This window comes from Sinohyriopsis cumingii, chromosome 5 (genome assembly GCF_028554795.1).
Source record: "Sinohyriopsis cumingii isolate HCF-2022 chromosome 5, ASM2855479v2, whole genome shotgun sequence".
Lineage (NCBI taxonomy): Eukaryota > Metazoa > Mollusca > Bivalvia > Unionida > Unionidae > Sinohyriopsis > Sinohyriopsis cumingii.
This window is the reverse complement of record NC_142965.1, coordinates 34,777,431-34,921,609: the sequence shown is the minus strand read 5'-3', so window position 1 is coordinate 34,921,609 and position 144,179 is coordinate 34,777,431. Positions and strand designations below refer to the sequence as shown.

General features: G+C 36.6%; 2 protein-coding genes across 3 annotated transcripts in view; one reads left to right on the top strand and one right to left on the bottom strand.

Moving 5' to 3' along the window:
• Positions 1-41,610: 41,610 nt before the first annotated feature.
• LOC149798923 (uncharacterized) lies at positions 41,611-96,523 on the top strand. 2 transcript variants are annotated; one of them, XM_089957834.1, is made up of 4 exons: positions 41,611-42,159; positions 80,030-80,159; positions 84,738-84,850; positions 86,188-96,523. In XM_089957834.1, the coding sequence occupies exons 1-4, from the start codon at positions 42,025-42,027 to the stop codon at positions 87,571-87,573; spliced, it is 1,764 nt and encodes a 587-aa protein (XP_089813960.1). In that variant the 5' UTR covers positions 41,611-42,024; the 3' UTR covers positions 87,574-96,523. The 2 variants fall into 2 exon arrangements, with proteins under 2 accessions (XP_089813960.1, XP_089813962.1); XM_089957836.1 differs by lacking the exon at positions 41,611-42,159 and adding an exon at positions 74,532-74,985.
• Positions 96,524-142,090: 45,567 nt separating this feature from the next.
• The window catches only part of LOC149798922 (kelch domain-containing protein 10-like), a 15,931-nt gene continuing 13,842 nt past the window's right edge, over positions 142,091-144,179 (bottom strand). The window contains exon 2 of the mRNA XM_089957833.1: positions 142,091-143,048. Coding sequence (XP_089813959.1) covers positions 142,508-143,048 — 541 coding nt within the window. The 3' untranslated portion in view covers positions 142,091-142,507. The remainder of the gene's footprint in view (positions 143,049-144,179) is intronic.

Here is a 144,179-nt window from a genome sequence, read left to right as displayed (position 1 = left end):
ACATACTTGGATAGCTAAACTGTACATACCTCTAAACGTGCTTGGATAGCGTAACTGTACATGCCTCTAAACGTGCTTGGATAGCTAAACTGTACATACCTCTAAACATGCTTGGATAGCTAAATTGTATATACCTCTAAACATGCTTGGATAGCGTAACTGTACATACCTCTAAACATGCTTGGATAGCTAAACTGTACATACCTCGAAACATGCTTGGATAGCTAAACTGTATATACCTCTACATATGATTTGACAATGACAAGTATTATTAAAACTTACAAGAACTTGCTTAAATTAGTTTGGTGCAAAAGAAGACAAACATACATCCTAAACAAACCAGTTTCTATGTGATATTTTTATTTGCATTAGTAAAACGGCAATCCAGGTTTTTTTGTGTATTACTTTATTTCAGGGTGCGAAAATGAAGTTTCAAAGAAAAAGATAATCTCCATTTTTGACTGACAGCGTAAAATGGTACGAACACAAGCTACAGATACTTAAACAGCAAGTCATTAGGCATGATACAACAAAAGTGAACATTTTCACGATAATAGGCTGGAATGGTACGAACTACAAGCTACATATACTTAAAAAGCAAGTCATTAGGGATGATACAACAAAAGGGGACATTTTAAAGTTAATAGGCTGGAATGGTACGAACACAAGCTACATATTATTAAACAGCAAGGCATTAGGGATGATACAACAAAAGGGGACATTTTCACATTAATAGGATGGAATGGTACGAACACAAGCTACATCCACTTAAACAGCATGTCATTAAGCATGATACAACAAAAGGGAAGATTTTCACGATAATAGACTGGAATGGTACGAACACATGCTACAGATACTTAAACAGCAAGTCATTAGGGATGATACAACTAAAGGAGACATTTTCACGATAATAGGCTGGAATGGTACGAACACAAACTACATCTACTTAAACAGCAAGTCATTAGGGATGATACAAGAAAAGGGGACATTTTCACGATAATAGGCTGGAATGGTAAGAACACAAGCTGCATATTATTAAACATCAAGTCATTAGGGATGATACAACAAAAGGGGATATTTTCACGATAATAGGCTGGAATGGTACGAACACAAGCTACATCTACTTAAACAGCAAGTCATTAGGTATGATACAACAAAAGGGGACATTTTCACGCTAAAAGGCTGGAATGGTAAGAACACAAGCTGCATATTATTAAACAACAAGTCATTAGGGATGATACAACAAAAGGGGATATTTTTACGATAATAGGCTGGAATGGTGCGAATACAAGCTACATCTACTTAAACAGCAAGTCATTAGGGATGATGCAACAAAGGAGACATTTTCACGCTAAAAGACTGGAATGGTAAGAACACAAGCTGCATATTATTAAACAACAAGTCATTAGGGATGATACAACAAAAGGGGATATTTTCACGATAATAGGCTGGAATGATACGAACACAAGCTACATATACTCTAACAGCAAGTCATTAGGGATGATACAACAAAAGGGAACATTCTCACGATAATAGGCTGGAATGGTACGAACACAGGCTACATCTACTTAGACAGCAAGTCATTAGGTATGATACAACAAAAGGGGACATTTTGACGATAATAAGCTGGAATGATACGAACACAAGCTACATCTACTTAAGTAGCAAGTCATTAGGCATGATACAACAAAAGGGAACATTTTCACGATAATAGGCTGGAATGGTACGAACACATGCTACAGATACTTAAACAGCAAGTCATAAGGCATGATACAACAAAAGGAGACATAATAGGCTAGAATGGTACGAACACAAGCTGCATCTACTTAAACAGCAAGTCATTAGGCATGATACAACAAAAGGAAATATTTTCACGATAATAGGCTGGAATGGTACGAACACAAGCTACATCTACTTAAACAGCCAGCCATTAGGGATGATACAAGAAAAGGGGACATTTTCACGATATTAGGCTGGAATGGTACGAACACAAGCTACATATACTTAAACAGCAAGTCATTAGGCATGATACAACAAAAGGGGACATTTTCACGATAGTAGGCTGGAATGGTACGAATACAATTTACATCTACTTAAACAACATGTCATTAGGGATGATGCAACAAAGGAGACATTTTCACGCTAAAAGGCTGGAATGGTAAAAACACAAGCTGCATATTATTAAACAGCAAGTCATTAGGGATGATACAAGAAAAGGGGACATTTTCACGATAATAGGCTGGAATGGTACGAACACAAGCTACATCTACTTAAACAGCAAGTCATTAGGTATGATACAACAAAAGGGGACATTTTCACGATAATAGGCTGGAATGGTAAGAACACATGCTACATATACTTAAACAGCAAGCCTTTAGGCATGACACAACAAAAGGAGACATAATAGGCTAGAATGGTACGAGCACAAGCTGCATATTATTAAGCAGCAAGTCATTAGGGATGATACAAGAAAAGGGGACATTTTCACGATAATAGGCTGGAATGGTACGAACACAAGCTACATCTACTTAAACAGCAAGTCTTTAGGGATGATACAACAAAAGGGGACATTTTCACGATAATAGGCTGGAATGGTAAGAACACATGCTACATATACTTAAACAGCAAGCCTTTAGGCATGACACAACAAAAGGAGACATAATAGGCTAGAATGGTACGAGCACAAGCTGCATATTATTAAGCAGCAAGTCATTAGGGATGATACAACAAAAGGGAACATTTTCACGATAATAGGCTAGAATGGTACGAACACATGCTACAGATACTTAAACAGCAAGTCATTAGGGATGATACAACAAAAGGGGATATTTTCACGATAATAGGCTGGAATGGTACGAACACAAGCTACATCTACTTAAACAACAAGTCATTAGGGATGATGCAACAAAAGGAGATATTTTCACGATAATAGGCTGGAATGGTACTAACACAAGCTACATCTACTTAAACAGTAAGTCATTAAGGGATGATACAAGAAAAGGGGACATTCTCACGATAATAGGCTGGAATGGTACGAACACAAGCTACATCTACTTAAACAGCAAGTCTTTAGGGATGATACAACAAAAGGGGACATTTTCACGATAATAGGCTGGAATGGTAAGAACACATGCTACATATACTTAAACAGCAAGCCTTTAGGCATGACACAACAAAAGGAGACATAATAGGCTAGAATGGTACGAGCACAAGCTGCATATTATTAAGCAGCAAGTCATTAGGGATGATACAACAAAAGGGAACATTTTCACGATAATAGGCTAGAATGGTACGAACACATGCTACAGATACTTAAACAGCAAGTCATTAGGGATGATACAACAAAAGGGGATATTTTCACGATAATAGGCTGGAATGGTACGAACACAAGCTACATCTACTTAAACAACAAGTCATTAGGGATGATGCAACAAAAGGAGATATTTTCACGATAATAGGCTGGAATGGTACTAACACAAGCTACATCTACTTAAACAGTAAGTCATTAAGGGATGATACAAGAAAAGGGGACATTCTCACGATAATAGGCTGGAATGGTACGAACACATGCTACAGATACTTAAACAGCAAGTCATTAGGCATGATACAACAAAAGGGGACATTTTCACGACAATAGGCTGGAATGGTACGAACACAAGCTACATCTACTTAAACAGCATGTCATTAGGGATGATACAAAAAAGGGAACATTTTCACGATAATAGGCTGGAATGGTAGGAACACATGCTACAGATACTTAAACAGCATGTCATTAGGTATGATACAACAAAAGGGGACATTTTCACGACAATAGGCTGGAACAGTTTTCTCTCATTTTGATAGTCTTTGCATTTCAATGTAGGTTACATCCATCACCATCCTGTGGAATCGGTGCACTTTCCTGCTACCACCCAAGCAGTGCATGATAGGGATGAGACTTGCACGCGTCTACGTCAATGGAAAAAGGTTAGATTTATTTCGACAGTAACCACATTCAATATGGACAACTCAGAAGAATGGGAACTATTTCTAAAAGGCTCGAATCATGACATCATATAATCTTACCACTTTCTATGCGGAATGAACATGTGTAGCTTCAGCAATGGAGAGATGCAGTCACGTTTGTGTCTTGCTCTAAATCAGTGTTTATATAAATACAAATGTCATGGAACCTGTTTCTTCCACTTCCAAGAAGTGCAAGTTGAATAAAGACAGAGAGAGGAAGAAAGTTCCCAGACGTGTGACTAGTATAATCTATGTTGGGGCTTTTGTACCGACAGAAGAAATTTCAGTAAGAGGTTACATTATTTGTCTCTCAATGAGGCTCTGCCAAGTGGGAAGACAGCGAATGTAATCCCGCGAATGGGATTCCTTTGTCTTATACAAACACGGACATATTTTATCTTCCTCACCCAATTTATTCCAATTAAATTAAAATAATCGTGCGAAATAGTTACACTGGACAACAAATTTTTACAAAAGTCATGTTACTGAAATAAAATTAGTCAATTCTTATCAATTTTTATGTGCTGAACACGAATATGACAGTCAAATTGCAAAATTGGCTCTAGTTTTTTTGTAATCTGCAAGAAATTAATGTTTACATAACGAAATGCATTCCAATAGTAAAAGGTCAACTGTAATAGCCTACCTATAAAAAATCAAGTCATTGACTACATCTTAGATTTCTTCGCCTGTCTCTTGTACAGCTTTCGGGAGCATCTCTGAGGAGTGTCCAGCAGTAGTCAGCCAGCATTGTAGTGGACCATTTTCCCTGGTATCTTTGTTCCATTGTTGCGATATCTTGATGAAAACGTTCGCCGTGTTCATCACTAACAATACCACAGTTGCTAGGAAAGAAATCCAAATGGGAATGAAGGAAGTGAATCTTTAGAGACATATTGCAGCCAAGTTTCTTATACTTCATCAACATGTCTTCTACTAGTTCCTTATAGTTTTCTGCCCTAACATTTCCGAGGAAGTTTGTAGAAACTAGGCGAAAAGCATTCCATGCTTGTTTCGCGTCACCTTCCAGCAAGTTGTTGAACCGGTCATCTTTGAAAAGCTCTCGAATCTGAGGACCCACAAAAACTCCCTCTTTAATCTTTGCTTCGCTGAGTCGAGGGAATTTTTCATGCAGGTATCGGAATGCTGGCAAAGTCCGGTCAATGGCTTTCACGAAGTTCTTCATCAAACCTAGTTTGATGTGAAGGGGTGGTAGCAAGATTTTCTGAGCCTCAACCAGAGCTGGGTGTTGGATATTCTTCTCTCCAATGGCTACATTCTGCCTGTGAGTCCATTCCTTCCTCATGTAGTGCATTTCCCTTGCTCGGCTATCCCACTCGCATAAGAAACACATGTATTTTGTATATCCTTGCTGCAGTCCCATTAAAAGGGCAACTACCTTCAAATCACCACAGAGGTGCCAGCTGTACTTGTTATACTCAATGGAATTCAGTAGCTGCCTTAAGTTATCGTATGTCTCTTTCATATGGACAGCATACGCTACTGGAATAGATGGAAGAATGTTTCCATTGTGCAAAAGCACAGCCTTGAGACTCAGTTTCGAAGAGTCCACAAATAGTCTCCATTCTTGTGGGTCATGAGTGATTTTTAAAGCATTCATGAGGCCCTCAATATCGGAACAGAATATCAGATTACTTTCCTTTCTGAAGAAAGGCTCCAATTGCTGGTGGCGCTTTCGATATGCAGTAATTGTGACATCTTCCTCTAGAAGATTCCATTGTTGGAGTCTTGATCCTAGCAATTCTGCCTTGTTCTTTGATAAGTCCAAATCACGAATCAGGTCATTTAGTTCTTCCTGTCTTATTCTGTGTGGGGTTGATGATGCACCACAGTGAAAATCTGGATCACTGCATGCTGATGGACCAGGAGAAGAACAGGTCGACTCACCTTTGTCTTCGTCAGATGAATCAAGAGAATATTCTGCTGGAGGTTCTGGAATAGTAAGTCCCTCACCATGTGGAACTGGTCTCAATGCAGACGGAATGTTTGGGTAGACTATTCTCGACTTCTTTCGCTTCGTTATTCCGCCGGAAAGAGGAGGAACCAAGCAGAAGTAACAGTCATTTAGGTGGTTGCTTGGCTCTCTCCACACCATTGGGACTGCAAACGGCATTGATGACCTTTTGCAATTCAACCACTGTGAAAGCTGTGTTGTACATGTAGCACAGCATATATGCGGAGCCCAAGGCTTGTCTTGGTCACCAACCTTGCATCCGAAGTAAAGATGATATGCCTTCTTCACTTGAGAATTGATACTTTTCTTCTGGTTGGCAAATGTCACTTCCCCACAAATATAGCAAAAATTGTCCGCGGTATTAACACACTTTCGAGGCATTACTGTTCTTTATTGTACGTAAATGGATAAAATAATAAGTTTTATGTAACAGTAGCTTGAACTGTCTCGCACAACGTCTAAAATATTTTAAATGCTGAACCTATCTGATTGGGCTTTATATAGTACACTGCTTACGTCAGCTTCAGCAGCCGCCTGGCATTAGTATAATAGGCCTACACATGTATAGTACACTGCTGACGTCAACTTACTTCAGCAGCCGCATGGCATTAGTATTGCACTGCATCAGAAAATGATGCAATCAACTGTGGATGATGTGAGCATGATGGTATTATGCAATGTTACATCATTATTCCGGATGTTGCTGCAGTCCTACTGGAGAAATTTACACAGTGAAACATAGAAAATGAGGTATATGAATATCTTCAAAACGAGAGCCAATACAAATTTTTCACGGTTATATTCGTGTTCGGCACACCAAAATACTACAGATTAGGGCCTTTTCAAGTCAGTAATGATTTCACTGTTGACCAGTGTTATCAGATTCAGCACATATAAATCAGGTTCTGACAAGAAACGGTATACTTTTGAGATGATAATTAGGACGACAAAATTGATGACATGTTTCCTCCTTCTATGATATCGTTGTTAGTAGTGTCAGAATTAATGTTAAATTAAACGACTATCAGCAAAGGAGTGGATGTTTCTCATCGAGGTTGTATTCTATCACATCTTATTACAGAAGCGACAATGTGAGCTTTTCAATAAGTTCAATGTGAGATTAAATATACTAGAAGAATCTATTATTTATCTCTTGTAGGTAAGGATATGGGACGGATTTTTCATCCAAAATGGTATATTCGTTGTATTTGGCACCTCGTGAAACTGATTACTGAACATGTTCCAAAAATCGCATCGTCCAGATGTTGAAAATGTAATCACACCCGTCACGAAATTTCCTTTTATGCGCATTTATTTTGGCATTGGCGCCGATTGTATTTTGCTGCCTAAAAAAGCCAAGATCTTTTCTTATATGTTTGTACTTGTATGTTTCGCAAGATATTCTCCCAATAATATCCTCAACCTGAATGATTTCTGCCAAACTTTTTTCCAATGGACATCGAGGCCCATTTGCATGGACTGATGCATCTGTAAAGTAGAACAACATAATTTATTGGTAGGAAGCAAATCTAGATATATGCCACTGGGTAAATTCAAAGGTCACCAAGCCTTATTGAGCTTGTTTCGTTGCGAAGGTGCAGGAGGGCTTTCTGGTGCAAGTATACTTTATGCGGCTGATCAATGACCTCCGTGACCTCTGTCGCAACTGTTGGTGTCGTTTCCGTGTAGTGCAGTATGTGGGGGTTCCTTTTGATCAGCCACATTTAGTTGACTTTTCAAACAACCGAACAAACATCATCACTTCGTTTTCTCGAGTCACTGTTCCGATGCACATCCGATGCTACGATGGTACAATTGATTCTAAACTTTGTCTAGGCATGTTAGCAAGTCGAAGAGCGTGAGTGTGTTCATGTATAAACTATTATCACAAAATTTCATTCAAAGTTCTTTGAAAAGAAGTTCCACCACACTGACTTTCGTTTCAGGATGTATTCGCTGGTGAAGAAATGCAGGTGCATTTCTCCATGTTTTTAAAAAGTTCGATTCCGAAATTCGGACAGTTTTTCTGTCTTCCGTCGTTGAGCGAGACATTCGCTTTGTTTTAAAACCGGTTTTGAACCTCGGACTAACTCTGAGCTTGTTTTAGAATTCGACGAAACTTCCTATTTGATTTTGAAAACAGGTCGATAACGCAAAACAAATATTGACGATTGTACGCTGCAAAATGAGAGGTATGACATTGATGATCGATGCCAACTACTTTGGTATGACAACAAGAGCACTTCATCGAATGGTGTGTGCAATATGTACGTTAATTTTTCTTGATATAATACTCTCATGTGTGAAGGTGTGTGAAAAACGTGCCTTTACAATCAAACCATTTTAATTATCAGATCGCTATGCCATATTGAGTGATTTGGGCAGCTTTTGGAAACGTAAATTTGCATCAAGGAAATAAGCAATTGTTGCAGGATTTAATGGGGAGTTGCATTGGCTATGATTATCACAAAATTTCTTAATCCGCCGTTAAAATATAATGAAGAAAGTAGTAATAGCAGTAGGAGCAACCCACGGTCTGGTTATAATGGCAATAACCAGAGACATAACAAACTCTAGGATATTGTAGAATAATGATTAATTTCATGATTACAAAGAATATCATTGCTGACGATGGGACTATGTGCGAATTAGTCAACAATTTGTTAACAATTTTCCCTGTCTAATAAATGTTTTATCCAATTATAAAATGAAATAGTATAATCTACAGTATTAAGGGCAATTCTCTCAAAAGATTCATCACTTTACGATAATCATTGCTAAATAAAAATGCCTAATGGATAGTCTGAGACCATAAGATGGTGCAAACGAATGTAGCTAGCAAATGGCATACTGACCAATCAAATAAACTGCAGGCACAGTATGTGCATGATAGATGCAACAAATATTTTTTTCCTTCATATAATATCTTGTCTACAAAGTGCCAAAGTATTGTGCATAATAATGTATTATGCTTACATCGGAAAATTATAAAATACTAATTTAATCTACAGCTAAAATCTCACGACTTTTATTATCAAACACAGCCACAGCAAGTGTACATGCTATAACCTTGCAATACATTTTACCGGGATTATTTTAATACATGGCACCTGCTCATTGCATCATAATAATAAACAAAGCAGACGCTTAGATAATCAGAGATAAGAAAGAGTCCCAGTACTCTAAATATTTAGTAACTGATTTTATATTACGTTCACATTTCGATGATCAGATGGCCATCCGTTCCGTGCAACGAGATCGTAAATAAACCCACAATTAATAAACAAATGAAATTTTAAAACTTCTCAAGCTTAACAAATGTTGCATGAGATACCTTACGATGTTAAGTGAGATATATATATATCTAGCCACCAATTTTTGCCTTCCTTCAAAATGCAGCAAGATATATTGCTACAGACGTATATCATGCCGGGCAAGGTATAGTGTAGTCCTTTAAATTAGATTTTAGTTTTTGAGAATTTAGTCGAAGATAACATTTTTGTTGTTGATCGACTTTAAGAAATGATGTCCATTTGGCCTTCGAATGGTCATTTTACGTCCGTCAATGTCTTGCTTTGTTTCAAAAGCTTAAGAATTTAGAACAAATGAAATATATTCTACTCAAAAATATATTACAAACTATCTGTCGCTTTTCTTCGTTCTTTTACAATTATGTACAGTTCAATAAACTCATTCCCCATCTTCCATCTACCTTTTAGATTCCAAGTTGTTAATTATAGACTTTAAATGTTTTTGTTCAGCATCTCTACGATGTAATTATTACGATGACTTGCTTAATTTTATTTAGTACTTAGGGTAATTCATAACATTTAAGTTTTGGTTATGAAAAATAAAATCCTTGACTAAAATAACTTTGGTATTAGTGTGTAATATTTTATTTTTAACCATTTTTGCACTATTGGCAATTTATTTGACTTTTAAATTTAAAATACAGAAATTATTAAATTGTGTGAAGTTGGATAACGCTAATTAAATATAACATTTTTATTGCATATTTTAAATGATGTGTGTGTAATTTTTCTTCTTTATCAAGTGTTTATCTGTTTAACTTTAATAAAGAATCGCAGTGCCTCAGATTTAGATCTCTGACTCCAGTTCGAGTCCAGCACTTCTTCGCTAATACGAGCGGTGTAACATACGTTTCAAGGGTGACACCGCCGCTATAAAGCAGCCAGAATGATGTCCCTCTCTCACTCTCTCTCTCTCTCTCTCGATCTGAGAGAGTCCCATCAATAAATTGGGAAATGATGAACAGATTCCAGATAAACTGACCATCACAAAATATGTTAAATTTACCCATTAACACATTCTCTTTCCTGAAGACTGGTGCCAAATTTTCTGAACTTGCCAGTGGAGTGTAAATAAAAAGTCGACCGAGCCTCCCATTTTTCGAATGATTGACGTGGATTAAGACACACGTTAACAACAGAGTACCCTTTTCTGCTGCCTACCCCAACCCACCTATTTTAAACAAAACTACAATCCCTAACAATGTGTGATTTTGGTGCTAAATATGAGTTTGTCTACATTGTAAAAGAGATTACGTCTGTGTGTGTGTGTGTGTGTGTGTGTGTGTGTGTGTGAGAGAGAGAGAGAGAGAGAGAGAGTCAGAGAGTCAGAGAGAGAGAGAGAGAGAGAGAGAGATGAATCTGTTTTGTAACAAGCTGATGCTATTTTGTTAAGGAATGTTTTTGTCTGCAATGGCGATGAAATCCGAAAACTGGTTAACAGTTTTTCTTCTTCACGGGATGAGTCTGACCGTAGCAGTCAGATGTGTTTTATTTTGTCTGCACTGGAAAAAAATTAGTTAAGAGGTACCTGTCTATTTGTGGCTTTGTCTACACACTGTGCTGAATGTATGTTTATTATTTCTGGGGTTCTGTTCATGACAATAAATGTAATGATGACACTAAATTTACGATTTAAAATTCCTTAACTATTAATTTTACGAACTACGAAACCAGCCTGTGTGGTGAAATATTAATACTGTGTTGACTGGAATGAATGTCGCTGATATTGTTTAAATTAATCATACAATAAATATAGCATAATTATTTTCAGAAGAAAGTAAACGGCAAGTTTAAATCAAAATTTTTCTCATTTTAAGCTTTCAGTATAACTGGATGTAAATCTGATATCTCACGGGATTAGTTCTAATATTTGTCACCTAAAATTGCATTATTCACAGACTCGAATATCGCAGCATATCCGGATAATATGTTCATGGTTTGAAACAGTAATAAATGTGTATATTCTATTTTGAACTTAGTACCAAAGTATAACAATTTGACAAAACATGACCATTATAGTTAATGGGAATTTAATTAACTCATTATGCTCAAATACACGCTTTATATTTATCTTGTCAGCACACGACCAAAACAAACAATACATTATACATGCTTTAAATAAGAATATTTCACATAATATAGTTTTTATTGAGAAAACTATAAAAATTACGAAAGCGTATATGAATATGTTAAAGAATGTCCAGTTGAAGACTGAAAATGGGCCAAACTCCTATTTACATTAAATCATGTGTGTGTGTGATTTGGACTTTTAACGTAGCTTTAACAATTTTTCAATCATATCGCTACGATGTCTGCAGTGTGACAGTTTATAGTGATGTCTAGCACTGGAGCATCATGTCGCAAACATGTACCATGATGTCCTACCCAGTCACATTATCCTGACACCAGGCCGGCCAGTCCTAACACTAACCTCTTAATGCTGAGCGCCAAGCGAGGCTACTGTTAATACCATTTGTGTAAGTCTTTGGTATGACTAGGCCAATAATCGAACCCACGACCCCCGCATCCGAGGCGGACGCTCTAACCACTAGGCCACCGGAGCGGTCTATATTAAATCAAACGATTGGATCATAAAGCAGTCGTAAACAAGAAAGTTCAGTTGAAGACTGAAAATGGGCCAAGCTTCTATTTATCTTGAATCAAACCATTGGATCATGAAGCAGTCGTAAACAAGAATGTTCAGTTTGTTACGTATATCTGATTTAATATATATTTGATTTAAGTTGTGTTTTATTTGATTTGATTGTTTGTCGGTTTTGGAATCTTTTCTTTACATGTGAATGCAATGTAATTTTGTTTACTAGGGATTTAATATTTTCCAGAAAATTCAGTTTGACCTGAATCTTTCCTTAAATACCTAATAATAGAAACACTGTTTCTATTTTTGACTTAGTTCCGGGCCTTGATTGAGGGTCAAGTAAACAACTTTTTTCTCGGAGTAAACTGATTGGTTCTTATGAAGGGTATACAGGGGCTACGTGACTTTTATATGTAAACATGATCACGTGATCCTCAATTTCGGAATTAGGCATTTCCGAAATTGCGAAATACTTAGTATTAATAGTGATATTGAGAGAGAGAGAGAGAGAGAGAGAGAGAGAGAGAGAGAGGGAGAGATCAGAATTTTTGGGGCTTTTAAATACTTGATGTCAAGTTGTTTTCTTCCGTTGTGACTAATATTGAGTTGTTGAATTTTATTTAATTTTTCGGATTCTAAAAGATTAACTCGTTTCTCTGGCAATTTTTTGTGCTCATACAGAAATATTGAAAAATGACATTTCTTAAAAGTTTTATTGGGATTACCAACACCGGAGGATTAATTATTGTGTTTCTAAAAGGAACTGTAGACTTCAACACAGTACATGTTACAGCTTACGTCATTGCCTTCCATCTTTGATTCTTCGTCGGGACTCGAACTTGAAATCATTAGAACATTTTGTTATTAGGACTTCTAAAATATTAGTCGTGGATTATTCTTGGATTTTTTGGATTTGATTCTTGAAACCGTAAGTTCTTATTTGTTTCCATTTTTACAATATTTTCCAGGGTAATAAATTATTTATTATATTTTTCAAAGCCTGTTTTTTCACTCTTTCTTCTGCTACTGTTTATTCGAGCCTAAACACGTAACATAAGAATTGGGTAGCTCGTCCGGCATAATTTTGAATTTTGGCTGAATATTTCAGAAAACTTTGTTTTTTGAGATTTTAATTCCCCATATTTTTGAAATCTTTAGTGAAATCGGCAAGCTTTTTCTAAAATGTCATAAAAACTAGAAATCTTTCTTTCAAATCCTACCCAGGAACAATTAGATCTTTTCAAAAATGGTGAACTGATTCAACTTGCCAGAAAATATGATCTTTCAGACGTAAAGGCGTCCCTAACGAAACAAGAAATAAGAAATATTTCAGTTAAGCATTTGGTAGAAAAGAATGTTTAGGATAAAAGTGCTTTGGTTTCAATCAGTAAGTCTGTATCAGACTCTGACGTAAAAATAAAGGAATTATAATTAAAATACAAGATGGAATTAGGGTTGAGGAAGCTGGAACTTTAGAAAGAAAAAGAAGAAAAACGAATGCAAATGCAGTTGCAATTGGAAAAAGAAAAAGAACAAATATGATTACAAAAAGAACAAATAAAGTTACAATTTGAGAAAGAGGAGAGAGAGGCAAGAAAGAGAGACATAAAGACTAATGCAGTTACAAAAAGAACAAATGCATTTACAAGCGGAAGAAAAAGAAAAACAAATGCAAAAGGAAGAAAGAGAGAAAGAGAGAGAAAGAGATATGCAAATGCAAATGGAAAGGGAGAAGAAAGAGAGGGAATATCAATTTAGAATAAAATAAATCGAGCTAGTAAGAGAAAAGCATATTCACACTTCAAATCCAAATTTAAGTTTTGATCTTGCAAATAATATTAAATGAGTGCCCCTTTCAGAGATAAACAAGTAGACAAATATTTTCCTTATTTTGAAAAAGTTGCTGAAAATTTGAAATGGAGAAGGGAGCATTGGATTCAATTATTATAATGTGTACTCACTGGTAAAGCTAGTGATATTTACCGTTCACTGTCAGTTCAACAATGTGATGACTATGATACGGTTAAAGAATGCATCTTAAGGGGTTAGGAATTAGTCCCTGAAGCTTATCGGTAAAAATTCAGAAACTATAGAAAAGAAGCTGGACAAACTCATGTTGAATTTACTAGAGAAAGAGAGCTGTTATTTGATAGATGGTGCTTAGCCAAGAAAGTTGAACAAGATTATCAAAGTCTCAAACAACATATATTACTTGACGAGTTCAAAAACTGTGTTCATAGTGACATTAAGTCTTATCTTGACGAGCATCAGATTGAAACTTTGGAAAATGCTGCTCGAGCTGCTGATGAGTATTCTTTAACTCATAAAAATTCTTTTCTAAATAAGACTTTTGCTCAACAGTCTCTTGGCAGAAAAGTATTTCAGTTTAATACAAGCTACAAAATCAAACTGGCACAACTTTTAAAAATCAAGCTTCTGATAAGCTTGATTCAAGATCATTGTCTCTTCCTACGTGTACCTATTGTAAGAAACAAGGACACGTTATTTCTGATTGCTACAAATTGAAAAATAGGCATCAGAATCAAGACAGACCTATTCCAAAGCTCTTATTTCTAAGAGGTCAAGGTCACGGTCATGTATTGAAAACAATACATTTATTGGGTCTAATAATCCCCAGTCTGAATTTATTATGGAGAATTATGAACCATTCATATTAAAGGGTTCTATATCACTCTTGGGTGATTCGGCCAATCCTATCCCTATTAAAATTGTAAGGGAGACATGAGCTTCTCAGAGTCTTTTATTTTCTGAGAAGTCTTCTTCTAATGAGAGTGTTCTTATTCAGGGAGTAGAATGCGGATTTGTTAATGTTCCTCTCCATTGTGTAAATGTATCATCAGACTTAGTCTCAGGACCCGTGACAGTCGGACCAGTCTCTGTTTTACCCGTTGAGGGCATTCATTTTATTACTAGGCTACGACCTAGCTGGATACAAGGTTGTGGTTAATCCACTTGTAACTGACAAGCCTTGCTTGGATCAGAAAGTCGATCCAATTGAAAAAGAATTCCCTGATTTATTCCCAGCTTTTGCAGTTACCAGAGCTTTGGCAAAGAAAGGTCTTGAGAATGATGTTGATAAGGAAAGTATTCATTTAGCTAACACGTGTATTCGTCAGGCTTTTGATGAGGTCACTTTCATTCCTTGTTTGGATCAATAAGAAGGTATTGATCACAGTGATCCTCTTTTAACTACTCATTCTCTCTATTCTAATCAGGGTGACAAACGGTAATCACTTGTCGTCGAACAGGAAAAAGATCATGAGATCTCCTGTTTGTTTCAAAGGACCATTAGTGAAACTGAAGCTACTGAAGTTCCTGTCTGTTATTTCATTAAAAATGGAATTCTTGTGAGAAAATGGAGACCTCCCGAGGTACCTGCTGGTGACGAATGGTCAGTGAACTATCAAATTGTAGTTCCAAAACTTTACAGACAGGAAATACTTAGTCTGGCCTATGAAAGTCCATTGGCGGGTCATTTAGGGATTAATAAAACTTATCACAAGATCTTGACTCACTTCTACTCGCCAAAAATCAAAAGTGATATTAGTAAATACTGTAGATCTTGTCATACCTGTCAAATGGTAGGAAAACCCAATTAGAAAATACCTAAGACTCATCTACAACATATTCCTGCTTTTGACGAACCATTTCGTAGAATTATGGTAGGTTGTGTTGGTCCCTTACCTAAGACCAAGTCAGGTATCCAGTACCTGTTAACCATTATGTGTGCGTCAACAAGGTTTCCAGAGGCAATTCCCTTGAAGAATATAAAATCTAAAACAATAGTAAAAGCGTTGATAAAGTTTTGTTTTACTCAATTGGGCCTTCGCAACTCTGTCCAATCGGGTCAAGGGTAAAATTTTAGGTCTGTAACTTTCCAGCCTATTATGCTTGAATTTGGCATTCAGCAATTCAAGTCAAAAGTGAAATTATGGTTTGACAGAACTATAGCGGAGATAAGTTTTGAGTTTTGTAATGATGCAGTACTGTCTCTCTTGCTCATTCTTCAAAATGTTCTTCAGATTAGCCTTTCTTGTCTGGTCGGAACTGCTGGGCGGGCTGCAATGTCTCCTGAGCCACGCAGCCTTATTTGGTTAGAAATGTCAACTGATCTTTTTGGCGGTGTGAGCGAGTAAGTTGTATTCAGTGGTCAGAGTATCTGATCTAGTCTGTTCGAAGGCGAGAGCTCGAATGAGGATGAATAAGGGTTTAACTTATCTTAACTTGACATAAGGTCGAATGCGCCTATCCAGCATACGCGACCGAATTGTTTCCTCAAAGAGGGTTACTTAATTAATCGTAGAGGGGAAAGACGCACACCTCTCGCGTATTTATGCACATATGGTGTCAATTTCAAGGAAAAGGACAATTAAGCCTAAATCGACTTGTAAGTTATTGCGTGGGAATAGGTCTTTTTCTTCGGGGCACCAGATTGTTAGGCTAGTGGAAATCGGGCAACACAGTTGTCTTTGGTATTCCGAGCTAGGGAAAGGAGAAGAGGGACTAAACGCCAAGGTCATCCTAATTATCAAATCTGGCCAGTTATTCTAATTTGCGGTTCCTTGATTAATTCATTTAAGATTGAATTTAGTGCACAAAGCTTACACCAATTCCCAAAACTAACCCAATCATGGAGTCATTGTGACTCATGAATATTTCGATATCACGCAGTATCGATCATTTCATTTTGTAAAATTTCGATAGCTGTATGTAAAGGATCAAATTAGAGAATTATCGAAAGTGGTTTTTAATAGCCAAAAGGAGAACACCACATTCAGGCAATCTTGATCGTATCTCGGCTTTTCCGTCCAGACCAGCTTCACTTACGGTAGATCGTCTTGTACATCAAAACATTTTTGTCAGCGTAAGTTACCCCTAGGTGTTAACTGTTATTATTTAGTTGTTTCGGTGACTGTCTCATCACCTAGGAATGACGCCTCCCGTCCAGCTTCAGGAATTCCTGTCTACTCCCTCTCTCAGCAACTTGTTCTCCACAGCTAATTAAGTTGTTACTGGACTCTCAGAGTTTCCAGGTGGCTGCCTCCTTATCTCCAATATAGCCAAAGTGATTTTATTCATATTCCAGCCTGGTGGAGTTCCTCGTTAGCAATTAGGCATTTGATCTGGTTTCGAGGGTCTTGGAGTTTGGCTGTTGTGGATCTTCTGCGATGTTTGATTTGGTTTTCAAAACATAGTTCCCTTAGTAACCTCTGCATATGTGGGAGAATTTGCCAGTGCATTTCTTGTCTCAACGTCTGTTGATTTTAAGATTAGGGTTATGAAGGAATCCTCTCTAATGACTCCAGAATGTCTATGTAATGAGCTTGCTACGCTGTGTGGGTCTTGTAGCAAAGATTCCCTTGTTTCAGCGTCTGCCAAGGAAGTTGACGTTTCTTCTATTGGATGTTCATCCTGAACATTTCTTCCTGTGTGTTCAACGTCAATTTGTATCTTTGGGGACCTTTGTTCTGTGATTGACACTATTGGTAGTGTATCGTCCAATATTTGTGACGAATCGCACTCTGGGGATGGTGAGATCAGGCTTGGGTAATTTGCACTCACTTCGAGGGTTTTAACCATGACTGTTGTGCCTGTGGGGGCTAGAACTAAAAAAATTCCTGGGGGGGGGGGGGGAGGAATGCATGATCTGGTGTTAAAGGAGAAATTGGACATAATGGGTTAAAGATAGGGCCATTATGGTTTATAAACATTTTCCTCAGTTGATTGTTTTGCTTAATGGCTCCTCTGTTCTGATGCATTGCTATCTTTTTATGAGGCGGGGTTGGATTTGGTTGTGACATAAGTGGGGCGTGCTCCTACTTGCCATCTATTACCTACTACTCAAATGTACTAACAACAACAACAACAACAACAACAACAACACTAATATTATTCCGTAACCAACTTTCTAATATGATGGATTTATATTTCCTAATGGATTTAAAATAAATGCGAGTACTACTGAGTTATTTTGTTTCAAGTAGTGTACACCAATACTGAGTCACCTATGTGTAATCAACTAGAATTGGCGCCAATTGCAGTTTCCAAAATGGCGCCAAAATAAATTTTTTAAAGAGACAACTATGATAATTACCAGCAGTCCTAAGCTAACGTGTTTACATTTAGATTGTAATTATTAATAATATCTAATTAATTATTATAGTATTTGATGAAATTCTACTTTTTTCTAATAGAATGTGTTTCAAACAAGGTAATTTAGTAGTTCATCAGACAGGGCGTAGGAGGTTTTAAGTTTTAGTTGTAAATATGCCTTAAGAACGGTTGTGAAGGTAAACATTCCTCTGTTTCGGTACGCGGATGTAAAGAAAACATCGGTAGGTGTAATATAAAATACAAATCAAGAGAAATTGCGTCGAATTTAAAGAAACAAATTTTGCATTTTTGATACACATATGTTAGGGAGTGTTTATACATGCACACAGTACCCAAACAAATACTGTTACATTACGGTACAAGAAGCTTTCAAGTTTACGTTTTATGTAGGTGCTCTTTGTGGAAGACAATGACTCGCACACACATAAACAATGACATAAAATTGGCAATGTTTGAATAGCATGTGTAATCTAAGAGATTAGGATGGGCCTGAAATGGTCAGTTGGGGTGTCGACTTGGAATGTTGAAATGCTGGCAACGACAATATCCAGTACGGCGAGAGCTTCACAACAGCAGATGATTTTATCTTTCTATAGGAAACAGAGAACTCATCTGTTTGCACTTTAAACTCAGCCACCTCTTTTTATGTCGTTGCTTTTGCTTCTCCTCCTATTCTTCTTTTTACCCGTTGATATCCTTTCGCTGAACATCTTCCACTTGGTCTTGTGTCATCTTGAGGAAAATGGCAAAACTTATTCCCCGTTTTACTATCGATCAGATAGAGTCTTACCCTGTGCATATGCATCGTTTCTTGGCTCAGGTTCGAGATCTTAAATGGCATGATTTTTGACAAGTCAACGATGGGCGGCTCTAGTGGTGAACGTACTTTATATGGTAGAACCATGGAGTGAACGAAACATCCTTACGAATATGTACGCGGCATGAAAGAAAACATTCTTTTTCCAAGAAAATCTTCTCTAAATCAAACAGGAATATAAGCTAACATATTTAAAGATTAAATTTTTTACAAGGTTGAGAAAATTGTGGAGTCAGACTCGATTTCCAATGATCGAGTAAACTGTCGTTACGTCTTCTATGCACACTTTCTTTCTGATCTAAAGAAAATTGATAGCCATAATGTCCACAAAACAAGTATCGTGTCTGCATTTGATACATAACTCACACGTGGCTTCGAACAGTGTCAGGTAAGTATTAAAGTAATTTTTCTGGACAAGATAGACTCAGATGGTATGGTACAAAGCGTCTTCTTTCTTGGACACGATGAAGTGTTAGAACTGGAAGGATTTTGATTCATAGCTCCGTTAACATTTGTATTGGTGCCTATGCCGATTAGCAAACATTTGAGTAGCCATCCTTGGAAGACTTAACCATTGATCTTTAATCGCAGTCTATAGCCAGTGGCGAAGGTTATCACTTCCACTCGTCAAATATGATAATTGTACGTTGTTCTGATCAGAGTTTGATATATGCCTTTTCCCACTTTAGATAAGACTTGAATACAGTGCACTTAAAGTCTGGCTTATTCGATGTTCATTTGTTCTCGTTAGCTTTAGCCATCAAATAGAACATGGTACTACTTCAATTCAGTTTTAGGCGCACATCCATTCCGTTCAGCAAATGCTTGTCTTTAAGCCATTTGCCCAAATGGAAAAGATCCATCCTTTCTAAACTCCATCTTTATCTGACTTCTTTCTTTTGTCATTAAATTCAACATTTATAGGATATTCAGCTTCTATCAACTCTTTGTCGTTGAAAACATCCAATTGTCCGGTTTCCGTACCACGGAGGCATCAAGTTTTTGTGTATTACTGACTTTGCTTCCTTACGCCAAGAAATTCTCCAGGTAAGCTAAGTAAGTGTGACGTATCCATGCTGCTGAGTAAATTATTATTGATGTACAAGTCCACTTCTGTTAACAATAAATGCATGAACTTGTTGAAGAGAGAGACTCTGGAATCTTCCCCACGACTGCGTTTGTTCACTTTCAGAACTTTGAATTTCAGATACAAATAATGTTATTCAAATATAGATGTAGTCTTCGGTTTGACATTTAATTTTAATTTTGATAGGGAAAGAGGTAAACAAAGACAGCACATGATGACATTATACCAATTTGGATTCTTTTATCGACATCGTCGTCAGTGGCATTACAAATAGATCGAGTTCCTATTTGGAACAATTACAAGAATCTCAGTGCATCATTTTCTTTTGTCCGTATAGTAATCAGAAATGTCAAACTTTCTGACAGTTGATGTTTTCTAGTCTTATTCTTTTCTCAAAGATTTAAAACGTTTAACATGTCTCATTTTGCTTTGTTCTTGTTCTGGCGTAAATTACGAAGTAATGCTTTGGCTAAAACTATGGTTTGAATTTATGGTGTTGTCACGGTTGTCGTTATTGTTGTTAGTGACGGTAGTATATGTTAAAGACGGACTGAGAAGACTAGTACAACTGCTAAGTAAAGTAATCTGCCATTGTTTATCTAATTGTTCCAAAGTTAAATCTCACGTGACTGCTCTGATGACATAGAAAACCACAAAGTTTGTGCAAAAAGTGATGATTCGATTTTTAAAGACACTTGATGATGTATCAAGGAATAATCGGAACAAGTATGCATTCAGCAAATTGTACCTCAAAAACGTTTCATTTCATTTGACAAGAATAGGCATTTTTAGCGTCAAAATCAAGTATTATAAGAATTGTTTCATGTCACGTCATTTTGAGTGTTGATTTCAACATTTTATATTGTTCACTTATTTTTAAACGTGAATTTAACACCTACAAAAAGGTGTGACTACTCTATTTGGATGAAAAATATTCAACACCTAGTGAAACTTTATTTGAATAAATTCATATGGTAACCTTTTAAAAGATTGTTAAAAAAAACAGTCCTCTTGTACAATGTTTCGTACAATCCGACACAATACCTTTGCTTCCATCTCAGACACTCATAGTAAAATCACGTTCTCTTCGTCTAAAAATCTTCTGAGTTATTTTCTTTTAACATGAAATCCGTCAGAAAGCGTCAAATTTCACCACCTGGTCACTTTGGGATCGAGCTGGTCTTGCAGGCAGTGGCTCGAAATTAGGAGACAAAAATGGACCAACTGAGCATAATTAGAAATACGTATACACAGGTGAACGGAATCTTGTCTTACAGTGTGCCATATCATTACTAGTTTGTAGTCCCTCTCCACATCTATATATATATATATATATATATATATATATATATATATATATATATATATATATATATATATATATATATATATATATATATATATATATATATATATATATATATATATATATATATATATATATATATATATATATATATATATGTGTGTGTGTGTGTGTGTGTGTGTGTGTGTGTGTGTAAACGTTTAAATTTTACCTTCAGTACCTTCCTGTACTGTAGAAAACCAGTTTATTATGTTCACAATCAAATGCTTTTGAAAAATAACTAAATAAACAGTAAACACTACCACGAGATTTACATATATACTTTCGAACAATTGTATGCAGACTGAATATAGTATCACAAGTATTCTAGTATTTTCTAAAACCAGGCTGATATTCATGTATTAGATTATTAATGTCTGCCCATCTATATAAACGTTTGTTCAAATAGATGTGAATATGTTGCAGAGTGCATATTTTTGAGAAATTCCCCTGAAATTGTTCGATTCAAACCACACATGATCATAGTAATACTCCAGTGAATATTTATTTGCATATTTGCACTGTTATGCCACCTTGCACACATTTTATCAAAATCAAATATATCCTTAATAAACGGATTGTTTGAAGTATTTATACTCACATTCCCAGTCACACGCACGCATGTGTAAGTACGCGTGTCCATTATTCATATATGAAAACTTGGAAATGAAGAATAATGGAGAAAATTATTAATTTGAGCAGTATGTGTGTGGTAGTGAAAAAATCGCACATTGTTAACTATATAGATCATTTGTTTCAGCAATAGCTACATGATAAGTGGTGTAACAGTATCATTGTGGTTACCTCATCTGCTTTCAAGCCCCATCGGAACCAGTTATCAGTTTCTAATTTTATTCTAATTGTACATTTCCCCTCTTTTCGTATCATTCATGCATTATATTGATTGAAGTGCACACTGGAAAATCCGATATAAGAGGGTGCGTCCATTAAGTTATTACAGGTAATCAATATGTCTAAGTGTCCACTTCAACTGCGACATACATTACGCGAATAACATTTTTAACAGCTTTTAATGGCATGCACACGTTTACATTGAGAAGGCTGGGCATCTCCTAACCGGATACATGAAAGAAAAATGGTATTACCTGCGGAAACCCATATCTACATATGCCAAAATCTTCTCAGGCGAAGCAGTATTGTATCTATAGTTTGACAACATTTCTATAGTTTGAGCACATTATGTCTTGCGTTATCAGTGCACATAATCCTGTCCCGTACGTGTGGGAGCTTTCGATTTTTATTTGCGCCAATTTTTCATGGTAATTTTGTTTTCTTTGAAAGACAGACAAACGTACAAAAATTTCACGTTTCTTCCGATTTTGATTTGAATTTTGATGATACCTTACAGAGTCTATGACAATAAAATCTCTACTCTGTATGACTTATCTTCAATACCATTCCCATTAGTCACGGACTCAAATTTGACCCATAAAACGGTATAATGGTGCAAAACGTACAACGCCCCAGGTAATTCTTGAGTCTGTCTTGTATTATTTAATTTGCTATTCAATTTTCAAGCACAACTGTACCTGTCAACACATTTACTCTATGAAGGAAATTAATGTTTTACATCTACAGGCTAGACCGTATCGTAGGCGTATGACAGATATATGTTATTTCTGTGGCAAGGGAATTTATATACACAGCATTCTGAGGAATTTTTAATATAAAATTAAATGCATAATGTCTCTACGGCATAATTTGAACGTAATGAGAATTTTAAAAAAATGCTCCATTACGTCATTCTTACGTCGATAATGGGATAGAGCTTTTACCTTGTAGAGAATATTCTGTGAGTTTTACTTCTGACAAATTGCTCTGAGTTACGATTGATTTTGCCCGAGAAAATTTTTAAAAAAAGTTACTAATCAATAAGATTATTCCGTGAACAGGTAAAAGTCACTTCGCTTCTGCCATTAGTAAATACATTTTGAAAGCATGTACATTTAAATTTTGAAAGCATATACATTTAAAATATATGCGCTTGTTTGCTTTTGTTTCTTTTCATTTACATTTTTTAACAATCAAACAAATATTTTTTAAAAACTCTGACAGCCTTTTCGGCACATGCCAACCTGCAACATTTATGTTATTACATAGAGGAGAGGAGTTTTTATTTTCTTATGAACTTGCTTGAAATCCATTTAGAACTATATTACTTAATTTTCAGGACAAGCTGTTGTGGAATATAATACGTAATGTCAGTACAAGCTGTTTTAGGATAAATTATATGAACTGTACTGAACACACACAAAATTCAAGAAATGTGAAAGGAAATATGAGATGGATCAGTCATGATTGCAAAGAAACTGTCATATAAAAATATGTTTGACATCGTTTGCCGTAAAAAAAAGAGCTGAAAATGCTTACCGGGAGAAATAATTAAAGTACCGTGCTTTTGGAGCTACATGGTAATGCAATCTGATTAAAATCAGACATCCTCTGTCCTACATGAAGATCTGACGACGACCGCTCTATGATCCTGTTCAGGTGACCTCTGAATTAGCCAACAGAAATGCAGCTTTCAAAAAAAAAAAAATCTGAAAATGAATCAAATTGTTCGGTCCACATTCATGCTCCTCATACACATTGTTAAGTCTCCAAACGCCAATATTTATGACTTCATCTGATTGATTGATATAATTCGTTATTATGGTACTTACATAGGTTACAAGAACACGACCCCTAAGCGGTCGCTGTCAGATCTTCATGTATAGCAATGGAGATCTGATTTTAATCAGATTGCATGGTACTAAAAAAATAGGCGCCATTTCATGGTCCACTTAAACTGCATAAATATGAGTCAACAATTATCAATATGAACACGTGGAGAAAAAAAAAAAACCGTTGCACACCGTGTGGAGAAGTGTAGTGTCAACATAAACATAATAAATAGTTCCTGATATCTAACGCAAGTACTGTATTGTTAAAAAATATTTTTCCACTATTTTTATTCACTCTGTCAGTCTGGCCTAAAATAATAAGATATCAAGAACAATGTTTTCGTTTCATTTGCAAATGATAATTTTTGTTTTTACATCATACTGGTATCTCAGTTTCACGGAAGTATGAAGAGTATTTTACAATACTTAAGCATTTGTATTTTGTTTTTTATGAAAATAAATTTTAAAACAAAACATATCTTAGTATAAAAGCTATTGAAGGCAACTACTTCTGTTATTTCCTAACTGAACGGCACGAATCAATACCGTGACTGAAAAGAGGTTAAAGAACACTTTGAAAATTATGCATGTAAAAATAACGATGAATATCACTAGTAATCTTAAAATAATAGAATAAAATAGAGACAAACGGTCATACACATTATTATATTGTTATAAAGGATATACAATATATTAATTTTAAAATAATAATAATAATAATAATAATAATAATAATAATAATAATAATAATAATTAAAAGAAAATTATTCAATTTTATATAGTGCATTGGTATTAAAGTCATCAAGATACAAAGTATCTAACTTATGAATCCAATAAGTTTCTTTTATGAGTCTATTCATGTCTTCGTGCACAATATGTATCGACAGGAAAGAAAAATCGAGTAGAGAGTGATCATTGGCATTAAAGTGTGTTGAAATATTAGGGGAAAATTGAGGCTCTCTATAATTTTTAATATGCAAGCTATGATTATTCAGTCTCTTAGAAACTTGTTAAAGTGTTTGTCCAACATATTGTATGCAAAATATTTTATAGGCTATCAAATAAATCACATCAGTTGATATGCAGTTAGCGTTATCACGTAGAGAAAATACCTCTTTTGTATTAGCGCTACTGAAAGAAGTACTTTCTCTTATGTCGATTGCACATTGAGAGCACCGGTGTCTGTTACATTTAGATAAAGAAAATTGTCTTTTTTTATTTTCTGTCTGTTGAGTTCTAATTAGAAAATCTTGCAAATTCTTAGTTCTTCTATAAGCGAGAATTGTTTTTATTTTTTTGGAAAGTGATTTTACGCTGGTTTTATTTGATAAATTTAGGAGAATATACTATTTATTAATTATACGACCTTTATTAGGTAATGAAGGATTATATTGTATTATGAAAGGAATTATATGTTTCTCTATTTTACATTCTGCTGTGTTTACAGCCAGATGTTGAGTAAGATTACTTATTCTTTCAAAACATTTCGTGCCTGACGAAGCATAAATGCGAAACTAGTTGCACATAATTTTCGGCGTTTGTGTTGGTTTTTTTTTAAAAATCTCAACTAGGAAACTTAAAAATGCGTACGATTTATTATCCACCTTCTTTTGTATCACTCCAGATCCCTTACATATATGTTGGTAGTAATATTGGGTGAACAAAGTTCAATAGACCCTAAAGCTTACAGCCTCAAAAAAGGGTTGTTGCGTTAAATAGGGTGTATAGCTTTAAAAGGTCGAATAGCCTCAGACGATAATTGTTACAATTGTCTGACCTCAGAAGGGAAGATACAGTAAAAGTATTCGGGTTGACCTCAATAAGCGCAACGGAAGGTAAGTGTAGAAAATCCTATATGAAAATGGGTCCATATGTTTAACATAAGAATGGGTTTATAGCTTCAGATGGATTTATAATCTCAAGATAGTTAATAACCTCAAAAGTGTTTATAGGGACCAATGGGAATGTCAATGTTAAAATGCTAAAGGGTCAAGGGTGTTTGAAGTTGTCAACAACAAAGATATAGAGAAACAAACATTCGCTCTCAGAGAAGACCTGAGATATCACAAAGACTAAAAATGGCACTAAAATTCCGACCTTGTACCGTACTTTAATCGAGACTGAAATTTATCCGAAAGTTTGTGTTGCTTTTAAGTTTTGCCAAGACTAAAAGTTGCACTAATATTCCGAATTTATATCCGAATTTAAGAAGAAAAAAAATAGATTTTTAAAAAGACAAAAGTTGCAACAACCAAAAAAGTATTTAAATTTCCAAAATGTACTGGACTCGAATGGAGACTAATAAAACTCAAGAGCATTTATGTTCAAATCGCCATGACTTATTATTGCACTAGGTGGAATTTGATGTGAGAGAATCAAGTCTTCTTCAAGATCACTTCCGTGCACTACTGCCAATATTTTATGGAGAGTGTTTGGTGACACATATCGCCATCGTCGCCTGGTTTCTGCTTTCTGCTTAGAAAAAGTGTAATGTTTTCATCTTGTTTACAAACTTTAATTTCACTAAGTTTCACACAAACACTACCTGGAGTCTTTAAATTTCTCGGTGTAGGTATTAGCGATCTTTCTTAATTTTCTGGTTTTCTGGAACTGCATTTTTGCGTTTCTCAAATGTGGTAATAATTTTCGGGACCGAATAACTTTCTTTCAGGGTGATACTAGACGATTGGTTTAGTGGCGGAAGGGGAGGGCTTTGATTCAGGCTCACTCATGTTGCCTTCAAAATCGGGATTTGAGCTAACACTTTAACTCTTGTGTGGGACGTTGTTGCTCCTTATTTTCTGCTAGCCTTTCACTGGAATCCTTTCATCTGAGATGCAAAATTTCATTTGACTAAGTTTTACAAGCAGTTTGTCCCGAGTATAGGGTGAGTGTCTTAACCTAAGAGTATTCATTCAGATATCAAACGATGAAGACGGAAGAGTCAACATAGCTTACACTTCTAGTAAGAGATTTATCACAACAGACCACTGTTACCATTAGAAAGTTAGAGAGTCATTTGAAAGTATACTTCAGAGAAGACGATGGACTACTCCTCCTCACGGGAACAACGTAAAGATACTTGCTATATCTGTCAGGAGAAAGGTATCCCGAATGCCATCATAGTCAAAAAAATTTATTACAGCAGAAAATAGAAACAAATGCAAGATGCCTGTTATCATTGTCAGGAGAAAGGAATTTGTTACTCAAAATGTCCTAAGAAAAAAGAAAAAAATGAAAGGAAAAAAATAAGAAGAAGAGGAGAAGAAGTAGTATTCAGGAACAGATGAACCCATTCCAGTTAGGAAATTCAGACCCTTTTAAGAAACAGCAGTAGAATCCATGCCGATGAAGAAATTCAGACCCTTTTAAGAAACAGCAGTAGAATCCATGCCGATGAAGAAATTCAAAAAAAAAGAGAGAGATAGAGAGCCAGCGGAAGGAAAAAGAAAATAAATTTACGTGACGTGCTGTGAAATTTTCATTGTGATTAAAAAAGGATTATACTAACGAAAACGTGTCTCTTTGTCTTGATTTCTTATACTGTGACTTAAACACATACGCACTCACTTACACATTTAATCATGATGGGGTGAAGCAATTAAGGGTTGTGTTTATGGGATATTGGATAGTAAAGGTGGTGCGATGGTAAGAAATGTCATCTCCTTCTTTTACACGACACTCTTTTCTTCTTAAATAAGGTTGTGGGGACACTACACAAGGCGTGTTGCACTGTGCGTGTCGGGAGTTGGATGGTCTTGGTGGTGTGCTTGATAGTACATAGGTGCAATTTAATCGCATCTATTTAAATCGTACCCCTTTCTTCTGATAGTTAGTGTGGGGACACCTCACAAAGCGTTTTTGATAGTGTGTATGGCGTATTGGATGGATGATAGCTATTACCAGGTTCAATTCAAGTAGATCGCATACGTGTTTGGATAATAGTCAAAATGTTGGAGCTGAATATTATATATGACGTATTGGATTGTAATCTAAACGTAGGTGATGGATCGTATTCAAAATGTTGGTATTGGATTGTATATGGGGTGCGCTTGGATAGTGTCCACTCAGTTACTAAATTGATTAATACAGGTACTGATATGGGAATCTTTCCAGCTAATCTAAAAATTAGCCAAAGAGTTCCCAGTTATTAAACACGATTATAAATCGTCTGCAAACAATTATCAAAATACAGAAAATTATACCAACCTTATTTAATATTTATAAAGAACACATCACCCTTCATACATGCCGAATTTTAAGGAAATATAATCTTCTACGTAACTCACAAAGAGCGTTCATGCCAAATCGCCATAACTAAGTTGGCTGATACATGATTAATAGCTATCGATGATAAGAAAATAACCAGAGAAATTTATTTCCATTTTAGAAGCGCTTTATTCACTAGAAAATGAATTATTGATGAGAAATACTCAATACATACAAAGTCAGCGATAATTTGCTTGCATGGGTTGATTCATACAGTAAGGAAATTGTACGTTTCTCTTGTCAATTTTGCATCTTCTTTACATTATGTAAAAAGTGAAATCCCTGTATTTTTAGCCCTTTTCTATATGTCCTTTTTTTTTGATGATTTGTAACTTTATTTGAATGCCACTGAAACAGGTCTCTTTTGGGGATAACACAGACTATGAGTAATAAAATTAATTCCCTTGAACAAAGTTTGCAACAGGACGTTGATGCTGTTAGGCTGTAAAGTCAACAAAATCAAGTTAAACACAGAATGATCTTATTCTATGACAACTGGATCAATGCAAGAAATAACCAAATTCCAGGATAATAATTTATTTGTTCAAGGAACCAAATTAAATAACATCGAAGCTCAAAAACATTTATGTGCGATTACTGACAGTCGTTTATCGTGGGAAAATCGATAAAGTGTTTGTGTTCTGCAGTATCAGTCAGAATAGCTTTAGTCTTCATTATCTGCCGGAACTTATTATGTTATAAATTACCTTTGTTAGATTTATAGGCTACTGTATTTGTATGGGAAAATATGAATGAGGTTTTTTTTTCTCGGATTGATAATGCACTACCTTTGGGAGTACAGTATCCATCCGAGAAAACGAATTCATATTTTCCCATACAAATGCAGTAACCTTTTTATTATAGACTCTATTTCTTATTCTATTCTATGATAACACACAATCAACTATAAGAAAAAAAGTATTTGAATTTATGCTGCACCCAAAAAATGCTCAACCATATATTAAGCAATACACAACAACAACAATATTAATTTGCACATACTACCGCCCAGAAAAAATTGAATTTAGTCGCGCGCTCGACATCACTTTCCAAAAGACTTGTCGTTTTGGTCTTCTTGAAATTGAGTTATTTTGAATGAATGCGCATTGCAACAGACTTTTCAGTTGATCTGGAATGAATGGCTTTTAGTTTTTGTCAATTTTACTAAATTCCGCTGGATATAGACTGGATTTAGCTGGGTCTATTCCACACAAATTACATGTCATTTTAGCAGGAAGGGACGCGTCATTGAATGTTTAAATCATAATGTGGGGAAAATATTAACTCTTTCAATTGTAATTGTCAAAAAGACAATATGGAATATCATTTTCATTTCATTTTGAGTGCAGTGAGGAGAATGTTACTGCAGTTTGGATGTAGTCGAAATTACAGTACAATTTCGAACTGTGTAATCAAGCTTTATATCCGATGACATAGCTCATCTAAAAATACATTTTGGAGAAATTCAAGATGCAAAAAAATGTAAGTATATATTTACTATTCTTATCATCAGCTATAAAAAAAACATGTCACTTTCATGCTCTTTGTACTACCCCAGATATGTTACGACCTGTATGGCATCTGTTGCGTGCCTAAATCTGAAACATTGTATCGGCAAAGTTAACGTGGAAAATTGCAAAGCATCTGTCTTGTAACAACCCATTCAGCCAGCAGAAAAATAATTTTTGTCGTCTTGGCTTTTTTACTCTGAAGCTCTTAATTTTCTACCAAAACCTTCATCTGCATTTGTTGTCAACGAGTTTAGTACTTTTACTTATAAAATGATACGTCTCTGATAGATATGCGATAGCCCTTGCCCTTAGTATGCTTTTTATGCTATTTTTGTATATCACAGAGAGCACTGGTCATAGTCTGAACCTTTATTTAGGAAAAGTTATGGACATTTCTCATAAATAACTGTTTAAATGACCAGAATGGTATTTTCAATTCTTCATTTCTCACTTTTGTTGTAGACATTGTGAATATCACGTTCATTCATTTATCTGTTTTCAAGTTTCATTTGTAACTCATTAAAATCATCTTTACTTTCAAGTGAACAAAACAGCTGCTTTGGTTCATCCACGAACAATTCTAATAAACAGTATCCTGAAGTCTACTACATGAGTGTACATTGTTTGTTTGCAAAGTAGTTTATAATACACTCTACATTTTAGGCACACGTGTCGCGCATGTGCGTGCAGTATCAAAGTCTTCAGTATCGTCGAATAATGCACAATTCTGACAATGTAAAGGTAATGAAGATAAAATGGAGTACATAGTATGGTCATACCATATAGGTATGAAATAAATGCTGATATTCTTAATCACATAAATAAACTCTACCAACAAGCCGCTAGACTTATTCGATGAAAAATTACGCATCCTCGATTTTATTCATTAGTTTATAGTGGTTACCGTTCACATGGAGAATAAAGTGCTTTAAGGCAATTTTAACATATTACTCTTGTCATCACATGGCGCCATCATATCTAAATGATCTAAATCGAGCTTCCAATATCCATTCACACAATCTAACAGATATTTCGTAATCTACTCTTCATTTACCTAAAATAGCAACGACTCTGTACAAAATATCTTTAACATGTTCTGGAGCAACGTTGTGCAACACCATTCCAAATAACACTAAACAAACACGAACACTAGATTCCCTTTAAGAGCGCACTTCACAAATGTCTTCTTTCTGATTATACCATAGGTCAAACAAATTTTGATACCTAACTTGGGTAGCTTCTCTGCCGACCCGTAACAGAGTCAATTTTGAAGAAAAACATAATTGCACGATAACTGAAATCAATTTTATCGCGGTCAGCGTGACACGTAACAATTAACTTTGATATATGGTCTAGACCTGCAAAAAATCGCTTGCAAGGCGATGGTTTAATCTTCCTCGTTTGCTGGCATAATTGAACGGTCTGACAGATAGAGAGGCAATGTTACTCAGGAGTTAAGTAGCGGGCAATGTCAAAGTGGAGATAACCCAGATAAAATTTGTGCCATTTGAAAATAAGTGTCATAAAATGATTTTTCCCCCAGAAATGGTTATTAATATAGGGGGAATAGAGAGATTTATTCAAACTTCGATTGTCGTGTTAAATGTTTGGCGGTTAGATAAATTGAATCCGACTGGCTAAGCTAAATGAGGGAGTGGTGTTTTCGAGACGAAATTCAAGGTTTTCTGTAATTTCCTCGCGACAGTAGTCAATGTTTATGTGGTAAGCCAAGAATATCTTAGCTCTGGCAAATAACAAGTATTTCTCGCTAAATTGTCCAGGGAACTGGTATCTAGAAGTTGAGGGACACAGACATAAAAGAAGGAGTGATTCCGCTTCATAGAAAGAAAGCACAATGCAGCAGACAACCAAGCTACGGTTGATGACTGTTACGATTCTATTCTCTTAAAATAAGTAACAGAAACGAGTAAAGACAACAAACTTTGTAAACATTTATCAAATAATGTATTTCCCTAGAATACAGAGTGAAAAATGAAATAAAAAGAGCTTACGGTATTGCGAATCAAATCCAAAAATAATCCAAGAAATAAAAAAAAAGTCCTAGTAATAAAAAGTTCTGAATGAAACTGAGTTCAAGTCCCGATGGAATACAAAATTTAAGGCGACTACGTCCGTGATAACCTACGAAGTGCAGGTGTGTCAACAGTCTCTTGTTGAATCACATAAAATATTATTCCAGTTTTAAATTCAGTATAAATTCCATTGAAAGTTTTTGTCTGATAGTGTTGTCAGAGCACTTTTGTATTTCCATGGGAAATAATCATTTGAATTCAATAATTTGAATAAAATAAAATTCAGCCCAAACTAGACACAATTTAATGCAACTTAACGTGTCAAGTGTTTTAAGCCCAACCTAGAAACCTTTATCAAAGCATCAGTTATACGACTAATTAAGACGCAAAACAGATTAAAATGTTCATTCATCTGGAAAAAATAGATTTTTTTTAAAAAATCAAATGGCACATGATACAAATCACGAAGTCCAGGCATGACTCAACTTAACGATTCTTACTCTAAGAAAGATTAGAAAAATATAATAAAAAAAACGTGTTTACAAAAACTGTCACTGATTTTGGAACAAGGTCAGCAACTAGATACAATGTTTTATTACCCATATCATATAACGAAAATAAAAAAATATTTAAAATTAACAAACAAATTAAATTAAATTAAATATTCATAATAATGACTCTGACAGGCTGTAGAGATATGTTATGCAGGCATGCTGAGCAAAATGAGTTAGATCATTCACTCGATTCTATAATGAAGTGTGGTCGATCATCTTCTAGATAACAAGTACCAAACAAAGGCGCCACATAATAAGTGGACAACCCTAACACATCCCCTAACCCATGTATATCGTATGTCTTTTAACCTATTGTGTGTATTATTATATCTTTTAGGGCTACATTTAATTTTTTTTGTGATTGAATCAAAGCAAAATGTATTATCATCAGAAAATAAAGTTATTATTATTATTATTATTATTATTTCAAACATTTCTGCACCGTCACGACTTTTTTCTCTCCATATATTGTGAAGCGGTTGAAGTTCGTGGTTTATAAAGGTATGAAACTTATTAAACGACATCTCTATAGTACTGACACGTTTCCAGATATATAGACACGTGAATTAAACTGTTCAGACTTCAAGAAAATTATAGCTTGCATATGTCTTCATGACAATAATGGTGTTTGTTTCAATAAATTATGCTTCACCTTCTGAAACAACAAAAAAATGTGCATTTGTTTCTTTTATCTTGTCAGCTTAAATTTTATTTTTTGTTGCCTCTAAAGGAAATAAAGACTGTCTATTTGTGATTCAGGCGAATGTTCCTGCAGCAAAATCTTGCCTCACAATATTGCGTTTCTTAGGAAATCAAGCTGGTAATCAATTTTAAGAATACGGGAAAAGCCAAGAGATTATATTCGCATGAAAAACAGATATAATAAAGAAGTGGTGTAAGTATACATACATACATACATACATACGTACGTACGTACGTACATACATACATACGTACATACATACATACATACGTACGTACATACATACATACGTACGTACATGCATACATACATACAGACATACATACATACATACGTACATACATACATACATACATACGTACATACATACATACATACATACATACATACGTACGTACATACATACATACGTACGTACATGCATACATACATACAGACATACATACATACATACGTACATACATACATACGTACGTACATGCATACATACATACAGACATACATACATACATACGTACATACATACATACATACATACATACATACATACATACATACGTACGTACGTACGTACGTACGTACGTACATACATACATACATACATGCATGCATGCATGCATGCATGCATGCATGCATGCATACATACATACATACATACATACATGCATGCATGCGTACGTGCATGCATGCATGCATGCATGCATGCATGCATGCGTACGTACGTACGTACGTACGTACGTACGTGCATGCATGCATGCATGCATGCATGCATGCATGCGTACGTACGTACGTACGTACGTACGTACGTACGTACATACATACATACATACATACATACATACATACGTACGTACGTACGTACATACGTACGTACGTACGTACGTACATACATACATACATGCATGCATACATACATACAGACATACATACATACATACGTACATACATACATACATACATACATACATACATACATACATACGTACGTACGTACGTACGTACGTACGTACGTACATACATACATACATACATACATACATACATACATGCATGCATGCATGCATGCATGCATACATACATACATACATACATACATACATACATACGTACGTACGTACGTACGTACGTACATACATACATACATACATACATACATACATACATACATACATACATACATGCATACATACGTACGTACATACATACATACATACATACATACATACATACATACGTACATACATACATACATACATACATACATACATACGTACGTACGTACGTACATACATACATACATACATACATACATACATGCATACATACATACAGACATACAGACATACATACGTACATACATACATACATATACGATTGTTAAAGCTACTTTAAAAATCCAAATCACACACACACACACACACACACACACACACACACACACACACACACACACAGACAGATGATTTTATACACGTTTAGATCAGAAAATGCGGATCATTCAACCAAACGATATTTCCCCCACAGAGACTTGGCTGCTTTTGGAATCAGATCTCTTTATGTAATAGTGATACATTTGACAAAGTAGGTCCAAGATATCTAAGAAATACAATCACTAGCACGTATGTCACGAAGCTTCAATTACAAAAAGGATATCATTATCTGGAAATAATTCTAATAAAAACGCTTTGTGGTCCATGCAGCTTTTAATCGTTTGATTTGACATTCTCCCACGGAATTCGGTCCAACACAACGTGCATAAGTCTTGGAATCGAGAGTTCTATAAAAGTGTTCTCAATTTACCAACGTGTGACAATTTGAGCATGTTCAGTGCAATCCGTCTTCTTATATCAGTCATACATTAATGATTAATAAGTATTCGACGTTTATGCTGTGACTGTTCTTTGTGTTTCTTCTGAATCTGCACATCACCGAAGACAGATTCTGAATGTGTCTAGGTATCTATGGAACAGTCTGTGTGATGATTAGATTACAGTTTGTCTACACTCGTCATTATGGTATGAACAAATGAAGGTTTATCCATAATAGGTCGTTTTAGTATTATGCCAAAAACTGTCCTTAGACACATTTTGGACAAGCAAGTGAAGGCATTGACAGTTCGGTGGCTACTGAGCATGTTAATTGGAGGCTGACTCCTTATCGTAGAATGTAATGCCACAACTGGAACAATATACTTTGTTTCTTTATATACTTTGTTTCTATATCACGTGCACACAAATCATGCACCATCCAACTGTTAAATCAGTTAAGGGAACCTTATCATTCAGCTTCTCCAGCAATCGTCTATGCCACCGGGCAGAAAAAGTAGAAGTAAGTAATTCCCTATACCAGACAATGTCATTGCACAACAGGCGTATATCTGGTGATGTCATGAGTAATTCTTTTTATGAAAACTACTTATCACTCCTACAGTGCATGTATTAGGACATAATTTTTTAGTAAAAGTAATAAGATTGAAATTTTCTCTAAATTGTATTAAAAGTAGTTTTTCATTAAATTATATCGAAAGTAATTTTTTATTAAAATATATTGAGATTAAATTCATTTATTTCGGTATTACAATTATATACTATATAATGAAGATTGCGCCTTTATTAGCAAAAGGCAAAACTCGCTCGCACTATACATTTCCCTTGTATCGTAAGTCAGCAAAAAAACTACACTCAGTGAGTTGTGTAGGCGGCTGAACGAACAAATACCAAAGATTCCCTCTAAGTGGGTAAATGAACTGACGTGACAGAAGTATCTGTCTAATGACGTACATAGACCCAGACGATGTATTTTAATATACATGTATCCGAATCCAAATAAAGTGAATACTAGCCTCTTAAAGGCATGTAGAATTACATTTTTTAAAAATGACACTCATTACTGAAATAATCAATGCTGAATGCTGAATACCCACATTATCCGCGTGGCATGTATAGAAATTTGACATAATTTGTAAATGACTGGAGTAGCAATAGTAATTGGGGAATAATTATGTATTCTTTAGTATTCCATAATTTTCTCTTCAGTGAACATAATTAGTGGGACCGCTTTGCAGAAAAAGAAATACTTAATCGCATGAGAAAATGACTATGAAATAAAACGAGCTCAATGAAAGCAGAACAATATATCGAATTACATAAACGAATAATTAGCAATGTATGCTTACTCAGTATTTATGTAAACTTTGGTTCTATCCTTTGCTATAGATTCTTCTTCTCATGCAGACTACACATTAGTAATGCCTAGGCAAACTGAACTTAATGATTTTCACCAATCTTTTGATGAATAGATAACGAACGAGTATTTGTTTTGGAAAGTTGTTGTTCTTGGGTTTAATTCTCATTAGTAATGGGCACGAGGGTTTATATAAGCTGCAAATATAGGGTTCTTTGAAGAAGTGTAAAAATTTTGATTAGATAAATAGGATGACAACATTAGGAACTAACTCTTCACCAACCGAGAAAAGCACAAGGTGTAAAGAATCGTAATCCAAACACATCGATGCATCACACACACTCCAAGCACGATAAAACCTGAACAAAACACACTCCGAGCACGATAAAAACTGAACAAAACACACTCCGAGCACGATAAAAACTGAACAATAGTTACAAGTTGGAGTGCATAGACCACCACCCAATGTTTTAATTGTATTTAGTACTTTTTCTAATCGTTCGATGTAAAAGATAAGTAGATAATTCATTTATAAACAATCATGTAAAAATGATGATTAAGGACATAACCTTTTCACACGATGGTGATGAAATTTTCAAGCTCAATAATTATAACATTTGCACGGCGTTTTAAGACTTGTGGTTACCCACATGTTTGAAAATTAAAAAAATAAAATAATGTAATGACTGAACCGCTGAGAAAGTTAAACCCAAGAGCGGCTAATATACAGATTCCTGGTAACTAATCTATTTTGTTTATTGCAAACACATTAGATTTAGGAATAGAACTCGATTATCAAATAGTGAAGATCATTAACCATGTATCTATGTACCCTTCCTTAGGATTTAAGATCACAACCACACTGAAAATACTAGCGAGAGTGACAGAAGGTGCATCAACTGTATGTCCCCTATATGATACAGCTACGTCTGCGTTATTTACTAATAATGTATTAATAAGGGCATACATTGTCTTCTTGGGAGTTATTATACGACCTCGACTAATGCAGAATTGATTTACGAAAATAAAAGAGTCTTAATACTTTGCAAAAGGACAGATATATTGATTCTGAGTAAAGAATGCAGCGGAATGTTGCTTTATTGACATGGGTGTATCTTAGAGCAGTAATTTACAGAAGCAACAACAATAAAAAGGCACTCGTATTAATAATAATATTGTAAACAATTTTAATTATGATCGCCATAGGTTACCACCGGAAGTCAGATGCACACCTGATGATAGATTGCATGGAACATGACATAAATTAGCAAATGTTCAAGAAAGAATACACCTATGGATATCAGAAAAAGAAACACTGATACATAAAAACTGTATATTTAATTTATATCTGATGTTCCGGTACCGAACAACACGATAAAATCTATTTTATTCTAGAGACTGGCAAAGCAATTTAACTTTGCACTGTATTTGAGTCAAGCAGACTATAAAACTAGATTGAATTTAGTGTTCTATCGAAGGTTTACATACATATTCATGTCATTTTAATAGACCCTGAGATTCAGTTTCATTTACAATAGGTACAGTATGGTTGCCTATTTCCCATCTAAAATTCTTCCATGTTGTTTTTCTATCCTGGCTATAAGTTAATACTGCCATATATTATCGTTAAAGTGAAGTTCCATTTCGAAGAGTGTCGGTTACATATATAAACATCTTGTACAAATTGATTGGCTGGTCGCAATCAGAGTTTATCTTGTGCAAATTGATTGGCTGGTCGCAGTCAGAGTTACATCATCAGTTGGTGCTGGATTTCCAGATTAGGTGATCCCAGCAAGTAGACCTAAAAATGACTCCTGTACTCTTGTGGACGGTTATTAATGGAAACAAGGTATAATAATGTTGATAAAACACCTCCCTGTCGAATGCCCCGTTTAATTGGAAAGATTCTGATTTTGATTCGTTTAACAGGACAGTCCTTTGTATATCTGAGCATGATTTCACTATTACATGCAAACTATTCTCTTGAAGGCGTAGTTTTCTTAGTTTTAGTAAATGTCCTGCGTGATTCACAGTGTCAGGTGCCCTTTAAATACCTACGAAATCAACAAAAAGACTCCTGAACCTGCTTCAGAAGTGCAAAAAATAATTTCGTGTTGATTGAAGGATGCTGCCTCGCCGGGCACTTCATGGGGAATTTCCAAAGTGCAAGTGTCAGATATAGCTACATATGTTGTTTATGAAATCAAATTCAGGTCAGGTAGAAAATGAACAGTTTGATACATGGTCAAGTCCAAAATAAAATAATCTATAGCATATAATGAATAAAAAAATGTAAAACACAACGAAAATTAAATAGACATAAAAACGCCGATCTATAGAATAAGCACTTTATAGTTGAGCTATAGAATAAGCACTTTTCAAATAGTTTGTATAATACAGGCAATAGAAAAATAGCTATATAATTGTCACAGTCAGTTATAGATTTCCCTTTAAATAAACAACGAATCCTACTTTACAATCGCAAAGAATGCAACACTGGTCTGTTACTACATGATTCAATCTGTGAGTTTAGTCCCCCCCCAAACCCAAACGTAAAGTATTTCATTACAAGTGGATTTTATTCAAAAGATATGTTCATCAATACGGAACTCGTCCATTTGTTTATCATTTACAAATATGTCTGTAGACGGTGTGTACAATTTAGGAGAAATATTTAGCAAAGAGTCGAGTTATCTCGTCCGGAGCAGACGCTAATTCGCCGTCCTATTTTAACTCAAAACAACAACATTTGGAATAGTTGGCCTTGCTATGTTACCTGGTGCTCAGCTTCTAAAAAAGCCTAACGTTTAATTTGGCTTCTTGATCTGAGTCTTTGAAATTTGCTTCTTCGTGAGCCTGTCTCGCAAATTCTCGAGTATATCTAGCTTCATTTGTTGCAGCTTTATATTTTTTGTAAGATTCACGAGTATGCCCTCGCGCCTGTCCATTTTCGTTCTTTATATCCGAAAGTATCATGATTTATTGTGGGCTTTTTTAACTTCAGGGATAACCAATAGGGTTTGGTGCGAAAGACCTGAAAGCTACATCCCTCCGAACAGAAATTAATTTACTATTAATGTTTTATATTTCTTAAGGAGATTGGGGGAGCTATTTTCGGTCTGCTTTTAATAGTCTATCTATTTCAAGATGGTGGGCTAGTAATTTCTCAAATCCACATCAAGATCGGGATGCGCTAAGACGAGGATTACAATACTTTGCAGCCGCAATAGTGAGAGTGCAATACACGTCTTGTGTTTTGAAAAAAAAAACAGTCAAGAACTCAATCTAGCTTTATTCTATGTAGACAGGACAGACCAAACTTGCATCTTAATTGAAAACAAATGCGTAGAGATAAGGCTGTTGTTTTATTAATGGGTATTCTTATTTGTGTGTACTTAATAAAAGTGGGGGATAGGCAATTTTTTTTAATCATATGTTTGTTTGACTAATGGGTTTTGGGGTGGGGGTGCAGTGCCTCTACAACAGTGGCTCTACAACAGATTGCTTCGGATTATCATGTTGTGTGCAGCACTCATACGCACGAATGCCTATACCACCGACTTTGTAGCATCATTTTTGGGTGATGTGCGCATGGTCTAGATCAGGGGTGGGAAAACTACGGCCCGCCAAGGGCTTTCATGCGGCCCGCCAAGGGTTTTCATGCGGCCCGCCAAGGGTTTTCATGCAGCCTAGGAACAAGTCCTCATTCGCACTGACTCTGTTTATCAAATAAATGTGCTTCTTTTGAAGTTTAAGTTTAAGTTTTCAAATATTAACAACATATTAACAACTGAAAATTAATTAGATGTTATTTAGAAAAACCCTTTGTTTTTGCTATTTCAAATATTAATTATTTTACTTAATGAACTACGCGGCCCGCGACAAGGTGTAAATTTGTGTATGCGGCACTTGCACTGGAAAGTTTGCCCACCTCTGGTCTAGATGCTATAGGGGCTGCTGGTTACAGGCAAGGTGAAAGGTGTTGTTTACCAGCAGACCCACGTTTGAATCTTATTCGAGTACGAATTAAAATTTCCCTAACCTGTATTAATATGTTACTGATTCGCATTTGTAAAGTCTTTAATATTACGAATATCATATTATAAAGCATTCTTTTGTAGAATCAGGGGATATAACTTTCCGTTCTGTTAAACATATGAGAAGATTAACAGCTCTTCATCAAGAATTTCTACGTTTTGAATAGAATTGAATAGAATCCTCATTGTAGATGAAACATTATTTTCTGGAATTGTTTACGTTTCTGTCTGTTCTTTTGTTTATTAGTTGTTTCTGATTTTGTACCTTGTAACAAACCAAACTTTTTGACTCCTTCGTTGAGCTCAGAAGAAGTAGCTGGGAAAAATCAAAATTGTAGTTATAAACGCAGCGTTTTACTATACTAGCAAAGTTTAATATTGTTTCGATATTCTTGTATATTAGATAAGAATCACCGGAGAAGCAGACAAGTGGATGGTCAGAATAAATAACAATATCCTTCTGCCAATTTTCGAGAGGTTGAAAATTCAGTCACCGTTGATAACGAGTAAACTGGCTTTATTTTCTTGAACTGAGCAGTGATTGTTTTGCCCAGGGACACTGTACATTGGATAACAAAGAGTTTCTCTCATATCAATATATTTTGGTAAGCTGCACATATTTGCATCTGAACCGGTATGAGATGCGATGGTTTGCTTATAAACGGGTCAGCTGGACAACACTTTTCTTTCCTATGTCCATTCTAAATTCGCCTCAAATATTTACCAATGCAAGTCGTTTCTAAAAAAAAAAAACCGAATAAATTACTACATATAGCTGTACAAACTCCATACATAAGATTACTGTTTCCTGTTATTATCTAGCTTTTGCTGCTGGAACAAATGCTTTCTGATATGAGCTTTGTTTTAGAGCATGCAACAGCGTATAATACTGTAATAACTGCAAGCAAGCGCCACTCGTGTCAAAAACACGATGCTTCATGATCAGTAAAGACCTATACGAAAATGTTACATACGGAATGTCCTCAGTGATAATCACACACTATGAAGTGAATCAAAGACATTCCGACATTTTCCTGTATGTCCGTAACCTTCAATTCAGTAGTAGTTATGGTGCGAAATAATGCGCGTGACATTTGTGAAATAATAGGCACAATTCCGAGGTTCGTAAAAATAAAATATCATAGGATATAAGTACAGTTTATGGCCTCGAAAAGATTTTGTCAGATTAGATCAATATAAAAGGGAAAAATGCTTTTGTTAAGTTTTGTATAAAACACCAAACATGAATTGCCCATAATTGGGTAAGAATATTACTATAAGTAGACAGTCTTACATCTGACAAACCGCGTGTGGGTTAAAGTGTCACATAAGACCTGACGTCTATTTTGTATATGCAGATCCAGGTAATTCACTTACCAGAGAAGGATTGTTATGTATCAATCGCTCACATTATCTAGAGTCAGTGTCATCGGTATAACAACCTATACAACGTGTAAGCTTTCAGACGTTGATATTTCATGTTCAATATATGTGCACAATGCCTGTTTTAGTGGTTAAGCTAAACGATTAACAATCGTTATTTAACGGTTCAATTCCTATGTGTGCATTATTCTTTGATTGACATACCCAAATGAACCAGGATAAGGCAGGTAGACAACATAAATATTCAGTCAGGATGACTGAAAGAAACACGAAGGTGTGCTCGTCACTATTTCGTACAGGAAATATTTAAATTAAAGCTGACAAAAATCTTGGTGACTTTCGTTAAGTTTTAGTTATAATTTTGAGAAAGAAGAGAGGAAACATTTAACAGCTATGAATTCTCTACAGAGGGAGGTTTTGAACAATAATAGGAACTTTCTTCAGAAGAATGTTATATGGACGAATGAACTGGAAAACAGGCTTGTCAACAGTGGAATCCTGACTGAATCTGTTCAAAAAGAAATACGGGTAAGTCAGTATACTACTACATATTTACAAGTTAGATTAAATTATCTCTATGTTTCCGGTGGTAGTAGTAGTAGTAGCAGCTGCAGCTGTAGTAGTAGTTGTAGTAGGTAGTAGTAGTAGTAGATATTCGTATGCGGCCTTATAAAAAAGACAAGGGTTCGAGTATTTGTTTGGTTTGGTGTTGTATGGCATAGGAACATAGGTAGGTTTGTCAGTACCTTGACAAATGGAAAAGTACGACCCACGAGAAGCTACTGGTAAGCTTTCCCGCGAAAACACGATAGCCTAGCATGGGACTCGAACCGACGGAGACAGAGATAAAATGACAGTGATTTGTAACTGTGAGCGCTTCAGACCACTCGGCCGCTCGGGGCCCCTTGTTGGTTCGTAATAAGTATTATTTGTTAACAATATCCCTCAGTACAAGATATTTTACCCCCCCCCCCCCCCGTGATAAAATGTGTTCATCGGATGAATTGTACCAGTAGGACAATTGTATGGAATTTGGCAAAGTATATGTATTTAGCATTTGAAATGAAAAAGCAAGTTATGTCACTTGATCCAAATTGCAAATAGAAGCCTCAGTTGAAATGTATATGAAACTATTTTTCATTACTAATTATGTGCATGCATTTTAATGCTTAAGAGTAAATAAAGAATTGGAACAAAAATATATTCGACTAATTTGTATCAATTTGCCTTTTGGCTTTATTATTCGTTCACATAAGAAGGAAATCGATATTCAACAAATTAAAATACTTCATTGTTGGTCGTAAAAGACTAGTACATGTTGTTCAAACTGTTCTGGTTTAGGCTGTTTTCTTACAGTTTACATTGGGATGCTGTACCTACGTAGATGATCATTACCTTAAAATAAATCCAAAAGGGCACTCATATGCAAGTAAAATCATTATCTGCTTACGGGTCCCATGTTAACGCTTAAAAATTCATTTAGTTTGCTCGTCATTCATTCATTCGATAATTTACCTATAATTACAACTGTTTGATTTGTTTTTATTTGTTGGATTGTGTTTTGTTGGTGTGATTTTGGTGTGTTTTTTTAGTTCTTGTTGGTGGGGCCCCGATTGGCCGAGTGGTTTAAAGCGATCTTTCTTGAGAAAGCTTGCCAGTAGCTTCTCGTGGGTCGGTGTTTGTTCCCGGGATTTTCCAGGGTTTTTCCTCCTCCATTTATACTGGCCGTCATGTATAGCTTATCTTATGCAGAAAAATGGCGTTAAACCCTACAACAACAACATGTTCCTGTTGGTAGTCTTTTTATTTAAAGTTTAAAACAATGATTAATTACCAATGGCTAAATATTAATTAGATGATTCGTATACTAATACAAATTGTTTTAATACGACTTGGGAGTGTTCAGCATATAGGAAATTTTAAATATTTAAAGACATGCTACCTGCGGATTTAAGGTGGTGAAACTTTTCTCCAAAGAATTATTTAAAATGATCCTCAAAAATAATTTAAAAGGAAGAAGAGATTATAATTATCTCTATAGCAGCCATCAAATTCTTTCTTGTTTCATAATGATCTTAAATGGTTTGATATACCAGTAATGTACTTGTATAATAGTCATACTTCGAGACAATTTGCGGTGAAGAAATGTTTAGCTGGTATTTAACGAGAATAAATGAAATTATGTAGTCGATCTGGTCTTGAGACAACATGCCCCTACCCCAATACATAAGCCATCTGCAGCTTAACAGAAGTTCATTATCTATCGTTAAGTGTGTTCCAAAGAAACCAATTTACTTATAAGCTGCGCAAAAACACGAGATAAAGTTTTGAACAAGTGGAACTTGTTCCAAATCAAAACGTGTCTGGTCCCGTCATGTTTGCAAATACGTATCGTATTCTTCTATATTACATGGAGCTATTCATATTTGACAATTATATTTTGTGTCCTCGATTACTATGCTAAACAGATACACTATAATTAACGCTGAGCAGAGTATGCGCTATGAATATGGAAGCTCACACGTACAAACACATCGTCTGCTTAAGTAATGACTCAGAATCAATAATAACTCAAACAAGTTCGTTTATTAGGTGTTTCTAATTTCTTTTCTTTGGTACCATTATTTTCTGATGTGAAAAACATGTAATATAATTTACTCATGACTTGAACTGAGATATGACTTGAACTGAGATAGTGGAGTGAAATAAGAGAGATTTGCCCAAAAATGAGACTGTTGCTAATCGCTGTTTAACATACTCGTCTTCAAAATCAACACCAACCAATTATATTATCAAACGAAGTACTATAACACTCAGTTGATAGGTAGACCAGGTCCAACTTTTCTCTGACAAGAGATCATTTACTGCTTAAATTTGTAAGTTTGGTGTCATTCATTTATGATTGGATTAAATCAATATAATCAGCAGCCAATTAATCAGCCTTGTGCGTGCTGAGGAATAATTACAACCTCAATGTTATTAGTTTAATAATTTTAGTTATAATCTCCCACCTAAAAACAATATACACGAACACTGTCTCTTACGTTCATGTTGTTTTCATATGCTGATTAAATGTCGTGTTTCTTCTGATACTTCGAATGATATCATGACGAACTATTCAATAAAAGTTTCTTAAGATACAATAATACAAACATAGTATGCAATATTACCCACAGGACAGATTCAAATGTCTGTAAGCGATATACCCGAATCCTTTACCTCATTATGCATAAACGCATGGTGGATCCGGGTGGCCGATTGGTCTACAGCGCTCGCCTTCATCGATCGCTGCCATTTCTCAACTGTCTGCGTTAGATTGAGTCTCGGGCTCGGCCAATACCGGTATTTGCAACACATTGCCAGTAGCTTCCCATGGGTCGGTGGTTCTTATCGGGCTCTTCCTCCACAAGTTATGCTGGCCGCCATGTATCGTGTGCTGAAACTTGGCTTTAAACCCCCAAAAAACAACATAAACGCAAATAGTCACGCACATTCATTATAGCTTTACTGTATAAAATGCATGAAATGTTCTTCATTACAAGGCATAAAATTACCGACAACAGGCGTGGAATCATTACCTATGACATGTGTGTCAATGATTCTATATAAAGGATTGCCATGAAAATAATCATAGCCTAAAAACAGAACAGTCAAGCAAATTGTCATAACTTTGTGGTTGATCAAGGTTGAAACTTGATTCTAAACCTCATTTTGAAAAAAAATATACATAGCAGCTATCATATCAACAACTATTCTACTGTGTCTCAGTAATCGTGTCGACTAATTTTAGATTGTACGAATAGTACATTGTCGAGTGCTGGTTTTGATAACGGATGTTTTTTTTTTTTTTTAAAACTTAATTATACAGTACGAGATGTCACAGTCCATACTTTTACTATTGCTATAAATGGTCCAATTAAATTGCAAAATATATTTTTATGCTTCAAAATAAAAACCCCCACCAACCATCGAAGTTCAAAGCATTGAAAAGATCTAAGAGTTATGATACACATATCCTATCAAGAAAGAAGAATAGAAAAACATCAGCTTGAATTCAAAAGAACATGAGCTTATTTAAGCAGATAAATGTACCACCATAATTACTACATTTGCTAAATTAGCCATGTGTTGCTGTGTCTATGCTTCCACCAAAATTATACGTTTTCTAGGTTAATACCAGATCATACATACATAAATCATACATACATACATACATACATACATACATACATACATACATACACATACATACATACATACATACATACATACATACATACATACATACATACATACATACAAGTAGTAATCGGGGATACAGTGGGACACATGAGGACATACAAGGAAAAACACCCTGGGAACGTATAGGAACAATACTTTTCAGATCACCCTGTGAACGTATAGGGACAAGGGGAATTTAACAAGGGAATTTTAACATGGGTTGAACTATAGAGGGACAAAAAGTATTGGGACTGTATAGGGACAATCGCTGCAGAAGGAATGCATGAAATTGTTGACGGGAACTACTGCCTCGTCTCCATCTAGATCGGTACCATCCGTTTCGTTCACTTTGAATTTTAGGTACAAGTAACTGCTGTCCAGATCGAAGTAATCTTCGGGCTCTTCCTGTACAAATTCGCAGTGAACCTGATAGGTGTTTCCACCTTCCTCGTTAGTGACCGTGGTAAAATTCACTTTGAAAGGAATGACACGCAGTAACGGTACGGAGGTGTGTCCTACCACGTTGTACTCCACCACATCGGAGTACACAAAGATCAAATTGAGTCCTTCGTTCCAAAAGCCCTGCAAAAATTCATATTACTATTGATTTTTGGGCTCACATTCTGTGATACCAACTGTGGATGTTCACCCAAAATTTTAAACAAATGACCATTAAACCTAACGGACAACGTTTCGTTATCTTGAAACTTCATCAGTCGGCGACAGGTCACTTTATGGTACTCAATCTTAACAATTTTTGGGGGTCTATTCAGGGCTTTTCCAAACGTTGCCTTGAATATGTCAGCAATTGTATCCACCAATGTTCACCGCTAAAATAATAGCCTGATGCAATTTGCTTGCTGACTTTGTGTAACCTGAAAACTCTATTTTATTCATCTCTTCTTGCAAGTCGGGGTCACTCGAAGTCAGAGGAGTGTCTAAAAGAGAATTGTTGTTGGAGTGGTTATTGTTGGAGTGGTGACTGACGTAGGACACAAGACACCTGTTGTTCCCGCTTGAGGAGTATTTCAGGGAAGGATTGGGAAGAGGGTAACCGATGCAACAGCTTAATAAAATGGTCCACAATTGTTTGTCTCCTTGTTGCAAACTCAAGTTGGCAATAGCAGCACCGATGACACACCACACCACAAAGATTTGGGAGAAAAATACGATTTGCGTTTAGGCACACGTTCTCCACACCATACCCACAAGGGCTGCTTTTGTAGATCTTGCAGGGAAGAACTGGGTGAAAGAGTGGTCACGGTGGTAGTGGCAAATGAGGCTGTGTTGAAGGACATGATGATCACTTCTTTTTATAGTCGATGACCTAAGAAGCGTCGATCCAAGAATCAAAACTGGGTGGATATCCTTTCCAACGTACTTTGACTTCTTTGACACGTCGTTTTCCAACTTTTCAGGTTCTTCATTCGAGAATGCTTTCGATGTCGTACACTTCGTCTTCTTTTTTGGTCATACGTTTCTAACAAGTAAAACGTTAATTTTAACACTACCCTGCTCATGTCTTCCAATTTATTGACGGCAGGATGATGGCCACGCACTCTTTCAATGACACGAAACAAGTCCGAGGTCCAGTTGGGTGAGTAACCTTTGTCGAAAGTTCATTTGGTTTTGCCAATGCGCACACAATCTCCTGTTGTCAACACCCGATCTATCTTGGGGACAGTCACCGTCTGGGACGTACAGGCGCTCAGAAACGGTCACTTCCTTCTCGGGAGTCACTTTTTGTGGGGCACATCCGATGCTTCGATGGTAAGATTGGTAGTACGCATGGACCAAGTGCGGAAAAACGTCGATGTACTTGAAAGTGTGTCGATGCGTAAAATATTTCCACATACGTTCTTTCAAAGTGCGTTGAGAATGTTTCACGATGATCCTTGGTTTCGGTATTCACGGTGGTGAAAACATTAATGTCACGTTTCTTTAATTCTTTTTGGAAAGCTTGGTTCAGAAAGTTGGTGCCTTTGTCGGTTTGCCATCAAAGAGAGTGACGACCACTTTGTTTTAACACCAGTTTTAAGGCTTGCATTAACAAACTGCTCGATTTGGAAGTCAATGGCACGATCCAGGCAAATTTGGAAAAGACGTCGATGACACAAAACAAATATTTGTAGCCACGATTGTAGGTGGCCAAATGAGAGACATCGGCTAAATTGGTTTGCTATTGATGATCTATGCCCTCCACTCTTGTGCGACGTCTGGAACATTTTCATCGAATGGTATGTGTAAAGTGTACGTGGCTTGTTCTTGTAACCATCGATGAACTTGAGATGAACGGAGACTTTCAGACGGTTTTGGCAGCACGATACAATTTGTGAACTTCTTCGTAATCCGCAGGATGGTATGGATCTTAGGAAATACAAGCTACCAACTTATCCATTTTTGTTAATAAGTCACCCACTTTTCACTGATGGTACTCTTTTTCTCGTGTGGTATTTTCTTGGATCGTAATGCTTTCCGTGTCCGGCGAGCAAAAGGTGTTGAGGAGGAGGATGTCTGAAAATGGGTAATCGGTTCTTGTATCATTTCTGTCTTCACCTTCCTTTTCTCTTCTGTGGAAGAAGGAGTGGCCATCATATTTGTAATCCATCCAATTCTGGATGTTGGTGGTCTTGTTGACTTGCATACTTTCTCTGGTGGTGTTGTTAACTTGCGTACGTTTTCTGGTTTAGTTTGAAACTCTTCTTCTTCTCCTTATTCTGTCTTGGTCACTGGAGTAGTTGTGGTGGTGGACTTTTCATCAGGGTCTTAAAATCTTTCAGAGTCGGCTGAGCTGTTTCGTCTACAGCTTTCTGGTGAAAGGGCTGCATTCGTTGCAATAGTTAACCGTACCTTTGCGACTTTTTGGTTTCGGATAAATCCTCGCGATCCATCAACGATTGCAATTCATGTTGAAACTGGGACATCTCTGTCAAATGAGGATTAGGACGCAAATGCGGAGTTCGTTGTTCTTAACAACGATGGTATTTCATCCATCGTTTGTAAGGCACTAAGCCAGTTTTTGTCCTTCCATTCGAATAAAAACGTCACGTCTGAGATTTTTGACTCCAGAGGTCCCTTTTATCTTCTTGATTCTTTTATCTTGGACCCATGGATAAAACACCTCCAAACAGTCTTCCCAGCATGGGTCCCGCTATTTCCTTTGAAAAGAGGTCCTAAAAAAGTCCTCCGCGTTGCACAATCATATTTTTCGTTTGACATTTGTGGATTTCCTTTTGGACCATTTGGCGAAGAACGTATTGATGTTTGACTAAGCATTCTTTCTGGTGTTTAGACAAAGGTATTGTTCCTTTCAAGACATTCAGACAACATTCGCTCACGGTATCGATGACATCTTCGGAGCTGTTTGAATGAGTTGTGTCCGCATGGATGAAGGAGCTTTGGACAGGACAGACAACATGTCCTAATGTTTGGCTAAAAGAGGAGGAAGTCCTTTTCTTTTCTTTTTTAGCCAGATAATGGTGTACACTTATTAAGGGACATATTTTTGGTTCAGGAGCAACTATACCTGATCCCCATCGTTTAACGCAGGTCTTCTTTACACTGAAATGCGTCGCCACTGGTTGTCTTTACGTCGTATCAACTTGATGACAGGCATCACACGTCGTGGAGGGGTTCGGAAGGGACTAAATCGGGACAGTTCTTGCTTGGACAAATCCTGTAAAATCTGTAACATGCCCGATCTCTCTTGGACTTTGATTTTGGGGGGAAGGTACTTTGTGAGCAACTGTTACTGCAGCTAAAGAGGTTGAGGATGTCACCGCTAAGGGAGAAGTTCTTGGAGATGAGGGTTTCTATTGTTTCATCAAATGAGGAAGAACGGGTGTCAAATTGTGCTTGGCTGGCATCACTAGCAACGGAGACATAGAAGAACCCGAGACTACTGGAGACGTGGTCACCGTCGCTGTAGGTCGTGGCCTCTTGCGGGAAGAAGCTGTTTTCTGGGGTCGTTTTTCTGGGCTGTTCGTTTTCTTTTTTTTGTAGGCTTTTATTTCTCTGTAGCTGTGACCTGGTATTGATACCAATGCTCTTTTTCTTTTGGAACCGTTTGACTTTTTTGGCAGTGGCTTTTTCTTGAGGAGAACTTTGGGGGTATTGGGATCCCATTTCAAGAGGGAGCTAATGACGAAACATCCGTGAGAACCGTTACCGCCAGCTTTCAAATTAATTTGCTTTTTGGTTTGAGTGTTGATGCGAGGATCGGCCAATTGTGTCAACGCTACTTTGTTTCTCTCAAAAAAAATTTCGTTTGATGTGGAATGTGAATAATGCCCTGCAGTAATTGACATGCTGTCACCGTAAACCATCGCAAGACTTCTTTGACACTGGGTTCTAAGACACGAGCACGTATTTGTGGATTTTTTTCTTGACTGATGCCGTACAAGGCATGAATCAATTTGACGGGAAGATGAGACTGAAGGAACGTCATGTTCCCGCTGTGTGAGACAGACCCAAAGTGACCGAGGTTTTTCTAGATTTTTTGTTGTTGTTGTTAAGTCGACGACGTGGACGTTACAGGACAAGCCCTCTTGGCACTAGTGGTGAAGCAGATGGGTACGATATCGCAAATAATTGGGGAAGGGTGTTTTTTTTTTTAAATCCACGAGTAAATATGCGTGTGGGGTTTGAGTGGCATCGTCGTACGCATCGTACGCATGAGTCAGCCAAGGCGTTTCTAACTGTTTTTTTAAGACTTGCACTTGCGATTTATCTCTAGGGCTTTAAAACAAGACGAAGTAATGAGCACTGAGACTGATGGTGCGATGGGATTTACTTTGTTCAAACAAATTTTGAGTGATGTAAATGATACTGGCCCTTAGCGCGTAAACCACAGTTTTATTTCTTCTTCGTGTTCTACTAACATGTCGTCAAAGAGGACCAGATGGGTTTGATTGGGGTCAGAGACGATCCCGTCGTCTTCGCCAAGCATGCCTTCCACAAACACGATGGAATCGTTTTGACTTTATCGCAAGAGACTGTATGCCGATTGCCAGTCTTTGTAACGCCACACGATCCGTTGATTTGGACGATCGATCAAATGATGTTTATGTTCGACCAAATGTTTGACAAATTAGTTTTTGCCTGAACCGATAGGTCTGGCAGTTAACATGTTAAAGGGATGGCGAAGATACAAGGCCTCCCAACTATCACGACATAAGTATTCGTCGATGACTTTGAAAGTGCAGGAAGAGAGAGTAGAGACAGGAGAGGTAGCCGTAGTGCAGGGAATGTCACTTTTGACACGAAGACAAACAAGACAAGAGTTTTTATAATTTTTTCAGGAAACGTTTATTTCAACACATGTTTAAAATGGAACAAAACGAAAGATAAAATTACATAAAGGCCTAATGGTTAAATACAACGATAAAATACACACCAAAAACGATCAAAATGGAATATAAACCAGTGACTGTACAACGTGTTTTTGGTAACAAAGGTGTGTTGGGTGACGGTGTAATGTTCTTACAGTCCCTATACTAGGTACAGTCACACAGGTGTCCTCCCGGAATGGTCTAACTGGAATGTCTATGACAATTCTGTCCTGAAAGGAGTGGTTGTCCTCAGTGTCTAGTTTTTTTTCTTCTGACACTGTCACTAACACAGGTTTAAAAGTTACGTTTTCACTGGACGTTTGAATTTAGGAAAAAAAAAGTTTGGACATAATTGACCACTTCTTTGGTCCATGCCTCGAAACCCAACTTTTCCAGTCACGTACACCTGTCAAGTGAGGGTGTAAGTCACAAGTTACACACACATCTTCAGTACCTAAAAGTTGACGAATCATTTTTTTAACGTAAAGGTCAAGACGTATCCAGATAAAAGTGTAAGGCTTTTAACAGAATGAGTCTCTTGTGGACACTTAAAGGGGCCACTTTCATGTTTTATTTGGTGGTAGGTCTGTTCGTAAAGGGTCTACAAGAAATCGGCTTTTAAACGAAATCCCAGTTCTCATAATAAGTGTTGATATTCCTCCACCTTTTGAATACTCTCATTGATTTCCTGCCACGGAATCTGCTGTATCACCACTGATAAAGGTCGTGGCATGGTAGCCCGTTTTTATGCCTCTTTTTGCCGGAAAGAATAAGTGTCTGTTCTGCACAGAGATAGTCATACTCCAGTGGCGAATCTAAATGGTTTAGCCACTAACTTGCACATCACACACCGTTCAGAAGTTTCCTCTTGAACTAAGTATACGTTGTGTACAAGATTTTGGTAACCCTCTAACTCTTCCTCTGGAAGTTTTTGCATTAAGTCTACCTTGTAGTAAAAAGAATGAGTCACAACAAACCAATCCTTCTTCCTTCTCGTCCACGTCCTGTTTAACAATGTCTGACCACTGGAACACTTTCGTCTGAATCAGTCTTCGCATAACATTCAAGTACCAGTGGTTTAAACATTGGTGACGTGACGGATGCATTGTTCCTTGCGTTTCACTGTATTTTGACCAGCTCTCGCTAAATGCGTCATCTCAACTCCACAGGCAAACTACGAATGTTATCTTGCAACGTGTCCATGATGATGTCATTCAGTATTTATACCCATGTTGGGGTCACTTCTAATTGCCCTTATTTTATTTAAAATCTTCTCCTAGAGCGAAAGTAACGGACATAGTGAGTAATTTCTGACCACTGCCATTCGGGGTAACGGTCAAGAATGGTACTGAAATCTTCTAATGTAAACTGTCAAAAGCGAAATAAACAGATGAACGCAGATTTGATCCAGAAAAATCTGACGAGTTTATTGACTTGTGTTAATTTCTTATTGTAAATTTCTAGACACAAATGTTTCTCAGTCATCAATTGAGATTTTGCTCTGGCAAGTCCCTGCCAAACTTCCTTGAAGATCTTCTCTTGCAATTTGTTTGGTAATCCTTGAATATTCCTTTTTAAATGGAGTTTACATACTTGTCTAGGTGTTGTCCAACGTTTGATTCCTAGCCAGCTGGCTTATTCAATGACAAGGGTTCCACTAAAGGTAGGTAGTGACAATGCGGAGACCATCGAGCATGTTCCAGATAAGTCGAATCTTTCCGCATGAAGTGACACTTGACTTTATCCCATACACCCAAGTAGAAAAATCCGGCTCTGGCTAATTCTTCGGGAGTAAGTCCTCCCAGATATTCAGACAATTTTCCTTGGAACTTTGAAAATGACTTTCAAAGTCCCATTATTCAGGCAAACGCACAAGGAACGAATATTCGTCTTGCACAGGCTCATTTCGATGAGGGTAGGGTGAAATCCGCAGGAGTTTGCTTAGGGTTGAATTACATCCGTAGGGTGGTAGCCGCATGGTTTCATGTTGAAAATGACATTGACAACGAAAACCAGTGAAGTGATAAAGTGTTCTGTAATGAGTGGCATCCCTTTCGCATTCGTCAGGTTTGACACGCACATCATCACTTTCCATGGTAGGTATGGCAGTAGTGGTAGTAGTAGTAACAGCAAAGTTCTCATGGTTTTATACTGTATGTTTCTATGTATGTACTTACGTACAACTTGCTGGCATACGTAAGTATATAATGCATTGCATGCTATCTTTCAATATAAACAATGCAACGTTATAGAATTTAAAAGACATCTGAACCGTATCACGGACTTAATTTACAACTGAAAATTGATCATCGCTTAAACAAATAAATTGCTGAACAACTGTTGACTGAAATGGATTTGGAAGAGATATCTTTTACTGTTATTATATTGATAATCCCGGTCAAAGACATGCTTACCACACAAGACAGTGTACCTTACAATGCCCTAGACGAGAGCAGTTATGTCTCATTAGTTAAGCGTTGAGCTCGTGACCAGAAGGGTGTTAATTTCATTCCAATCGTCGGATCACTCTATACAATAGTCTCGAAATAAGCAACTCTGCTATCTGGCGATTTAATATCCAGTTTTGGATATTATTCTTACGCCTACCAGCTTTGATGATACTGTCTGTATGTTAAGAGTAACAAAATAGTTCCAAGCACTTTGCCCACTACTTTGTATATCTTCATGACTTGCTAAGGTCAATTCTAGCTTTGATTATATGCCTTGATTATAATTTAAACTAAGTAAAATAGTTCATAAAATGTATCAACAAGTGTTTTTGAAAACGTAATATTACTCATTCTCTTTTGAGCACGTCCGTTGTCAAATCTTTCGTTTCGGAGTTGCCAAGATTGACATGTTGTCAAGCTCTTCAATTTCGGAAGCAAGTAAATCTTGCACACAGACTGCTTTCCAATAATACCAAGAAAGAATTAATTGGTTTTGAGAAAACACTAGAACTTGTGAAGTTGTGAATCCGATAAGTCCAGATCGGGTAGCATTAGGTTTCCTTGCTCTAGGCACTTTATTCAATTTGCATCAGCACGAAAATCATGAAAAGTGTTGCTGTGCCGTCAAATACTCACACATACTTACAAACAAACAAAGCTCTGGAATACATATCCACTCAAGAATTGGTAACTCTGCATCTCATCTTTTTTTCATTTAAACAAATAATGTGCCCCAGCCCCAACACAAACACATATACACAGATCACCATCACCAACACCCTCAACCCCCCCCAAAAAAAAAACAAAAAAAAAAACAAAACGCAAACGCTATCTTTGCTGTTCTTCATTCTTTGGATTTATAAGTAATGATATCATGAATAAACGATTTGTCAGATCAGAAAACTCTAAATTAACAGCAGATAAATATTCATTCATTGTTTCATCAATGCCACACTTACAATAAGCCAATTATCTGGCTGAAGATGCCACACTTACAATAAGCCAATTATCTGGCTGAAGATGCCACACTTGCAATAAGCCAATTATCTGGCTGAAGATGCCACACATGCAATAAGCCAATTATCTGGCTGAAGATATTGGTTTACTCTGGATTTTATCCCTAGAGTCTTTCTAACTTGAATTGCCAAAATACAATCCAGAAACAGCGCTGATATTTGTCTGTGGATTAATTCATGCCATAAAGAGTATTAAAGATTGTACTGCTCCACTTTTCAGAAGTTTGTTTCAAATTAATCAGAAATCAACGACGTTAAATTGTTAAACAAGGCCGTGTCCAGGGTCCATGTACACCGAATGTTTTCACTTATCTTAACGGGACTTTGACCAGAGTGTTAATTAATGCTTTGAATACATGGTAGTATAGATATATAACTTATTTCCCTATGTATAGTTGTTTCTAGTAAAGGAAATTTCACGCATTATTCAGATGTAAATTCATTAGCTGCTATCCCCGACCCCGTTTCAGTTTCACATCACTGAATAACTTTGCAATGAGTTATCTTGAGTATCAATGTTGGATTGTTTAGAGATTAAACAAGCAATCTAATCCCATTGTTCCTTTCAACTTTGGAGATTAGAAATCATAGCTTTCTTAAAAGTTAACATCTTACTAATTCATAAAGAATAGGCTGCAATCAAATACTTCAAAGTGCCAGGTGCAGACAATGTATATACATCAACATATAACAGTTTTTCTGCATCTTAATGTGGTTTATAAAAGTGAAATAAGCATAATTATTTTTCCAAGCGCCATTGTTTCTCACTTACTAAAATCCTTGTGTCCAGATATTTCGAAACAGATTTTGCAGAAAATTTTTAATTTCTCTTTTCTTCGCTGGTCCAAAAGCCATGGATTATTGCCTATATTCAGTTATCTATTGGCGAAATATGTAAAGGCTGCCAGTAGTGCATTATTTGTACACAAAGTTCACAAAAATTCACTATCTTAACACAATTTCTCGTAATAATTACGAAAACCACCGAGTCGTACCAAAGACTTACAATGCACTAGCATCCGCCTCTCTTGGCGATCAGCATTATGAGGTTAGTGTTAGGCCTGGTGTCACGGTAATGTGAATGGGTGGGGCATGATGGCAAATGTCTGCAGCATGATGCCCCAGTGCAAGACATCACTATAAACTGATACACTGCATACATGGTAGCGATATGACTCAAATTGTTAAAGCTACGTTGAAAACACACACACACACACACACACACACACACACACACACACAGAGTATTAGTGTAATTATGACTTGCAAAATAAAGGAATCGGTGAAGTAGAATCATGAAGTTCTAGGTTGCAAAGCATGGATTAACTGATGTCTTACGTGGATTAAACTAACCACAACAACTTATGGGCCTGGTCTTCCTTTCTTTTTTTTTATCTTCTTTCTCTGTATATCATAAATGGAGGATTTTATGAGAGTGTTCATTGGATAAGAAATCTATGAATAAAGTAGAATAATATAATTGCCAAGAATGTTATATTTGTATTATTCAGTGAATTTTATACGTTTCATGGCCGCTGAACAAAAGTGTAAAATTCTAGTTATCACAGACTTTGTTTTACTAAAGGACGTTACAGACTTTATATTTATAGGTTACTGAATTTAGATCGGAAAATATGAACGATTTTGTTTGTGAGTAACATTGCATGACCATGGGAGTGCATTATTAGTCCGCAAAACGAGTTCGTATTTTCCATACAAATTACTAACGTTTTTATTATATGCTCATTATGTTTCATTTTCCTAACTAAGGCTTAGTAATTAAGGGACACACTACCGGAAACGAAGTAATATAATTTATGCTGTATTTCAAAATAAATACAAAACCGTAGATTAATTAATACACAGTAACAGTGTTAACACGCACATAGCAAACACCCCAGCGACTTCTGAACTTCGTACCGCCCTCTACATTAATTTGAAAAAATAATAAATTGAAATTTACAGACATATTTAGAATGCATTCTCACTGAAAAAATTGTTTCCAGTTGTTCCAGAATGGATGGATTTTGTTTTTTGTTGTTGATCAAACTCTATTCTATTTTTCTGCTTGCGATAGACTGGATTTATTGTGTCAGTTTAGTGCAGTAATGAGAATTTGATTTCAGTTACATATGTAGTTAATATGTATAATTTCTGTGGGTATCAGGTTTTCCACGGCATGGGTCATGTCATTCGGATTTGCAGAACTAAGAAAGTTCATTTTGAGGAAATTCAAGGTGCGTAAATGTAAGTATATAACCAGTCTTATCACCAGCCAAAGAGGACGTATGTTTATGTCCTGTCACTTGCATACCTGCTGTTGAAGGGACCTGTAACATACGGTGTATGGCTTCTATCGCTAGCCTAGCACTGTATCAAAATAGCTGAACGGCGAAAATTGCAAACCAGCTGTTGTGTGACAGTCCATTTAGCCAGTGGAAATAATACTTTTGTCTTCTTGGCTTATTGGCTCTGATGCTCTTAGTTTCCAACCTTTACCTTAAGTTGCATTTTTTCTCGAATTTAGTGTTTTGAATGACTTGTAAAATGGTATGTCTCTGATAGATAAGCGATAACAGTTGGCCTCAATATACGTTTTTGTGCTATTTTTTATAGACCTTGAGGGCACTGGTCCTAGCCATTCTATTTGCGAAAAGTTAAGAATATTTCTCTTTAATAACTGTTTCAATGATAAGAATGGTATTTTTTCAGTTACTGTGTCACGCACGTGTATTGTTGACATTGTGAATGTCACTTTCATACATTTGATTGTTTGAAAGTTTCGTTTGTGACTCGGTGAACTCGTCCATATTGTTAACTTTATCATCTCTACTTTCTAATGGACGAAACAGTTCGTTTAGTTCATTCATAAACAAATATAATCAACCAAACCCTAAAACGTCTACAACATGAGTGTACATGGTTTGTTTACAAAGTAGTTCCTGATACACTATGCTATATATTGCGGCACAGAGGTCGTGGAGTATGAAGCCGTGTAGTATCGAAAAAATGCACGTTTCTGACAATGTAAAATAAACGAAGAAAAAAGTGAGCACAGAATAATACTCAAAGACGTTGGTACATGACCATGGTACCGCTCGACGTTAAAGATTTTTGCATTACATACTGACTTTGCTATTTGACCTCTTTATCACATAGCGTTTAAAAATTGCATTACTTAACGACGTTAAGGAATATATGAGTTGTCCACTTCACAAATATTAAACCGTTGTTATCAAGTAGAAAGTAAGTTTCCTCAAAGTTTCTCGTAAACATGTCCTGTTAACAAAAGATGTCTCAGTTCAGTCTTTAAAATGCCACGCCCAATTTTATGTGACACACTACTTATTGCTGTTGTTCAAGGCCACGTCCTTGATTTCAGTTTTTATACCTTTAAAATCAAGTTAAGCTTTCTTACATTATGAATATGTCAATTAAACCAACCGGAGAGTGAGTATGAAGCAGCCTTCCCATTTTTTTTAGTTTAATTCATTTTTCTTTAGTTTTTGTGCAGTCAAAAATTATAGATATTTCTTTTAAAATCGAAAAACCAATCATTCCTTTAAGAATGAACATTGATTCACTTGAATGAGCATTAATTCCCTTCTTTTTTAAAATCCAATGTAATTCTCTTTCTATTTGTTCGTAAAGTTGTCCTTTTTTCATCTGCAGCGTATTCCTCGGCACGTCAATTTAGTAATTTAAACATACTAGTCTCCATCCCAACAAGCACTCGTACAGACACACAAATACACTCTTCCACCCTCGCTCACTCAAATTCGTTTTGGAGCTATAATTTTTAATGGTCTCTTCTGGCATCTATTCATTTGTTGACCACAAGTAAATCACCAACCGCAAGGATGTCTTTCATTATTTTCAATGCGAAGGAATTCTACAACAAAACTAAACTGTCCATTATCTAAAACATGGGGTCAAAAGGGTACATCTCATATGACTATGAAAGCAAAGAGGCTCAATATTCTAGTGTGATCAAATTAGTCTCAAGTCGCACACTTATTAACCAGACAAATCTATAGTAGGGAGTAATGGAATGGCATAGAAATATTTAATAGCACTCAGATATAATCAATATTAACACGGAAAATTACAGACAGATGAGTGTTCTAGTGACAAGTGACATATCTGTGTAGTTTGCTGTACTATTACAGGCACGTACATTTTCTAAAGGGCGTTGGCCGGATACGCGATGTTTAGAGCCACACCCATAAGATGTCAATAAATGGAGAGAACCAGGGCACGGCCGTAGTTTGACTATAGTTGTACTATAATTCGGCTTTGCAGAGGCATTACTTTTTAGTATCGCTGTTAGGTTAGAGGCCTGTAAATGTTTCCAATAAATTACTTATGAATTATAATGCTTTAAAAGGGAGAGTACAAAAACATCATTATAGCAGACAGAGAATAGGAAAGTGATAATGGCTTAGGGGTCAACTTCCTTTTTACACAGATACACACGTTCTTTTGCAAATGGCTGTTCTTCAACTTTATTTTGATTTATTTAAATTTAACCTAAAATTCCACCATGTTTATAGCACAATGAATATTTTCTAGCGATTTTATCTCATTGTAGTAAGATGATCTGCCCTGTTAAAATAACATTATAGTTATACTTGTCATACTCTTTTTACATGTTAACATTGCGGCATCAGTAGTTACGTATCTGGTAAAAGTGTCTGGTACGATGATGAAGAAAACATAAATGCTTTTAAGGAGTCTATAATTTATTTTCTTGGGAAGAGTTTATATTTCTAAACGTATTACAATTTACAAACACATGACCTGTTTAGAATTATTGGTTACCATTACCTCAGGATCTGAGGAGATTAAAATCTAAATAGCAAGTAATACTTCATCTTTACATTTACAACAAATAACTTACCTACCTGTTGAAACAGATCAGTAACATGTTTTCACCATACCATGTAAATAAAGTCCGCTCTTGTTTCCCCTATAACCAAACTGTATACGTCACGAGTTCCTGGAAATCTAAATAGTGCCCATTTAGTCATTTATTAGACAAAACTGTGACAAACCAGGGAATGATTTTCCTAACGGATGAGGAACAGGAAAGCCGTTGTTTTATAAATTTTATTGCGAATGCCATTTAATTTTATACTAAATATCTGCATACATAATTATAATCATATAGAGGAACTGATGCGGGGTCGCTGGTTCGATCCGCGGCCAAATCGTATTAAAAGACTTTAAAAAATATATACTTGCAGCTGCCTCGCTTGGCGCTCATCATTAAGAGCATAGTGTTAGGACTGGTCGGCCTGGTGTCAGGATAATGTGACTGGGTGGGACATCATGCTACATGTCTACAGCATGATGCCCAAGTGCTAGACATCACTATAAACTGCCACATTGCAGACATCGTAGCGATATGACTGAAAAATTGTTAAAGCTACATTAAAAGTCAAATCACACACACACACACACACAGACACACACACACACACACACACACATAGAGGCATGAAAGAAAAAGAATTCCATCATAGGTTGAATCTATGGTATCTTATTTAAGGGCAAAACAAATCATGCTTTGCGAACTCGGTTACATATTCTTCAATTAGGCAAGCATCTATCATGTGCAGAGAAATCCCTAATGGGGAAAGACGCATCTACAAGGACAATTTTGTACCAGATAAACACAAATTATGTTTGGACAAGTTCCTTGAAATCAAGGGCACTTCTGCGAAGACAAGTCTCTTTTAGACAAGCATACATTCACCGATGACTTCTCTCTTTCATAAAAGCAACATTATGATCACAAATCTCTTTCAAGCTAGTATCCATTATGTAATACCAAAGATATATATTAGACAAGCGCTCATTCTGCTAGACAAGAATCAATTATGTGATAACAATGCTCTCTTAGGTTAGGGTCCATTGGATGAGGACAACCCTCTGTTTGACATGCACTCATTCTGTATGAACAACTCCCTTTTAGAGTCATAGGAAGGAAGCTTTCGCAAGCAGCCATCTGGTGATAGCAACACTACATCAGGCAAGTATTAACTATTTTATGACAAAGCTGTAATAAGCAAGAATACATTCTGTGGGGACAACTTTTCTATTAGCAACCATTCATTATAACAGAACTAGTCTCTATTCGGCAAACGCACATTCTGTGGGGACAACTCTACGAATAAGCACACATTATGTGAGGACAATTCTCTATGCCTCTGTGAGCAAGCATACATTCTCTGAGGACAACGTATCCTGTGAATCTATATCTCAGTCATCCGGAACAGTATTATTTGAAGCTAGCATTAATTCGATTTGAGGATTTATTATCATACAAAATTTAGTTTATGTACATGCACTTAGTGCATCGTGCTTGCCGTTAGGGTTGTGCTAAAACGTTTGGACATAGAAGGCATGTATTGGCGACATTTTTGTTCTCAAAATGTGTAAGCACCGCTTAAGTTGCTTATTATTTGTAGTGCATACAAGATCTGACACTAGGTTTCGTTAGTTAGGTTGTTTTTAGCAACAAACCCGACGATGTGTGGACAAACATGCGATCGTGACACAAGAATTGAACAATTGTATAGACCACGAATGCATTAGAACACTGAGCGAAATAGACTTTTAGTGAACAGTGTGCATCGCATCCATCTTGACGTGTATCCTGACCTGATATTTCTAGCCATTTATGTTGAATGGAATATAATTTTCAATCTATTTTCATTCTTAGCCGTCGCACAGATTGATACCATACTGCCATTAGATGATAAACATTAATAATTTAATTAATTGCATTGCTATATTCCCTGCCTTATTGCATTGCTATATTCCCTGTCTTACTGCATTGCTATATTCCCTGTCTTACTGCATTGCTATATTCCCCGTCTTATTGCATTGCTATATTCCCTGCTTATTGCATTGCTATATTCCCTGTCTTATTGCATTGCTATATTCCCTGTCTTATTGCATTGCTATATTCCCTGTCTTATTGCATTGCTATATTCCCTGTCTTACTGCATTGCTATATTCCCTGTCTTATTGCATTGCTATATTCCCTGTCTTACTGCATTGCTATATTCCCTGTCTTATTGCATTGCTATATTCCCTGCTTATTGCATTGCTATATTCCCTGTCTTATTGCATTGCTATATTCCCTGTCTTACTGCATTGCTATATTCCCTGTCTTATTGCATTGCTATATTCCCTGTCTTACTGCATTGCTATATTCCCTGTCTTATTGCATTGCTATATTCCCTGTCTTACTGCATTGCTATATTCCCTGTCTTATTGCATTGCTATATTCCCTGTCTTATTGCATTGCTATATTCCCTGTCTTACTGCATTGCTATATTCCCTGTCTTACTGCATTGCTATATTCCCTGTCTTACTGCATTGCTATATTCCCTGTCTTATTGCATTGCTATATTCCCTGTCTTACTGCATTGCTATATTCCCTGTCTTACTGCATTGCTATATTCCCTGTCTTATTGCATTGCTATATTCCCTGTCTTATTGCATTGCTATATTCCCTGTCTTACTGCATTGCTATATTCCCTGTCTTATTGCATTGCTATATTCCCTGTCTTACTGCATTGCTATATTCCCTGTCTTACTGCATTGCTATATTCCCTGTCTTACTGCATTGCTATATTCCCTGTCTTATTGCATTGCTATATTCCCTGTCTTATTGCATTGCTATATTCCCTGTCTTATGATCAATCAGTGATATGGCTATATTCCCTGTCTTATGATCAATCAGTGATATGGCTATATTCCCTGTCTTATGATCGATCAGTGATATGGCTATATTCCCTGTCTTATGATCAATCAGTGATATGGCTATATTCCGTGTCTTATGATCAATCAGTGATATGGCTATATTCCCTGTCTTATGATCAATCAATGATATGGCTATATTCCCTGTCTTATGATCAATCAGTGATATGGCTATATTCCGTGTCTTATGATCAATCAGTGATATGGCTATATTCCCTGTCTTATAATCAATCAGTGATATGGCTATATTCCCTGTCTTATGATCAATCAGTGATATGGCTAGATTCCGTGTCTTATGATCAATCAGTGATATGGCTATATTCCGTGTCTTATGATCAATCAGTGATATGGCTATATTCCCTGTCTTATGATCAATCAGTGATATGGCTATATTCCCTGTCTTATGATCAATCAGTGATATGGCTATATTCCCTGTCTTATAATCAATCAGTGATATGGCTATATTCCCTGCCTTATGATCAATCAGTGATATGGCTATATTCCCTGTCTTATGATCAATCAGTGATATGGCTATATTCCCTGTCTTATGATCGATCAGTGATATGGCTATATTCCCTGTCTTATAATCAATCAGTGATATGGCTATATTCCCTGTCTTATGATCAATCAGTGATATGGCTATATTCCCTGTCTAATGATCAATCAGTGATATGGCTATATTCCCTGTCTTATGATCAATCAGTGATATGGCTATATTCCCTGTCTTATAATCAATCAGTGATATGGCTATATTCCCTGCCTTATGATCAATCAGTGATATGGCTATATTCCCTGTCTTATGATCAATCAGTGATATGGCTATATTCCCTGTCTTATGATCGATCAGTGATATGGCTATATTCCCTGTCTTATAATCAATCAGTGATATGGCTATATTCCCTGTCTTATGATCAATCAGTGATATGGCTATATTCCCTGTCTTATGATCAATCAGTGATATGGCTATATTCCCTGTCTTATGATCGATCAGTGATATGGCTATATTCCCTGTCTTATGATCAGTCAGTGATATGGCTAGATTCCCTGTCTTATGATCAATCAGTGATATGGCTATATTCCCTGTCTTATGATCAATCAGTGATATGGCTATATTCCCTGTCTTATGATCGATCAGTGATATGGCTATATTCCCTGTCTTATGATCGATCAGTGATATGGCTATATTCCCTGTCTTGTGATCAATCAGTGATATGGCTATATTCCCTGTCTTATGATCGATCAGTGATATGGCTATATTCCCTGTCTTATGATCAATCAGTGATATGGCTATATTCCCTGTCTTATGATCAATCAGTGATATGGCTATATTCCCTGTCTTATGATCAATCAGTGATATGGCTAGATTCCGTGTCTTATGATCAATCAGTGATATGGCTATATTCCGTGTCTTATGATCAATCAGTGATATGGCTATATTCCGTGTCTTATGATCAATCAGTGATATGGCTATATTCCCTGTCTTATGATCAATCAGTGATATGGCTATATTCCCTGCCTTATGATCAATCAGTGATATGGCTATATTCCCTGTCTTATGATCAATCAGTGATATGGCTATATTCCCTGTCTTATGATCGATCAGTGATATGGCTATATTCCCTGTCTTATAATCAATCAGTGATATGGCTATATTCCCTGTCTTATGATCAATCAGTGATATGGCTATATTCCCTGTCTTATGATCAATCAGTGATATGGCTATATTCCCTGTCTTATAATCAATCAGTGATATGGCTATATTCCCTGCCTTATGATCAATCAGTGATATGGCTATATTCCCTGTCTTATGATCAATCAGTGATATGGCTATATTCCCTGTCTTATGATCGATCAGTGATATGGCTATATTCCCTGTCTTATAATCAATCAGTGATATGGCTATATTCCCTGTCTTATGATCAATCAGTGATATGGCTATATTCCCTGTCTTATGATCAATCAGTGATATGGCTATATTCCCTGTCTTATGATCGATCAGTGATATGGCTATATTCCCTGTCTTATGATCAGTCAGTGATATGGCTAGATTCCCTGTCTTATGATCAATCAGTGATATGGCTATATTCCCTGTCTTATGATCAATCAGTGATATGGCTATATTCCCTGTCTTATGATCGATCAGTGATATGGCTATATTCCCTGTCTTATTATCGATCAGTGATATGGCTATATTCCCTGTCTTATGATCGATCAGTGATATGGCTATATTCCCTGTCTTGTGATCAATCAGTGATATGGCTATATTCCCTGTCTTATGATCGATCAGTGATATGGCTATATTCCCTGTCTTATGATCAATCAGTGATATGGCTATATTCCCTGTCTTATGATCAATCAGTGATATGGCTATATTCCCTGTCTTATGATCGATCAGTGATATGGCTATATTCCCTGTCTTATGATCGATCAGTGATATGGCTATATTCCCTGTCTTATGATCAATCAGTGATATGGCTAGATTCCGTGTCTTATGATCAATCAGTGATATGGCTATATTCCCTGTCTTATGATCAATCAGTGATATGGCTAGATTCCGTGTCTTATGATCAATCAGTGGTATATCTATATTCCCTGTCTTATGATCAATCAGTGATATGGCTAGATTCCGTGTCTTATGATCAATCAGTGATATGGCTATATTCCCTGTCTTATGATCAATCAGTGATATGGCTATATTCCCTGTCTTATGATCAATCAGTGATATGGCTATATTCCCTGTCTTATGATCGATCAGTGATATGGCTATATTCCCTGTCTTATGATCAATCAGTGATATGGCTATATTCCCTGTCTTATGATCAATCAGTGATATGGCTATATTCCCTGTCTTATAATCAATCAGTGATATATCTATATTCCCTGTCTTATGATCAATCAGTGATATGGCTAGATTCCCTGTCTTATGATCAATCAGTGATATGGCTATATTCCCTGTCTTATGATCGATCAGTGATATGGCTATATTCTCTGTCTTATGATCAATCAGTGATATGGCTATATTCCCTGTCTTATGATCAATCAGTGATATGGCTATATTCCCTGTCTTATGATCGATCAGTGATATGGCTATATTCTCTGTCTTATGATCAATCAGTGATATGGCTATATTCCCTGTCTTATGATCAATCAGTGGTATATCTATATTCCCTGTCTTATGATCAATCAGTGATATGGCTATTCCCTGTCTTATGATCAATCAGTGATATGGCTATATTCCCTGTCTTATGATCAATCAGTGATATTGCTATATTCCCTGTCTTATGATCGATCAGTGATATGGCTATATTCTCTGTCTTATGATCAATCAGTGATATGGCTATATTCTCTGTCTTATGATCGATCAGTGATATGGCTATATTCTCTGTCTTATGATCAATCAGTGGTATATCTATATTCCCTGTCTTATGATCAATCAGTGATATGGCTATATTCCCTGTCTTATGATCAATCAGTGATATGGCTATATTCCCTGTCTTATGATCGATCAGTGATATGGCTATATTCCCTATCTTATGATCAATCAGTGATATGGCTATATTCCCTGTCTTATGATCGATCAGTGATATGGCTATATTCCCTGTCTTATGATCAATCAGTGATATGGCTATATTCCCTGTCTTATGATCAATCAGTGATATGTTATTCGAGTCATCAAATTGTGGCTCTTATAAGTTCGCAGTTTTGTTACATACTGAAATCGATCGTGTCAGATCTTTTCACGTTGAATATATGTTCACTGAAATGGAAGGAAAGAAAAGTGTGTGTTTTAAACATGAACATTTCATTATTTCCTCAAAGGTTCGTTTACCAATTTACATTTGACGAAAATTAATCCAAGAGGGGCATATCATATCTCAACTGCATATAGCCCCTTATTTAGTGTAACACTTATCGCTCCCTTGTAATGTTCCTTTTGTTTTCCCGTCCTCAGTGCACCCTAGAACTTCGATAATTACGTACAAATTAGTTATACATTTATCACAGCATAAATGTTAAATATTTAGGGTAGCGGGAAGACATTTTGTAGTAGGAGAGTTCGAGGAAGGAAGCTTTTGCTATTATAATTTTTTTCTCCAAAACACAAACAGTTTTCAACATTAATCGAATATAATCCTTATGATGATGAAAATAAAGGTCTTAATAGAATAATTTTAAGCTTTAACCAGATTTAAATTAAAAGCAAGAGGTACGGTGTTTAATAAAATCACGCGGACATACCATCACGTTTGGTCTGGTTTTTTTTTAAAAAAATATATAATACAGATTTATGTAGTGCTGCATGTAAACCGGTAACATCATCTACGCTGTAAGACATTTATTAGCCGGAAAGACGGGTTCGTGATCGAGTGGAGTCGGTATCGTACCAGTCAGAGTTAAAATCCACTTGCACCACTGGATTTAGGATGTTCGGAAGAGAACATCTGAATGTTATTTGCAGCCAAAATGTAAATTGGGATATGAAATATATCCGTGTTGCTAACAGGTGTCTAAAAAAATGCCAGATAACTTTTTAAGTTTTACGTGGGACATGATACTCGTGGAGATTATTTGATTTCACAATGTCCATATTTTCTAATACCAATATGTCTATATTGCACTTTTTTCCTTTGATCAGTGTATTGATCATAAATCATCCAGGGCCCACTCAGATAGTTCTATGTAAGTATGACTCTAATTGTAGGCCTTATTGGAAAGAATAGATAACCCGTTTATCTAAATGTCATATAAAGTGAGTTACAAACATGGCCATTGAACGTTGTCTGATAATATAAGTGTCAACAAGATGATTAAAACGATCTCCAAAAAGACTATTTCGATTGACTCAATATTAAATGGAGAAAATGTGTAAGTATCGAATTTCACCCCATTAAGTTCCACCCTAGTTACTGCAAACTCTGGCCATTCAAAGAAAATGTTTGTGCAATTGAATAATGCCCTTCGGGATTCTACTTGTAAATACAACAAAGAATACTTATGGGCCGTCCATTTAGTACATACACATGGAGAGGGGATGGGTTAACCCAAATGCACACGCTTGCGTATGGGGAGGGGTCTACTGATAATGTAACGGGGTGGGTGGGGTGAAACCTCAATAATAATTTGTCTAATACGTAACCTGTTCGACTGGGTTTTGTCGGCATTTGAATTTTAGCGGACACTAGACAAACTTTTTGAAGTTATGCAGCTTATTTCTTTGATGCAGTCAGACATTCAACATCGGTGGACTATATGTTTTATTATACACGTTAATATTATTAATCCTTGATCGTTTCTGCGTGGATTAAATATAGGCCGTTCTATATAATTGGGGAGGGGTTTGCATCAAGCGTACGTACGCAGGGGGTGGGTGTAAAAACGTAAGCATGTGTACGGGGAGGGGGAGGGGTCAAGCTTTGCCAGATTTTTGCTTACGCACTAAATGGATGACCCCTTACTGCATGTGGTAAAAAAAATAACATTGTGATACATTCAGTAATACTATCTATGGTAACAGTACATATGGTAGAACATATTATTCCAAGAGGCTTGATTGGACTGGCTGACTCCATGTGTCCTTGGGAAAGGAATTTACCTCCCAGTTCGTCGTAATGATGTAATCAAAATTGTGTTGAAAGTGTCTTTAGAAACCAGCTAACCATCCAACAAGCTTTGGTGTGTTCATTATATAATGTTATCTTTCATCGAGAAGCTTTAAGAAAACCAGTATAACATTTTCGGATGACTACTGGTTATCTACGTTATTCAAGGTTTAACACTTCTAACCTTTTACTAGTTGGCTTGCCGGGATAAAACTATAAGGTGTATATGCCAATACCCGCAATAGTACTCAATAAGATAGTGGAAAATAGGTATAAGTATGCGTAGTTTGGTTTACGGAGAGTGGGTGGGATGGCAGCATTCATGATATGACATTGGCTTAATGAAAATAATGTTTGATGAAGCAGTTGCACAGTTCCTTGAGTTTACATTCAAATGTTACCTGAACACTTAAAGGACAAAACAAATAAGGCAGAAGCTATCATTGCAAATTATACGAACACATGAACAGACTGGAAGTATCGATGCCTCAATCAGATGTTGAAAGTCCATATAATATAAATATGGGGTTGCTCTCGGGGTTTCACTTATTTTGATATTTCTTGTGCTGTGAACCTGATAACGCGCGCGTTACCTAGATGCAGGGCCGGCGCCAGACCCGGCCAGACTATCTGGCGCCCTAGGCAAGGTTAGATTCTGGCGCGCCCCCCCCCCCCGAAAATATGACTTTCAAAATTTATAAATAACAAAGTTTTTAAAAAAATGCGCCCCCTGAAATCAGCGCCCTAGGCGGGTGGCTAGTTTGTCTATATGGTAGCGCCGGCCCTGCCTAGATGAATAATAAATATTATCAATAACAACCTATTACATCAATAGACGGATTGGCACAAAACTGGTCTAGCTGCAGAACGGTAAGCTTTGTGTTTTGTTGTTGGAAAAACTGATACAATGAAACCCTTCATACCGAAACCCTTTAGGACAAATTTCATTTTCTGTATTGAAACTTTTTCAAGGTAATGAGGGTATTCCCAACTTGAAAAATAATATCTTGGAACCAGAAAGGTTGAGTTTTTCAAGTAATTTGAGAAAGATAGAAAGAGATTGTTTCGTGTGAGCGTTTGTTAAATGAGGAAACAGAGCGAGACAGAATATGATTATGAGATAACATCTGTGTCTGCGTGTATGCATGAGTGCAAAAGCTATCGAAAATTTGCTATCGTACATTTAATGAAAATTTAGCTGAAAAACTTGCATTCCTTCTAAGATAATGTTTTGCTGGTCTCCGTCTAGAAAGTATCAAAAGCGAGGCCGCATGTCTGGTTATGTATGCATCTATCTTTATGATTGAATAATGGTATCAATATGATCTGTCTTAATTGACTATCGTCAAAGCGTTAATTTTTTATATATTAAAAAAGCCTGCCCTTTATTTGCAAAGACTTTGGATTAGCCTATTGTCAGTCCTAATCTGTGTTGACCGGAGTGTCAAGGTATTGTTTATACCAGACATGTGCAAACCTCGGCCCTCAGCAACCTGGTTTTATACGCTTCTTTGCATCATAGGGCGTGGCTTTAAATATTGCTTATCCGGCCTTCGCCCTGGAGGAAGTTGCACATGACCGGCTTATACCTTGCTTCCATGGTTCCTGGTCTAAACTGGCTAGCCAGTATCGTATGCCGGGAACCAGTAAAAATTGTTTCCCCATTAATTTAGTCGTGGAGAAGAAAAAAGATCCAATACTTTCACGAAGATGGATGGAGGATACTAGTTTTTTGTTGTCTCACGATATCCGGAAGTGAGATGCCGTTACCTGCAAATTAGCTTGCATGCCCACGGGGCATTTCCGGGGAATTGACCTACTACATGCATACTACTTGTTAGCAGTTAATGATCTGGGCCCCGTTTCGTGAAACAATGTAAGTTTACGCACAGAAAGTTTCGTAAGGTTTAAGCGTAAGAAAATCGTATGCTATTTTGTAAGTGTATTTCACAAAGATATTAGATATCCGTTGGAACATTTCGTACGTCAAAGAAAAACTTTTGCGTAAGGGCTACTCTTTTGCACTGGAGGTAGATAATAAATCAGTAAAATATAATAGGGTACATGCAAGTTATTTACAAAGGATAGCGATGAAGATGACGACGACATGAACAACAATAGTAATACGATGACCAAAGAAATATCGTGCAAAAAATGCCTTGACGTATTGGTCATATTGAATGGAATTTAGATATTAAAGAAAACAGGGTACATGCGTCTTTGTGTGTGTGTGTGTGTGTGTGTGTGTGTGTGTAGCGACTGATTTATGATTTTGCAGCCCACAGGTGCTGTCAGAATTTTGTAGCACCCACCCACCCCTGTCCAAAATAGAGCCTTAAAACGATACCCTTTAAAGACCGTTACTGTCTTAAATAACAAAAAATAAAAATAAAAATGGAACTAGTGTTTTTTATATGCAAAATAAGCACACTTTGTAACAAACCAAGATTCTCAGACTTTACTTTGCCGCTGCTTGGATTTCTTTCAGCTCTACGCAGCTGCCTAATGGGAAAACTGTAAGTGTGTGTGTGTGTGTGTGTGTGTGTGTGTGTGAGAGAGAGAGAGAGAGAGAGAGAGAGAGATGGAGGGAAGGAAATTACTCTTGCTGTCGTTGTTCAACGACAATCCAGCAGTCCACCAATATAGATAAGGTAAATGTGACGTTTTATTTCATCCTTTGCGTCAGCTACAACCAACCATTCGAACTTGCTTGATATTCATTGCAATGCTAAGAATACAATGCCAGTTAATTTTTAATTTCACTTTTGCTGAAATTATTTGCATTATAAGACCAAAATCTGTGTGTGTGTGTGTGTGTGTGTGTGTGTGTGTGTGGATCACAATTGATTCGTGCTATAACACGCAAACTCTATAGATTCGTCCAACCTTGGGCTAAAATTACATGGTATACAGTGGGACGTGATGTGGATCCATTTCGTTAGAATGAGGGATCGTCTCAAAATGATCTCTCTCTCTCTCTCTCTCTCTCTCACACCCACACCCACACACTTCATAAATTCTCTTAACATATCATGACCATATATTACTAATATTTTAACGATTTAATAAAAGTAAGTTTAATTATTTTTATTATTTAAATGATACATTATCGGAAAGAAATACAATTATATAAGCTATTGAGGCTCATGGATCCAATTTTAGATAGCGAATCATATAAACAATGATTAGTTTAATCTTCCTATCTGTTGTATCCATTAAGGACTACAAGTTCTGAAAAGTCTATTGCATGACATAAACTTTAGAAACTATATTTGTTTGAACAAAATGTATGCTTTACAATCATGAAAGTATTCAAAATAACTAAATAGCAATAAAGTCTGATCTAAGCAGGCATATATATATATATATATATATATATATATATATATATATATATATATATATATATATATATATATATATATATATATAATCAATTCAACCGAACTTTATTTGTCTTCTCTAAATCTGTCTCTTTCTGGATTTTCTTTTAAACAACAATGGGTAAGAACCATGCAACGTATACAAAAATATTTTTTGCTAAAGTTTTTTGTGTGCTTTCGTAGATGACCTGTATTAGATTTTAAGGGCCTTACAGCCCTTTATTAAAATTTATTTACTTATTTTTTTATATTTTTGTTACATATTTTAAAACTATTTGGAATTTTCTCACAACAAATGAAAGATTGTTACCAAGATTAAACATTAACCGTTCGATGCAGAAAAAAAAAGACATTTAATAGCCATATTTCCATTCGTATCTAGATGACCTAATTCAATTTCATGAAAATTCATGAATTTGTTTATTTATTTTGATTTTCAACATTTTTATAACATTTTGGACTTCTACTCTTTGAATGTAAGCCTTGTCAGAACTATTAAAGAAGAATACTTAAAGTCGACAAAAATAAGAAAATGTATCGCTTTTTGACATTTTATCTAAATAAAACCGAGACAATAAATAAAGACATAAACAACTAAGTGAAAGTAGTACATATACTCATCGTTCTCATTTGTGCCTCCTTGCATCAACACCCCACCAACCACTACAACATTGGCATTAACAGACATTTTAAACAATTGGCTGAAATTTGGTGCTGAAAGAACTGGTGCTCTGTTAAGTATGGCATTTGATTTTGGAAAGCCTCTTGACATTTGTCAGGCCAATGAAATTTGGATTTCCTACTCAAGAGATTTGTAAGAGGTTAAGGAACTATGGAGACATTCGAGCACAAGAGATAGACATGACCTTAAGTTCTACAGATTTAAGTTGACCTTCAATATATCCACAAAAATAGGTGACACAAACACGGTAAAACTGACTTTCACCTAAATTAACCGTCAGAATTTCATCACTGAAAAGATCGAATAAATTCCGAATTGTTTCCAAGTGATCTTCCCCGGTGTCATCATAGATCAGGGATCTCAAACTCAAACCACCCTTAGGGCCGCATGAGGGCATTTTCGCTGGCATAAGGGCCGTACCACCTTTGTTATCTCTCATGACACGTTGTGACGACAATCTTTTTGCGGGCCACATGATACGGCTTAGCCGGCCGCGTTCTTGAAAAACATGTCGTAGATGATGCCGTCGCGATCTAAAATCTGTAGCTGATTTACAGGTAGTGAAAATCAATTACGTGTTTGTCAGTGTATTGAACTGACTGGGGCACCTCGTGCTAAATTCACTCGGTTAGGCCCGCTGAGTGGTGGATCGCACCATTTACGTTTACGCAAGCAGATTTTACTGCCCAAAATCGTTCATGTTTACAAAGAGTAAATGTGTGTGATAAAATGTAATAGACTTTGCACCAATGTTTGTAGCATCAACATGCAGTGGCAGCGTTTTTGACTCTGTTGACTGCGTCACCATTTATATTTCCAGTGAATTAGTAATTAGCTATGTCGTTTTCGCTAGCCGATGTTACTAAGCAAAGTCCTTCACGATATCATTACATATTCTCATGCATAAATCTTAGCCACACAGCACACATTCGCGTGTGACGCGAGGGTAAAAATTAGTAAAGTGATGGGCACTGACCTATAACAGTAAGCCCCATACCAACACGCCCATTATGGTACTTCTACATTCCTCAGTACATAATTTTTAAGCACAGACGAAGAACGCACTGTTTGGGCAAGAGCACAAAAATTGACCTAAACTCTCTCTCTTTAGACACACACACACACACACACACACACATACACACACACACTATTTGAGAGGAATAACGCATAGCCGTGTTGGTGTAGGTATCTGTACATAATGACATATTTTGTATTACGCACAAAAACGCATGTTCCCTTGAGTGGTCGACATAGATAGGTATCACTGTAATAATCACCAGCTGACACACGAACCCATGCATATGTACATAGTTCTGTTCTTTTGCAGTCAAATTACATGCACAAAATGACTCACTCTTTTTATATTCGTCTCCTTTTCCTTTGTTTCTTTCTTTGTACTTCGATATATATATATATATATATATATATATATATATATATATATATATATATATATATATATATATATATGAAATTTTAATTATCTTTGAAACAAATAAAATCTACTTATTCGAATGAACTATGATTTTGAGCCTTTTATTACTTATATAAAGTTTTCAAATCTTCTAATGAGAAATATATTGGATATGTACACTGTCAGCAGGAATACGACACTTTCTTCTGGGTCTTGTTCATGAAATCCTATTATTATTCCCACCCCACCCCACCCAAAAATACCATGACTTATTTACTATAATTAAATCCAATTATTAATTATTGAATATTTTGAATATTCTACAAATGTCACAGGTTATATTTTGGTATGACCTGGGTAATAAAGCATTTTCAGTTTGACGATCTTTTACCCCAGTCGTACTGGGACAATAACAAGGACACGAGAGAGAGAGAGAGAGAGAGAGAGCAAACACGCCACTACATAATCTATCGTACATATTACGTTATTAAAATGACAGGATGAAACCTAATAACGGACCTGTGCATCCTTCCGGGTCTTTTTGAGATAATGTCTTTGAAATCTAAAACTCTTCATTTTTTAAATTTTCTCATGTTAAGTTTTAACATTATTGTAGTTGTACCTTACTTAACAAAAAACGAAACAATTTGCATTTGTAAAGGTATCATGTCATATTGTTCTTAATAATGGTTTGAGGCATGGTCATGACACTATTTTCTAAATCGGTCATAAGAAAAACAAATTCTGATTAATCAAAACGTCTCCCATTTCACACGAACTTAGTAATGTTCAACGTGATTTTCCCCAACATTCACAGTGATGACTCAAAGTTAGGTGTGCATTATAGTCTTGTTTTGGAAATCTACTGTTAGGCATCATTAGCAGTTTAAACCAGTATTCGTTATATTTGGCCTACAGTATCCTACTATTTGCACTATTTTTCTCCTTAGTTCATGTCACAGGGGCTCGTTACAAAGAAAATCAAGGGATGGAGGTTCTAACTTGTAATAATATAATGCAAGGTAAGATACGAACAAACTCGAGTGCGCAGTTGAGCGCTAAATACGAGCAGACGATAGCAAAGAAAGAAATGGACAATTTTATTGTGCCATGGTAAAATTAGATTAGTAGGGTAGATACTGCTAATTATCTAAATGTAAAATTGTGTTCAATATTTTATACACACTCGAGTGTGTTCGGATCTTACCTTACGGTCAATGGTGAAATCCAAGACTGTCTGAATGCAAAATTGCACTTCTAGTCGGCCTGTTGTCCAGACGTCAAGATCGGCGAACAATTATTGCATTTTCTCCATTATATCACAAATTGAACGAAGTGTGTCGGGCTGTTTTGAAAATTGAACTATTCTTGATTACGACTGGCCTAAGTTGGAAATTAGCAGACGCAGTTAGGATAAACTAGCAGTGTTGGAACTACCGAAGGGTGCGGACCGGTGTCTTCCCTTGTGTTATATTATTACAGGTTAGAACCCCCATCCCTTGATTTTCTTTGTAACGAGCCCCTGTGGTTCATGTTGGATAAACAGGTTTTGGTGTTAGCTGATTTATCACTAGAACATATTTACAAAAAGAAGTAGTCATTTCTAGAATCGATGCTATTTTGGCATTTCAAGCTATACTTGGCCTCTGCTGCTTGTGCTGCAAGTATTTTCTGACACATACCACAAGTCTTTTGAAGTGAGAATAAAGCTAATATTAGTGGATCCATAAATATTGTCGGGGGAGAGGGGCTAAACAGGTAGGTCAAGGGTCTGTGAGACGGAATCCACAGTAGGGACTTAGGGGCGAAGCGTTTCCAGGGTATAATTCTAACCATCGAACTGTAACGAAAGTGTACCATAAGCAAATATTCAGTTGTTTCGTGCTTTTTTCGGTGGGAGATGAATGGTGACGGGACAAGTCGGATTTGTTCCATCTCCACTGGATCGATCCGCCCCTGGCCAAGAAATTTATAGTAGGAACTATCATTGTCAGGCCGTCAACGAGACGGCACATTCTGTATTCTCTTAAACATCCCCGTTTTGAAATACAGTGCTGTTCGTCTTATCTAAATTGTTTATCAATTGCCATGCATTGTCATACCCATATTAAGCAATATCTGTAACTGAAATGCAGTTTCACCAAATATCACTAAATCGTCCGCATAAAATAATGCAAACAAAGGAGCGTGTTCACGTGTCATGTTTCTATAAAGCACAGACAAAGTGGACTTAAGAAGAGCGAGAAATGATATGTGACAGAATACAGCCTTGTGTGAGATCAACAAAACAGTTAAATGTTTGAGTCTTCGGCATAGCATTTTACTGCTTATATTTTCAGTGATCATTTTTATGGCACCACAGTATGCTGAATTAAATAGCTTTTTCAAAGCCAAGAATTGATGCAAAAAATTGTATTCCCCCTCTCCCCCATTTTTTCAGGTATTTTCATTCTCAGATTAATATAATATCACTTGGGGTTTTTGACACTGGAAACATTGACCGACATCTGCACAAAATTTCAGTCTTCTACATAATCAAGAAATAAGATAATTTGATAAATCCTGACCAAAGTAAAAAAGTTATCCCAGTTCATTTATCAGAATTCCAGTAACAACAACAACAACAACAACAACAATAATAATAATAATAATAATAATAATAATAATATTATTATTATTATTATCATTATTATTATTATTATTTATGTTATTATTATTGTTGTTGTTGTTGTTGGTATGTTGTTAATCACGATAACAATATTTTCTTTCATGACCGTAATATATAGCAGTATGAATGGTAAAAGTGATGGTGGCGTTGTACCCTTTGCCGCCACGTATATATATATATATATATATATATATATATATATATATATATATATATATATATATATATATATATATATATTGAAAATGTTCTCATTCACATTCTTTACCTCAAACAGTAAATATCAGCAACACCAACATTAAATTCACACAATCAGTATGAAACCTAGGTGTTACTCTGGACAGTACTCTCACATTGCACCAACATGTCATGAACATTTGCAAGGCTGCATATCTTGAGCTGAGACGCATCAGCTCCATTCGCAAATATATTTCAGTTGATGCCACTAAAACACTTGTGTGTTCATTAGTAATTTCAAGACTGGACTGTTGTAACTCAATTAGAGCTTCTAAAGATTATACTTGGCCTCTGCTGCTTGTGCTGCAAGTATTTTCTGACACATACCACAAGTCTTTTGAAGTGAGAATAAAGCTAATATTAGTGGATCCATAAATATTGTCGGGGGAGAGGGGCTAAACAGGTAGGTCAAGGGTCTGTGAGACGGAATCCACAGTAGGGACTTAGGGGCGAAGCGTTTCCAGGGTATAATTCTAACCATCGAACTGTAACGAAAGTGTACCATAAGCAAATATTCAGTTGTTTCGTGCTTTTTTCGGTGGGAGATGAATGGTGACGGGACAAGTCGGATTTGTTCCATCTCCACTGGATCGATCCGCCCCTGGCCAAGAAATTTATAGTAGGAACTATCATTGTCAGGCCGTCAACGAGACGGCACATTCTGTATTCTCTTAAACATCCCCGTTTTGAAATACAGTGCTGTTCGTCTTATCTAAATTGTTTATCAATTGCCATGCATTGTCATACCCATATTAAGCAATATCTGTAACTGAAATGCAGTTTCACCAAATATCACTAAATCGTCCGCATAAAATAATGCAAACAAAGGAGCGTATTCACGTGTCATGTTTCTATAAAGCACAGACAAAGTGGACTTAAGAAGAGCGAGAAATGATATGTGACAGAATACAGCCTTGTGTGAGATCAACAAAACAGTTAAATGTTTGAGTCTTCGGCATAGCATTTTACTGCTTATATTTTCAGTGATCATTTTTATGGCACCACAGTATGCTGAATTAAATAGCTTTTTCAAAGCCAAGAATTGATGCAAAAAATTGTATTCCCCCTCTCCCCCATTTTTTAAGGTATTTTCATTCTCAGATTAATATAATATCACTTGGGGTTTTTGACACTGGAAACATTGACCGACATCTGCACAAAATTTCAGTCTTCTACATAATCAAGAAATAAGATAATTTGATAAATCCTGACCAAAGTAAAAAAGTTATCCCAGTTCATTTATCAGAATTCCAGTAACAACAACAACAACAACAACAACAACAATAATAATAATAATAATAATAATAATAATAATAATATTATTATTATTATTATTATCATTATTATTATTATTATTTATGTTATTATTATTGTTGTTGTTGTTGTTGGTATGTTGTTAATCACGATAACAATATTTTCTTTCATGACCGTAATATATAGCAGTATGAATGGTAAAAGTGATGGTGGCGTTGTACCCTTTGCCGCCACGTAACTATATATATATATATATATATATATATATATATATATATATATATATATATATATATATATATATATATATATTGAAAATGTTCTCATTCACATTCTTTACCTCAAACAGTAAATATCAGCAACACCAACATTAAATTCACACAATCAGTATGAAACCTAGGTGTTACTCTGGACAGTACTCTCACATTGCACCAACATGTCATGAACATTTGCAAGGCTGCATATCTTGAGCTGAGACGCATCAGCTCCATTCGCAAATATATTTCAGTTGATGCCACTAAAACACTTGTGTGTTCATTAGTAATTTCAAGACTGGACTGTTGTAACTCAATTAGAGCTTCTAAAGATTAGGTGCTATACAAAGTCCTCATTATTATTATGATATATATATATATATATATATATATATATATATATATATATATATATATATATATATATATATATATATATATATATATATATATATATATATATATTACTTTGCAATTCACCTCTTTGCTATAGGTTTATGAGGTATCTTCAAGCAGGTTAATTTTGCCCCACTTGTGAACCTTTTCCTTGCCTTCTCATTACGATAAAGATTGTACTACGAATATTATTATTATTATTATTATTATTATTATGCATTAGCAATTTCTAAATTTATGTATAAAGAATAAAACAACAGGCCACGTGAAAACTGTCAAAATCATTATTTCGTGCTTTTAAAGAGACATACAGCCTATAGGTCTACCGTTTGTCTGATTCAAAATGTTGTATCGTCTTGAATCTGGTTTTGATATTTTGTGTAATTAAGAATAAATATTTATTTCTGTTTAAATAAAGGTGTTTTTCTTGCTTTGCACTACAAAAAATGTATCATAAAAAGTGTTTGCATCTTAGAAATGTTACGATAACATTTAGCAGTTATTGCTAATTCTTTTCCTTTACAAAGAAAAAAGATTCGGTAAAAGAGACGAATTCATTAGCCGTTACCTCTGGAACCACAGTGGATGCCAAATTAGATAAAATAATTGTTTTTAAGTTTATAGAGATAATTAACCACAATATTTACGGTATAAGACAGTAGATTGTCGGCAGCACAATGCCACCTAATGGTTTTCCCTTGGTCATGCATTTACTCTGTTAACTTTCAGTGAGAGTTTGAGTTGTTTAGACTATTTTTGTTCTCATCGGAAGTAAATTGCATTGGCCAATCATTCATACATGTGTTTGACCTGATTCACAATTTATATCAGTACCAGTGAAAGACTGTTTAATAATTATATTTCATTTATTGTTCACGAACATTTATTTTAAGTAAGGTAATCAAAAAGCTTTCATTAACATTTAAAACTCATAAATAGATATACTTCATTCCTAACATTTTTGAAAAGAAACGCTAAACTTATAAAATGTGTTATATTTCATTAAATCTAAAAAATAATCCTTTTCATTTCAAATAATACATTCTGTGAGGAATATTCGGTTAATAAGAGAAATATCTTAATATGATACAAATAATATCATATTAGGACAATGATTTGTATTATTAATACTTGGATTTTCTTAATGATTATATGTTACATACATTTACATTTAGTACTTGACCTTTTCCAAAATTAAGTTCAGTGTCTACCTGACCGGGATATTTATTTTGCAAACAACATAATACATTGCTAATATTTCTCTGTGAGCGTGGATGACGCATTCAGATTATTGTTAATATAAAGATGTTTACCTAAAACTAATTTAAAAGATAGTTAACAATAACCTTTGTGCTTTAAGTCAACATTTAATGTTCTATGCAACAGTGACCAAAATAAACTTACAAAAGGTCAAACGTATAGTTTAATTGATAAAATATATTTAGCCAAGCTTACAGTTTCTTATTCATGGCAGCTTCATATAATAAAACTTGCATTTTTTTAAAAGAAATTGTCAGTTAACCAATATTCAAGGAATTTGCAACATTTGAAACCTTTGGCATGCAAATCTACTTGTGTTTGTTGGTTCTTTTTCTTCATAAGAGGGTGATACTTTTACCACTGTTCATAAAATGTCCAACATTTTTAACCTTTGTAATACCTACTTAATAATTATTATTCCTATGTAATTTACTTATCTTTTGATATGTAATTTCAGGAACTTAGTAGAGAGGAGAAAACTGGCAAACTACTCGAGGCCATAGCTCTACGTGGTAACTTTGTAAAATTCTGTGATATTCTTCAGATTACCGGACACTTCTTCTTGGCCGATTTTCTCCGCGATGAAGGTGAATCTTGTGATTTTAATGTCTCATACGCATATTTTCAGATCTTTTCAAGAAACATGAATTGATAAAGTGTCCGTTTATACAGCTGCATTTACTAAAAGATTAGTGTCATTTTGTTGTAAAGTGAATTCCAAGTAAAATGAATTCTGCTGATACAATGCAGAAATAAATAGGATTTTCAAATGATATCTACAAAGTAGAAAATGGCTTTACCTTGAACCAAATCCATGCAGTTATTTTGAATTCACCACTTTCTAATGATATTGAAGTATCATTCTGTTGAGCATTAATCCCAAAGTAATGTTTTAGTCCAAAAGGCCAAAGAGGACTTTATAATTTCAATAAATACTTTAAATAAATAATTCTTCTTAAATTATATTGGAACACAAAGAAGACTTTTTTACAAAATCTCTATTTATATCCAAAGTGTCTTTTGACCTATGACGCAATAGAATGTCCTGGAAACTCGCCAGTTCAAACGGATCAAATTATTATCTCGTAAAAAAGTTGAGATCTTGAACTTACATTCAAGTAAGAATCTTTGAAAATATGACAATATATATGTGTGCAAAACTTTGACCTTTAGTCACGGACAACGGTCAAGCACACAATATAAGTTAAATAATACATAACAACTCCCCTCATAAAGAAAAAGAAGATTTATAAAATAAAACTTTATTTTACATATTAGTCCAATATGCAAGTGATACTATACTAATTAAAATTACATAGAAATACATGTTATAAATCACACAAAATATACATAAAGCACTATAGTATTTCAATACACGTGAAAGTCATCCGCAACCACATTATGTTTTCCTCTGATGTGTCTAATGTCAATATTTTATTCCTTCAGCATTAAACTGCATCTCAACAATGTCTGATTTCGTTTTACATTATATTCATAAAAGTAAGGTGTTGTAATCAGTGAATAAAAAAACTAGAGATGAATGTAAACTAATATATACTTCAAAATGTTGCAAAGTAAATATCAAAGCTAAACATTCGAAATCAATTGTAAAATTACGTTTCTGTGCTTGTTTTGGATTTTGTTTATTATAGAAAAATAGCGTATTTGGATGATCGTCTTGAATCAGTCCTCAACCAAGTTTTATAATCACTTGCATCAAAACACAGTTGAAACAATTGAGTGAAATCTGGAGCTGGAAGAACTGGAAAACCTTCAAGTACGGCCTTTAATTTGTCAAGCCAAAACATTTTGGAAGTCTTATTCATTATATTTGTCAGAGGCCAAGCAATGATGACAAATTTGAACAAATATCGCATTAATTACTTTTTACTGATAGGCGCTCGGAATTCAGAGGTAGCCTTCACCTTAACAGAATGTTTCCCACATTATGTCAAAACAATATGACTCAGTCATCTGCAAATTCATTTCTACCTTAATTTATCTGTCAGATTTGCATCACTGAGTCGATCAAAGATCAAATGTCCGAATGCTTTCCAAGCGATATTTCTAGGTATCATCGCAGAGTATGACGTCTAGACCAGATGCTATCCTGTTCTTCAAACGCTAAAATGTTCATGGAGAACCTTTCATCAACCTGTAGCAATCAGAAATTGCTTGCCGTTATTTTTACAATAATTGCACGTAGGAAGCGATACGCATTTCTGGTCAATATTATCGGACGTTTGATTTCTAAACCTTTTACCAAGCCGAGATTTAGAAGAACTCGTAAAAGACTAAGATGATTTTTTTAAAAACCAAAGTATTGCAAAGAGAAAGACCTATTGACAAATGAAACTTATGCGTCAATGAATAATCAGGAAATGTGCAAGCGGCACTTTACAAAGTTTGCACCGTTTGCTTATCAAGATCGGTCTTGACGTCGTTATGATTGGAATTCTTAAAATCTTTATTTAAAATGAACTGTCTGAGGTTATCATAATCTTTATTACCCTTGTTGGTTGAGCCCTATCTATCAAATAATTGTTATTTTCCCCCTGCAAATTGGATATAAGTTTGTCCAGTTTCCATTTCGACAATTCCTAAAGCTTTGTCTATACCTCATGTACCAACACTTAGCCCTTCAAGACACATTCCTTAACCGCAGGACAGTGTTGTACCGATAGTGAAGTGTAGATTCCACGAGCTTGCCAATAGGTACAATTTGCAATAATAAACTGTAACGCTTTCTGGCCATTTACAGTTTTCGACAATTATCTCAAAGCAAAGAAAGAATCTGTATACTTCGTTTTCCTCAAAATCGGATAGTGACCTAATATTTCTGGTAACGTCAAAACCTGAATTTGTATGTAATGGGGAGAGGGGTTCTCCGCTTGCCAGTTCTAATTCCTTTTACATAAATTGCATTTCCCTTTGTCGTCTCTGCATTTGCACTTTCTTTCTTCTTCATTTTCTGCTAATCTTTTCCTATCACTGTATTGCTCAGTCTGTCTGTCTGTCTGTCTGTCTCTCTCTCTCTCTCTCTCTCTCTCTCTCTATATATATATATATCTATATATATATATCTATATATATATATATATATATATATATATATATATATATATATATATATATATATATATATATATATATATATATATATCCATTTGAGGGTGGCCGAGTGGTCTAAGGTGCTTTACGTTACGGATCATTGCCATCTCACCTCTGTCTGCGTGGGTTCGAGTCTCGGATTCGGCCAATGTGGGTATGTGAGAAAGCTTGCCAGTTGCTTCTCGTGGGTCGGTGTTTTTTTCTGGTGTTTTCCCGGGTTCTTCCTCCACCATTAATACTGGCCGCCATGTATAACCTATCGTGTGCTGAAAAATGGCGTTAAACCATACAACAACAACAATATATCCATTTGCATTTGTCTGTCATTTTTCTTTATGAATTTGCATTTATATAATTTCTTTTTGAAGTTGAAGCTGTGTTAATATTTTTATATATAACTGTAATGCCTTTCATTTCCAATCAAAACCAGAGAAGACTTACTAATAAAACACAATGTTCTATCATCCAAAGTTTTCTTTCCCACTTGAATACTGAACCAAAATGATCTTTATCTGTTTCTTTGCTAAAGATGTTTTTAATTCCGAAATATTATGATGTATGGCAAACTAAAGCAACTCGTCCTTCATCTAAGTAGAATTTGAAACAAACTTCTCGACATTAGATGAAATTGTGAATGATTTTTGTTTCATAAAAAAATTCTTAGCTGTGTGAAATTAAAATCTTTAACAGTGACAATGGAAACTCCGAAATAAATTCAGTTTAAATTTAAAAACTTTTTTAATAGATCTGAAATGTTTGAAAGAAAAATTCAGATCCTGAAACGGTCACCAATTTCTGTTACGACTCTTCGGTATGAAACTATGTAAAAGAACGAAGAAAACCATCAACTATAGTGAAATAAACAAATACGTTATTTCATTAGAGTAAAGTGTAAAAAATCAGAAGACACTTACGGTATTGTGAATTAAATCCCAAAATAATCCTAAACGTTCTTTCACAAGTCCAAAATTATACAATGTTCCGAATGAATTCAGATAACCCTGAATGTCATGATTTGCCAAAAGTCTTACATATCTTGATGTACCACAATCATTTAATCCAGAATAACTTTTAATGAATTCGCAATAATCCCAAAGTAATGTTTTAGTCCAAAACGTCGATGAGCACTTTGTAATTTCAAAGAATAATTTAAATAAATAATTATCTCAAATCATATCTCAGCTACAAGGGGTTACTCAGACTGATAATAAAACATATATTAGGACAACTTCGTTCAAAACCTCTGTTTATATCAAAAGAGTTAACCGAACTTTGACACAACAGATTGTTTTGGAAACCGGCTATTTCAAACGAAACAATTCACTAACTCGTAAACAAGTTGAGATCTTGAATTTAAACTCAGGTAAACAGCTTGAAATCTATGCAATAGTCAGGCAGGTAAAAACTCAAACCTTTATTACGGACAAAAGTCAAACAGACAATAAAAATTAAACATGCATAACAATATCATTAGTAATAAGTAATAAGATCTGATATTCTAACATAATAATCTGTATGTTTCACATAATCATCATCATATTGACATCATCATCATCATCATCATCGACATCATCATCATCATCTTCTTCTTCTTCTTCTTCTTCTTCTAATAATAATAATAATAATAATAATAATAATAATAATAATAATAATAATAATAATTATTATTATTATTATTGTTATTATTACAATATTAACTTTTCCAACATACTCCTGTTAAGTTTGTTTCGTTATTATTTTCACACTGAACAATTTTGAAGCTAAAGAATAATCTATTTAAATATGTTATAATACTTTCTTTTCTCTGATTCATTCCCTAAGTTAACGTGAATATTCCAGTCCTATCTTGTGGGTCTGTAATGACTATGCTTTTCATCCTGAGAACTTTCTAATTATTAAATCACATTTCCGTCATTTTAAATTTCTCTTAGCAAACGATAGTCCATCCCACCTGATGTCAGTTTAGTTGTGCAAAAGAACAAAAAATAGAGTCCTGTACGAAATATTGATATGCAAATGTATATTACAAGTACTGTTTTTCCTTGGTTTTACAGAGACGAAAACGGAGAAGATAGATTTGAGTGACCTCTTTAAAAAAATTCCTTACCTCGAAAAAATGGTCAAAGAGAAAGACCGAAAGCAGTTGGAAGCTTATGTCAGTGGAAAGGTATGTCAACATAATTTATGAAAGAATTGTCCTTGTATGTTTCCTTTCCATTCATCTTTTATACAGTTTCTTTTCTGATTCCTTTCTTTAAAAATTTAATCTCAATCCGAACAAATATAAGCGTAAAATTCTCTCTACACAAGCTCCGTGTTAAATATGACTTATTATCGTGAACATAAAATGATGACTGCCGTTCCTGAAAATAATCCGTATATTAATAAAGCAATATTTTATAAAGTTCTATATTTTGGCAATCGTCAGTTTGTTAAGACCTCTCCGGTGGCCTGGTGGTTAGAGCGTCCGGCTTGGCTGCGTGGGATTGCGGGTTCGATCCCAGGCCGAGTCATGAAAAAGACTTATAAAATGGTACTTACAGCTTCCTCGCTTGGCGCTCAGAGGTTAGTGTTAGGACAGGTCGTTCTTGTGTCAGAATAATGTGACTGGGTGGGACATGATGCTACATGGTTGCGGCATTATGCCGTAGTGCTAGACATCAATATAAACTGTCACACTGCAGATATCGTATACATATGATTCAACAATTGTTAAAGCTACGTTAAAAATCCAAATCACACACACACACACACACACACACACACACACACACTTTGTTATGACTGCATTATAATTATAGTAATATTCACTTTGTTGACACTGTTTTATAAAGGCAATAACATTTTTACTAGCCCTGCTTTTTATATATGCCATGTATATAAAAGCATGTTTTCGGATTTATTAGTTGTATAACAAACCGATTAACCGTAGCCTATTCTTTTTCTCAAAACCAAAAAAATTGTTTGTATTTAGGTACTACAAATTTGACAGTTTGGAAATGCATAGGAAAGTTCACAGAGATGTTATTGATATTAACGCAGAGTAAGTCAATAAACTGCTTTGAACCGTTTTGAAATTTCAACAATAACGGCCAAATACGAGTAATAAATAACCACTAGAAGGGGTAAAAAGATATCCCGAAAATATATGTGTAATATGTGAATGTATACGTGTTTGTATGTAGTGCGGATGATATGCTAGTTAATGAATTTTTATAATCCAGCATTCCTTATGAACCTCATAAACTCTTACCACAATATATGGCAATAATAAAAGTGGTAACTATGCAATTTATCCATTCAGATCAAAAGAACGATTTTCCGAAATAGATAAATATTTTTATGTATTAAGAATAGTTTATGATTGTAAATGACAAACTACAAAGAATGTAATTGTTCAGATTTTTTTAATAAGGTGATGATATTTTGCCTGTAATCGTTTTCGTTATAATCAAGCTGGTATGAAATGTTTGGGCTACGTACACCTGTTTGTAATCGTTACAGGTAAGAGAAAAGCTTCTCAAAAACATATGGAACAAAGACACCCGTGAAAGAGAAAAGGCTCTAGAAGCTCAGCAGAAGCTGCTGGAACAAGAATTCGAATTTGACGATAAGATTAAGGAGAAAACTGACGAGATAGCTAAACTTGAAATTGCATTAAAATCCGTCCGAGCAGAATGTGAGCAACTTAGAATTCAGGTTCGAAACCTCTATCTTGACTTCCAGGAACAAGAAGCAAACAACAAAAGCAAGTTAAATATTCAGGTTAAGTACAGCGCTGCCAGCGAAAACGTAATACAAAGAGTTACCGATAAAATGAACATTCTAGAACAGATTTTAAAAGACCTGAGGATAAAACTAGACAGTGTATATGAAGCAAATAAAAACGTTTCTCAAAAGGAGGAGATGGAACTAATGGAGAACCCATTTGCATTTCTTGTAAGAGACTTTGAAAATTTTCTTAAAGAATATAAAAATCTAGAGACTATTCAGAAACAATATGAACAGTTGTTAGAGGAACGTAACTATATTCTAGCTCATCTCGGTTTCCAAGAATCGGACGACAAACCAAGTCTGCTGACAGCTTATAAAGAGTTTGCAGTCAGAAATGACGAAAGTATGATGGCATTAAAACAGCAGGTTCAAATATATAACGAGAAATTGGAAGGTCAAAAAGAAGCTTTGGAGTTTTTAAGCAAGGAAAACAACGACACAAAAAAATTCACGACAGCATCCAGCGTTTGGCAGTCAGCCATATTATCCGTCATGCGTAAACAATTACATGATACAAAACACGAAAATAGGATGCAAGATACAAAAATTAAACACTTTGAAAACGAGATGGCCAAACTAAGGGCAAGAATAAATGAACTTGAGAAAGATTTGAAAGAAACGAAACGGGAAAGAAGTGTGAAAACAGAGACAAAGTTTCATTTCCCAATCGATGTTATTCCCAATGGTAATCTATCGTCCACAGGCATCAATGGTCTTAAAAATGAGGGCGAAAGTGACCATGTGAAATCAGAGCTGACTTTGAAGGCCGATCAGAAGAAAGGTCTGTTTTTACCTCCACTGGCCAATAAAGCATTATATGCGTCCAAGGACAGTGGCACATATGTCAACCAGACTTCGAAAAAGTCCAAGTTAAAGGCATTAGGATCAATACCTCGCAATACGATCGAGTTTTCAGGATCTCGTTTTTTACCACAACCAGCAGGCTTTACAACAATCCCTTTAAAGTTAGAAGATAGAATTGGCATCAGCGGTGGAGGAAAAATGGGATATAACAGCATGAGTCAAGGTCTTGATGGTCTTAAAACCATGCATGGAAAACATACTAAACCCATTCCCTCTGCCCCAGTTGGTAAAAATACAAACGGTTTATCTTAATTCAAGCGTCTTTTGCTTTGTAATATAGGATGATAAGTGGAGATGCAATGTATCATATTTACACAGTCTAATAAACTGTTCTACTCTGTATAGCTTAAACTATATGTCGAGATTAAGACACTTCACGCTATATATCAAACGCATCATGCACTTAATCCAATTTGACTGAAAAGGTCACTATGGTCTTCCGCAATTTACTACATATTGGAGTAGTGTCTGTCGCTTGATAACATTTCATTTTTTTTCATTCGTAAGAAAAGACTAATTTTAACCTCATGCGTCAACACTACGTCTGTATTTTTTTCAACAAGATAGGCAAAGAGACGAACTTTATATCATCTTCTAACCAAATAACGTTTTAACAATGTAAATGCACTGGTTTATAAAAAGAACTAGGTACTGTTATTTAACTTGATGAACGTTTTGGGTCATTTTGATGTGCAATCACACACAGTTGCCATGAAATAATCAAAAATGGGCCAGAGAACACCATGCATTGCAAGATTTAAGATAGTGGTTTGGATTCTTTTCGTCCTGATTCAAAGTCTATGTACGTTCGAGTACAGAATACGACTATATATTGGTTTACTATATTCTAACCGTTTACAATGCAATAGCAAGTTAAGAAAATAAATTAGAAAGGTCTTCGTTTTTGAGAGTGTGTAAGAGTCGAATTCTTGTGGCGCAAACAGTGCACTCTTACATGACATTCTTATTTACGCACTTAGCTCATTAAATACTTATTTGCACGAACTCTGAATACTTACATTAAATGATTCAACTTACTTGCTATATTCTCCTCCTTTTATGTAGAAGAAAAATAGGTGTGACACGTGTTACGACTCTATAATCTTAAATTCTGTAATAGAAAAAAGCAAAACCAACAGGTCCAATTGAGTGAAATCAACAAATAATTTATTTCCATATATAACAAAATGAGAATTCGAAACACATTTATAGTATTGTGAATTAAACCCCATATACACCTTAATGATCTATCATAAGTACAAAAGTATGCAATATTTCGAAGTATTCCCATATTCTTCATTGTCATGCCCTGTTACAGTGATATAATCCAGAATGTATTTGAATGAGTTCTCAATCGTACCAAATTAGTGCTTTTGTCCAAAACGTTAATGAGAACATTGTAATTCCAGTGAATAATTTGAAGAAAAAAATATTTTCAAATTATATCTGGACCCAACTAGAGACTGATTCCTAAATGCTGACATTAAGCAGGAATGAAACATTTGTTCCCTGAATTCTTTATATACATAAATCTCTTGACCTATGTCGCAATAAAGTGTTCTGAAAAACTAATCAGCTTAATCGAACACTACACCAAACAGTAAATAAGTTCGCTTCTAGAACCTTCTATGTTCGTAAACAAGGTTAGTGCTTGAACTGCAATATTACTAAATATATTCAACAAGACGTTACAATAGTCAGATTGGCAATAACTCTACCCTTAATCACGGAATATGGTCAAACACACATTATAAATTAAATAACCATAACACATTTAAACTGCTGTTTGACAGCGTATTATACAAGCACCTTTCCCCAGTTTCAAAATGACTGAGTGGTATATATTTTATATGACAAAGTAATGGAATTTTACCGTTGTTAAGGTTCAAATCTGGAAAAAAAGAACAAACAATCAAAATAAAATCAGATATCTATGATGGAAAGTAAACAAGACAATGCAGACCATTCCATACGCAACGAAAAAATTATGTCTTAGTAATACTTCATTCCTTTACTGTTCTCATTCAGTTCATAACGTTTACCATGACAGCTATACAGACTCTGTGTTACTAACTGCATTTCCTTCGATCGATCTTTTATATAACCAGTTTGTACCGCGGAAACGCGGTGTTTCTGAACGTACCTTGATACGTACCAATATACACCGCAGTTATATTACGGACCAACAATTTTATTTCCTGGCGCAGGGCCATGTGATTTAAAACAAAAAAATGCCGGCTCTCAAAAAGCTGGAAAAATCTCTTGTCTGATTCGTAGCAAAATAACACCACATTATATCCAATATATTATTTTAAACACATTAATTACCTTGATATAAAAGGAAATGAAATATCTGGGCTCGAAAGAAGATCGCAAACCCCTCTCCATCGCGATCCTAAAATAAATGGCTAGTACCCTCAAAACGATGCAGGATTAAATATTGTTGCTATGGTATATCAAATTCATTGCAGTTTTTAATGCAGAAAATTATCCTTTGGGGTGTGATTTATGTTGGAATGAAGTAAAAAATTAAATTTCACGCTGTGCATCAAATTTTGGAACCCATGAATTTCTGATTAGCAGAAATACCTAAAAATGTCCGATTTGAGGAACTTAACGACGGAAAAAGGTAAGTATTCTTAATTACATTGTTATTACCAGCTACAGATGATGTTAGAGGAAGAATGATGCGAGATCCCCACTCCTTATGGTTTTGGTTATCGTTATCGTGGAGATGATCGACTATGTTGTTATTGCCCGGATTAAGTAAACAATAAATTAAAATATGAAAGTAATTGATAATTATTATAATATGGGATGTGAATTACTTGCTCACGATGTCCATAGACATGCGTCCGTAATGCTAACACCATCGATTTTCGGTTGAAAAGAATTCACAACTTAGTTACACAAATTAATCAATGGACTTCACTCCTTTTCTTAACTACTTTACTTTGCTAATTAGCCATATATTGACATACATTTCCAGACATACAAATATATTCTCAGCAAACATCATACAAATCATTTAAGATATATAGTTTAATTCCCACGATTCGTATCAGATGAAATGCATGAAATCTTTAAGATACATGATTCCTATAACATTCATGAGTAAAATATTGTATGACATCCTAGAATGCATGAGTCATGTAACATTCAAGACAATGCAAGGAAACAATTAAATTCTGAACTGAAGAAAATAGAAACATGAATTTAAAAGGAGTAATGTCAGCAAATAATTACAAATTTATAACAATGAAAATATTATATGCAGTTGAGATATTACATATGTGCCATCCTAAGCCCTCGATCGCTTATCATCAGATAATTCGCTCTGTCTCTTTGGTTCCTGGTCTGTCAAGTTCTTCTAGCCTCAAGTTCCTTGGATGATTTATTTTACGAGAGAACTTACTTATTAACTTCCACGGACCTAAATTATGGCTTTCCTCAGAACAAAGACTAATTTCGCGAGAGGAATTTCTTAATACCTTGAATTCCGCCTGGAAACACACACACACACACACACACACACACACACACACACACACACACGCTCCTTTAGCTTAACTAATCATGATTACTTTCTCAAACTGGCAAAAAATTAACACTCCCATGGAAGTCAGAATAATCCTATCTAGTCCATATTTATTATTAACTATTTTGGAAAATATCTGTAAATGACATCTATCTGAAATTGCCCAATATTTCCCAAACATTTTTGCTCTGTTTTGTTTGTCTCAACTCCGTCATTTTGTGCTATTTGACCTTACGTTTACATTGGCCTCTCCAATCTGTATGACCATTATCTAAACGACTTTAATTAAAATTCAACTCATGCCCAAAACAGAGACTATCCCATCCTTCGCAGTCAGCAATTTATTGCTAGCCTAGCCCATACGTAAATATTATTGGTTGCATGTAACATTGACCACGACGGAATTTACTGCGAAATTATCTACAAAAGTTTGCATCATTACAGAATACATTTTTCCCATCACTTACATGTTCTTAAAAGAGTAAAACATGGACAATTGCAGAGCAGCTGGTGTGTGACAGCAAATTCGCCAGCGGAAATAAGGCTCATTCGCCACTCTGGCTGATTGGTTCCGATTTTCTTTTTTTTTTCTGCCAAAGCCAGCCTTTTGAAGCTGCATTTTTTTATTTTTTTATAAATCGAATTTAATAAACGGATTGACTTTTAAAATGGGACGTCTCTGAGGGACACGGGATAGGCCCTGGCAATAATGTACCTTTATATTCTAATTTATAGACCCTAGAGAGCACGGCTAGTAGTATGAACCATTGGATCTGCGGATAGTTATGAACATTCCTCCTAAATAAGTATTTAAGTGATCGGAATGGCTTTTTAAAAATACTGCATGTCTCACGTTTGTAGTGGACATTGTGGATTTCACGTTTGGTCTTTTGTGACTCATTTTACTCATTCACGTCCTTAGCGTTATCATTTTTTATTTCAGATTGACCAGATAGCTTGTTTAGTTCATCCACATACAAATCGAATAAATCAAAAGCTACGGAATCTGTTACATGAGTGTAGAGTGATTGCTTACAATCAAAACAAGTTTCTAACATGCGATAGTATATTTATACACATTTGTCGTGCAGTATGAAGTTGTGCAGAATGGAAAAAATGCTGCACAACTCATACAATATAATGTTAATGTTGAAAAAAATGAGCATATAATAAATTCTTGAACAACGGTTTTCCATGTATACTACCTGAGATATATTATTCATTTTTGCAGAAAGACATATTATATACATAAGACGGAGAAAAACATCTTTGATATTTGCATTGTTTAGGCTTTTGTTTACCCTGAATAAATATGTATGTATGTATGTATGTATGTATGCATGCATGCATGGTTATTTATTTATTTATAATGCATTCATGTATTTATTGCCATCTCTATCTAAATACGTATGAAATTAGGATCTTCGCTGAAGCCATGTCCTTCCAAACTCCCCTTTGGACAAACTTGACACTGATTGCTGGAAAATGTTGGACGGTAGTTTGTCTAAATTATTTGTAAATAATTAATTATCTGCAAAGATCCGGTGTGTGTATGTGTGTGTGTGTGTGTGTGTGTGTGTGTGTGTGTTTGACTCTAACAATTTTATCTTGTATGAATGAGTTGTTATGGAATAGTCACGTGACAATGGTCTTGATCTTACCATTTCTTTCTATCGTAATCACTTATTTTTGGGGCTTCAATTGCTTGTTTTTATTGTCACTTTAAAAAGTCAATAATGAAATGTATTCACTTAGCACGCTTTTCATGTACAACATCCATGCAAGAGACAAGTAAATTAATGTTACGTTTGTTCGACTAAAGGTATAGTAAATATTGGTTGGGTTCAATACAGCGTTAATTTCTCTAGTCTAGGGTATACAAAAACTAAACGTGATGTTACATTCAGCCATTCTCTGTCTGTCTGTCTGTCTCTCTCAAAATGTGGGAGGCAGGAATTGGCGGTGCCTTTACATTTAATAAATAGAGGATATCAAATGGGTAATGATTTAATATTGAATTTACGAAACGAGTTGAAAACTGTATAGCTTTTGCGAGCTTTGGCTTGTTTCATGTATTTAATATAAAATCCCCACCCATTTAAGATTCTGTTTATCAAACAATTTCATGTCAAAGAAAGTTGTTTAAAACTTTTTTGTTGCAGGTAAAAAAATAGTCTCCGACGTAGTTCTACAACCATTAACTTTTAAAAGTAGATTTTGTTTACATTTATAAATTAAACAGGAAACGTCCTTCTGAATAAATAGAATAGTTTGCACAGATAAATCATTTTTCAACACAGAATGTCCGAAAGGTGTGGTGTCACATAGTTTGATACCAGTTAGGGTAGAAAATCCATGTTCACACCAAAGTGTGTGAGTTTCACAGGTTAACATTCCATTGATGGGATATTCATGTGAAAGTGTGATTACTGGATGCAGAAATTTCCAGACTTACTGTAATTTATTTGTGGCCGTTTATTTTTTAAAAGTTGGTTTGAAACAGTGGATTACAGAAATATAAACACATTTTATTTTGAGTTGGAATCGCATCACATGAGAAACATTAGTTCGTGTGAGCTATGTTACTCATAAAAATGATGTGGTTGGATATATTTCTGTCAGTTGGGAGACCAGTTTCAGTCCACATTCCTCTGTGAACAAAGGTGAGTTTATTAACTTCTAAAAGTTATCTCTTTAACCACGCTTGTGTAAAGTGCTTATTCCATGTTATAAGTATACATCGCACCCACCAACCACACACTATCAACTGAACGACACCCATAGTTTTATTTGTTGTTGTTCTTGTCTTGGGGTTTTACATCTAATCGCAGAGCATGATATGCTATACCTTTTGGGGGTAAATTTGCTACATTCAGACAGACATGACCATTTTGTTTTCCAATTCCAATTTGGGAATCGATTAAAAAATGGCCGCCAAAATGTTGATAGCAATAGTAAATCAAAGAGATCCAGAAGGCGAGGTTAGCAAAATTTTCCCACGATCGCAGCCATTTAGTAAAAGAGAGAATACTTCGCAAGAATTTCATGGGTTTATTTGGATCAATCAGAACCACATAAAGTGATATGTCAAAAATATTAAACTGTGCACACTATAGGCAACGTGCACCAACTATGTGATAAACAAAAGACATAAACATGTCACAGACTGAAATGGAAAGGGTGAAACTCTTAACATTGAGTTTAGTATATTGAACATAGAATTTTGTATTGCCTCAAGGGCATATCAACTGTTTGCATTTTGTATTGCCTCAAGGGCATATCAACTGTTTGTATTTTGTATTGCCTCAAGGGTATATCAACTGTTTGTATTTTGTTTTTTCTTCAAGGGTATATCAACTGTTTTTGTATTTTGTTTTGACTCAAGGGCATAGTAACTGTTTGTATTTTGTATTGCCTCAAAGGCATAGTAATGGTTTGTATTTTGTATTGCCTCAAGGGCATATCAACTGTTTGTATTTTGTTTTTTCTTCAAGGGTATATCAACTGTTTTTGTATTTTGTTTTGCCTCAAGGGCATAGTAACTGTTTGTATTTTGTATTGCCTCAAAGGCATAGTAATGGTTTGTATTTTGTATTGCCTCAACGGCAATGTAGCTGTTTTTCTGTAGTTTGTGTTATGTATATTTGATTTAAGTATATCTGATTTAATATATATTTATTTCAATTTATTTTTTGTCAGTTTGAATTTGTCTTTGTTTTTCATTAGATGATTTTGTACTGTAAATTTATTCACTAGAGATGATACTTTTTCAGAAAATAGCTTGACCTTGACTGTTCGTTTTATAAACATCAGGTGTTAATCTAAATCCTGACCTTGTTTCAAAATTTGGGCACTTAGTGTTGGACGAGGCGTTTTCAAACATTTTAAAATCTACTATGTTGTTGTTGTTGTAGGGTTTAACGCCATTTTTCAGCACACGATAGGCTATGTATGGCGGCCAGTATTAATGGTGGAGGAAGATCCCGGGAAACCCCCGGGAAGAACCACCGACCCCCGAGAAGCTAATGGCAAGCTTTCTCACATACCCACATTGGCCGAATCCGAGACTCGAACCCACGCAGACAGAGGTGAGATGGCAGTGATCCGTAACGGAGAGCGCTTTAGACCACTCGGCCACTCGGGGTCCCAAATCTACTATGTAGGATATTACGAACGCAGTATGAAGTTGTATAACATCTCTTAGCAACATAACTTATCCAATAGTAGTCAAAGAACTGTACATGAGGTGGGATAAATTAGTTAATCAGTTTGTTAGTAAGCAAATATGCGGTCTATACCGTCAATGGTTGCTTGATCCGTCTCCAATGAGAATTTCATAGTGACTCCATAAATCTCGTATACAGCCATTAGTAAACTAAAAACACATAACTAATTTATACCACTGAAAAGCCTTTGGATTTGATTACAATCTGCTTACCGGTATCCGTGCCTACAAGTAGAAGAATCCCAGTGTTCCTGCTAGACGGGCGTCATAAAAGTTTCAAAGCCGATATCTTGTTTCTTTTCGACAAAATATTTCCTCAAGGCTAAGAAGTACTGAACATAATATTATAGTATAGTATTATCATGGTTGAATTTTCCTCCTTTTCTCCGCAATTTCTGTTGCTGTAGGGCCTCTAAGGTTTGGTCGCCATTGTCAACAATTGACGAGAGACATGTCAATTTGGCGAAGTCTAATTTTGATTAGCAAATCCTGATTTTACTACAATACAGGGCGATTGTACTGTTTATTTTAAGTGAAAAGTGAAGTGAATCTGGTCATTACACATGTTAGAACACCTTCAAACAGTGGCAATAGTGAATTGTAATGGATGTAAACAGGACGCGTAATTTAAACAGGGATTGGTGTTGCTTGACAGTGAACAGGATTCCACCTCTTGTTTAGAAATCCTGCTCATGACAAGGAATTAAAACGGATTTCAGTAGCAACAGACAACATAATCCTGATATGGACAAGGAAATGTGAACTTAAAAAAGAACTTGCTGAAAGAAGGGATATGGATGTTTAACTTAGAATTTTTTAGGTTGCAAGTTTATGCTTTGAGGTACAATGATCACACGGGTGACTGAATTTTTGTACTGAAATTCTGAAACGTAAGATTTCAAACAAAGTCTTTAAACAAATTGTAACAAAATCAAATATACAAGTATATTGGACAAGAGAGACAAATGCAATCGAAAACATTTAATGGTTTATTCTGTTAAAGTACTATAGAATTTAATTTAACAAAAGCTACACTGATTTTATACTTTTTCAATATTTTAAAGGAAAAACAAAATTCTTCATTACAAGGTTAACTAGCTAGCTGGTTAGTGAATATGTGACTGTAATCACAGAGCAGTTTCACTGAAATATCCTTATTTCTCCAAAATAATATTATTTCACCAATTTCAGTGACATTTCGCTGAGATTTTGCACAAATTTCTGAAACAGTCAGTGAGAGTTTGTGATTGAATCACTGAAATAATAAAAAAATCAATGAGCTTGATTCACTGACATAAAAGCTGACCTTTATTTCATTTTAATGTTTTTTTTTTTGCTTCTTGTATATTTTGAACCATTTTCAGCAAAACTTGCATTCTCCCTTTCTGATAGCTCTAATTGTATTGTTCATGTTTGGAATAATAACCTTTTATCCATTTGTTTCTTGTTTCCTTTTTTATTACTTGAGTTTGTTTAATTGCCCTCAGACGACAAGATTGCTTACCATTTGAAAGCAAAATTCCGCTTTATCCTGATATAAGTCCGATTTTACTCTATATGTACTATTTTTGCTGTTGTTTCTGATCTAGTTTTCAAATAGTGGTCTGTTAAGTCACATTCCGCATTAATCATTATAACAGTATTCGTTCCGAACATTATTTAACAGATGATCGCTGTAAAGAGCTTTCTAATTGGTCACAAGTTTGTACTTGCCTAATGATTCGTCGCGATAAGGAAACTAATGGGAATGAGCAAGCTTGCCAAGCATGGCGTTTTGAATTTTCGAGCCGAATATTGACGAGAATAAAGGTTTTGAAACTATGTGGAATGAAAATGGCTTGAAAGCAAAGTCGATGGGAACGTACTTAGTCAATTTGTAAGAAAACCGAATGCCAGGACTAGCATTTTGTTATTTTTACCATTACGTTTTGAACTATTACCAACTTTGCAGTAGCGTGTTAAACGAGAAGGTATTGGACCAGATTTGAAAGTTATAAAAATTCCAAGCCGATTCCCTTCCAGGATTTAAGGAGGGACAATGTATATATATTTTTGGCGTGGAAGCGATGGTATTGTTGCCAGAATTATGCTTCAATGACGTGAGTGGTATTAATTATTATTGTTTATATTAGCGAACTTTTCTAGCTGTGTTAGAACTCTGAGGAAAAATTAATATAATTATATCATATCAAGGCTGCTTATGAATCGAGGGCTCATTCAGTTCCAAGTTATACAACAGCATCATAAATTGTACATTCTTAAGTCCAGTCGACAAAACAATTTCCTTATGCCGTGTGAAAACAGTTTTATAATTTGGTCTCATTTATATTGAAATATTTTTGTGGTTCATAAGGTGCTATATAATTTGTATGCATTACTTCACGTGAATTGTGTATAGTAGATATGAAATTTCACTATTTCAGTCAAATTTCACTTGTAATTCAATACAATGTATGTGAAAGTTTTGGTAACAACTTAACTGAAATCTCACTAGTTTGTCAGCAAAATTTTACTGAGATCTCAATAAATTGTCAGTGAAAGTTTTGATTAAAATTCAGTGAAATTTCAAAACATTTTAGTGAAATGCCACTAATATTTTGTTTAAAGTTTTGGTCCAAATTGTAGCAAAATTGAGTCCCAATTTGAGCGAAATTTTGTTAGCGAAATCCCACCAAAATCTCAGTGACATTTTCGTCAAATCTCTCTCTCAACATTGCAGTGAAATCACGCTATTATTTTGACCAAAATATTCACTGAAATTTCACGAATTTTCACTGAAATATTAGTGAAATTTCACCGAGATTCCAGTCACATTTTCAGTAGGACTTGCTTATTATGATACACGTACATGTAAATCTACCCTAGATTACATGTATTTTGTAACATATACCATATGTAAGATGTTGGTGCCAAACTAACAACTTGAAGGACACGCATGATATAGAAATCAATTAGGTAATAACAGAGTAATTTGCAAGAAAGATAGTCAAAAATGGTCGGAAGAAAGAATAAGGTAAATGGACATTTTATTTTATGTGCTGAGTTATGTTTGATACAAATTCATTAATATAAACTGTTGCAATTTGGTTTTCGTTAACACATTAAAACAATAAATATGGCATAGACTTCTTTGACAATTTCCTTACAGGTTTCAATATAGCTGAACCTGTCAGTTAAAGATAAAACGTAGTTGTATGATATCATTAACTTTCATTGTCATTTATGGCGTGTCCAAATATTGCCAGTGTTACATGAAGTCCATTATACAAGCTACAGAAACCCGTGCCTACACCAAGAACCCATGTCTGCAAAAAAAATCTGTACAAAGAATCCGCGCCATAACTATATCCTTGTCATTATTCTTTGTATCTATAAACATGCGAGGTTTAAAAACTCGTACGGGCTAATTAAATATTTCGGTCAATAATCCACCTCTTAGCCATGCGGATTTCTTATTTCCGTGTGGATAATTCAAAGATTGTAATATAGGAGTGTGATTTCAAATAAACGGGTTTTAATAACCAGAATCCGTGACAAATCCGTGCCTTAGTCAGTTGGTTTATTTCTTACCGGGAAGACTGTCACCCGTAGCGGTTGACTGAAGAAATATTTTTATGAGCTTTTTAAAACTGGGGATGACAGCACAAATAGATACAGATTATATTTTGACAAGCTACGGAAACGAAGTGCTTATAGACACACTTCAGAGAATGTCAAGGAAACGAAGTGCTTATTTTTTAAACTTGCTAACATACCATTGGCAATTGACTTAGTACCTCTTTTCTAAAGTGTTGGGGTAACCCTGAAAAGGGCTGTTATTTGTGAACAGGGAGTTATGGCAATCTTTTATTGTCTAAGATTGTGTCCCCGTCTGGTGGCAGGCGTTCCTACATGATAGGGTCTGCTTCTTGGGAAAGAGACGGAGAACTCTTTCGTATCTACACGATAGTCGACAAAACCTCTGTCTGGTTCCTGCTGCTGCTGTTGCTGCTGCTCTATCTGCCCTCTCTGCTTCTTAAGTCTGTACTTCTCTGTCCAATGTTCTTTCTCTTTCTAGATTTCCTCTTTGAAGAGCTCTTCTATCAGGTCTTCGGTCACTTTCAACATTCTGACATTCTCTGTCTATTCAGGCTTGGGTATCAGGCTTTGTCTGACATGATGTAAATTCGCATAAGCTTCGTTTAGCTTGGATAGGCTTGAACACATCTTCATAGGAGGGTGAGTCAACAATGGATGGCCAAACTGGAGACTACCCCGCTTTATATGGTTCAAGCGTGGACACTATAGAAAAAAATCCCTACGCTGTTTAGAGTTGGAACGCTAGGATTGTTTGATTTGAGGGTGAGGGATAGGAAGAAGTCAAAGAGCAAGTATCATGATAAAAATTGAAAACAAACGACAGGCGCATTGTTTTCAAAACAACATTTGTATTCAAATAACTAACAATCAACAATAAACCATAAACATTTTTTCAAAGAATCAAAAATCGAACAAACATTTTTCAAATAACAAACTATTTTTGACAAGGTTGACAACGTTTTGAAGTCAAGCTAGACTTCCACTGATGGAGGTCATTGGGCCATTGATGTACACTAGCTAAAGACAAAAGATACCCATAATGATCACAAAACCATCGATCTACTTTGTCATCGTTTCTAGATGTGTGACGATCAAAATAAGTTACGAAATGTTCTAAAGAATATCTAAGACTGCGTTGTTGAAGAAAATACATACAATATTGTCCACACACCATGGAATCTGTACCTTGTAATTTCACAGTATTAAATCGTGTCGTCTGGGCATTTCTTCTCATAAAATTGATGATGTCGTCTTCCAAAGGTGGTAATCCATTCGAATTAAAATACTCCACACAACCCTCTCTAGGAAAGTAGACGGCTACACAGTGGGTTCCTGGGAGATGACTGTCGTCCGTATTGATGACATAAGAATGATGATCTTGAGGTTTGCGATGAGGCAGTTCATCTTTACCACACACGGCAGGATTCCGAGAGGCAGTGTACGAACTGTGGTTCAAAAGGTAATAAAGTTCCCAGGTATCCATTTTTGTTTTGTTTTGTTGTTTTTCTTCTTTGTTTCACAGGTAATGATAAGTTATTAATTCAATCCTGACTTTTTGCTTGTAAATGTATGACGGTTACCGTTTCTTCGCTTCGTCTCTCCACACTGAGCCAAGAGAGTCTCTGTGCGATGGATCTCTAGAGTCATCAATGGAAGAGAAGAATGATCACGCAAGTCTTTATACCACTGATGCAACACGGCTTCTTCCTAGATGAGACTACAAGCTTCGTCCAAATACTCGTCCAATTTTTCTTCTTGACTTAGCATCAGACATTTATCGTGTTGAATTTGACTGGGACGATCGTTTTGACATCCATAACAATCGTTCTTGATCAATTACGTAATTTGTTCTGCCAAATGTTTGGCAAAACAGGAGACTATATGTTGTTCTTGTTCTGGCCATCTGGACTTCATCACTATGTCCTTTCGTCTTTGTCTTGGGGTTCTGTTTCCGAGGTATCCTCCCATCCCATTTCCATAGAGTCTCCACTATTCAAAGAGGGAGTACAGTCTTCCATAGTTTCTAATAGTCTAGAATGACGTATCTCAAACTGTTGATTTCTGTGGTATTATCGAATTTGACATACATAATGACTTTCACTGTCTCTTTCAGTTCGTCTGCAAACTGAATTTACACACGAATCTGACCTGATTAATTTTTATAGGGTGGAAATTTCCCTCGTCGCTCCCTTGGTCTGGAGTGAAATCAAAAGCCCAATAAACGTAGCCTCCTGCATAATCGTTGTAAGTAATACCGTGACTGGTGTTGGTTCCTAACTGTCCGGTGTCTTCGTAAGGGACAAGTACGATTTCAAGTAATTCACCTCTTTACCAAACTTAGGTTCGAAAGGTCTGGTACACAAGGTTTTGCCATCGCGACTGACTTCGATTTTCTTCACCTCGAAGAGCTGAACGTTGAAAGGATTTTTATTGAAGGCTCCGTTGAAGGCTGAATTCTCGACGATAGCAAGGATTAAGCTTATCGGTAACTGTCCCTGGAACAGATAGATGATCTTCGATCATGGAATGATGTCCACCGGGAATGGTAAAATTTTTCACTTCCACGTGTCGTGTCGGATATTTGGCGGTCGTTTTGCTCAAAGTGTGATTGATGTCGTTTCCCACTTTAGGTAACATTTCCATGCGTCGTACGTAGAGTTTGGCGTTCTCGATTTTGCTTTTGTGAGTGTCAGTAGCTTCAGCCAACAAATGGAAAGCGGTACTGCAAAGATTCAGTCTCAAGCGGACATCCACGCCGTTCAGCAAATACATCCCTTGCAACCACATGTCCAAATGCAAGCGATACATTAGTTCTAAACTCTTCTTGTTTATGATTTTGTTTCATCGTTCTACAAATTCCATCATTATCTTTCGATAAATCTTCGTCAGGTTCCTATAGAACGCAGGCATTTAGATGAGTGTTCTTGGCGTCTATTCCGTACATCAAGAGATTTTCCAGGTAGGAGCGGTAAGGGTAGGTATATATGCTGCTACTGACCAGTTTGATATTCAAGTACAAATCTACTGAGCTGAACAAGGAATGCATGAAATTGTTGACGGGAGCTACTTTCTCAGTGTTGTTTATAGAATTTCCATACTTATCTAGAACTTTGACTTCCAGGTACAAGAAACTGCTGTTCAGATCGATATCATCTTAGGACTGTTCTTAAATATCAAACTCGATTGGTGCTGAATCCGTTAAAGAGGAACGGGGTGAAATTCGACCCACTGTGATTCTTCCATCGTCAACATGGTGGGTGGCATGGCAAACAGATCTAGTTCCGACTTGGAACAGGCACAAGACTCTCGGTGTATCATTTCGGACGGTTCTTCTTTTCTTAGTCCTTCTAGCTTTATGAGTATGAAGGGTTCTGAAAGGATGTTTTCTTTGTCGTCTCTTACTGCCTTGTCCTTGCAGTGGCATCAGGGAAACAGGAATGCCTGACTCGGCAGCGTCCAGGGCATTTATAGGCGTTTCTCGTCGGCCTAAAATGTCTTTGCTCGTTTGCAGCAAGACATTTTTTCCTGCTCACAAGAATGCTTCATTAGGGTTTTGTTTGTCCATGATGACATTTGGGAGAAATTATTTGACTTGCGTCAACATGGCATCTTTCAAAGTGTGGAAGCCTCGTGTCACCATCGGTTTCAAAACTAGGGCCACCGAACGAAAGGATGATTTCAGCATATTTCCTAAACCATGTCCTCGCTGTCGAGCGACTCCTCGGTACACTGGATACATGACTTACGATTCGTTGGATGATCTTTTTTCGAAAATGGAGTTTCACCGTGACTTTCCCATTGGTGAATGGAATATTTTGTCCCAGATCTCCTTGTATAGCAATGTTGACAGTGTCAAAATACGACTTACTGACGGGTAAATAGTAAGAATGTACAAATTCACAGTGAACGTGATAGGTGTTTCCACCTTCCTCGTCAGTGACCATGGCAGAATCCACTTTGAAAGGAATGACACGAAGTAACGTTATGGAGATTTGTCCCACCACATTGTACTCCACCACATCGGAATACACAAAGATCAAATTGAGTCCTTGGTTCAGTTCTACCGGGGAACGAAATTGTTTCACAAATTTTGAATTGTCGTCAATGATTGACATTTCTCTTATGTTCTTGACATCCTTTATCATCTTGAATTACCCTCCCATTTTTTCATACAATTCAGGACAAAATCTAATACCTATACCTTTCTCTTCACTTTTAAATTTCATCAGTAGGCGACGCGCCACTTTATGGTACTCGATGGTGACATGTTTGTTTAGTTTGGCTAGGACATTGTCAAATGCTGCATTGAATCCCTCAGCAATCGCGTCCAGCAGATGTTGACCGCTAAAATAATATCCTCAGTTAATTTTAAACTCATAGATGTACAATGTGGGAGTAGTGGCGGGTAATGGTCGAATCGCAGTAAATTTTTGATGTTGTTAAGTGGTAAACATGTTACGTCATCCAGAACTTCGACCTCAAAAGCTTTTTGAGTTTCAGTGATGTTTTTGATTTGTGTAGGGTAAATCATTTCCACCAAAGCCACTTCCCAATAGTGTTCGTGATCTATCTGGATGGCCTGAGGTAATCTGGCCGTGTAACAACACAAAGTATTGTTGGGAAACACCTCCATTGAACTGTCACTTGCAAGCTGTCAAGTAAAGCTGGTTATTGTTGTTCATAATTCCTGAGTTCTGCTGCTGTCCAAGAGGTCACTCGAAGTCAGAGGAGTGTCTCCGACTACAATGTTCTTGGTGTTGTTGGTGTGGTGACTGACGTTGGGCACAAGGTTCCCGTTCGAGGAATATTTCAGGGAAGGATTGTGAAGAAGGTAACCGATGCAACTGCTCAGTAAAATGGTCCACAGTTGTTTTTCTCCTTGTTACAAACTCAAATTGGCAATAGCAGCACCGATGACAAAAACACACCACAAAGGCTTGACAGAAAAATACGATTTGCATTTTAGGTACACGTTCTCCGCACCACACGAACAAGGGCTGCTTTTGTAGATCTTGCAGAGAAGAACTGGGCGAAGGAGTGGTCACGGTGGTAGTGACAAATGAGGCAATACACCACAAAGATTTGGCAGAAAAAGATTTCCGTTTTAGGCACACGTTCTCCACACCACACCCACAAGGGTTGTTTTTGTAGATCTTGCAGAGAAGAACTCGGTGATGGAGTGGTCACTGCGGTGGAAGTGGTAGCTGAGGTTGTGTGGAAGGGCATGATGGTCACTTCTTTTATAGTCGATGAGTTGCGTAGATCTAAGAATCAAAACTGAGAGGATATCCTTTCCAATGTACTTTGACTTCTCTGATATGTCATTTTCCCACTTTACGGGTTCTTCGTTCCAGAATGCTTTCGATGTCGTACACTTCGTCTTATATTCGGTTGCACGTTGTAACTCGGGCAAGTAAAACGTTCTTTTTAACATTTCAACGTTCATGTCTTCCAATATATAGACGGCAGAATGACGACCACGCACTCGTCCAGTGACACGAAACAATTCGGTGGTCCATTTGGGTAAGTAACTTTTGTCGAAAGTGCGTTTGGTTTTGCCAATGAGCACACAATCTCCTGCTGCCAACATTCCACTTTTCTTGGGGACAGCCACTGTTGGAGACGAACCAAACAGACGCTCAGAAACGGTCACTTCTTTGTCGGGACTCACTTCTTGGGGGGCAGGTCCGATACTTTGATGGCAAGATTATTTGTACGACTGGACCAAGTGTGGTAAGACGTTGATGTACTTGAGAGTGTTTTGATGCGTACAATATTTCCACATGTGTTCTTTCAAGGTGCGTTAAAAACGTTCCACGATGCTGGCTTTGGTTTTGGGATTCTCGGTAGTGAAAAAATCAATGTCGCATTTCTTTAATTCTTTTTGGAAAGCTTGGTTAAGAAATTCGGTGCCTTTGTTGGTCTGCCATCGAAGCGAGTGACGATCACTTGGTTTCAATACCAGTTTGAGGGCTCGCACTAACTCACTGCTAGATTTGAAAGTCAATGGCACAACCCAGGTAAATTTGGTTAAAGACGTCGATGACACAAAACAAATATTTGTAGCCACGATTGTAGGTGGTCAAATGAGAGACATCGGCTAAGTCGGCCTGTCATTGATGATCTATGCCTTACATTCAGGTGGGACATCTGAAAATTTTCGTCGAATGCGTTAGTGTACAGTGTTCGTGGCTTGTTCTTGTAACCATCGTTGCACTTGAGGTAAACAGAGACTTTTCAGACGGGTTTTGGAAGCACCATATAATTTCTGAATTCCTCCTTAACCAGCATGATCGGATGGATCCTAGTAATTGCTGGCTAACACCTTCTCCATTTTTAATAAGTCACCTACTTTTCGCTGATGCTACTTTGGATGTGGCGAGATGGTGGTTTTGAAACGGCTTTACGTGTCTGATGTGCTACGGTAGTAGAAGTCGAAGGTAGTGGCTGGTGGTGGAGGTGGTAATGAGATAGCTTTGGTCATCTTTTTTTTTAAATTCTGGTTTCCCTTCTTTCATTTTCACTTTGTCGAAGAAGGGGTAGGCTTTATCTCTTTAATCCAAGCTTTCAGTTCTTCTCTTTGGGGAGTAGGGGAAGGGGTCAAGAAGGACGCTGAAATCTTACTAGGAATCGGAGCTGCATACGGTGTTTGAAAGACTTCTCGTACCTCTTCTTGCTCAGGCATTCGTGGGGCTGCTTCTGTCTTGACCGCTGGGGGTGGTGGTGGTGGTGATGGTGATTGACTTTTCATCAAGACCTTAAAATCTTTCATAGTGGGCATAGCTGTTTCGTCTAAATCTTTCTGGTGAAAGAGTAGTAGTCGTTGCAAGAGTTGACCGTACTTTTGAGATTTTTCTGTTTCGGACAAATCGTCGCGAACCATCAACGTTTGCAATTCGTGTTGTAACTGGGATATCTTGGTCAAATGAGGATTGGGAGGCAAATGCGGGATCTGTTGGTTTTGGAAACCATGGTATTCCATCCATCGTTTGTAAGGCACTAAAGCCAGTCTTTGTCCTTCAATCGGATTTCAATGGTCACGTCTGAGATTTTTAGACTCCAGAGGTCCCTATTGTCTTCTTGATTCTTTTTTATCTTGTTCCCATGAGTCCTCCCAACATTGTTCCCAATACACCTTTCAGCAAGGGTCCTAAAAACAAGCGAAATTCCTCCGCGTTATACCAACATCTTTTTCTGTTGAAGAATGGGAATTTTCTTTTGAACTATTTGGCGAAGAACGTGACAATGTTTGGCTAAGCATTTTTTTCTGGTGTTTAGACAAAGGTATCGTGCTTTTCAAACATTCAAACAACATTCGCACACAATATCGATTACGTCTTTAGACGCTGTTTGAATACGTTTTTTCGCATGGGTGGAGAAGCTTTGGACAGGACGGATAACATGTCCCCATGTTTGACTAAACGAGGAGGTAGTCCTTTCCTTTTCTTTCCTTTGGGGCAAGAAGAGGGATGACTTCTGGGGGCGATATCTTTCGGTATTCAGAAGCACAAAAACTGATTCCCATTCTTCGCCTCAGGTCTGTTTTATACTGGAACGCGTCGCCACTGATTGTCTTTACGCCGTATCAACTTGATGACAGGCATCACACGTTGTGAAGGGGTTCGCAACTTGCTAACTAAATTGGGACAGTTCTTGCTTGGACAAATCCAGTTAACTCTGTGACATGCCCGATCTCTCTTGGACTTTGATTTTGGGAGCAGGTACTTTGTGAGCAGCTCCCACTGCGCCTAAAGATGAGGAGGGTGTCACCGCTGGAGGAGATGTTCTTGGAGACGTAGGTTTCCATTGTTTCATCAACTGAGGAAGAACGGGTGTCAAGTTGGGTTCGGCAGGCATCACCAACAACGGAGAAGTGGTAGAACCTGAGGAGCCTGGAAACTCGGTCACCGTCGCTGCAGGTCGTGGTTTGCGAAAGTAAGGTTGCGTCATGGCCGAAGTGTCTCTCTTGCGGGTAGAAGCTGTTTTCTGGAGCTTTTTTTTTCCTAGGGACTTTTATTTTTAGTTTTATGTGGGCTTTTCTTTTTTTGGAGCTGTGACCGGGTCTTGACACTGTTGCTTCTTATTCTTCTTTGGGGTTCGTTTGGCTATTCTGGAAGTGACTTTTTCTTGGGGAGAACTTTGAGGGTAGTAGGATTCCATTTTAAGAGGGAACGAATGATGACATCTCCTAGAGAACCGCTACCGCCAGGTTTCAAAATGATTTGCTTCTTGGTTTGAGTGTCTATGCGAGGATCGGCCAGTTGCGTCAAGGCTACTTTATTTATCTCAAAAAAGCGTTTGGTTTGATGAGGAATGTGAATGATGCCTTGCAGTAATTGACGTGCTGTCACCGTAAACCATCGTAAGACTTCTTTGAGACTGTCTTCTAAGACATGAGCACGTATTTGTGGATTTTTTCGTGACAGATGCCGTACAAGGCACGAATGAATTTGACGGAAAGATGAGACTGAAGGGACGTCATGTTGATGCTGTGTGAGACAGATCCAAAGTGTCGGATATTTTTATAGTTTGTTTTGTTAAGTCGACAACGAGGACGTGTACACGACATGTCCTCTGTCTTGACACCATTGGTGAAACAGATGGGTACGAAATCGCAAATAATCGGGTGGTGGGTTTTAAATCCACGAGTAAAGAGGCGTGTGGGGTTTGAGTGGCCTCATCGTATATATGAGTAAGCCAAGGTGTTCCTAACTGTTTGGCAAAGATTTGCACTTGTGATTTATCTCTCGGGCTTTTAAACAAGACTACGTAATGAGCATTGAGACTGATGGTGCAATGGGCTTTATTTTGCGTAAACCACAGTTTAATGTCTTCTTCGACTTCTCCTAACATGTCGTAGAAAATGACCAGATGGGTTTGACTGGGGTCAGACACTTTTTCGTCGTCTTCGCTAGGAATGCCTTCCACAAATACGATGGAATCGCCTTGACCTTCTCGCAAGAGGCTGTACGCCGATTGCCACCCTTTGTAACAAAACACGATCCATTGAGATGGATGATCAGTCAAATGATGTTTATGTTCGACCAAACGTTTGACCAATTCGGTTTTGCCTGAACCACTAGGTCCGGCAATTGACCAGTTAAAGGGATGGCGAAGATACAAGGCCTCCCAACTGGGACGATCTATGTGTTCGTCGATGACTTTGAAAGTGGAGGAAGAGGGAGCAGAGACAGTAGGGGTAGTCATAGTGCATGGAATGTCACTTTGGACACGAAAACAGACAAGATAAGAGTTTTTATACTTTTTCAGTACACGTTTATTGGCAGTTAAAAAGGAACAACACAAAAGACAAAAATACATAAAAGCCAAATGGTTAAATACAACGATAAAATGCACATCAAAACGATAAAAGTGGAATATAAACACGTCTCTGCACAACATGTTTTTGGTAACAAAGGTGTCCTAGGTACAGTGCATAATGTTCTTACAGTCTCTACATTGGGTACAGTCACACAAGTGTCCTCCCGGAATGGTCTTTCGGGAATGTTCATGAAACTCCTGTCCTGTAGAGAGTGTTTGTCCTCAGAGACGGGTTCTTCTGCTTCTGGTACTGTCACTAACACAGGTTTGAAAGTTACTTTTTTTTCTTGGACGTTTCAACTGAAGATCACAACTCTTGGGCATAATTGGCCACTTCTTTGGTCCAAGCATCGAAACCCCATTTTTTTTTCCAGTCACGTACATCTGTCCAGTGAGGGTGTAAGTCACAAGCTACACACACTTCGTCATAAACATCTTCAGTACCTAGAAGTTGACGAATCATTTTTCTCCGCAGAGGTCGAGATGTAAGGAGATGAAAACGCAAGACTTTTAACAAAGTGAGCTTCTCGTGCTCATTTAAAGGGACCACTTTCATGCTTTATTTGGTGGCAAGTACTGTTCGTAAAGAGTCCACAAAGAATCAGCTGGTAAACGAAATCTCAGAAAGGAAGTCACTAAGACATACCATACGTCGACCCCAATTAAATGGAGACAGTTCACGTAATAAGTGTTGGTAATCCTCCATTGACTGAATAGTGTCATTGATTTCCTTCCACGGAATCTGTTCTATCACGAGTAATAGAGGTCGTGACATGGTATAATGTTTTTATACGCTCTTTGATGTCAGGTAATGAGTGTACTTTTTAAATAGCATCGGTTTTGCTTTAGTTCCGTACCAAAATTGTTTAGTCACTAACTCACACACCACGTCGTACAGAAGTTTCTTCTTGAACCACGATTTCTTGGTGTAAAAGATTTTGGTAATCCTCTAACTCGTCCGTTGAAACTTGGTGTATTAGGATTACCATTGTAAGTAGAATGAGTGACATCCAAAATTTTATGAATCTCACGCGATTCGTGAATGTCTGACCCATGGAACACTTTGAAATGAATCAGTACTCTTATACTCTTCAGGTACCAGTGGTTCCAACATCGGTGACGAGACGGATGAAATTGTTCTTTGCTTTGAACTTGTAGTTTGACCAGCTCTCGGTAAATGCGTTCTCACAGCTCCAGAGGCAAATCACCTATGTTCTTTTGTAAAGTATCCATCCGGAGATTACTAAGGTCGTCCCACTATAGATAGGCAGTGCCAATCCGGAGACATCGAGAATGTTTCAGGTAAGCCGAATCTATCTGCTCCAACTAATGAAGTGACAAACCGCAACTGTAGCACTTGACTTTATCCCCTTCGCCCAAGTAGAAAAATCCAGCTCTAGCTAATTCTTCGGGGGTGGGTCCTCCCAGATATTTTTATCTATTTAACAAGGAAGGTTTGGAATCGTCTTTCAAAGTTGCAGTATTCATGCAGACGCACAGGGAACGAATATTCGTCTTTCACATGTTCACTTCGATAAGGTTAGGGTGAAAACCGCATGAGTTTACTCAGTTTGGGATCATTTCCGTAGGGTGGTAGATACATGGTCTCGCGTGGAGATTGACATCCACCATGAAAAAAAGTAATGAGTCCACGATAACGAGTTGCATCGCGTTCGCAACCGTCAGGTTTGACACGCCCATTATCACTTTCCATGGTAGGTATGGTAGTAATAGCAGTAGTAGTAGTAGATATAACAAAGTTCCCATGATGTGTTACTGCATCGCTGAGGTCACAGCGTACGGCATCGCTCTCATCGCAAAGCATAACACTCATCGCAAGGAATAGCATCGCACTCCACTTGAGAATCACCGAACTTGAATGATATCTGTTTCAAAGGATTCATCTTTCTCGCTTGGTCTTGGTAGTTACAATGAACTGTCGGTCTTTGACGTTGTCCCTTTTTATACCAGCCGTAATGAAGTCTCGAGCTTGTAAATCGTTCCTTTATTATGCCTAACTTTGGAAGTCTTCCTTTCTTTCTTCCTGGCCAAAGGTACTACCATCACTGTACCGTAGCGTGATCGGTGGAAAGGCCATTGAAAGGTAATGACAGTGCGGAGACCATCGAGTATGTTCCAGAATTGTTGAATCTTTATAGATACATCGATCCATTCGCAACTTCAAACTGCAATTAAAACATTGTACTTCGTATCCCAATGCAGTCTAGGTCCCAAGTAGACAAATCACGTTCTAGCTAAAACATTCGGAGTAGGTAATCCTTCCATATCCGTGGGCCATTTTTTAAACGTTTCCAATCGACTGGCACAATTACAATAGTCAGGCAAGATGACAGGAAAATGGTATGGTTTGAACTTGGAGTTCTCAATGGGTCTCTCACTCATATCTTGCTGTGTCGAAGTCATCCTTCGTTTTGGTGGCTAGTCTTTTAGAGCCATTTTTGATACTGACATGTCCGTGCGGTAAAGTGAAGTGATTGTTAAGCCGCACTCGCTTCTGGTACACGATTTGATACACTTTTTCCAAACGTCGACTGACAACTTGGTGTGTGGGAAACGTACAATCTTGTGCGGTGCGTAAGTGGTCACTCTAAAATTTCGATCCTCTCCAGACTGCAAGGCTTCTTTCAGTACCGAAAAGTTCACCATTCGACTGGTGCGATAAGTGACCCTTTCCCTTTACATTCCGTGTGCACTTCTCCATGTGGGTCCCGGTATTCGTAGACGTAATTTTTCGGACCGCCATTAGCAAAACTAAGAATCTTGTCGTCGGAGTGCTCGTCCGGCCAAGCTCCTAAACGGTCTCCTTCGATGTCAGGGTGACGTTGACGCAAGCGATCGATGTAGATGCAACTGTCCGTGTCAAGGACGCGATCACCTAACAGTTCTAAAACTTCGTACAATTTTAAGCGAGCATGGGCTGTCACATCAGCCGCAATGATGACATTTCCAAATTCGTAGGCTTGTACAAAGTCCAGTTCTTCTTCATAATTGACTAAGACGAAGTCCTCACGAAGAACGTCCACGTGTTTCATGTATTTGCTTTTGTCGTGAATCATCCGGAAGTAGCGGAAGGGTTCGGACAAATACTCTATCTTGGGTAAACACGGTCGTTGAGCCATTTTACCCCACAAGCAATTTAACATTACTTTGGCAAACGATCGCCTTCCTTCGTTTTTCTCCATGTGGTCTAAAGCGATGCCTTCCTGCTCCCAGTATTTATCTTTGAATTTATTTTGAGTGTGGCACCAAGAAGGATAGCCGCTGCCTTATCGTTTCTGTTTCAAAAGGGCATCGACGTAGTCTGAGAAAATGCCTTTCTGAGTCTCGTCACCCTTGTGGTATTTTTCTGCCTTGGGAAAGTGGTAAATTTTGTACACTTCTAACAGTTGGTATCCCAGGTCCAGAGCTTTAAACAATTCCACGCTGACCCACGTTCCCGTCAAGAAGCGTTCATCCTGGGTGTGTTGACAAGGTCGGTCTTGGTTGCACATTTCGGCACAAGTACAGCACAAGGGAAACATCAGTTCTCCTTGGCAATGTTGAGATAAAACGGGATGGTACAAGTCCGTGGGAGGCAAGACATTACATTTAATCAATCCTTCGTATTTTCGAATATTGTCCAGGTCGTTGTGTTCCGTCAGCAATTGCGAGAGTCCTGCGGAAAAGTGACAATATTTGCACACGTAAGGATACAGCGAAATCATGTCCAAGTATTTGATTTCTTCTCCTTTCTCCTCGTCGGCGTATTACTGCAAACGTGTTATTCGTCCGTCCTCCTTACAAACTCTCTCGGGGTCGGTTTTCAAACAGTGATCGTACTCGTGTTCTCACATTTCCACCACATGGTATCCTTGCTGTTCTAACTTCAAGCGTCGCCGACAACTGGCTTGGTACAAGTCTCCCATGGTACGTTGCAAAAAACTGATTTTTAGTATAACGTTGATGGTAGCAGAGGGGACATCCGTGAAATAAGCTCCCGTTAAACTCGTACACGATCTTAGGGTTTTATAGGTCCCAGCCATCCATTGAATACGTTCCAATACTCTTTTCGCCTCCTCCGTTTCGGGCGTGCTGGATCCATTTGTCTTCCTTGTCGCACAAGTAATGTAGCCAGCGTGGGACTTTGACCTAGTATTGATGTTTGATAAAGTTAGTCGTTTGAGGACTAATGACAGCCAGGGTGTTTTCGGGCATGAATCGTTGACGGTACATTAAGGAACACGCTTGGGCAATGGTGCAGGCTTCTTTAAAAGGATCGATCCCTCCGTGTTCCATGAACAATTCTAGAAATTTTCCACAGCAACGCCGTAAAATGTCCAAGTCGGAACAACAATACTTTAACATTTCTTCCTGAAAGTCGAAGGGGTCCGAGGCGTGAGCCTGGTACCAAGTTTAGAAAGCTTCTCGGTGTTCGGTGCGCATGTTGTCGGGGTCGTATTAGTGAGCCTCAGGCAAATGGGGTAGAACGGCATTTTGATTTTCTTCGGAATTGAAAAAGTGCGGAAATAGCCTTTGGCCATTTCTGTAATTTCAAACGTTTTAGGCATTCGGCTCAAAGACATGGCCAAGTATCTCATCGAATCTTTAAACTGTACTTGTCCCACTTGCATGGAAATGATTTTAGCTCCGTTCATAGTGACTTTAGGACGTTCGGTACTTTGTTATTATGTGAGAAGAAATTGTCCATCGCATCCCGAGAAATTGTAAGCCATCACCGTGGCATGGCGATGAAAATCTCTGTAACGTTGGATGTCTTATTGGTTCCACGTCTCGTCGATGGGATCTAATATCTATTGGGAGAAATCGGCTAACGTGTTCGGTCTCCGAAAGGTTTGTTCACGTCCTCTAGGACTGCCCCAGTGAGGGCAATGACTAAAGATAGACTCTTGGATACACTTCTCGCACACTCGGTGAGCCACGCAGAAATTAGGAATGTGAATACCGGTCTCTTGCATGCATTCGAAATCGAAACAGATGAAATTGCCTTTCTTCAGGTCATCTTCTTCATGTTTGGGCTGGTATATTTGAATGTAGCATTCGTGTTCCAAGTCCACGATTTGGTGACAAATGTGACATCGCTTCTATCCTGAACATAAGTGCGCCTTGGCATTATTGCTACGTAAGACTTGTCCACAAGTAGGGCACAGCCTCAGAAGCTGACAGGCACTTTTCTGCTGTAAACCTTTTGTTTTCAGATATTGTTGATAACAGGTTGGACTGACAAAAGTGCGCTGACAAGTAGGGCAATGCACTCGTTCTTGTCCTTCGTCCAGACAAGGCTGAGAAGCCAAATATCTTGATCATTTCGATCCACAATGCTTGTGTTTCTCTCGATTGATATAGCCATAGTCACATTTCTCACAGTAATAACCGTATCCTAGGATTCCGGTGATACTTTTAATAGGATCGAAATGTTCATCGTGATAATAGAAGTGAATGTATTTTCCGTTTTTGAAATATTTGCCTCAAAACAACAGAGGTCCGCGCACTTCTTGAGGATGCACTTTCAACGTATAGCGTGGAGACAAGACGTATTGTAATTTCTGCATTTCAGGAATAACACAAGGTGTCTTTTGATAGCCCCGCTTGTTGTAACAGGAGTTCTGCTTGTTTGGTTCGATCCGATTGTCGAATAGTTTTCCAGGCTCTTTTCCATTCTGCCGTGCCGGTCGTTCTTGTCGGCATACGTTAGTTCCACCACGATGGCACGGGCTAAACACATCTGGTATTGAGGGTTGTTAATTCGGACGAGGCTCTTTTTGATGCTGAGAAGGTCGTCCACCAATAACACCTTTTTACATCCTGTCCATTGGGAAAGAGACGCGTGGGTCATCAACAGTGTCGCTTTTCCATCGATGATTTGAAACTTGTCGTTGGATTTTTGCACGTGTTGAACCTTGTCGATGACTTTGGAAGGTGTCAATTCTGCTGGGCTGCTAAACTCGATCCAAACAGGGACTTCATACTGTCGCGATGAATGGAATGTCTCAAGTGATTGTCTTTTTGGCTTCATATTGTCGTTTCAGTTTGGTTCACAAAGAATCCCACATCTCGGTGATGAACCCCTCTGCTTTCTCTAATGGTAGGTCAGACATGAAATCTTTCAAATTTTCTTGAGGAGCTCTTTTCCGTATCTCGAATGTGTAGTACTTTTCAGGGGTTTACTGGTGAACTTTGGTTGAGTGTAGACTCTCTGGGCCTGATTCTAGCTCACTCGAGTCATCTTGAAAATCGCTGGCATGAATGTGAGCCAAGACTTCAGCTACTGTACGAGGCGATAAGTCACGTTTCTGCCTCTTACTGTCTTCTTCTTTTTCCACAACATGAGGCGAACGTTTCATCTTGACTGCAGATAGTTAAATGACTACATTTTAAACACCATGGGTCCCAATATCCATGTCAGATCAGTGTCTTCCTATATAAAGGGTCAGTGTCTTCCCTTCCATTATGCACTGCACTCTCAAACCGACCAGAAAGATGGAAGAACCAACACAGATCGAACTTCTGATCAGAGCTTTGGGACGTATCATACGAAAAACTTCTTTAGACAAACCGATGGACCACTCTTACTCCTTTCGGGATAAAAGTCAAGATACATGCTATATATGTAACAAGAAAGGACACTGAGCCACAGATTGTCCAGACCGTCAAAAAAGCAAAACAGGTGTCCGATGAGACAAAAGTCAAGGTACTTGTTATCATTGTGAAGAGAAAGGACACTGGGTTTCAGAATGCCATAAAAACAACGGGAGCAAGGTGAAAGGAGGGGATCAGAACAGGAAGAAGAGGTACCCTCCCCAAAGGAAGAACCCGGACACGTCCAGAAGAGAAAAAAGAAGAAAGAAAAAAGCGAGGAGATAGTGAGGTGGAAGAGGAGGAAGAACCTGTGAAAGTGAAGAAATTCAAAAAAAAAAAAAACAGAGAGAGAGAGAGAGAGAGAGAGAGAGAGAGAGAGAGAACAAAGACATAGAAAAGGTCTATGAATGTTTTAAAGTGTTGTGTTGTGTTGTGTTGGGAATTGGATTGTAAAATTTGTACCAGAATAGACCAAATAGAAAACGTAAGTGTCTCTTGGTTTTAATGTTTTAGAATATGGATCTACACTCACGCACTCATTTACACGTAGATCATGGGCAAATAAGGGATTTTGAGTTTGAATTGATTTTTGCAATTGAAATACTATCTCTTTCCTAGAAAATTGGGTGGCCCTGAAAAGGACCGTTGGATGTTTGTTTCTTTTTTTTTAAAAAACTCAGGAACGGGACGTAATTAGCTTTAACTGCCTTAAGCCATTGCCACGGCCAAGGCCTACTTCTGGACTGGCTCCAGTCGATGCGGTTTGGTAGAAATCACTAGGGGTTGTATAGCAGGCGCAGCGATAGGGTTAGGTTGTTTGGCTCGGGAATTTCTATTTCTCTTAGGTCGTATTAAAAAGGTCTGATACATTGTTTCACACTCCTTAACTCTGCTAAAATGTTTAAGAGTATCGTCACTGGTTGACTTTCACTGTCCTCCTTCTCTCCTAGACTTTGTTTCTTCTCTGCTGCTTCTTCTTCTTCATGTTGTTTCCTTCTAGCTTCTTCTTCGTCTCGCTGTTGCTGTTGAAGGATAAAAGCTTGTTCTGCTTCTTTCTGCTGTTGTAAAAATTACTCCAATTCTTCTTTATGTCACTGTTTAAATTCATCGACGTTTGGTAAAGAAAGAGAAGGTGGCGAAGGTACTGGTACCGGAACAAATTATTGCGAAAAAGAAAGAAAATCGACTAAATCCCAATTAAAATCGACCTCTTCTGGAAGTAGGAGTGTGTTGACTTTGTTAGCCGATGGTATACCATCGCTTCTCGTCTCCAGGGCCGGTGCAACCCGATTCAGTGTCTTCTTAGTTTCCGTCATGTTTGAAAACTCTGTCTAATGGATTCATGGCGCACAAACGCTAGCTAACCTATCTAGGGAATGTGACGTCACAGTCAGCTCTCTTTGCATTGGAGATAGACTTCACACTGTGACGGAATTTTGTAATGCGTGTTAGAATTGGTGAAAAAACTCAATCCGTTTCGATCCGCTCTTCCACTATAAATCATTCCCTTCACCTGTTCTCGTCACAAGATCTGGACAAACGTAGAATCATCTACCCTCGTATAGTCGATGCTGTTCCGTACTGACTTACCCATATATGTCAGACAATCATCGACAATTATCCGGATCACCGATACGAGTGTTTTTAAAAGAAGAATTTATTTGGAGAGACAAGGCTTTTTGAAGAGAGTTCTCATCTACGGTCCAGAAGTCAGAAGAAGTTTGAGGAAGAGAAGAATACCTATGCGTTCCCCTCTATGTTAACGGAATGATGCTAACAAAAACCCAAAGGCCCTTTTCAGGGCAACTTATATGCCGAGAAAAGATTTGCTTCCTTGCCTAAATTTGTTTTAGCTAGTTGTTTGGTTGTTTGTGTTTGTATGTTGTATGATGTATGTGTTATGTGACGGTTGCACGCATTGGGGTGGGGTTCTTCCAATATAAATTAATTAAATTATGATGGAAGTTCCACCCGGGCTCGTGGGGTTAGAAAGTTAAATTAGTGACGAGGTAGATTTACAGCTCTGAGCCCCCAGTCAGCAATGCCGACGGCTAAATTATAGAGAACACGAAGATGAAATTCAATTAATAACAATTTAATAAATTCGATAATTTAAAACGATAAACTCTCAGTCATCCGTCTTTCCCTCGACCAAAGACAGCCTAATTCATCCCGTGATTTACAGTGTGAGTTCGATTTTACCCCTGTCCTTGCGTCTACTCATCTCTTTCTTTACCGCTAATTCCTTCCTTCCTTCCGTTCCTCCAACACCTCCTTCGACTCCGTTTCCCTCTCGACTATCTCCTCCTCCAATCTCGCTCCCAATTTCCTCTTCCTCCCTTCTCTTCCCTTATCCTCCTAGACTTCTCTCCTTTCTTCTCCTTTCCTCCGTCTCTCTATCTGAGACTACGGGACCAAACTGTAACTGGTCTGTCCCTCAAAGCTTCCTTATTTGAAGCTGTCTGTACTTAGAATTTCCTGTTCTAAGATATTTCCGCCAATAACGAATGGCTGTTCGGAGTTACGCTATTCTCCTCTGGGCAATCTTTCTAGCGAACTAATTCTTGCCGGAAGACGCGGAGGTGTCATTCTAGCCAAATCAGGGTCTCTCCCCTATCTCGATTCTGATTGGGTGGCGCTGTGACCCTGTCCAATTGTCTTAGCGGCCAGTTCAACCTGGCTGTCTGTCTGCAGGGAAAAAGGTTAAGACACTCCCACTTCTTCGGGCAACTTCTTTTGATCTGGACAAACGTTTCCACATCTAGGTGATAATTGACTATCTGGCGGCCTCGCAGCTCCTAGGTCTGGCTCTCCACTTCTAGCCACGGCATTCTTACGTAAGGAATTAGTGGTAGCCTGCGGCAATGTTTAACATCAAACAATGGCTTGTCAGAATTACCTTGATTATACATGTTTCAAACTGGGGCTACTCTGGGTCGGGGTAGACGTGACATGTTATATATCTCAAAAAGATTTGCTTTCTTGCATAATTTGTTTTAGTTAGTTGTATAGTTTTTTTGTGTTTATATGTTGTATGATGTATGCGTTATATATGTCTATGTCGCGCCAAAACGTTCTAGGTTTTTTCCCCCGCTGTTTGGTCCGATTGAGGTCAGCCCCTTGCTACATTGTTACAAATCTTCAGTACCGTTACATCACCTCATCTGCTCCATTCCTATGGTCCTTATACAACAACCACACTTTCCTTTGACGCTATACAGTCCCAATATTCCCCATGTTCAATTCCCTTTGAGGCTAGAGTGTCTCAGTGTGTGATAAAAAAGCCTTGAGGCTATAGTGTCCCAGGGGGGTTCTGCAATGTATTTTCCATTGAGGCTCTAAAGTATCCCCCTTCGTTACTGGTAGGCGTCACTGTTGACATGTATATTACAACTCTTACGTCTTGCTACGACTATATGGTCTTAATCTAATTAACAGAAAAGAGCGACAACAAAGTAATTTTTTAAAATTCAACACATAATTTATTTCCTTAGAATAAAAGTGTAAATTTAAAAGAACCTACAGTACTGCGAATTAAATCCCATACAGTCACTAATGTTTAATCACAAGTCCAAATCTATAAAGCTCCAACTGAATTCCAGTGGTATTGCTAGTACTTTCCAATAATGAACGTGTTGATCTGACTGTAGTCTCGAACAGAGTAATGTATCAATGGCCTAAATTGTGATGATGTGCAACCAGTCTTTCCATGTATCACTATAATATAATCCAAAATCTTTTCTGAAATCACTGCAAGTCCAAAGTAATGTTCCAGTCCAAGAATAACATAGCTGAGCATTCTGTATTTCCAGTTATTAATAATAATAATGAAATAATCAACACAACAATAAGATTGCTTCTGCCTCATATGTTAAATGCAAGAATGAATAATTTCTCTAGTAAACAACATTATATAAAAAGCAGAGACACAAAAGTAGAACCAGGATAAAGGTCAAAGGTTCATTCTTAGAATATTCTAAGCTATTAGGAAGACAAAGAATATTACTGAAAGGACAAGGGAAACATCAGGTACATGGGGGAAATCCTATGTCCTAGAACCATGCCCAAATAAATATATTTGCCTGTAATGATAATGATTCTTATATTTGACCCACACTCGTAGAGAAATATTAAATATGTATTATTTGTTTGCAAAATAAAAGTTACTGGTCAGGTATTCAATGAACTTAATTTTGGAAAAGGTCAGGACCCAAATAAAATTATACAAAATATATAATCAAGGAGAAAAATAACTAACAAATACAAATTAAATATGTAACAAAAAGAAAGTGAAACTAACAATGTAAGTAATATCAACAACTAATTTATTTCTCTATAATGCAAAGTTAAAGGTATGTTTGCAATATTGTAAATTAAATTCCAAAGAATCCTAAATGTGCGATCACAAGTCCAAAAATAAAGAATATTCCAAATGTATTTCAATCATATAGAATGACCTGATATAACACAATGATGCAATTCATAACGTCTTTGAATGAGTTCACAAAATCCAAATTAAAATCCTAATCGAAAAGTTAATTAGATCTTTAATAATTCAAATGAATATTTTAAAAAAACAAACAATTCCTCTCAAATTATATCTGATGTCAACAGCACAGCCGCAAACTCTGTTCAAGGATTCTACAGACTGAGACCGAACAGGAATGAATTATGTGCTAATCAATTCGCTCTTTATACACAGTTTCACAAGATCTAGATTTGAGTCATTCCAACTGAAAATTTCAATCTAATTGTAAACAAGACTGGGCATAGAATATTCTTAAGTCAAATGCTAAGTAAACATTTATTTACAACTTACAATCACGGACAACTGTTATAAATGTAAACAAGTTGTTTACAACTTACAATCATGAACAAAATTAAAAAATAAGCACACAATGTAAATTAAGTGTACATAACAAGTGTAATTTGTATACTGACAGACTGCCACAACATAAGGAGTTTGCTTTTACAGAGTTTAATGAATTATGTATCATTGCGTATTGTTCCAAAGTATCTGATCAGATGTGATGTTAGGGTTTTGTAAGAAAAAGTCACATATCGGTATATTTTTTGCCTTATTCATGCACGGGACGATCTCACGTTCAGACAACTTTGAAATCATAGGATGAAGCTATTCTGGGGGAGTATACTGATAATGAGAACAAATAAGAATATGATGACAATGACGACGAGTTTGTTGCTGATTCAGCATCACTAGTAGATAAAATACCAGAAAGCATACAGACCAGTATTGGCAATCAATTCATATCCCGAGAGTGACAAATGCTTTAAAACGATTTTTGGATTCCGTGGTCAAGCGAGATTTAACAAACATATAAGGTACACCTATTTACTCAGTTACAAAATGAAGGTAGCTAAATAAAAGGTATAAATAATACAAGTCGCATTGTTTTCATTGAGTTTCGTTTTAGAAGAATGGTGGTTAGATGGTATATAATGGTGCTTGAAGCACATTATTACCTGTCATGCGAGCAAATGGAATTAATGAATGTATTATTTTTGGGGGGTGGGTGGGTCCTCAGTTCAAATCAGAACATATAAATTTCAAAGAAAGCAGTGCTGCATTTTCTGAAAGTGATCACAATGTACAATTTTTAATATGTAGTTTCAATTGGCGAATTCCGTCCACCTTCATGTAGAAAGATGGGACAGGGGTATCCCATAAATCAAACTAGATGCAAATTTTCTTGTCCAAGTGTTTGCAATAAAAAATTCTTTCCAGTTTAATAGGAGCTTGTCATATTCTTTCTTGCTGGGAATTCCACTTTCTGGCGTCAATGGGGCACGACTATCGGATTGACTGGTTCTGTTACATCAACGAGTACACCCCAGATTGGGGAATCTATGATTAAGGTTGAAAATTCCAGGAGTTAGTCAAGCTGTGGTGATTTCCCATCTACCTTTGAGTATTAGGTGCACCGGGAGTTCGCCTGACCTGTAACTTGAGTCAGTTTCAGCACATACTCCTGGAACATAAACTTGTATTGTCATACTTGCATCACGGGTCGGCTAGACTGAGCAGCTGTCCCCAATAAAAAACAAAAAAGAAACATCCCCCAAATGTGCCGCGACAGAGACTCAAACACACACTAATATCAACTGTTGGCTCAGAATATACAGGTATTATCAAAACACAACATGGGGAACTTGAAAAACTTCCTAAACATTTTTACATTAATCTACTAAATGATAATTCAAAAGAATAAGTTCTTTAGCAATGGACACTACCGGCCTTAACAAACGCGGGGCCCGATTTGGATCATTTTGGCGGGGCCTCCTGGATTTACGCTAGGTTCCCCTGCAAGCACGGCATTTGTAAATAAACTTTTAAACAAGTTTTATATGATATTGAACTTAAAATTTTCTTCCATCACTTTATAATTAATTATTCTCTATAAATATATTTTATAAATTGCTTGAGCGCAGGGCTTTTGTGAGCGCGGGGGGCGGGGCAAATCGGTCCTATCGGCCTAAGTCTGGCCCTGCCTATGGAATATAATACCTTTATAAAGTTATACAATTAATTATCTATGTTAGTTAATAAAACAGGGCTTTATTACATTAATACGTCGTGCACTTTAAAACAAACACCGGCAAATCGATAAAAGCTACGTACATTTGAACCTTAATAGATTAAGTGCTTGCGTCAAGTAAGTAGATAAATATTATCTAGAAATGACGTACGTGCTATCATCATAAATACCTAGAATTTGATAATCTAGGTTAAGTAATAAAATAGGGCTCTGGATTCAAACACTAATACACCGTGTTCTCTGTCACACAGACATGGGATTGATAAAAGCCATGCAATCATCAGAACAAGTTAGTCAGTAAAATATTTTCTTTGTGTCAAGTAAAACAATCATATATAATTATTATTTACGAACTTATGCAATTATGTAATTATGCACGTACGTCATTTCTAGATAAGATTTATCTATTTAGTTCTAGGTAAGTTAACAAAATACGGCTATACAATTCTTACACGCCACGTATTTATCACCCCAAAAATTTGTAGGAGCCGCGGTCACTCATGGTTATCGTGTTAGACTTACGACCTAAGGGTGCTTGTTCAAATCCTATCAACGGATTATCCTGTGCCATCTACCTTGGTGTCCTTGGCCAAGGGACTTAACTCAAATCTCCTCAGCACTGAATAACGCACTGGTGTAAATGAGCCGTAAAGCACTAAACCAGACCATACCGATAAATTTGTCGATACATTATTCGCTATGTTCAGATATATAAAGATATATAAAGAACTAGAATCACGGTCATTCTACAGGTGTTGTGCATAGTCTTATAAGGTCATTCGACTGGTATGTTTACCCGTGTGGTTGTCTAAAACTGAATAAAAACTATTTACTGACTCACAAATTATATTTACATAATTTAAAGAGAATAAAATAAAGATGGTTGTAACCTAAGATGTATGCGCGTACCTCAAGGATGCACTTGGAGTTTCGACCTAAAGTGTATGTCAATGTGGTTATGTAGGTGCATTTGTTCAAATTAAGTTACATATTAATTATTGTTCTAAAATTTAATACTAAAATAATTTAACTGAAATCGCTGTACTAGTGACTTCTGTTACAATAGCGAGCCAAAGTAAACCTCTGCAAACAATAGCACATCGAACATTTGTAATATTATTCTTGTTTACGGTACAGATCCTATTTCTGTTATTTGAAAAATAATAGCATTAAACAGAGACAAGCCCTAACCCTAACTATACCCAGGCAAACAGCTGTCAATAGAATGTTTAAAACAACATTACATGTTACGAGCACAGATCAAAGACCTGACACGCTCAATCCGTTTCTTTCAAAACATTTCGTGCCTGAAGAAGCATAAATGCGAAACTAGTTGCATAGAATTTTTGGCTTTTGTGTTGTTTTTTATATCCCAATTCTGTTGTTTGAAAAAGCAACCTTCACCATTCTGTGGCACGAAACCACAGTTTTGGAAAGGCCACGTAGTACTGTATTATCATGCATTTTTGTGAGGCCCAGGTTTCGTCGTTTCGTATAAAACGACATATTTGTGGTTTTGCGTAAGTTTGCGTATTAATAGCATTTAATTTCGTGATTTAACCTATATAAATAACCAAAGTAAAGAATAGATAAGAATACAACTATACCCAAGATAACACCTGTCATTAGAATGTTTAAAACAACATTAAATGTTACGAGCACAAATCAAAGACCTGACATGCTCAATACATACACCTCGTTGTCATCGGAATGAATGACATCAATGGAAGCTAAAGCGGCAGCCTACGCTAAAATAATACTACCACCTCTGTGCGGACAAATAACACAACCATCAAGATGAATCACTTATATTGTAGTGTGTTTTCGTCTGAGATATCAACACTGAAGAGCGCCTGCACCGATATTACCAAAGTGCTAACTAATTAGGAGAACAGTGTGAATCACTTCACTGTTTGTAGTGGATAAAGTTTCGTATTAAAATCACAGGTGCACGGTATTATCTGTTTACCGTTGAATATTCTCACGGTATACAGACAAAATCCACCATGGACAAAATTCCAACCAACCCCACACAAAATGGAGTGATGTATGAAAAAAATGGGCGAGGAATTAATGAACAACAACAAAAAAAATGTTATTAAAATATTTTCACGACATGTGGTTAATGGGGTAAACGGCAACTAGGAAACATATAATTCGCGTAATGCAAAAATGTCGCTGATGCCAAAGAGAAAGCTTCACACACACACCCCAATTATTTTACAATGTACTGCATATGCAAAAGAGAGGGATGATATTAAAAATGATATTAACTAATAGGGATGTATAACTTTATACTTAGAATATTAAATAAAGAATGTATGTATGTATGTATGTATCTGTGCGTGCGTGCGTGTGTGTGTGTGTGTGTGTGTGTGTGTGCGTGCGTGCGTGTATGTATGCATGCATGCATACACGTATGCATGTGTGTGTATGTGTATGTATGTGTTCAGGATTTAATAATCGTACACATGATTAAATTTTGGCAAGTGACTACAGTGGCAAATAGGAGATAGTTAGCAAAATGAATTAACTAATTAATTAAAACAATGAAAGGAACCATTATTGGCGAGGGACTTTGGTATATCATGCCCTGGAGGTTGGTATTGTGAAAACGGGCTGGAGATCCCCATCTATAAGAGAGAAGGACATACATATTTACCAACAATAGCAAACGAGGTAAGAAGGAGGATGTAAATAATTTTCTCCTAATCTTTTCCCTGGTACAATCTATAACTAAACGCATCAAGGGATTTCCACAGGAAACTAACCTAAATCTAAAACAAACGTAGGAAGGTAAACAATGTGGGGACAGGGAACCGCACTGCTCGGGAAGTGATGGGCGCAGACTTTGCAGGCCTAAGCTACCAGGCGCTTCGCGAAGTAGACATGCCTGCAAAAGAACAATTATCTATTATTGGCATTGGCAATGACCCCGTTTTCATGACAGTGTTGACTTTTTAATAGTCAGTACACGTGCGGAATGTATTTTTGGGTTTCCGCACAAGAGTACAGTTACTTTTCCTTGGTAATCATTCTCAGTTGATAAAGATAGAGAAGATTTTCACTGGTCAGGACATAGCCATGTGATCACATACATTTACGTTTATTTCAGTATAAACTGTACAAAGAAATACTTTATACTTCTATAAATAGAGTCACGTGTAAAGTAACTAATGTATGCACCTAATTAGGAATGCATACACACCGCATGCCTTTAAAACTAAATAAAAATGGTGGGTTTATATTTTATTTATAAAAAATTAATACATTAATTTGACATAATCAAAGAACAAATCTTTATAATTTTTCTGAAGATAAGTAATTCTTTCCTTGATTAGATCTGAATAAATAGCTGAGAAACTCACAATCTGCCCGAAAGATCACTGTGGCTCTGAATTTAAAACTATAGGCAAATTAATATAGGGATTGGGAGGATGGGGGCTAAAATACTAACATTATAACAATTGGATTCACAGTCCTACAATGAAAGACGCCGACCTTAATAGTTACGAAGTAGGGGTGGGGGGTTAAAGAAATCCCTCTACTCCCCCATCTTTACTGTCATGTCTTGCAATGTTTGACTATTTGACCCTCAACGCTATAACCATTTATGGATACTCTTAATTTCATTTGTAAATAGCTCCTGTAGGTTAATGAACACGAAAATAGATTTAAAGAAGACAAAATTAGTTACCAACGTGTCTGGACAATAACGATTCGGTCAAGTCACAATGAACTGATGAGAGCATAAAATCTAGGAGTCGTTTATATTTCCAACAAAATAACACATCCGTTGCTTTGAATATTTGAACTTCCACTCAAATCACACATGACAGCTTAGATAAAAGATTAAGACCATACTGTAGAATCTTCAAAACCTTATATATCTCCTACCAATGGTAAAATTATAGGTTTGATATTGATGTAGCTATTACGCTAAAGATGGAGAATCTTCTTTTCTATAGAAAATATTATTAAAAGCACAAAACAAAATAAAATGATAACGAATTGCGATTATAAGAATTTAACGTTTTTTCTAAGTTTATACCACAATAATCTCTGAAAAAATAACATTAAACTATAAAATATTTGTGAATTCCAAAGGGTGACTAAACCAGAATCACTACATTTTGATTGCATTCTGTCACTTAAATCCTCACTGTGAGGGATAGGTACAACTGAGCTAGTCTGATACAATCGTTAACTTTGCTTTCACTTTGAACTGAAAATACTCCTTTAGCATATTTCATATGATAAAGTTTTTGTTTCTGCCTCCCTGGAGTGATAATGATATAATTTAAGCCATTTTCTTTCTTTCATTTCAACTGCATAACTACCGTAAAATTTAGCCCAAAGAGATTCTTTTTTGTGGTAAAGGCAACCGAATCAGAGCCTTATCTCTAGGTAGAAAACGCATTTAATGTGTATTTCAGTCGTACCTTATTTTCATTTTTGACTGAGTAGAGTGAAAATGAGGTTTTTGGTACTTCGCAAAACTTTAACAACTTGTATTTTAAATCGGAAACATAGTCAACAAGATTAATCTTTGAGTCTTCTTTTGAAAGAAGTTTCTCTTTTAATAAATTGAATGGTCCACTAACAATATGTCCTAAAACTAGTTCAAAAGTACTAACACCCAATGATTCTTGAATTGATTCCAAATAGCAAACAACAACAATTAAACACCCTCATCCCAATCTTTTCCTGTATTAAAGCAATATGACAAAATCAGGTTATTTAATGTTTGATGACATCTTTCCAAAACCATTTACATTCAGGGTGATAGGCGGGCGATTTAAACTGTTGGATACCTAACTCATGCAAAACTTGTCGGAAAATTCCAAACATAACATTAGACCCATGATCAGACTGGACAGATTTCGGATGGCCAACAAGCCTAAAGAAACACTTTACAAAAGCTTTTACACAGTGTGCCATTGTTCTGCAAAATGGATCGTCAAAAGCAGGAATATGTTGTGGATGAGACTTAGGTATCGTCGTTCCTGCCTTGTGAAAAGAGATCACAGTATTTAAGGCATCAGTTTTAATTTTGGGCTATAAAAATAATCCAAGATCTTGTGATAAGTCTCAGTGAGTCATAAATGACCAGTCTAAGGAGTTTCATGGGGTAGGATAAGAATTTCCTGTCGATATGACCCTCAGAATAACAACTTGACAGCTCACCGACTACTCATCATCACCATTAGATACCTCATATGGATTTCAATTTCAATAAGGACCCCAATTTTCACATGTAACAATTGGAACTTGTGTGGCTTCAGTTTCACTATTAGTCCTCTGAAACAAACAGGAGGTCTCAGAATATTTTTCCTATTCGACAACGAGTGATTGATGTTTGTTAGAATAGTGAGAACTAGTAGTAAAAAGAGGATTACTATTATCAAAATCTATTGCCTGATCAATATAAGAAGCAAAGGTGCACTCATAAAAAGACTGACCAATGAATGCATCAGCTAAAGGAATAATTCCCTGATCATCATCATTCCCAAGAGCTCTTTTGTTCTGGTAACTCCACAAGTGGGATACAAATTAGGGATTTTGCTCTCGATAGGATCAGATACTAGATTAACCAAGACCTAATCCGCAACTAGGTCATCACTTAGCAATCACTTAATTCTTTCTATGGGTAAAAAGGTCACTATTCAACTATGTCTGATGCTAATTGATGGAATGGAGCAGGGCACCACACTCTACTCCCTGATTAGAAACACTTTCACTCAACGAAGACTTCTCAGAAGGAGGCAAAGTACCTGCAACAAAAGACTGAATAGCTGATATGTTCTTTCATATTTTAATATGGATAGCCTTGTCAGAATCACCAATCAGTGATATGGAACCTTCTGAAATGAATGGTTCGTATGTCTCCGAAACAGAATCGGACTGGAGTTTGTTTGACCCATCAAATATATTGTTTACAATTCAAGACCATCACCTTGATCTCTTTGAAATAAATGTTCGTTAACCCAAGCAAATTCAACTTGGAATTGTCCAGTTTCTTTTTTACAGTTCCTAAACCCTTGCTGATAACCCTCAGGTACCAATTCATTGCCCTTTAAGATATATTTTTAACCACAACATAATCAAACCTTGGTTCTACTGACATTGAATAGGCTTCACAAGCATTGCAAATAAGTACATTAAATGAAAGCGAACACAAATAGAGGAGACTACAGCATATATCGAATTATACACCTGCCCATAACACTGTCTACAATAATGATCTCGACCTATACATTACAGACCCAAATATGCTACAAGATGATGTTGTTTTGGGTTTAATGCCATTTATCTGTGCATGATAGGCAATTCAGGCGGTGTTGTTAAACTTGCATACTTTCTCTGGTGGTGTTGTCAACTTGCATACTTTTTCGTGGATTTTGAAACTCTTCTCCTTTTTCTGTCTTGGTCACTAGTGGTTAGTGGTGGTGGTGGACTTTTCATCAGGGTCTTAAAATCTTTCAGAGTCAGCTGAGCTGTTTCGTCTACAGCTTTCTGGTGAAAGAGTTGCAGTCGTTGCAATAGTTGACCATACCTTTGTGATTTTTCTGTTTCGGATAAATCGCTCCGATTCATCAACGATTGCAATTCATGTTGTAACTGGGACGAATCGGTCAAATGAGGATTGGGAGGTAAATTTAGGGTCAGTTGTTCTTGCTAAAGATGGTATTCCAGCCATCGTTTGTAAGGCACTAAAGCCGGTTTTCGTCCTTCCATTCGATTCCAAAAGTCACGTCTGAGATCTTTTGACTCCAGAGGTCAATTTTATCTTATTGGTCCTTTTATTTGGGACCCATGGGCAAAACACCCCCCAGCATGTCTCCCACTATTCCTTTGACAAGATGTCCTAACAATCCTCCGTGTTGCTTCATCTTTTTCTTTTCACGGATGGGATTTTTCTTTTGGACCATTTGGCGAAAAACGTGTTGATGTCTTGCTAAGCATTCTTTCTCGTGTTTAAACAAAGGTATCGTTCCTTTCAAGACATTCAGACAACATTCGCTCACGGTATCGATGACATCTTTGGAGGCTGTTTGAATGAGTTGCTTTCGCATGTGTGGAGGAGCTCTGGTCAGGGCAGACAACATGACCCAACGTTTGTCTAAACGAGGAGGCAATCGTTTCCATTTCTTTCCTTTTTTAGCCAGAGAGTGGTATGCGCTTCTTTCAGGGGGCATCTTTTTGTTTCAGGAGCAAAAAATACTCGGAAGTCCATCGCTTGACATGCACCCTTTTATATTATTTGTATGAGAATGTTTTTTTAAAAAAATGCCCCCCCCCCTTTTTTTTTGGCTTTTTTTTTATTTGGACGACTGCATCTTTTCAGGGGTAGACGTCGATGCTTGGCAAAGTGTTTATTTTTTATAACGAGACTGTCCTTTTCTTTTTCCTTTTCTTTATTGGTTAGAAGAGCGACGATAGTGGTAACGCTGTGCGCTCGTTTCAGGGACATCTTTGGGTGTTCACGAGTACAAAAACAGATACCCACCCTTAACCGCAGGTCTTTTTTTATACTGGAATGCGTCGCCACTGATTGTTTTTACGTCGCATCAATTTGGTGACAAACATCACACGTCGTGGACGGGTTCGCAATGGACTAAATCCTGACAGTTCTTGCTTGGACAAATCCAGTAAACTCTGTTACATGCCCGATCTCTCTTGGACTTTGATTTTGGGGGCAGGATCTTTGTGAGCAGCCGCTACTGTAGATAAAGAAGAAGAGGGTGTCACCGCTGGAGAAGTTCTTGGAGACGCGAGTTTCCATTGTTTCATCAAATAAGGAAGAACGGGTGTCAAATTGGGCTTGGCTGGCATCGCTAGCAACGGAGAAGTGGAAGAACCTGAAGCTACTGGAGACGCGGTCACCGTCGTTGTAGGTCGTGGCCTCTTACGGGAAGAAGCTGTTTTCTAGGGTCTTTTCTGTGGGATTTTCTTTTTCTAAAGGCTTTTCTTTTTCTGTTGCTGTAACCTGATCTTGACACCACTGCTCTTTTTCTGTTGGGTCCATTTAGCTTTTTGGGAGTGGATTTTTCTTGGAGAGAACTTTGGGGGCATGGGGATCCCATTTTAAAAGGGAGCGGATGATGACACCAGCTAAAGAACCGCTACATCCAGGTTTCAAAATGATTTGCTTTTTGGTCTGAGTCTCGATGCGAGGATCGGCCAGTTGCATCAACGCTACTTTTTCTCTCAAAAAATCGTTTGGTTTGATGAATAATGTGAATGATGCCTTGCAGTAATTGACGTGCTGTCACCGTAAACAATCGTGAGACGTCTCTGAGATTATCTTCTAAGACATGAGCACGTATTTGTGGATGTTATTTCGCGACTGAACAAGGCACGAATTAGTTTGACGGAAAGATGAGACTGATGTGACGTTATGTTGATGCTGTGTGAGGCAGACCTAACGTGAACGAGATTTTTATAGATTTTTTTGTTGTTGTTAATTCGACGACGGGAAGGTGGACACGACAGACCCTCCGTCTTGGCTCCAGTGGTGAAACAGATGGGTAAGAAATCGCAAATAATCGGGGAGTGGGTGGGTGGGTTTTAAATCCACGAGTAAACAGGCGTGTGGGGCTTGAGTAGCCTCATCGTAAACATGTGTCAGCCAAGGCATTCCTAACTGTTTGGCTAAGACTTGCACTTGCGATTTATCTCTAGGGCTTTTAAACAAGACCACGTAATAAGCATTGTCACTGATGGTGCGACGAGCTTTACTTTGTTGAATCAAATTTTGAGTGATGTAAATGACACTGGCACTACAATGACACCTTTTGCGCGTAAACCACAGTTTAATTTCTTCTTCTTCTCCTAACATATTGTCGAAGATGACCAGATGGGTTTGACTGGGGTCAGACAAAATCTCATCGTCTTCGCCAGGAATGACTTTCACAAACACGATGGAATCGCCTTGACTTTCTCGCAAGACACTGTACGCCGATTGCCACTCTTTGTAACACAACACGATCCTTTGAGGCGGACAATCGATCAAATGATATTTATGTTCAATCAAACGTTTGACAAATTCGGTTTTGCCTGAACCGCTGGGTCAGGCAATTGACATGTTAAAGAGATGGCGAAGATACAAGGCCTCCCAACTAGCATGATCTAAGTGTTCGTCGATGACTTTGAAAGTGGAGGAAGAGGGAGCAGAGACAGTAGGGGTAGCCATAGTGCAGGGAATGTCACTTTTGACGCGAAGACAAACAAGACAAAGAGTTTTTATACTTTTTTCAGGACACGTTTATTTCAACACATGTTTAAAATAGAACAACACGAAATACAAAAATACATTAAAGCCAAATGGTTAAGTACAGCGATAAATTACACATCACAACGATCGAAGTGGAATATAAACAAGTCACTGTACAGCATGTTTTTGGTAACAAAGGTGTCCTAGGACATTGTGTAATGTTCTTACAGTTTCTACATTGGGTATAGTCACACAGGTGTCCTCCCGGAATGGTCTTTCGGGAATGTGCATGAAACTCCTGTCCTGATTGGAGTGATTTCCTCGGTGTCGTGTTCTTCTTCTGGCACTGTCACTAACACAGGTTTGAAAGTTACTTTTTTCACTGAACGTTTGAATTTAGGATCACAACTCTTGGGCATAATTGGCCACGTCTTTGGTCCAAGCCTCGAAACTCTAACTTTTCCAGGCACGTGCATCTGTCCAGTGAGGGTGTAAGTCACAAGCTACACACACATCGTCGTACACATCTTCAGTACCTAAAGGTTGACAAATTCTTTTTCCCGCAGAGGTCGAAAAGTATTCAGATGAAAGCGCAAGACTTTTAACAGAATGAGTCTCTTGTGCACATTTAAAGGGACCACTTTCATGTTTTATTTGGTGGTAAGTACTGTTCGCAATTAGCCCACAAAGAATCGGCTGGTAAACGAAATCCCAGAAAGCAAGTCACTAAGACACACAGCACACTTTGACCCCAATTCATGGGCCACAGTTCTCGCAATAAGTGTTGGGAATCCTCCACAGTTTGAATACTCTCATTGATTTCCTTCCACGGAATCTGTTGTACCACGAGTGATAAAGGCCGTGGCAAGGTAGTCTGTTTCTATACTCTCTTTTTTCGAAAGCGATAAGTGTGCTCCAGTAGCGAATCTAAATAGTTCAGTCACGAACATGCACATAAAAAGCCGTTCAGAAGTTTCCTCTTGAACTAAGTTTACAATGTGGAAAATATTTTGGTAACCCTCTAAAAAATAGTTTGTTTCATCCACCATTTTGTGTCTAGATTTTTTCTAAAACCACACAATGACGCCATAGAATAGCGAGTTAAATGGGCTTTGGAGTGTCTGTGTGGGTGTTTAGTAGACCTGGTCATTGTAGCTGAGGGCGTAGGTGCTTTCAAAAAAAAAAAACTTTCTTCTTCAATCTGTGTTGATAGTACATAACGGTTTTCTTCTTCCCTCTATGTGGTTAGTATATTATAGTATTTTCGTCCTCTGTGTTAATAGTGTATATTGGTTTTTTTCTTCTTCCCTCTGTGTGGATAGTAGATATCGGGTTTGTTTGTTTTTACTTCTCACCTCTGTGTGGATAGTAGATATAGGGTTTGCTTTTTTCCTCTTCCCCTGTGTAGATAGTATATTTGGGGGCTGTTTTTTTTCTTGTTCCCGTGTGTGGATAGTATATTCGTTTTTTTTTTCCCCTTCACATGTGTGGATAGCCAATTTTGGATTGTTTCTCCTTACCGTGTGTGGATAGTATATTTTGGGTTTGTTTTCCTTCCCTTCTGTGTAGATAGTATTTTGGTTTTTTTTTCCATCTCATTCTCTTGTGTGTGGATAGTAGAGTGTGTTTGTATACGTTCGCGTACATTTGTGTGGATAGTATATTTTGGGTTTGTATGTGTTCCCGTACTTTTGTGTGGATAGTATATTTGGGGTCTGTTTTTTCCTCTTCCCGTGTGTGGATAGTATATTTTGGGTTTGTTTTTTTCTTCTTCCCTGTGTGTGTGTGTGTTTACTTGTACGTTTGTGTGTGTATGTGTTATATAGGATACATGTATTTAGGTTCCGGATGCAAACAAGACAATACCAGTCTTCATTTTCAGGTTACAATTCAACTGCAGGTCTCTTACAATTGTAGATGCTCTATGTATTACTCAGAAACCATCCTGATCCATTTTTATATCTTTGGATATTACTGACCATTAATATGTACTTCTGTGTGTACACGTCACCTCCTTTCATGCATTTAATCTTTAGTCATCCATGCATATACCTATACAGAAAAACAACCCCATAAACATGTTTATAATTCTAAATATCCATGATCATTGCTTGAATAATGGGAATGGCAAATACAAAACATATGGCGAATAACATATCCTTTCAAGTGCACTGGATCCAGCAAGGGATCACGTGTGTCAGGGATTGACTAAGATAAATGCAATAAACTGACAATGAACAGTGCGAAACTAGTATCTAGCTAGCCTGAGCGCTTTCAACTCTTTAACGAGTCTTTTCAAAGGCAAATACAAAACAGACAAGACAAACAAATTAAACAGAAAAACAGTTATGTTTGCGAAACTTTACATGGCTGTTTCTACAGGAATTCAACCTTCTAACTCTATTATGTGGCAACTAGTTTATTTCAGCTTGTTGCTGATACTGGAAAATATTTCTAATGACCTAGAAATTAATGATCAATAATGACATCTCTTATTTTATGCAAATTTATGTAAGAGCAGATTATATCCCGGATATTTCATTGTTATAGTAGTCATAAGCTATTAAGCAAATTTAGAGAATTATTTAGAAGAAAATGTGTCGGTTGCAAAAGATAATTTTATTTGTGTATGGTTTTCTTTTTCTAGTCTTTGTTTAAACTGCTTGGTTTCAGTGTTCTAAGGTGGCATATCCAGTAAGATTCCTTGTCTTTCCTGGTTTGGGGACTCCAGTTGGTTGTGAGCAATTGCAATAAGTGTTATATCACAGAAAGTGTGGCATGGGGAGGAGAAGTGTTCTGCGACCAGGCTTCTGTACAGCTTCTTTGTCATCCAATCAGATCTATGAAGGTTGATCCTTTTGTGTAGCTTTTCAGTTTCTCTGACATACTAAAGGCTACATATCTTACATGTGATGAGATAAATGACATTCTCTGTTTTGCACGTTTTGTTTGGACCATGTATGTTTAGTTTTCTCTAGTCACTGTGCTAGAAAATGTCCTGGTCTCTATCATATGTTGACAGGTTTTGCAACTTTTATCAAGATCACCCTAGTCAATCTGGCCCCTGTGGCAATAAATGTCATTGTTTAAAGAACATCTATAAAAGGCATCAGAAAATATGCTTTCAAAAATAGAGTTGTACTTACTCTTCAGTAGAGGGTTTTAAATGCAAAATCTGATAACCATTGAAATGATTTTTGCTAGTTTTAATGCCATTTTTTTTTTGGGCACACAATAGACAAGACATCAAGGCCACTATATTTGGTGGAGTAATAAAACCCAGCAGAACCAATGACTTACTGGAAGATACTGACAACCTTTCTCATAAACCATGTTGCTTGAGTTGAGACTGAAATCTCAGAGTGATGAGATAATATGTGAGTGACCTGTAAAGGCAAGTGGCCCCATTAAGCAATCAATGTAATCTATAAACATTGGACAAACATGATGACTTTAAAGTACAGTATTGTACCAAATACCTACAATATTCTGCAATATTTATAAGCAGGGCCGTAGAGAGCTATCATGGGCCCTAGGGTAGAGAGCGATCACAGGCCCTTATGGTCCTGGGCCACAGGGATATATCCCTGGTTGCCCCCCTCTCCTTTGTCAGCCCATTTTATATGAGCTGTGTCTTTCATCTGTAAAGCAAGACATATTCGACACAGCTCCCACATTATTTATTAGGGCATTTTTCAAACATACAGTTTACATTAAAAACACTTTGAATACTTACCAACAACATCCAGAAGCATTGTTTTGTGCCCATTCACAACTTCAAGATCTCAAAGAAATCGTTGAGAACATTCCGATTTTTTTGCCAGTAGGCATATGAAGCTGGTTGAAATTAAAATCAGTCAGAGAAACCATTTAAAGCAACTGTTTTAAGATCCGATAAAAAAAAAACCATAAACCCAACACATGCCATATGTGTGTGTGTGTGTGTGTGTGTGGCAAATAGTGTATTAAAATTTATTTCATTTTGACAATGCTGTGGGATAAAGATGAAAAACAGATTGGCAGAAGGGAGCATGGACTTAACACCAAAATCATAATATCTTTACTGAAATATGCTGAATTAAAAATTAATAAGTTCTGAAGAATTAAAATTTTTAACCATGTAAGTCTAAATATATTTTCATGTGAAAAAAAGGTAGAGAAAACAGTGATTTATGAACAGGACAATTGTTCATTATATTTATCAAGGTAGGTTGTTTTTGTTGTTGAGTTTAATTATAGTAGCGTTCACACAATTGTGCATGTGCCACTTTTTTCTGGCTGCACCGCAGCCTGCTAGTTGTTCCTGGGGAAGGGATGGTGCCACCTCCCCCAGGCTTTTATGGATTCAAGGAACCCTGATAGTTTGGCCTCAATCTGTGGGTCCATAAAGGTCCCTACAGTTGAATGGTTGGCTGTCATTAGTGGGAAGGAGAGCTCGGGAACGGTCCTGCTTACATCGCTGGTTTCTTGTTGTATTTGCCTTTTTTAATTTTTTTTTTTTTTCGAGATTTTTTTTTTTCGAGATTTTTTTTTTTTCCTCTTCAAAATGTTCTAAAAGGAGGGGGGATGTTCTATGCTGTTTATAGAGGTTCTTAGTAGATATCATGTATGAAGAGAGATTTTCAAGATTATTATGGTATTACTAGTCGAGGTGTTTAGGGTGTGTTTCCTACGTTATGTTATTTATAAGTTTCTAGATATTACCTCTTTAAGATATTTATTAATTGATGTTTTTAGAGATTGAATGTTATTTATACTTTATTTAGCAAGAGACCGGAGTCCTAGCCGATTACACGGTTCGTTAAGGACATCTAGGTGAAATGTAATTTATACATGAAAATCACTACGTTGTATACTGATTATTTTTCTGGTAACAGCCAACAGACTGATAAAGATTTCGTTCTTATAATTTAGGACATATTTAGTGAAATTATTAACTACATAACTGCAGAAGTTTTGTACATGTCCTTTTCAAGTATATACAATAATAAAGATATATGTAGCCAAACTGATAAGTGTCTTGTGCATAAAAAATAACATGTATCTAAATTTTTATTTGGAATTCTGAAGAGGCAGCCTTGATACAGAGGCAGGTTTCAGCAACACTTGATGGAAATCAAGCATTAATAAGTTCAAATTCTTAAGATATTTATGCTTTGAGTATTGGAAATTACTAATGATCATAATTAGACTCAAGTTAATCCTGACATTACTGATTTTTCTGTCATAAAGTCTCCCAATGACAGTCTGTTCTATATATTCTTTTACTGCATTAAAATAGGTGTTTTCCTGTTGGCATTTTTTGTGTCAGTGTGTGCGATTTGAATTTTTAATGTAGCTTTACAAATGTTTTAGTCATATCGCTATGATTCTGTAGTGTGGCAGTTTATAATGAGGCTTAATGTTCAAGGTGTCTTGGTGGGACATCATGCTAGATGCCTGCAGCAAGATGACCCAATGCTAGACATCACTACAAAACTGCAACAATGCAGACATCGTAGTAATATGACTGAAAAATTGTTATAGCTACATTAAAAAATCTAAACCACACACATATTGTTACAAAAGACCTGTATACCACAGTCTATATTAGATGACCATGTATGATGATACATGTAAATAGGCCTGAAAGCCACATTATTGTAAATATTAGGCATGAAAAAAAAGTTGTGTGTGTGTGTGTTTCCTACTGCACTGATTGTAAAATTAGGGTAGGTAGGTAGGTTTATTATTTATATTTAAAAAATAGTATATATAGTACATGTATAATGGTTAAAATGGATTTTTTAACATGGCTTTAACAATTTTTCATTCATATCACTATGATATTTGCAGTGTGGCAGTTTATAATGTCTAGCACTGAGGCATCATGCCACAGACATGAATCATGATGTCCCACCCAGTCACATTATCCTGACACCAGGCTGACCAGTCCTAACACTAACCTCTTAATGTTGAGAGCCTAGTGAGGCAGCTGTTCATACCGTTTTTAAAAGCCTCTGTTAGGACTCAGGAATTTGAATCCGCGACCTCTCGCATCAGAGGCAGAGGATCTAGAATTATAACAAAAATGACGGAGAAAAAGAAACAGCCATAATAATTTGTTACTAATATAACACTAAAATATCCATCTCTCTTTCCTCCTAATCCACTCTGTAAGACCCTTATTGAAATCAAAATCTTTGAAAGATGTTGTCTTGAGTTGTATAAGCATTAACCTGTTTATTGAACTCTGCTTAATCTTATTTGTGTATGAATATTGTTCTGTACTGAAAACCCCCTTTCACTGCTCACAGATATTGTCTTTTACATAATTCTGCTCCCAAAAAAAAAAATTCAATAACATATTAAGCTCTGCCAAAGTTTGAATTTCTTAAATTAGCACTCTACTGATTACAATGCCAGATTTACATTTCCATAATGCTGTATTAGGATTTTAAGTCCATTAATGCCATAGCCTACTTGTTCAAACAGAGGTATTTTGATCAAACAATCTCCTTACTTTTTAACTTCATTTTTAGATTCTTATTGATTAGATTTATCATAACCTTTTATGCTATACAGTCTGTAGCAAGTGATCCTGCAGGGCTAAATTATGACGAGAAAAATAACACTAAAAGTGCACTCAACTTTTAAATTGTATTTTAATTTGGCTTGTTTGTCTGCCTTTTCTATATTTAATTTTGAAATAATGCAGAAATGATGGATTAACCAGCTTGCTGTCTATTTTCGTCCATCCAGCATGTACACTGGATTCATATTTAATGGCATTGTTTTATTCAAAATCACACCAGAATTTCCATTTACATTTTCCCATATGCTTCCTAACTTAAAAAAAAAAATGCCTTCATTACCATGATCAACCAGTATTTAACTAAATCGTCATATCAAAATGAACAATGCTGGAAATTGTCCATTTTGTGTCTTCTAGATAGTCCATAACATAAACAAATGTTTGAAAAACTTCCTTGATGCAAGGTTCATACTTTGAAACAATGCTTGCCATGGGGAAAAATATGCCAGTCAAACTTAATTCCACAACCATTCATGTCAAGCCAAAGAAACCAGATGTTTAAACAGTTACAAAAAATACACATAGTAACTAATGCAGATAAAAGGTTAAATATGTGTCATTAGTCCTACAACGTAAGACACGTCACCTGATATTTTTGTTCTGGTCAAGTGGACAATTTTCTTATGCTTTGTTTTAATATAGATATCCAAAATATGTATCACTTAGCGTTGTATGTAATGCTCTTTGGAGAGAAAGGTAACTGTGTTTTGTACCTCAACGTGAGAACTGTTAAAATCATGACAAAGTAGCATATTTTGGACTTAACTTATTAAATACGGCAACAAAATGGTTACCATAATGTATTGTCTTGCTCTTTCTGTAGTTGTCAGGGTTTTCACCCCTATTTTAATGAATATTAATTCACATTTCCATACAGACACACAAACAATTGCATAACACGTCAACATGCATTCTTAAAAGTAATTTAACTCCACAGGAGAAGATAGACTTCAGAGGAATCATGCATAAACATACTGTTGTTAATGTTGAATGTTACCAGTGGAACGGTCTTAGAAATAGTGATGCATATGGCATATTGCTTGCTATAATTTGGTGAGAAGAATGAAAGTTTTAGCACTCTAACATAGTTTCTAGATTCATGACCCCACTGGGAAGTTGACATAAGAGATTCATATCTCACACTTGGGTGATAATAGGAAATGTTTCAATGTTATGTATATATCTTGAAACTTCTAGGTTCAGTTAACAAAGGGGGGAAAGCTTACAATTAAGTGGCGGTTTCATGCATTTGACAATACACATACAGTGACACCTCTGAAATTCTTATGTTTTCACTCAACGTTAAAAGTACATCAATATCAATTGCTTCTTTTTGTTTTGCAGGTCTCATTGTGCATGGTAAAAGATTAGGATTAATCGGTTAGTCATGCTGAAAGAAACAGTAGCTTGAATCTCATCCTGATACTCGTTCTGATCTAAGTGCACAAGAAAGTGACTTTGACAGACAGATTTAGCTTCCACGTGAGTTGTTTTATGCCACATGCTTATTTAAAGCCAAGCAGGTGAAATGCTTTTTACCTTGAACTGAATTTTCCACTGTAAATATTTGTTCTATAACTTATCTTATTATTTACTATGATTTTGTAAACTCCAGAAATCATTAAAGTCAGTTGTAAGTGAACTGGTGCCTGAGAAGAAATTTCTCTGTTAAAATGTATTGAGTAATTGTACATGTATAGTCAATTTCAGTGGCTATGTATCAATGAATTCATTTGCTATGTCACTTTGTAAGTTTAACAGGGTCCCACACATAAGTATATCAATATTCCAGCATGGTCTGATGTTAACTGATTAAACTTTTATCTCTCCAGATTAGCTAGAACGTTGTTGTGATTACCCCCCCCCAACACCTCCAAAACATTGATGCTGCTATTAGGATACACACCTCCACAACATTGATGCTGCTATTAGGATCTCAAGAATGTTAATGAAAGTTTACAAACTGCTTGTTTTATATCAGTCTAAAAGTACTTCTAAAGCACATTATTTATTTTAATGTGTGATTTTTTGTTATGCTTGCTAGAAGAGTTTATAGAAACTTTTCACTTCTGTCACTGACAACAAACACAGCATTTCTGTCATTCACTCCTAAAATTTATAACTTCCAGATCTCTTCTTGACATTCATGAAACATTATAAAGGAATTTTGGTTCTGTCCTGATGCTATGGTGGTAAACAATGACCAAAAGCATTGTAGGTTGCAAACAATATGAAATCTTTCAAGAAATGCAGTCAGTCATAAGTAACTCACAATGTAAACAATGCAGTGCTTTTTGCTGCAAAGTAGTCACTTTTCTAAAAGCGTAATACCGGGTACCATTTTTAGTTTTGAGCACAAAAAGTTTTCATTTATACCATTTTACTACATAATGCCTAAATAAGCGATATCTACACAACTTTTGACATAAACCATTTTAAGCTGAATTCTTACGGTGGCAGATTACAGTTTTGTAAATTGGCCCCTGGCAAATTTACTTACTTAAGGCTATGGTGTGACTTTTTCAGCTATTATTGTTTACTTATTAAAAGATATGGATATATCTGTGAACTAGGTGATTCAGGTGTGTGTTCTTTAAATTGATGTCAGGCATGTACACTTTCCATAGTTACTCTGCAGTATGTTAATAGTGAAATAGGGGCCCCGAGTGGCCGAGTGGTCTAAAGTGCTCTCCGTTACGGATCACTGCCATCTCACCTCTGTCTGTGTAGGCTCGAGTCTCGGATTCGGCCAATGTGGGTATGTGAGAAAGCTTGCCAGTAGCTTCTCGAGGGTCGGTGGTTCTTTCCGGGTTCTTCCTCCATCATTAATACTGGCCGCCATGTATATCATGCGCTGAAAAATGGCGTTAAACCCTACAACAACAACAACACAATAGTGAAATACCAATAGTCAGCTAGGAAGAAGAGCTAGCCTCCCATAGCAGTAAACACATGGGTTTGGGGAAAATAGAATATCTCAAAAAAGGCTTCGTTGACAACAATTTTCAATTGCATCAGCCTGTTTACTATTTTGCAGAACTGCCATCTAGGAAAAGGGCTTGTGTTTGCACTGTGAGCATCACATGGACTTCTCTGGTCAAGTGGATATTCTTATGCTGTTTTAATATAGGTATCATAAAATATTAACTTTTTTTTACCTTACTTGTGTGTTTGATTTTTAATGATTTTTTTATACTGGGTTGCTGATTGCAGCATTAAATTTGTACATAAAAACTGTCCCCTGCCCCCTAAACATGCATGGCTTTTGGGATGCCATTTAAAAAATATTCTATAATCAACAGTTTGATCATGCAACCGTAGTTTCTGCTTGTATGCCACAAATCCATATATTAAAGGAAATTTTCATTAGACTTACGGCAAAATAGTAAGGGTTGGCAGGTCTGAATATCTAATGTCTTATACATAAACCTAATCTCTACTACCATTCTTATGTTACATGTTTAGGCTCATATAAACAGTAACACAAGAAAGAGTGAAAACAGCAAGCTTTGAAAAATATAATAATTTATTTCCCTGGAAAAATACTGTAAAATTGAAAAAATATGTTGTTGTTGTTGTTGTAGGGTTTAATGCCATTTTTCATCACACGATTGGCTATACATGGCAGCCAGTATTAATGGTGGAGGAAGAACCTGGGAAAACCCCGGAAAGAACCACCAACCCATGAGAAGCTACTGGCAAACTTTCTCACATACCCACATTAGCCAAATCCGAGACTCGAACCCACGCAGACAGCGGTGAGATGGCAGTGATTCATAATGGAGAGCGCTTTAGACCACTCGGCCACTCGAGGCCCTGAAAAAATATGAACTTACGGTTTTAAGAATCAAATCCAAAAATAATCCAAGAATAATCCACTAATAATATTTTAGAAGTCCTAATAATAAAATGTTCTAATGATTTCAAGTTTGATTCCCGACGAAGAATCCAAGATGGAAGCCGATGACATATGCTGTAACCTGTACTGTGTTGAAATCTACAGTTACTTGAAGAAACACAATAATTAATCCTCCAGTTTTGGAAATCCAAATAAAATTTTTAAGAAATGTCCTTGTTCAAGAATTCTGTATGAATACAATAATATTTACAGAGAAACAAATTAATCTTTTAGAGTCCAAATAATCTGAAGAAAAATTAACATATAACTCAAAAACTCAAAACTTTCAAAACAGAAGAAAACAACTTGACATCAAGTGTTTAAAAGCCCCAAAAAACTCTGAGATCTCTCTCTCTAAACATCACTATTAATACTAAGTATTTTGCAATTTTGGAAATGCCTAATTGCGAAATAGAGGATCTCGTGATCATGTTTACATATAAAAATCATGTAGCCACTGTATGTCCTTGATAAGAACCAATCATTTTACTCTGAGAAAAAGTTGTTTACTTGACCCTCAATCAAGGCCAGGACCTAACTCAAAAATAGAAACAAGTGTTTCTATTATTAGGTATTTATGGAAAGATTCAGGTCAAACTGAATTTTCTGGAAAATATCAAATTCCAGTTGGAACAAAATTATAATACATTGACATGTAAAGAAAATAAAAAGATTCCAAAACCAACACTCAAATCAAATCAAACACAAATAAAATATAAATTAAATCAAATAAACGTAACACCAAATTGACCCACTTATAAGTTGGATCCCACTGCACACTGCATAGACCCAGATCAGCAATTAAACAATACACCTGCTGATGCAGACTGATGCTGTTTAAAGTTGGACAAAACTTAAACGTAAGTATTTAAGGTAAGCCCCATTGAATTTTGAGTTTGAGACTTTATTACACGTTATGTTATACTGAAAAATTAAGGTACTGTGATATTTTCCCTGAAATTGTATTTAATACACTTAACTGTCAATACTTTTTATGATAGTAGTGCACTATTTAAAAGTACTAAGCAAAATTCAGATACAAGTTTTGAATAGATTCACTGAAATACGAAAGAGACAAATATTCTAATAGAGTTGGCATTTAGAACATTAAAATAGTAAGCACAATAAGACATGCCTTAAGAGAGCTGAGAACTTCTGCCAACCAATTGTGGTCTCTCATGACAGATCATCACTCAGCAGAGTTCATCAGATTATACACCTAAATATATTCATGCAATAAAAACAAAAGTTTTAAATGACAGATGGCTTCTCACAACAGATTTTATTATATCTGTTCTAAATAAAAGTTTACTAAATACAAGCATATTTATAACACTACCCCTTAGCTTGGAAAATCAATGGAAAGTAACAGAGTTGCCACTGAGACAATACTTAAAAAAGACGAATGAAGTAGCAATAGTCATAATAGATATCGTGATGCATACTTCCATATGATGACCAGAACTAGCTTAAATTTCAACTACGTACTAATGACTTTTCTTATGGCTAAACTTAATCTAAACTTAAGCCAAGGTCTGTATGAAAACCAGTCATAATACCCTTTCTTTTCTCTTAAGCCAACTACCCAACCTAAAAACCATATTTTTAATGTCTCCCACTATCATTGTGGAAATAACAACATGTCTATAGCTCATTTTCCATTGAAAAGAATTACTGTATCTAAGGAACACTGAGTCTATCAACGTAGTTCCATGGTACCCCAATAGATATTAAATCTTTACGGGTGAAGTTTGACTTTTTCCGGAAAATCTGACAGATCCTTTCCCACGATAACTCTGACAATTTAGGTACAAGAAATGGCAACCGAATTTTATACAACTTTGATGTCCGAAGCCCATGGGAAATGACTCCTCCATACATGTACATATACCCTGTAGGGGAAGCTACTGTACTCTGGAAATAGATTGGGTCAGGCAGTTGCTCCGAAATTTCTGTCCACTGTAGCTTAATGAGATTAAAATGCCAGAAGTCTGAAAGGCTTTCATGATCTAGTGAATCAGTATAGTGTCTACCACCACAGATGAACACATCTTGATCTTTCTGAACCAGTCCAAAACTGCAACGAGATTTGGGAAACTGACCGGTCTTCATATCTGATTGTGCTGACAGTACTTCCCAATGATTCTTGATGAAATCATAGGCATATATCTTATCCAGGCCATGTGCATAATGAAGTCGCCCTCCTCCAAAGACATAAAATCTGAAATGGAAGGAAAATTTGATTTGTACTAGACACCATTGTATAGTGTTGACTATAATTTTAAAACACCGATAATCTGAATTACCAGTACTGGACCTGAATTTATCAGTAAGTACTTCCAGGATATCCTGGACTTTCAGAAGTTTAATACCAGTAATCTTGGAAACACTAATACACTGTATTTTAATTTAGTACTTGGGGCCCCGAGTGGCCAAGTGGTCTAAAGTGCTCACCGTTCCGGATCACTGCCATCTCACCTCTGTCTGCGTGGGTTCTAGTCCAAGGCTCGGCTAGCGTGGGTACATGGGAAAGCCTGCCAGAAGCTTCTCGTGGGTCGGTGGTTCTTCCCTGGGTTTTCCAGGGTTCTTCCTCCACCAGTTATACTGGCCGCCATGTATAGCCTATCTTGTGCTGAAAAATGGCGTTAAACCCTAGAACAACAACAATAATTTAATACTTAGAGTTATTTCAAATTTTCAACCTAACAATCTGAACCTTCATAGGCTATAGTATTGAGCAGCCTAATGTTCCAAGACTGTGCATCTGTAGAAATGCAGTTTTCTGCAGCTGTGCATCATGTGGATGCACAATTAAAGCAAGTGTAAAGCTGTACTTAAAGAGTTGGCAAGAAATTGTAATTAGCCTTAAGACAGAAATGAAAAGTTCTCAGATTAAAGCTCTGGGACTTAAATTATAAAAACCATCTTCACTAGCCAAGGGTTGTCAATCCATTTTCTCTCTTCAGCTTACTGTAGATGTTTTCTGTTTGTTTCTTTTCAACCACATTAAAAATTATAATCAACAGCTAGTATTGGAAAAGACACGGTCTCTTTTAAGAGCATTAGAAAAGACATGATGGTCTATTAATGTGATCATAAGATATTACATGGAAACTTAATTTATAATACCATATACACATTTGTATCTTATGGCCAAAAAAACTTGTCCTTCCAGTTGGCCAACAGTCCTTGTTTGTCAGTGCTGACCCTAGCATTCCCCCCGATAAAAAATTCTGAAATTGATTTGTGCATCTAAACAAACTGGTTTTTAAGACCAGTGCAATAGGAAACACACATACTTTTTTGGCCTAATAAGTATATTAGCACATGATTCACTTGATGAGTTCTAGCA

Excerpts from the sequence above, each read along its gene's own strand:
- LOC149798923 (XM_089957834.1), top strand. The coding sequence starts at position 42,025 with ATGAATTCTCTACAGAGGGAGGTTTTGAACAATAATAGGAACTTTCTT. Across the intron at positions 42,160-80,029 it reads CTGTTCAAAAAGAAATACGG|GAACTTAGTAGAGAGGAGAA; the intron begins GTAAGTCAGTAT and ends ATGTAATTTCAG. Across the intron at positions 80,160-84,737 it reads CGATTTTCTCCGCGATGAAG|AGACGAAAACGGAGAAGATA; the intron begins GTGAATCTTGTG and ends TTGGTTTTACAG.